General features: G+C 43.0%; 2 protein-coding genes across 3 annotated transcripts in view; one reads left to right on the top strand and one right to left on the bottom strand.

The window, feature by feature from the left end:
• The window catches only part of BMAL2 (basic helix-loop-helix ARNT like 2), a 51,362-nt gene extending 14,083 nt beyond the window's left edge, over positions 1-37,279 (top strand). For both annotated transcript variants that reach the window (XM_075855765.1, XM_075855766.1), the window contains 15 exons: positions 17,386-17,533; positions 19,500-19,550; positions 19,877-20,034; positions 25,713-25,792; positions 26,172-26,264; positions 28,908-29,025; positions 30,566-30,709; positions 31,296-31,536; positions 31,857-31,963; positions 33,942-34,092; positions 34,415-34,473; positions 34,559-34,667; positions 35,288-35,372; positions 36,163-36,271; positions 36,979-37,279. In XM_075855765.1, the coding sequence (XP_075711880.1) occupies positions 17,386-17,533; positions 19,500-19,550; positions 19,877-20,034; positions 25,713-25,792; positions 26,172-26,264; positions 28,908-29,025; positions 30,566-30,709; positions 31,296-31,536; positions 31,857-31,963; positions 33,942-34,092; positions 34,415-34,473; positions 34,559-34,667; positions 35,288-35,372; positions 36,163-36,271; positions 36,979-37,094 (1,769 nt within the window). In that variant the 3' untranslated portion in view covers positions 37,095-37,279. The remainder of the gene's footprint in view (positions 1-17,385; positions 17,534-19,499; positions 19,551-19,876; positions 20,035-25,712; positions 25,793-26,171; positions 26,265-28,907; positions 29,026-30,565; positions 30,710-31,295; positions 31,537-31,856; positions 31,964-33,941; positions 34,093-34,414; positions 34,474-34,558; positions 34,668-35,287; positions 35,373-36,162; positions 36,272-36,978) is intronic.
• A 20,971-nt stretch (positions 37,280-58,250) lies between these two features.
• Positions 58,251-126,528, bottom strand: PKP2 (plakophilin 2). The gene is made up of 13 exons (XM_075855764.1): positions 126,122-126,528; positions 91,286-91,386; positions 87,627-88,303; positions 86,291-86,438; positions 82,468-82,675; positions 79,843-80,020; positions 66,663-66,780; positions 66,327-66,488; positions 65,722-65,895; positions 62,354-62,507; positions 61,658-61,847; positions 61,155-61,242; positions 58,251-60,129 (listed from the first exon to the last, which is right to left on the bottom strand). Exons 1-13 carry the CDS (start codon positions 126,333-126,335, stop codon positions 60,067-60,069), a joined length of 2,475 nt encoding a protein of 824 aa, XP_075711879.1. The 5' UTR covers positions 126,336-126,528; the 3' UTR covers positions 58,251-60,066.
• Between the last annotated feature and the right edge of the window lie 17,651 nt (positions 126,529-144,179).

Genomic DNA, 144,179 nt, shown 5'->3' with positions numbered 1-144,179 from the left:
TACCTGTACATTATATATACAGTATACAGGACTCATACATTACATGTACATTATATATACAGTATACAGGACTCATACATTACCTGTACAGGACATTATATATACAGTATACAGGACTCCTACATTACCTGTACAGAACATTATATATACAGTATACAGGACTCGTACATTACCTGTACAGAACATTATATATACAGTATACAGGACTCCTACATTACCTGTACAGAACATTATATATACAGTATACAGGACTCGTACATTACCTGTACAGAACATTATATATACAGTATACAGGACTCATACATTACCTGTACAGAACATTATATATACAGTATACAGGACTCCTACATTACCTGTACAGAACATTATATATACAGTATACAGGACTCCTACATTACCTGTACAGGACATTATATATACAGTATACAGGACTCATACATTACCTGTACAGAACATTATATATACAGTATACAGGACTCCTACATTACCTGTACAGAACATTATATATACAGTATACGGGACTCCTCCATTACCTGTACAGAACATTATATATACAGTATACAGGACTCCTACATTACCTGTACAGAACATTATATATACAGTATACAGGACTCCTACATTACCTGTACATTATATATACAGTATACAGGACTCATACATTACATGTACATTATATATACAGTATACAGGACTCATACATTACCTGTACAGGACATTATATATACAGTATACAGGACTCCTACATTACCAGTACAGAACATTATATATACAGTATACAGGACTCGTACATTACCTGTACAGAACATTATATATACAGTATACAGGACTCCTACATTACCTGTACAGGACATTATATATACAGTATACAGGACTCCTACATTACCTGTACAGAACATTATATATACAGTATACAGGACTCGTACATTACCTGTACAGAACATTATATATACAGTATACAGGACTCATACATTACCTGTACAGAACATTATATATACAGTATACAGGACTCCTACATTACCTGTACAGAACATTATATATACAGTATACAGGACTCCTACATTACCTGTACAGGACATTATATATACAGTATACAGGACTCATACATTACCTGTACAGAACATTATATATACAGTATACAGGACTCCTACATTACCTGTACAGAACATTATATATACAGTATACGGGACTCCTCCATTACCTGTACAGAACATTATATATACAGTATACGGGACTCATACATTACCTGTACAGAACATTATATATACAGTATACAGGACTCCTACATTACCTGTACAGAACATTATATATACAGTATACAGGACTCCTACATTACCTGTACAGGACATTATATATACAGTATACAGGACTCCTACATTACCTGTACAGGACATTATATATACAGTATACAGGACTCCTACATTACCTGTACAGAACATTATATATACAGTATACAGGACTCCTACATTACCTGTACAGAACATTATATATACAGTATACAGGACTCCTACATTACCTGTACAGAACATTATATATACAGGACTCCTACATTACCTGTACAGAACATTATATATACAGTATACAGGACTCATACATTACCTGTACAGAACATTATATATTCAGTATACAGGACTCCTACATTACCTGTACAGAACATTATATATACAGTATACAGGACTCGTACATTACCTGTACAGAACATTATATATACAGTATACAGGACTCCCACATTACCTGTACAGAACATTATATATACAGGACTCCTACATTACCTGTACAGGACATTATATATACAGTATACAGGACTCGTACATTACCTGTACAGGACATTATATATACAGTATACAGGACTCGTACATTACCTGTACAGGACATTATATATACAGTATACAGGACTCCTACATTACCTGTACAGAACATTATATATACAGTATACAGGACTCGTACATTACCTGTACAGAACATTATATATACAGTATACAGGACTCCCACATTACCTGTACAGAACATTATATATACAGGACTCCTACATTACCTGTACAGAACATTATATATACAGTATACAGGACTCCTACATTACCTGTACAGAACATTATATATACAGTATACAGGACTCCTACATTACCTGTACAGAACATTATATATACAGTATACAGGACTCCTACATTACCTGTACAGAACATTATATATACAGTATACAGGACTCCTACATTACCTGTACAGAACATTATATATACAGTATACAGGACTCGTACATTACCTGTACAGAACATTATATATACAGTATACAGGACTCCTACATTACCTGTACAGAACATTATATATACAGTATACAGGACTCATACATTACCTGTACAGAACATTATATATACAGTATACAGGACTCATACATTACCTGTACAGAACATTATATATACAGGACTCATACATTACCTGTACAGAACATTATATATACAGTATACAGGACTCATACATTACCTGTACAGAACATTATATATACAGTATACAGGACTCATACATTACCTGTACAGAACATTATATATACAGTATACAGGACTCCTACATTACCTGTACAGAACATTATATATATAGGACTCTTACATTACCTGTACAGAACATTATATATACAGTATACAGGACTCCTACATTACCTGTACAGAACATTATATATACAGTATACAGGACTCCTACATTACCTGTACATTATATATACAGTATACAGGACTCATACATTACATGTACATTATATATACAGTATACAGGACTCATACATTACCTGTACAGGACATTATATATACAGTATACAGGACTCCTACATTACCTGTACAGAACATTATATATACAGTATACAGGACTCGTACATTACCTGTACAGAACATTATATATACAGTATACAGGACTCCTACATTACCTGTACAGAACATTATATATACAGTATACAGGACTCGTACATTACCTGTACAGAACATTATATATACAGTATACAGGACTCATACATTACCTGTACAGAACATTATATATACAGTATACAGGACTCCTACATTACCTGTACAGAACATTATATATACAGTATACAGGACTCCTACATTACCTGTACAGGACATTATATATACAGTATACAGGACTCATACATTACCTGTACAGAACATTATATATACAGTATACAGGACTCCTACATTACCTGTACAGAACATTATATATACAGTATACGGGACTCCTCCATTACCTGTACAGAACATTATATATACAGTATACAGGACTCATACATTACCTGTACAGAACATTATATATACAGTATACAGGACTCCTACATTACCTGTACATTATATATACAGTATACAGGACTCATACATTACATGTACATTATATATACAGTATACAGGACTCATACATTACCTGTACAGGACATTATATATACAGTATACAGGACTCCTACATTACCTGTACAGAACATTATATATACAGTATACAGGACTCGTACATTACCTGTACAGAACATTATATATACAGTATACAGGACTCCTACATTACCTGTACAGAACATTATATATACAGTATACAGGACTCGTACATTACCTGTACAGAACATTATATATACAGTATACAGGACTCATACATTACCTGTACAGAACATTATATATACAGTATACAGGACTCCTACATTACCTGTACAGAACATTATATATACAGTATACAGGACTCCTACATTACCTGTACAGGACATTATATATACAGTATACAGGACTCATACATTACCTGTACAGAACATTATATATACAGTATACAGGACTCCTACATTACCTGTACAGAACATTATATATACAGTATACGGGACTCCTCCATTACCTGTACAGAACATTATATATACAGTATACAGGACTCATACATTACCTGTACAGAACATTATATATACAGTATACAGGACTCCTACATTACCTGTACAGAACATTATATATACAGTATACAGGACTCCTACATTACCTGTACAGGACATTATATATACAGTATACAGGACTCCTACATTACCTGTACAGGACATTATATATACAGTATACAGGACTCCTACATTACCTGTACAGAACATTATATATACAGTATACAGGACTCCTACATTACCTGTACAGAACATTATATATACAGTATACAGGACTCCTACATTACCTGTACAGAACATTATATATACAGGACTCCTACATTACCTGTACAGAACATTATATATACAGTATACAGGACTCATACATTACCTGTACAGAACATTATATATACAGTATACAGGACTCCTACATTACCTGTACAGAACATTATATATACAGTATACAGGACTCGTACATTACCTGTACAGAACATTATATATACAGTATACAGGACTCCCACATTACCTGTACAGAACATTATATATACAGGACTCCTACATTACCTGTACAGGACATTATATATACAGTATACAGGACTCGTACATTACCTGTACAGGACATTATATATACAGTATACAGGACTCGTACATTACCTGTACAGGACATTATATATACAGTATACAGGACTCGTACATTACCTGTACAGGACATTATATATACAGTATACAGGACTCCTACATTACCTGTACAGAACATTATATATACAGTATACAGGACTCCTACATTACCTGTACAGAACATTATATATACAGTATACAGGACTCCTACATTACCTGTACAGAACATTATATATACAGTATACAGGACTCCTACATTACCTGTACAGAACATTATATATACAGTATACAGGACTCCTACATTACCTGTACAGAACATTATATATACAGTATACAGGACTCCTACATTACCTGTACAGAACATTATATATACAGTATACAGGACTCCTACATTACCTGTACAGAACATTATATATACAGGACTCCTACATTACCTGTACAGGACATTATATATACAGTATACAGGACTCCTACATTACCTGTACATTATATATACAGTATACAGCACTCGTACATTACCTGTACAGGACATTATATATACAGTATACAGGACTCATACATTACCTGTACAGAACATTATATATACAGTATACAGGACTCCTACATTACCTGTACAGAACATTATATATACAGTATACAGGACTCCTACATTACCTGTACAGAACATTATATATACAGTATACAGGACTCGTACATTACCTGTACAGAACATTATATATACAGTATACAGGACTCCTACATTACCTGTACAGGACATTATATATACAGTATACAGGACTCCTACATTACCTGTACAGGACATTATATATACAGGACTCCTACATTACCTGTACAGAACATTATATATACAGTATACAGGACTCCTACATTACCTGTACAGAACATTATATATACAGTATACAGGACTCATACATTACCTGTACAGAACATTATATATACAGTATACAGGACTCCTACATTACCTGTACAGGACATTATATATACAGTATACAGGACTCATACATTACCTGTACAGGACATTATATATACAGTATACAGGACTCCTACATTACCTGTACAGAACATTATATATACAGGACTCCTACATTACCTGTACAGAACATTATATATACAGGACTCCTACATTACCTGTACAGGACATTATATATACAGGACTCCTACATTACCTGTACAGGACATTATATATACAGTATACAGGACTCCTACATTACCTGTACAGGACATTATATATACAGTATACAGGACTCCTACATTACCTGTACAGAACATTATATATACAGTATACAGGACTCCTACATTACCTGTACAGGACATTATATATACAGGACTCCTACATTACCTGTACAGAACATTATATATACAGTATACAGGACTCCTACATTACCTGTACAGAACATTATATATACAGTATACAGGACTCCTACATTACATGTACATTATATATACAGTATACAGGACTCCTACATTACCTGTACAGAACATTATATATACAGTATACAGGACTCCTACATTACCTGTACAGAACATTATATATACAGTATACAGGACTCCTACATTACATGTACAGAACATTATATATACAGTATACAGGACTCCTACATTACCTGTACAGAACATTATATATACAGTATACAGGACTCCTATATTACATGTACAGAACATTATATATACAGTATACAGGACTCCTACATTACATGTACATTATATATACAGTATACAGGACTCCTACATTACCTGTACAGAACATTATATATACAGTATACAGGACTCCTACATTACCTGTACAGAACATTATATATACAGTATACAGGACTCCTACATTACCTGTACAGAACATTATATATACAGTATACAGGACTCCTACATTACCTGTACAGGACATTATATATACAGTATACAGGACTCATACATTACCTGTACAGAACATTATATATACAGTATACAGGACTCCTACATTACCTGTACAGAACATTATATATACAGTATACAGGACTCCTACATTACCTGTACAGAACATTATATATACAGTATGCAGGACTCCTACATTACCTGTACAGGACATTATATATACAGTATACAGGACTCATACATTACCTGTACAGAACATTATATATACAGTATACAGGACTCCTACATTACCTGTACAGGACATTATATATACAGTATACAGGACTCATACATTACCTGTACAGAACATTATATATACAGTATACAGGACTCCTACATTACCTGTACAGAACATTATATATACAGTATACAGGACTCCTACATTACCTGTACAGAACATTATATATACAGTATACAGGACTCCTACATTACCTGTACAGAACATTATATATACAGTATACAGGACTCCTACATTACCTGTACAGGACATTATATATACAGGACTCCTACATTACCTGTACAGAACATTATATATACAGTATACAGGACTCCTACATTACCTGTACATTATATATACAGTATACAGGACTCATGTATTACCTGTACAGAACATTATATATACAGTATACAGGACTCCTACATTACCTGTACAGAACATTATATATACAGTATACAGGACTCCTACATTACCTGTACAGAACATTATATATACAGTATACAGGACTCCTACATTACCTGTACAGAACATTATATATACAGTATACAGGACTCCTACATTACCTGTACAGAACATTATATATATAGTATACAGGACTCCTACATTACCTGTACAGAACATTATATATACAGTATACAGGACTCCTACATTACCTGTACAGAACATTATATATACAGTATACAGGACTCCTACATTACCTGTACAGGACATTATATATACAGGACTCCTACATTACCTGTACAGGACATTATATATACAGTATACAGGACTCCTACATTACCTGTACAGAACATTATATATACAGTATACAGGACTCCTACATTACCTGTACAGGACATATATACAGTATACAGGACTCCTACATTACCTGTACAGAACATTATATATACAGTATACAGGACTCCTACATTACCTGTACAGGACATTATATATACAGTATACAGGACTCCTACATTACCTGTACAGGACATTATATATACAGTATACAGGACTCCTACATTACCTGTACAGAACATTATATATACAGTATACAGGACTCCTACATTACCTGTACAGAACATTATATATACAGTATACAGGACTCCTACATTACCTGTACAGGACATTATATATACAGTATACAGGACTCCTACATTACCTGTACAGGACATTATCTATACAGTATACAGGACTCCTACATTACCTGTACAGAACATTATATATACAGTATACAGGACTCCTACATTACCTGTACAGAACATTATATATACAGTATACAGGACTCCTACATTACCTGTACAGAACATTATATATACAGTATACAGGACTCCTACATTACCTGTACAGAACATTATATATACAGTATACAGGACTCCTACATTACCTGTACAGGACATTATATATACAGGACTCCTACATTACCTGTACAGAACATTATATATACAGTATACAGGACTCCTACATTACCTGTACATTATATATACAGTATACAGGACTCATATATTACCTGTACAGAACATTATATATACAGTATACAGGACTCCTACATTACCTGTACAGAACATTATATATACAGTATACAGGACTCCTACATTACCTGTACAGAACATTATATATACAGTATACAGGACTCCTACATTACTTGTACAGAACATTATATATACAGTATACAGGACTCCTACATTACCTGTACAGAACATTATATATATAGTATACAGGACTCCTACATTACCTGTACAGAACATTATATATACAGTATACAGGACTCCTACATTACCTGTACAGAACATTATATATACAGTATACAGGACTCCTACATTACCTGTACAGGACATTATATATACAGGACTCCTACATTACCTGTACAGGACATTATATATACAGTATACAGGACTCCTACATTACCTGTACAGAACATTATATATACAGTATACAGGACTCCTACATTACCTGTACAGGACATATATACAGTATACAGGACTCCTACATTACCTGTACAGAACATTATATATACAGTATACAGGACTCCTACATTACCTGTACAGGACATTATATATACAGTATACAGGACTCCTACATTACCTGTACAGGACATTATATATACAGTATACAGGACTCATACATTACCTGTACAGAACATTATATATACAGTATACAGGACTCATACATTACCTGTACAGAACATTATATATACAGTATACAGGACTCCTACATTACCTGTACAGGACATTATATATACAGTATACAGGACTCCTACATTACCTGTACAGAACATTATATATATAGTATACAGGACTCCTACATTACCTGTACAGGACATTATATATACAGTATACAGGACTCCTACATTACCTGTACAGAACATTATATATACAGTATACAGGACTCCTACATTACCTGTACAGAACATTATATATACAGTATACAGGACTCCTACATTACCTGTACAGGACATTATATATACAGTATACAGGACTCCTACATTACCTGTACAGGACATTATCTATACAGTATACAGGACTCCTACATTACCTGTACAGAACATTATATATACAGTATACAGGACTCCTACATTACCTGTACAGAACATTATATATACAGTATACAGGACTCCTACATTACCTGTACAGAACATTATATATACAGTATACAGGACTCCTACATTACCTGTACAGAACATTATATATACAGTATACAGGACTCCTACATTACCTGTACAGGACATTATATATACAGTATACAGGACTCCTACATTACATGTACAGAACATTATATATACAGTATACAGGACTCATACATTACCTGTACAGAACATTATATATACAGTATACAGGACTCCTACATTACCTGTACAGAACATTATATATACAGTATACAGGACTCCTACATTACCTGTACAGAACATTATATATACAGTATACAGGACTCCTACATTACCTGTACAGGACATTATATATACAGTATACAGGACTCCTACATTACCTGTACAGAACATTATATATACAGTATACAGGACTCCTACATTACCTGTACAGAACATTATATATACAGTATACAGGACTCCTACATTACCTGTACAGAACATTATATATACAGTATACAGGACTCGTACATTACCTGTACAGAACATTATATATACAGTATACAGGACTCATACATTACCTGTACAGAACATTATATATACAGTATACAGGACTCCTACATTACCTGTACAGAACATTATATATACAGTATACGGGACTCATACATTACCTGTACAGAACATTATATATACAGTATACGGGACTCCTACATTACCTGTACAGAACATTATATATACAGTATACGGGACTCCTACATTACCTGTACAGAACATTATATATACAGTATACAGGACTCATACATTACCTGTACAGAACATTATATATACAGTATACAGGACTCCTACATTACCTGTACAGAACATTATATATACAGTATACAGGACTCATACATTACCTGTACAGAACATTATATATACAGTATACGGGACTCCTACATTACCTGTACAGAACATTATATATACAGTATACAGGACTCCTACATTACCTGTACAGAACATTATATATACAGTATACAGGACTCCTACATTACCTGTACAGAACATTATATATACAGTATACAGGACTCCCACATTACCTGTACAGAACATTATATATACAGGACTCCTACATTACCTGTACAGGACATTATATATACAGTATACAGGACTCGTACATTACCTGTACAGGACATTATATATACAGTATACAGGACTCGTACATTACCTGTACAGGACATTATATATACAGTATACAGGACTCCTACATTACCTGTACAGAACATTATATATACAGTATACAGGACTCCTACATTACCTGTACAGAACATTATATATACAGTATACAGGACTCCTACATTACCTGTACAGAACATTATATATACAGTATACAGGACTCCTACATTACCTGTACAGAACATTATATATACAGTATACAGGACTCCTACATTACCTGTACAGAACATTATATATACAGTATACAGGACTCCTACATTACCTGTACAGAACATTATATATACAGGACTCCTACATTACCTGTACAGGACATTATATATACAGTATACAGGACTCCTACATTACCTGTACATTATATATACAGTATACAGCACTCGTACATTACCTGTACAGGACATTATATATACAGTATACAGGACTCATACATTACCTGTACAGAACATTATATATACAGTATACAGGACTCCTACATTACCTGTACAGAACATTATATATACAGTATACAGGACTCCTACATTACCTGTACAGAACATTATATATACAGTATACAGGACTCGTACATTACCTGTACAGAACATTATATATACAGTATACAGGACTCATACATTACCTGTACAGAACATTATATATACAGTATACAGGACTCCTACATTACCTGTACAGGACATTATATATACAGTATACAGGACTCCTTACTTACCTGTACAGGACATTATATATACAGTATACAGGACTCCTACATTACCTGTACAGGACATTATATATACAGGACTCCTACATTACCTGTACAGAACATTATATATACAGTATACAGGACTCCTACATTACCTGTACAGAACATTATATATACAGTATACAGGACTCATACATTACCTGTACAGAACATTATATATACAGTATACAGGACTCCTACATTACCTGTACAGGACATTATATATACAGTATACAGGACTCCTACATTACCTGTACAGGACATTATATATACAGGACTCCTACATTACCTGTACAGAACATTATATATACAGGACTCGTACATTACCTGTACAGAACATTATATATACAGTATACAGGACTCCTACATTACCTGTACAGAACATTATATATACAGTATACAGGACTCCTACATTACATGTACATTATATATACAGTATACAGGACTCCTACATTACCTGTACAGAACATTATATATACAGTATACAGGACTCCTACATTACCTGTACAGAACATTATATATACAGTATACAGGACTCCTACATTACATGTACAGAACATTAAATATACAGTATACAGGACTCCTACATTACCTGTACAGAACATTATATATACAGTATACAGGACTCCTATATTACATGTACAGAACATTATATATACAGTATACAGGACTCCTACATTACCTGTACAGAACATTATATATACAGTATACAGGACTCCTATATTACATGTACAGAACATTATATATACAGTATACAGGACTCATACATTACCTGTACAGAACATTATATATACAGTATACAGGACTCCTACATTACCTGTACAGAACATTATATATACAGTATACAGGACTCCTACATTACCTGTACAGAACATTATATATACAGTATACAGGACTCATACATTACCTGTACAGAACATTATATATACAGTATACGGGACTCCTACATTACCTGTACATTATATATACAGTATACGGGACTCCTACATTACCTGTACAGAACATTATATATACAGTATACAGGACTCCTACATTACCTGTACAGAACATTATATATACAGTATACAGGACTCCTACATTACATGTACATTATATATACAGTATACAGGACTCCTACATTACCTGTACAGAACATTATATATACAGTATACAGGACTCCTACATTACCTGTACAGAACATTATATATACAGTATACAGGACTCCTACATTACCTGTACAGAACATTATATATACAGTATACAGGACTCCTACATTACCTGTACAGGACATTATATATACAGTATACAGGACTCATACATTACCTGTACAGAACATTATATATACAGTATACAGGACTCCTACATTACCTGTACAGAACATTATATATACAGTATACAGGACTCCTACATTACCTGTACAGAACATTATATATACAGTATACAGGACTCCTACATTACCTGTACAGAACATTATATATACAGTATACAGGACTCCTACATTACCTGTACAGAACATTATATATACAGTATACAGGACTCCTACATTACCTGTACAGGACATTATATATACAGTATACAGGACTCATACATTACCTGTACAGAACATTATATATACAGTATACAGGACTCCTACATTACCTGTACAGAACATTATATATACAGTATACAGGACTCCTACATTACCTGTACAGGACATTATATATACAGGACTCCTACATTACCTGTACAGAACATTATATATACAGTATACAGGACTCCTACATTACCTGTACATTATATATACAGTATACAGGACTCATACATTACCTGTACAGAACATTATATATACAGTATACAGGACTCCTACATTACCTGTACAGAACATTATATATACAGTATACAGGACTCCTACATTACCTGTACAGAACATTATATATACAGTATACAGGACTCCTACATTACCTGTACAGAACATTATATATACAGTATACAGGACTCCTACATTACCTGTACAGAACATTATATATATAGTATACAGGACTCCTACATTACCTGTACAGAACATTATATATACAGTATACAGGACTCCTACATTACCTGTACAGAACATTATATATACAGTATACAGGACTCCTACATTACCTGTACAGAACATTATATATACAGTATACAGGACTCCTACATTACCTGTACAGAACATTATATATACAGTATACAGGACTCCTACATTACCTGTACAGAACATTATATATACAGTATACAGGACTCCTACATTACCTGTACAGGACATTATATATACAGTATACAGGACTCGTACATTACCTGTACAGGACATTATATATACAGGACTCCTACATTACCTGTACAGAACATTATATAGACTCGTACGGGGCTGTATGGAAACCGTGCCCATTAATACCAATTTTCTCATACAATTGTGTGCAAGAACTCTTGCGTTTAATTATTATTTTTTTTATGAATTATTGGGGTCCCTCTGCGGCAGATCACTACACGTACGCTGTGTGCGCTTTTAGGTGGTGCTGGGTTGTTTAATGGGGGCAACTTCTCATGTGGGGTTCCTATTATTCCCGGGCGCCGCTGTTCTTTTGTTGCCGCACATCGGCTGATTTCCGCTCGGCTGGAGCTCAGGATATAAATTTCCTCTGAGCCGTCCTCTAATCTCTGCTCCAGTTTCTTTAAATGGACACAGCCTAAAAAGCCGCCGTCTGTCTGGATATTTATAAGTATTTAGGTTACTGGGTCTTGCGCGCGGCTTAATCTGGACGGGCAGAAAGTATTTTGTATTTCAAGAATTTATTGTTTTTATGTATCTTTTGCCATCGTTCACACTGTGGCTCTTCCCTGGAACTTTTTTAAAAAAAATTTTTTACAATTTTTTTCCTTCTACCCCCGGGCTGCCCGAAACTGCGTCATCTTAATGAACGTTGCATTGTGGATTTTCTAGAATTCCCTGCTGTATGATTACCAGCGAATTAAGAGATTGGTAAATGATATTGTTATTATTAACCTTATGGTGCGAGGAGGAGAGAACCATCCACTGGGTCACGCGGGTCTCTGTCTATCTGTTCACAGCTCCTATATGAGGTTCGTTGCTTTGTCTTCTTAAAGGGGAATTTCAATCTTAGCCTAAAAGTTATGCGCGAGGCCGGCAACTGAGGATAGAGGGTGGGGCACAGGGGGTCGTAAAATAGGCAGCGGGTGTTATATGCACCCTTGTTCTCCTGCTATTGATATCTATGCAATGGCCAAAACAGTTTTGAAGAACTCGAACTGGGATGACGGGAATCAAACTTCTAACTGGGGTACAGCTCACGGAGGGAGTGTCATTTACTTGGTCTGCATTGCAAATAGGGCAGTGAGGAGAAGCTTTCTGCTACTGCAAGCTGCTTCCTTCAGACACACGCCGGTTCCCAGAGATATTATTACTATTTGGAACTAAATGGGTGCATACCGCCCAACGTTTCCGGGACCCTCAAGTCCCGCCCCCGATAAGTCTTGAGTACACTCAAAAATATTCTGAAACCGCCCACTTTTATATAAATTTACATAAGCCCTGCCCAGTATAGGGGTTGCTACTGGGACACATAGGTAGGGCAGGACTACGGGAGCTCTATTCAACCAGGAGGATTGAATAGAGAAAACAAGCAATTTTATATCTGAATCCTTCCATACAATGCCTAAATAATACCACCATATAGTGCCCATGTAACCCGTCCATATATATCCTACACAATACTGCCATACAGTATCCAAATAATACCACCATATAGTGCCCACGTAACCCGTCCATATATATCCTGCACAATACTGCCACACAGTATCCAAATAATACCATCCTATGGTGCCCACGTAACCCGTCCATATATATCCTACACAATACTGCCACACAGTATCCAAATAATACCACCATATAGTGCCCATGTAACCCGTCCATATATATCCTACACAATACTGCCATACAGTATCCAAATAATACCACCATATGGTGCCCACGTAACCCGTCCATATATATCCTGCCATACAGTATCCAAATAATACCACCATAGAGTGCCCACGTAACCTGTCCATATATATCCTACACAATACTGCCATACAGTATCCAAATAATACCACCATAGAGTGCCCATGTAACCCGTCCATATATATCCTACACAATACTGCCATACAGTATCCAAATAATACCACCATAGAGTGCCCACGTAACCCTTGCCCTATATTTCCAATACAATACTGCCATATAGTGCTCCCATATCCCTGCCATATATTTCCTACACAATACTGCCATACAGAGTCTAAATACTGCCGCCATATAATGCCTAAATAGTCAATTAGTTGGTTAATGGTGAGGTGTTGCAGGACAGTCCACGTTTACGTGCCCTGGCCCTAGATTGCTTTTGGGGGTGTCCACGCTAATGGGAGTTTAGGAAAGGGGCCACTCTGGGCAATATCCCAGTCTGCCACCCCAACTCTGACCATTCATCCTGTGTATGCTCGATCCCGGGTGATCCCTCTTCCCTCATGTGGTTGTCTGCACGGGGGGGGGGGGGGGGGGGGGGACGACCAGGGTGCTCAAAGAAAGTGTTGGCCTGTGTATTGAGATTCATGCGCTGGTGAAATATAGGATTAACCCTTTAAGTCCCGTGTTGTCTTTGCTGCACTCACTATATGGCGGCACCTTATTACATATGAGCTTTACGTAACGAGGAGAGGCGTCTGATCTACCAGCTTTACGGTATTATGTTCCGCAATAGAGCCGTCGGGTCAGATGGCATTTCTAGGAACGGTTTAATCGCCCTACAAAGCTGCGCCGCCTTCTGTAATGACGGCCTGTCAGGCGATGAAGAATCGGAGAGGGCTCTATGTGATCGCCGCTTCACCTGGAGCCTGAGATGAGGCAGCGACCAGATTAAAGATTACTGCCTATTAATGCCGTTCCTATGCAAATTACTCAACTGGTCGAACTTCTTTTTATATTTGTGATCAGCGGAAATGGGAGCGCTGAACGATGACAACCAATATGGCCGCCAATGCAGCTCTTACAGGGTTGTCACCCAACTTTCTTTGAGTCCCGAACAGCATGTCCGTGGACCGCGGGTCAGCTGTGAAACGGTTTCTCCTACAGGTTTGTCCCCACAGACGGTACAGCCATCTCTCCGCATTATGGCAGAACCTGTAGTTTCAGAGCAGAGCTGTCAATCACGCGCCAGTCCCGCCCACTGGGTTGCTCAGCAGTGTAAGCATTGTGGGCTTTATGGAAAGTGGAGGTAAAGTAGTTTTACTTTCAGTGCACGCAGATGTCCGCCGCTCCTGTCAAGTTGGTAAAAATTATATTCAGCCGTTTTAGTTTGTCTGTTTCTGGGAAAGCTGGGTGACAATCCGTAAGGCTGGCGTTACATCTCACACCGCTTGCCATCACTCCTGAATGCTAATTCTCTCTAGCGATGTGGCATATTAATGACGAATTCGGGAGGTTTTTCGTTTTGGGTTCTAGGAAAGCTGGGCCGAAGCTTCTGTACATTCTACCCCTAAACCAAAAAGAAGTCCCAAATATCTTCCGATATGGGACATATGGAATGGGGCTTGTTCAGAGGAGAAAGTCCCATATATAAAATCCCACAGGTTACTTAGAAGTTATCATTTCTGCTCTGACCTCTAACTACTGAAAATACTTGTTCTGTGTAAACCCATTGGTCCACATAATTCTGGGTTCTGGCCCTTTAAGTCCCGCGCTACCCAGCGACTTTGTCTTGCACAAGTTGTGGTAAAATTGCAGTCTGCCGCAACCAATTTTTTCCCATAGGAAACCATTGCGTTCGCGTGGCAATGGCACAATTTTACTGCGTGTATTTTGTCTAAATTCCCAGCCCATCAGGAAATTTGCTGATAATCGAATATTGGAATTTATCCCCCTTTTGCCGGATTAGCAGGAATTCTAGACTATCCGGTTCTGGATTAAAGGAGAGTGGACAGCGACTCTCACCCTAAAGAACCTGGTCATGGTCAGCCATTCTTTTAAATTGCTGGCATGTAATACTTCATTTCCCCAGTAGTGGCCGCTGTAGTGGAAATGTATGGCCAGAAGCCGCTTCTTGTAAAAGCTGATCGCCGGGGGTTAGAGAAGCCAGAGTGCCGGCGATCAGCTAATCACCACCCCAGCTTCTATTTAAAAGGGTGCGGCAGCCCCTTTAACTGGGACCAGGCGTCCTACTGGAATATTGGGGACACATTGGATGTTGATAGAGACCTCTACTGCGTAACGTTTAATAGAAAAAGCGAAATCTTGTGTTTTACCTTCACGACTTTCAATGACTGGTGGGATTTATGGGAATATCCGTCATTTTCTTCCGCAGATACCCTGATAATGGAACCAAGTCAGTGCCTGGTCGTCTCAAGCATCCTGGGTCCTAAACCAGGTTCAACCAGCCTCACCTCCAGTACCTTCACCCCCCTCCTGGTGGAATATCCTCGAAAAAGGAAATTAAGTGATTCTGATCTTCAGTAAGTTCCTCTTCATCACTATGACACCCGTAAATGTACGGAGACCCCGTCTCCAAAGTCCGTGTATTGTGTGGACGGCCCGTTCATTTTAATGGATCCCATGTAAGACAGAAATGCACGATCCAGCTCTGGTAGGGAGGACAAAAGGTCTTAAAGGGGATGTCCAGTTTGTCCTATACCCTATTTGGGAGTTCTGAGTTAGTAGGGGGCGTCCTCTGTTTAGGATCCTCAATCTTGGTTAGAAAGAGCGTCCGTCTCTCTCTCTCTGGAGGACCAGTCCTGTCCTGTATTACACAGACATCCCATTGATATAAATGGACACTGTGTAATGCTTTCTTTCTCCTGTGGTGGCGCTGCAGGGAAGTTTAACACTTACTTGCAGGCTCCTCCCACAGATCACCGCCGATCACAGGGGGGACACTTTGTGATCAGTTCTGAGTAAATCCTTCCAACAGGATTGTAGAGTCCTTGTTCACACGGCGTGTATTCCACACGTGTTTTGGTGCGTTTTATGCACCAAAATGCACGTTAAACGCTTGATTAAACTTCCTATTGTCATTAATGGGAAAGTGCGCCAGTAGTAAACACAACGCGCTTTTTTTTACCCGAGTGTACTTAAAATATGCATCGCGTTAAAAAAAAGAATCACGGCAAACCTTTGGCACGTAAAACGCGCCAAATGTTCCCATATCAATGGGAGTCCTAATTACGCACCAAAAAATGCGCAAAAGCACTCTCAATGCGTCAAACAAACACGAGGTAAACTCGAACTTTACAAAATGCTCGCGTATTTGACACGTTTACACGTTGTTGGTTTTTCAGCGCAGTGTGAATTTGCCCTTATAATGGTGAACGTGTTTTTTGCCGAAGTTCCCCTTTAAGAACGCCCAGTAAAAACCACTACGTGCACTATATGTCGTCGCTTCTTATGCAAATGGCAGCGGAGTTCTCCTCCTCCGCTCAGACGAAGACTTTAAGCCCCACCCACAACATAAGATCACGGTCCGGTGACTACCGGCCTTGTGCACATATCAGAGCCGCGGTTGTCGCGTTTCGAGCTTCACCTGCTCTGGATCTTGCAGCCTTTGTATTCCCTCTGGGCGGAGGACCCTTTAAGAGCTCGTCGTGAGGAATACAATTGTCTACAAAGTAAAATATTCACAATCGGAGCCAAGAATTCTGCTCCACAACAAACGCCCCCCCAAAAAAAAACTAGAAAACATTTGCTGCTTATTTAAACCAGATGTTGGACGTGGAAACAATGCCAGGCCGGAGTTGCGTACAGCAATAATCCCACTGATCGGGACTGATTGTCCGGATCTGTAGTTGGGCAAAATGATCGGCTCCATCAGTTTCAAACGTTTCCATTGGTCGCGATCACCGTTAATCTGCCGTCATCCCCCCCCCTCATAGCAGAAGAGTAACGGAGTTATGTAAGCAGATACAGGGGGTGTATACTTTTGCAACCACTGCTTTCTGCTCCAATGCAGTCCGTGGTCCCTTTTACTGCTTTATCACTGAACGATTCAGAGAGCCATCGCCTATATGGGCCTGATTTATACTCTTGGAAGCCACTATGGATGCACCGACTACTTAAAGGGTGTGTAGACTTTTGCAACCGTGTTTTGTTGCTTTAATGCAACTCGAGTCCAAAAGTTTGAAAAAAAATGCAGCAACTTTGCAATGGTCTCCCATAGGAGCTGTAGATACAAAATGGTAGGAAATCCATTGAAAAAGGTTGCAAAAATGTACACACCCTAGAAGTGTTCCTTTAATCCACAGTGGGATCCAACAGCATACAACCGGCAATAGATGGGAGAGGAACGATGGGACTTGTAGTCTGACAATTGATGTGGTCACGTGTTGGATGTAGCGCCCCCCCCCATCCACATGGTGAATAATATAATCTATAGTCACTCCCTGTAATTAACCCTTCCTCGTCTGTTTTTTCTTTTGCACCATGTAGAGAATCTCTGGTTTCCCCTGACGGAACTGACAGCACCGATACCCAAAGCAAGTAAGAAACCCCCTCCCCACCGGCTCTTCTCCCCCTTTAAGGTTTCCAGACTTTTCCTTCTTTACGTTCCTCCATTGTTTCCTTCCTGCTTTTTATTTACATTTTATTTTTGTTACTTTTCATTGTGTTTTACTTTTCGGACCTTCACTTTCCCCTTTTCTGTCTTATTTTCCCTTTTACTTTCTTTACTTATTTATTTTCCCTTGTTTTTCTTTTAGTACATCCGTCTCTCTCTCTTCCCTCTTTTGTTTTCTTCATTTATTGTTTGTATCGGTCTCTGTGCCAGTGGATTATTCACTTTGTATTTTTTTTTTCGTCCCTTGAAGACAGGCTCACAGCGAGACCGAGAAGAGACGGCGGGATAAAATGAACACATTGATTGAGGAACTTTCTGCCATGATTCCTCAATGTGACCCTTTACCCCGCAAGCTGGACAAACTGACGGTGTTAAAAATGGCTGTCCAGCACCTAAAGTCATTGAAGGGTATGTGAGTCCTGCCTGAGCCGGGACAATGACCTTAATTAACATTACTGTACGATATTAGCTGTATTATAGAATGTAACTACTATAATACTGCTCCTGTATACAAGAATATAACTACTATAATACTGCTCCTATATACAAGAATATAACTACTATAATACTGCCTCCTATATACAAGAATATAACTACTATAATACTGCCCCCTATATACAAGAATATAACTACTATAATACTGCTCCTATATACAAGAATATAACTACTAGAATACTGCTCCTATATACAAGAATATAACTACTATAATACTGCTCCCTATATACAAGAATATAACTACTATAATACTGCCTCTATATACAAGAATATAACTACTATAATACTGCCCCTATATACAAGAATATAACTACTATAATACTGCCCCTATATACAAGAATATAACTACTATAATACTGCCCCTATATACCAGAATATAACTACTATAATACTGCTCCCTATATACAAGAATATAACTACTATAATACTGCCCCCTATATACAAGAATATAACTACTATAATACTGCCTCCTATATACAAGAATATAACTACTATAATACTGCTCCCTATATACAAGAATATAACTACTATAATACTGCCCCTATATACAAGAATATAACTACTATAATACTGCCCTGTATACAAGAATATAACTACTATAATACTGCCCCTATATACAAGAATATAACTACTATAATACTGCCCCCTATATACAAGAATATAACTACTATAATACTGCCTCTATATACAAGAATATAGCTACTATAATACTGCCCCTATATACAAGAATATAACTACTATAATACTGCCCCTATATACAAGAATATAACTACTATAATACTGCCCCCTATATACAAGAATATAACTACTGTAATACTGCTCCTATATACAAGAATATAACTACTATAATACTGCCCCTATATACAAGAATATAACTACTGTAATACTGCTACTATATACAAGAATATAACTACTATAATACTGCCCCCTATATACAAGAATATAACTACTGTAATACTGCTCCTATATACAAGAATATAACTACTATAATACTGCCCCTATATACAAGAATATAACTACTATAATACTGCCTCCTATGTACAAGAATATAACTACTATAATACTGCCTCCTATGTACAAGAATATAACTACTATAATACTGCCCCCTATATACAAGAATATAACTACTATAATACTGCTCCTATATACAGGAATATAACTACTGTAATACTGCTCCCTATATACAAGAATATAACTACTATAATACTGCCTCCTATGTACAAGAATATAACTACTATAATACTGCCCCCTATATACAAGAATATAACTACTATAATACTACCCCCTATATACAAGAATATAACGACTATAATACTTCCCCTATATACAAGAATATAACGACTATAATACTAGAATATAACTACTATAATACTGACCCTGTATACAAGAATATAACTACTATAATACTGCTCCTATATACAAGAATATAACTACTATAATACTGCCTCCTATGTACAAGAATATAACGACTATAATACTGCCCCTATATACAAGAATATAACGACTATAATACTACTCCTATATACAAGAATATAACTACTATAATACTGCCCCTATATACAAGAATATAACTACTATAATACTGCCCCCTATATACAAGAATATCACTACTATAATACTGCCCTATATACAAGAATATAACTACTATAATACTACTCCCTATGTACAAGAATATAACTACTATAATACTGCCCCCTCTATACAAGAATATAACTACTATAATACTGCCCCTATATACAAGAATATAACTACTATAATACTGCCCCTATATACAAGAATATAACTACTATAATACTGCCCTGTATACAAGAATATAACTACTATAATACTGCTCCCTATATACAAGAATATAACTACTATAATACTGCCCCCTATATACAAGAATATAACTACTATAATACTGCCCCCTATATACAAGAATATAACTACTATAATACTGCCTCCTATATACAAGAATATAACTACTATAATACTTCCCCAATATACAAGAATATAACTACTATAATACTGCCCCCTATATACAAGAATATAACTACTATAATACTGCCCCCTATATACAAGAATATAACTACTATAATACTGCCCCCTATATACAAGAATATAACTACTATAATACTGCTCCTATATACAAGAATATAACTACTATAATACTGCCTCCTATATACAAGAATATAACTACTATAATACTGCTCCTATATTCAAGAATATATCTACTATAATACTGCCCCTATATACAAGAATATAACTACTATAATACTGCCCCTATATTCAAGAATATATCTACTATAATACTGCCCCTATATACAAGAATATAACTACTATAAGACTGCCCCTATATACAAGAATATAACTATTATAATACTGCTCCTATATACAAGAATAGAACTACTATAATACTGACCCCTATATACAAGAATATAACTACTATGATACTGCCCTCTATATACAAGAATATAACTACTATAATACTGCCCCTATATACAAGAATATAACTACTATAATACTGCCCCTATATACAAGAATATAACTACTATAATACTGCCCCTATATACAAGAATATAACTACTATAATACTGCCCCCTATATACAAGAATATAACTACTATAATACTGCTCGTATATACAAGAATATAACTACTATAATACTGCCCCCTATATACAAGAATATAACTACTATAATACTGCCCCTATATACAAGAATAGAACTACTATAATACTGACCCCTATATACAAGAATATAACTACTATGATACTGCCCTCTATATACAAGAATATAACTACTATAATACTGCCCCTATATACAAGAATATAACTACTATAATACTGCCCCTATATACAAGAATATAACTACTATAACACTGCTCCTATATACAAGAATAGAACTACTATAATACTGCTCGTATATACAAGAATATAACTACTATAATACTGCCTCCTATATACAAGAATATAACTACTATAATACTGCTCGTATATACAAGAATATAACTACTATAATACTGCCCCCTATATACAAGAATATAACTACTATAATACTGCCCCTATATACAAGAATATAACTACTATAATACTGCCCCCTATATGCAAGAATATAACTACTATAATACTGCCTCCTATATACAAGAATATAACTACTATAATACTGCCCCTATATACAAGAATATAACTACTATAATACTGCCCCTATATACAAGAATATAACTACTATAATACTGCCCCCTATATACAAGAATATAACTACTATAATACTGCCCCCTATGTACATGAATATAACTACTATAATACTGCCCCCTATATACAAGAATATAACTACTATAATACTGCTCCCTATGTACAAGAATATAACTACTATAATACTGCTCCCAATATACAAGAATATAACTACAATAATACTGCCCCCTATATACAAGAATATAACTACAATAATACTGCCCCCTATATACAAGAATATAACTACTATAATACTGCCCCCTATATACAAGAATATAACTACTATAATACAGCCTCTATATACAAGAATATAACTACTATAATACTGCTCCTATATACAAGAATATAACTACTATAATACTGCTCCCTATATACAAGAATATTACTACTATAATACTGCCCCCTATATACAAGAATATAACTACTATAATACTGCCCCCTGTATACAAGAATATAAATACTATAATACTGCCCTATATACAAGAATATAACTACTATAATACTGCTCCCTATATACAAGAATATAACTACTATAATACTGCCCCTATATACAAGAATATAACTACTATAATACTGCCCCCTATATACAAGAATATAACTACTATAATACTACCCCTATATACAATAATATAACTACTATAATACTGCCCCTATATACAAGAATATAACTACTATAATACTGCCCCTATATACAAGAATATAACTACTATAATACTGCCCCTATATACAAGAATATAACTACTATAATACTGCCACCTATATATAAGAATATAACTACTATAATACTGCCCCCTATATACAAGAATATAACTACTATAATACTGCCCCTATATACAAGAATATAACTACTATAATACTGCTTCTATATACAAGAATATAACTACTATAATACTGCCCTCTATATACAAGAATATAACTACTATAATACAGCCTCTATATACAAGAATATAACTACTATAATACTGCCCCCTATATACAAGAATATAACTACTATAATACTGCCCCCTATATACAAGAATATAACTACTATAATACTGCTCCTATATACAAGAATATAACTACTATAATACTGCTCCTATATACAAGAATATAACTACTATAATACTGCACCCTATATACAAGAATATAACTACTATAATACTGCCCCTATATACAAGAATATAACTACTATAATACTGCACCCTATATACAAGAATATAACTACTATAATACTGCTCCCTATATACAAGAATATAACTACTATAATACTGCCCCTATATACAAGAATATAACTACTATAATACTGCCACTATATACAAGAATATAACTACTATAATACTGCCCCTATATACAAGAATATAACTACTATAAGGGTATGTTCACACGGCCAAATTTCAGACGTATACGAGGCGTATTATGCCTCGTTTTACGTCTTAAAATATGGCTACAATACGTCGGCAAACATCTGCCCATTCATTTGAATGGGTTTGCCGACGTACTGTGCAGACGACCTGTTATTTACGCGTCGTCGTTTGACAGCTGTCAAACGACGACTCGTAAAAATACAGCCTCGTCAAAAGAAGTGCAGGACACTTCTTTCAGACGTTTTTGGAGCTGTTTTCTCATAGACTCCAATGAAAACAGCTCCAAAAATGAGTTGGTAAAAATGCGAGTTGGTAAAAAACGTCTGAAAAGCAGGGTCTGTTTTCCCTTGAAAACAGCTCTGGATTTTCAGACGTTTTGGTTGACTACGTGTGAACATACCCTTATACTGCCCCTATGTATAATATAATAGTTGTATAATTCTCTCTCCACACCTTTTCTATACAGTGTATTAGTCTGCTGGGGATGTCGGCTCTGTATACGTCTGATATAATATGATCTCTGTGTTTTATAGATTAGGGATCGGTCAGTCTGAGGGTGTCGGGGGTGGGGTGCACTTATTTTCCTCTGTGTTATCTGCTGTTGGTCATCTCCCGGTTTTCTCGCTCCCTCTTCGCCGCACTTGATGAGTAGATGGAAGGAATTCTATAATAAATAGTTTTGTGTTGGTGGAGATTGTGAGCTGATGATGTAATCGCGAGATGTGAGAAGAATATAACCAAATACAGACGTTTGTTTTTTTTATTACCACTGACGGGAAAATTCTCAGGAATGAAATAAATGCAATGAATAGAAATCACTTTGTAGAAAGATATTTTCACTTCACCATTAAACGTGAAATAACTGAATCTCGTGTTCATTGCTTGTAGTACCGTTTCTTACCACCACTCTTAGCCATCACTTTTTTCCTAGCCACCAATGCAACAGCGCCCCCATTTGTCACCTAGTTGACATCTTGGAAATGCAGCAGTGTTGGAGCGCAGGGTTTGTCATGATCGTTTGTGGCTTCTGTCGTTTCAGGTTCTAGCAGCTCGTTTGCAGAAGAAAGCTACAAGCCGTCGTTCTTACGCCAGGATGAGCTGAAGCGTCTAATTCTTAAGGTTCGTGACTCTTCTGCTTGTCGTCTTTTTATATATTAAACGTATTTGAGGAAACCGCCATCATTTATTGATGGAAATGGCGCTGTCGTGGGGCATTTGCTTGTTTTCCTTTTTGATTTCCTTCATATTTTGTTCTCCAGTCACCTCTAATGCAAAAGTTAAAATTCTACTGGTTGCTCTTGGAAACCGACAGCAGTTTAGCTCCGCCCTTTTGTCAGACATGTGACATAACAGCTGAGCTGTAACTGTTTGAATGTCCTCTTAATTCCCACAATGCACTGCTCTTTGCTCTGGACACCAGCAGATTTCTGAATTTAGCTTTGGAGGTGAATGGAGAAGAAAAGTAAAGGGTGACTCAACGCCCTCTTTATTTTTTTAGGCAGCGGATGGATTCCTGTTTGTGGTCGGCTGCGACAGAGGGAAGATCTTGTTTGTGTCCGAATCCGTCTCGAAGACCCTGAAGTACAGCCAGGTGCGTTACAATGTCTGCCGTGCCCCCCCCCCCAGCCTGGCCGAGACCCGCTTTCCTCTCCTATAGAATCACACGCCCTTCAGCAACCCAGAAAGACGACTGGCCTACTTTAATTGTCCCTCCTGCATTCTTGTGTGGGAAACCCTGTAGGCCTTTGTTCTGTACGGGAAACGGAGGCCCGGGGAGGTCAAAGCAAATTTACTATATAAAGATTCAGCAATTACGTTATAAACATCCCTGTAAATAGAAGTTGTCCCACAGCAAACATTACAACTCACCCAGCTTTCCCTGACTCCTGAATGCCAAACTTTCTTATTTATACAGCATGAGAACTAACAGATATAACCATTATTAACAAGAAGATTTGCTATTCAGGGAGTGCAATAAATGTGGGTGATAAGTTGTATTATACTCCATATCTGCATGCACAATTCTGCAGGCTTCAGAGCTGAAATCTCCCAGAATTCATGCTAGTTCAGTGTCTGCACAGAGCTTACTCTAGTAATTTTCATTTACACAAGGCTCTGTAGAAAACACTAACGGACCCCTACGTTATAAGATCTCAGCTAAACTGTTAGGGGAGTGTCCAACAACAAGATCACTGATGGTTTCCAGTTAAATCCAGCAAAATAGTGAGTGCAGCTCTGGAGTATAGTACAGGATGTAACTCAGGATCAGTACAGGATAAATAATGTAATGTATGTACACAGTGACCCCACCAGCAGAATAGTGAGTGCAGCTCTGGAGTATAATACAGGATGTAACTCAGGATCAGTACAGGATAAGTAATGTATGTACACAGTGACTCCACCAGCAGAATAGTGAGTGCAGCTCTGGAGTAGAATACAGGATGTAACTCAGGATCAGTACAGGATAAGTAATGTAATGTATGTACACAGTGACTCCTCCAGCAGAATAGTGAGTGCAGCTCTGGAGTATAATACAGGATATAACTCAGGATCAGTACAGGATAAGTAATGTAATGTATGTACACAGTGACTCCACCAGCAGAATAGTGAGTGCAGCTCTGGAGTATAATACAGGATGTAACTCAGGATCAGTACAGGATAAGTAATGTAATGTATGTACACAGTGACTCCACCAGCAGAATAGTGAGTGCAGCTCTGGAGTATAATACAGGATGTAACTCCGGATCAGTACAGGATAAGTAATGTAATGTATGTACACAGTGACTCCACCAGCAGAATAGTGAGTGCAGCTCTGGAGTATAATACAGGATATAATTCAGGATCAGTACAGGATAAGTAATGTAATGTATGTACACAGTGACTCCACCAGCAGAATAGTGAGTTCTTCTCTGGAGTATAATACAGGATGTAACTCCGGATCAGTACAGGATCAGTAATGTAATGTGTGTACACAGTGACTCCACCAGCAGAATAGTGAGTGCAGCTCTGGAGTATAATACAGGATGTAACTCAGGATCTAACCCAGGATAAGTAATGTAATGTATGTACACAGTGACTCCACCAGCAGAATAGTGAGTGCAGCTCTGGAGTATAATACAGGATCTAACCCAGGATAAGTAATGTAATGTATGTACACAGTGACTCCACCAGCAGAATAGTGAGTGCAGCTCTGGAGTATAATACAGGATGTAACTCCGGATCAGTACAGGATAAGTAATGTAATGTATGTACACAGTGACTCCACCAGCAGAATAGTGAGTGCAGCTCTGGAGTATAATACAGGATGTAACTCAGGATCAGTACAGGGTAAGTAATGTAATGTATGTACACAGTGACTCCACCAGCAGAATAGTGAGTGCAGCTCTGGAGTATAATTCAGGATCAGTACAGGATAAGTAATGTAATGTATGTACACAGTGACTCCACCAGCAGAATAGTGAGTGCAGCTCTGGAGTGTAATACAGGATATAACTCAGGATCAGTACAGGATAAGTAATGTAATGTATGTACACAGTGACTCCACCAGCAGAATAGTGAGTGCAGCTCTGGAGTGTAATACAGGATGTAACTCAGGATCAGTACAGGATAAGTAATGTAATGTATGTACACAGTGACTCCAGCAGCAGAATAGTGAGTGCAGCTCTGGAGTATAATACAGGATGTAACTCAGGATCAGTACAGGATAAGTAATGTAATGTATGTATACAGAAGTGACTCCACCAGCAGCAGAATAGTGAGTGCAGCTCTGGAGTATAATACAGGATGTAACTCAGGATCAGTACAGGATAAGTAATGTAATGTATGTACACAGTGACTCCACCAGCAGAATAGTGAGTGCAGCTCTGGAGTATAATACAGGATATAACTCCGGATCAGTACAGGATAAGTAATGTAGTGTATGTACACAGTGACTCCACCAGCAGAATAGTGAGTGCAGCTCTGGAGTATAATACAGGATCAGTAATGTATGTGCACAGTGACTCCACTTCGTGTTATATTTATTTATAAACGGGTCGGCAATTAATATTCATGACTAGTAATGTGCGGATTATATCAGACGGCTGCAATCTGCCTTTTTCCAGTCTTTGTGAAACTACAACTCCTAACCTGTAGCTGTCAGTGCATGCTGGGAGTTGTAGTTTGGTAATGGCTGATGTGATGCAGATTACAGACTGTTGCAGATTCTTCATCTTCCTCCTGTTTCCTTTTTCAGGCTGATCTTATTGGACGGAGTCTATTTGATTATCTCCACCCCAAAGACGTTGCCAAAGTGAAAGAGCAGCTTTCTTCTCCTGACGTGGCCCTGAGGGAGAAGCTGATCGACGCCAAAAGTGAGAGAAAAGTTCAGAGTGAGACGTATATTTCTAGCCTTCTGGTGGCAGCGGCTGCTCCGTTATGTCGCTCTGGACGGCAAACAATAATCATCCGCAGGACAAGCGCAAGCTCCGCATCTGCGTATAAATGTAGAACGTGTCGCAATGGCGCCAATGGTCTAAACGCTTATTATACGCTACTGCTCGCCCGAAGTGGGATTACAGGTCCGCCCCTCCCCCATGGGCACATTAAAAGGATTTTCTAGTATTATGTTAAACCTATTCGCTGTAAAATGAAAAGTTCTGAAACTTTCTAATTGTTTCAATTCCTCACCGTTTTCAAGATCTCTGCTTGCTGTTGTGAATAGGAACAGTCTTCATTACATATAGAGGCTAAAAAAGGTGTCCTGACCTAATAGTTCTCACACAGCTGCAGTGTTTGGCTCGCAGAGGATTAGCTTCACTAATACATTATAACAACCCCTCAGCTGTGTGAGCAGGACCAAGGCAGGATAAGTCTTTAGCTTTCGTTTCAATTCACTGTCAGCAGAGGATCTTGGAACTGGTAAGGATTTGAGTTGCAGAACATCAGACAATAAGGCTTTCTGGCCTGTGGTCTCGTGTTTGTGTGGGGGAAGGGCAATGACCACTCCGAGGGGAGGGGCTGGGCATCAGCATTCAGTGGGGGGTGTAATTGTACCCCCTAATAATCAGAATGTATCCTGTGCTGATAAGTTCTCTTTGTTTATGCCACCCCTAAATCCTCATGATGTCTTCTGTCAAGTTTTAAAAATTCTGTTCCTGGGAAAGCTGGGTGACAAGCAACATGGCTGCCATTACAGCTTCCATAGGTGTGGTCATCCAGCTTTCCTAGAGTCCTGAATGGCCTATATAATGTAATAATAGATTCCATGCTCCCATATCTCTGCAGAACGAGGCAGAGGCAAATCTCATTTATTCTCCGCATTAGAGACGGTAGAACTTGGACGCCCGCTCTGCCTCTCCGCCCCCGCCCGCGCTCTGCCTCTCCGCCCCCGCCCGCGCTCTGCCTCTCCGCCCCCGCCCGCGCTCTGCCTCTCCGCCCCCGCCCGCGCTCTGCCTCTCCGCCCCCGCCCGCGCTCTGCCTCTCCGCCCCCGCCCGCGCTCTGCCTCTCCGCCCCCGCCCCCGCTCTGCCTCTCCGCCCCCGCCCCCGCTCTGCCTCTCCGCCCCCGCTCTGCCTCTCCGCCCCCGCTCTGCCTCTCCGCCCCCGCTCTGCCTCTCCGCCCCCGCCCGCGCTCTGCCTCTCCGCCCCCGCCCGCTCTGCCTCTCCGCCCCCGCCCGCTCTGCCTCTCCGCCCGCGCTCTGCCTCTCCGCCCGCTCTGCCTCTCCGCCCCCGCCCGCGCTCTGCCTCTCCGCCCCCGCCCGCGCTCTGCCTCTCCGCCCCCGCCCGCTCTGCCTCTCCGCCCCCGCCCGCTCTGCCTCTCCGCCCCCGCCCGCTCTGCCTCTCCGCCCGCTCTGCCTCTCCGCCCGCTCCCTTAATAATCCAGTTATCCTGACGTCGTCTCATCCTGTTTGCAGCCGGATTACAGGTCCACACTCACTTCCAGAGCGGCTATTCTCGTCTGCACTGGGGCTCCCGGCGCTCGTTCTTCTGCCGTATGAAGGTGGGCCGATCCCTGAGCAAGGAGGGCAACGACTTCTTACCCGGCCCAAAGAAAAAAGGTGATTGTCTTCTGTAACTGAGGGTGTGAAGCTGGGGGGGGAGACACGCGAGGGGTTTAATGTTTGCAGTGAAGTTATTACATTGTGAGACCGCAAGCCGTGAAGACGGACACAGGCAGAGCAGGAGGGAAATCTGGTGGTGTTTTAAATGTAACCGGTCTATGGGCAGAGGTTAATTGCAATAAAGAAGGAATGCCACCAGGGGGCCTCCCGCACCAACTTACATTCATTACACTACCACTGTCTACCACCAGGGGGCCTCCCGCACCAACTTACATTCATTACACTACCACTGTACCACCAGGGGGCCTCCTGCACCAACTGTTACATTCATTACACTACCACTGTCTACCACCAGGGGGCTTCCCACACCAACTGTTTCCATTCATTACACTACCACTGTCTACCACCAGAGGGCCTCACTCACTGCTTACATTCATTACACTACCACTGTCTACCACCAGAGGGCCTCACTCACTCCTTACATTCATTACACTTCCACGGTCTACCACTAGAGGGCTGTGATTGGATAACACCAGCATTTTAAGGATGAATATATTCTTACACGCGTCTGTTGTTCACGCAGAGCACCGGCGATACTGCACCATCCACTGCACGGGGTATTTGAGGACCTGCCTTTCCAGTGAAGTAGGGGTTAAAGAGGACTGCGAGGCAGACAAGGAATCGTACAACTTCAGCTGCCTCGTAGCCATTGGTCGGTTACATCCGTACATCGTGCCGCAGAGCACGCCGGAAATTAAAGTGAAACCCACAGAATTTGTCACCCGTTATACCATGGATGGTAAATTTGTTTACGTAGATCAACGGTAAGGACATTCAGAGACCGCGGCGCCTCCGCGAGGAGGATAAAGCAGGTTCAAGGGGAAATCTGGTTTTTTTTAAAAAAAAAACAAAAAACTAAAAATAGTAATAAAATATAATAATGTTGAGGCAATAAAAAAAACAATAAATAATATTAAAAATGATCATTTGTCTTCTAGACGTTAATATTCCTCCCGCCGTGTAATGTCGGGGGGAAGTTTTATAAAAATATTTATCGTACCTAAAAAAATATAATTGAAAAATTACAGGATTATAAATGGTGCAGTTTGTTGATGCATCAAAATCGGATGTTTTCTTCTTCCAGAGCTACGGCCACTTTGGGTTATCTCCCGCAGGAGCTTCTCGGCACGTCCTGCTACGAATACTTCCACCCGGATGACCACGGCCATCTCACAGAACAACATAAAGCAGGTTAATAAAAAAAAATAATTTTTTTATTTATTTCTTTTTTTTTTTTTTACTTAGAGTTTAGAAGGACTGGAAAAATGAAGGTCTTAATTGAGTAGAGTTGTTTTTTTTTTTGTTTTTTTTTTGTATCTTTTTTTTTTTTTGCGGGACGCCCTTTCTGCTTTTTGTTTTCATTTTCTCTCTTATAAAGCTTCTTGATTAATTTTTTTTAAAATTATTATACTAACGTTCGCATTACGTGTTCTTTTTTTTGAGGGATTTATACTTCTTTTCTGAAATAAAAAAAGTATAATATTTTAATTCTTTTAGAATGGCAGATCTTCACTTTCTTGAAGTTCCTTGAATTAAAGTCTTTTTTTTTTTTTTTTAAGTGCTTCCCCTTTAAGCCCTGCTCCTGTTCAGAAACTCTTTAGAATACTTATTTCCTTCCTGGCCCTGCCCTGATCGTTCGCTCTGCCCTGATCGTTCGCTCTGCCCTGATCGTTCGCTCTGCCCTGATCGTTCGCTCTGCCCTGATCGTTCGCTCTGCCCTGATCGTTCGCTCTGCCCTGATCGTTCGCTCTGCCCTGATCGTTCGCTCTGCCCTGATCGTTCGCTCTGCCCTGATCGTTCGCTCTGCCCTGATCGTTCGCTCTGCCCTGATCGTTCGCTCTGCCCTGATCGTTCGCTCTGCCCTGATCGTTCGCTCTGCCCTGATCGTTCGCTCTGCCCTGATCGTTCGCTCTGCCCTGATCGTTCGCTCTGCCCTGATCGTTCGCTCTGCCCTGATCGTTCGCTCTGCCCTGATCGTTCGCTCTGCCCTGATCGTTCGCTCTGCCCTGATCGTTCGCTCTGCCCTGATCGTTCGCTCTGCCCTGATCGTTCGCTCTGCCCTGATCGTTCGCTCTGCCCTGATCGTTCGCTCTGCCCTGATCGTTCGCTCTGCCCTGATCGTTCGCTCTGCCCTGATCGTTCGCTCTGCCCTGATCGTTCGCTCTGCCCTGATCGTTCGCTCTGCCCTGATCGTTCGCTCTGCCCTGATCGTTCGCTCTGCCCTGATCGTTCGCTCTGCCCTGATCGTTCGCTCTGCCCTGATCGTTCGCTCTGCCCTGATCGTTCGCTCTGCCCTGATCGTTCGCTCTGCCCTGATCGTTCGCTCTGCCCTGATCGTTCGCTCTGCCCTGATCGTTCGCTCTGCCCTGATCGTTCGCTCTGCCCTGATCGTTCGCTCTGCCCTGATCGTTCGCTCTGCCCTGATCGTTCGCTCTGCCCTGATCGTTCGCTCTGCCCTGATCGTTCGCTCTGCCCTGATCGTTCGCTCTGCCCTGATCGTTCGCTCTGCCCTGATCGTTCGCTCTGCCCTGATCGTTCGCTCTGCCCTGATCGTTCGCTCTGCCCTGATCGTTCGCTCTGCCCTGATCGTTCGCTCTGCCCTGATCGTTCGCTCTGCCCTGATCGTTCGCTCTGCCCTGATCGTTCGCTCTGCCCTGATCGTTCGCTCTGCCCTGATCGTTCGCTCTGCCCTGATCGTTCGCTCTGCCCTGATCGTTCGCTCTGCCCTGATCGTTCGCTCTGCCCTGATCGTTCGCTCTGCCCTGATCGTTCGCTCTGCCCTGATCGTTCGCTCTGCCCTGATCGTTCGCTCTGCCCTGATCGTTCGCTCTGCCCTGATCGTTCGCTCTGCCCTGATCGTTCGCTCTGCCCTGATCGTTCGCTCTGCCCTGATCGTTCGCTCTGCCCTGATCGTTCGCTCTGCCCTGATCGTTCGCTCTGCCCTGATCGTTCGCTCTGCCCTGATCGTTCGCTCTGCCCTGATCGTTCGCTCTGCCCTGATCGTTCGCTCTGCCCTGATCGTTCGCTCTGCCCTGATCGTTCGCTCTGCCCTGATCGTTCGCTCTGCCCTGATCGTTCGCTCTGCCCTGATCGTTCGCTCTGCCCTGATCGTTCGCTCTGCCCTGATCGTTCGCTCTGCCCTGATCACTCTTTTGCTTTCCATCACCAGTCCTACAGAGCAAAGAGAAGATCCTGACAAATCCGTACAAATTCAAGGCCAAAGACGGGTCCTTCATCATTTTACAAAGCCACTGGTTCAGCTTCATCAACCCGTGGACCAAAGAGTTTGAATACATCGTGTCCATCAACACCGTGGTATCGTAAGTGCTTTATATACCGCTGCCGTCTATTACCCTCCTCTGTCTGTACCCGACAGATTTAAAGGGGCGAGGGGTCAACACCTCTTTATGTAGGGGACTTTTGACATGACGTAAATTGGTGCCCGGGTCTGGTTTAGAAACTGCAGAGTGACCACCGTTTCTCTGATCCTGAAAATATGTTCAGAGTAGTTGTCGTTTTCCCCTCCCCCAAAACATTCACGACTTGGCCAAGACCCCAAAAAAAGATAAACCCAGATTTGAAAATGGGGGCTGCATTGATGCGTCTTCGATTGTGTCACCCCGCTGGTATATTCTTCTACAGAGGTCAAGGTTCATCGCTGGAGACCGCGTCCCTCCACGGTAGCTCCCACTCCTCGGAAGGTAAGTGACCACCTGGATGTCTTCTTGGTCTGGGATGATTTTCAGGTTCCTGAGGTTTTTGTTTTTATATCTTCGTCCGCTGTAGATAGTTCCAAGCGTTCTTTCCTCAACGTGCCGGGGGTTTCCAGCGGAACGCTGCTCGGAGCTGCCAACATCGGCAGAGAGATCGCAAAGCAGATTCTAGAACTACAGAGGTAGGAGGTCACACCCTTCAGGCGCGGTTTACTTAGAACAATCCCTTTTTGTTAGACGGGACCCCCAGTGATCAGCAGTAATCTGTGATCACCCGGCAGCAAGTGTCCAGTTTCCCTGCAGCGCCACCACAGGGGAAATAAAGTATTACAGATTTCTTACTGAAGTCAATGATCTGTCTGTCTAATGCATCGACCTTCTGGGTCCTCCAGAGAGGGACACTCTTTGTAGTTGACCTTCCTTCTGCATGATCGATGAGGGGGTTCCACTGCTGGTTGCATGGGGGGGATCGGCTGTCTAAAAAGATGTACTTCAATGTGCACGGCCTTTTTAATTTATGTAGATCAGTTCTTACTGAGGAACCACCTGGCGACCTCTTATTTTTCCCACACTAGTTACGGGGCACCCACTGGTATCTGACCCCATCGATCACCCGTTGGCAGAGTTGTGATTGACACGGTCTTTCTGCGCTGGGGAACGGGGTACAAAGGGGAGCCCCATCGTCTTCAGTCCCTCTGACTAATGACTTGTTGCGATGATCGCTGCGATCGGACAGTGTTAGCGTCATAGCAACAGACATTTGCCACGTGGAGAAGTTCTCATCACCTCTCGTTACCTGCAGGTTGCACTCTCCACCCTTCGAGGGTGATATAAGCCCCAGTGAGGTCCTGAAGAAGTCGCCATCCCTGGTCCTGCTGCCCTGTGAGGTGCGGTATCACTTTTTTTTTTTACCGTTTTAATCTCATGAGTTTTTTTTTATTTCAAAATAAGATTCAGGGCGGTCACATGACTGGTTTATTCCCACACACATACTTTAGTCAGAATACTGCAGCACAGAGTGTTTCAGAAGACGCCCGTGCTGCTCTTGGATGGGGCAATGACCTGTTAATCATGTGTTGGTGAGGAAGATAATGGAGAGAATGAGGAGGTCACAGGGCAGTGGAAAGAGCAGGGTCCCCGGCGGAACAGAGTATTTCAGGAGGAGTGTGCTGGTCTTGAGCCAGATCAGACAGTGACATAGTGGAAGCAGCAGCCCTCAGCGGTACAGAGTATTTCAGGAGAAGAGTGTGCTCATCTTGTGGGAGGTCACAGGGCAATAGTTATATAGTGGAAAGAGCAGGGGCCAAAGCAGCACAGAGTATTTCAGGAGAGGAGTGCGCTGATGTTGTGGGATGTCAGGCTGAGAGTGATCTAGTGGAAGGGGCAGGGTCCCCAGCAGTACAGAGTATTTCAGGAGAGGAGGGTGCTAATGTTGTGGGATGTCAGGCTGAGAGTGATCTAGTGGAAGGGGCAGGGTCCCCAGCAGTACAGAGTATTTCAGGAGAGGAGGGTGCTAATGTTGTGGGATGTCAGGCTGAGAGTGATCTAGTGGAAGGGGCAGGGTCTCCAGCAGCGCATTATACTGATATCCGGCCCTATATGTGGTAGATTGTGATGTCATCATATCTTGTATGCTCTGTATTCTGTGTAGTCACCTCTATGGTTTGACTCTCTCAGGTACAGAAGGATGAGCTGGTTCTGATCTCTCCCTCCGAAATTGAGAAATTAGACGCATCTTCCCAGAACGACATTTTGCCTTCATTCCCGATTCCAGACAACCTGCTAAGTAAGTCGTGAAGCTTCGTGTCACGGGGGCGGTCTGTCTACCTGTCGATCGGCTCTCGGCAATCCGCTGACTTTGGTGGGGAGACCTTCTCTGGCCGGACATTTCCCCTGCAGTGGCCTCTACTGGGGAAATGTAGTATTACACAGAGGCCATTAGATGAGTTACAGAGAGGCTCACTATTCTGGTCATATAGGTGGGGTGGGGGGGGGGGGGGGGGGGTCACGAATCTCTATGATGTCCATATGCCCTATTGGCGTATATATAGATATATTAGGGTATATAGATGGAGGTTGGTGTCATGAGACATCCCCTGTAAGACCTGCAGCCCCCACTGACCGCTGCAATCACCCCTCCGCCCCGTACATGGTGTCTGTAAAGATTCATGTTCCCTTTGTCGTTACTTTCGTTACGGGGATCTACTCCTTTGAATCACATCTTGTGTTGTTCAGGACTCTTAGGAAAGCTGGGTGACAACCATCAAATCCCCCCCCAGCTTTCTGAGAATCCTGAACAGCAAATCTGCTTAGCTATGCAGAGCTAGACCGTTTGCTGTTCAGGAGTCTGGGAGAGTTGGGTGATTCCTTTTAGAAGCTGTAATGTCTATGTGGATAGTCACCCAGCTTTCCCAGAAGCAGATATAACTAAGTAACAGAAGGGCTTGTATGGACTGGCTTGTGTCGGTAACCCGGATGTTTTTGGCGGTCCAGGTGTCGGCTCGGGGTTTGACTTTGACCAGGATGAAGCCGCGCTCATGAACTTTTTGGAAGAGGACGGCGGTTTGGGAGAAGCCGGAGATTTACACAACATGCACTGGACGATGTAGCGGGACGGACGCGGCCGGCGGGGAAACGCACGAGTCCGGTGACTGAAGAGCTCACACGCAGCAAGATTTTTGTATTTTTTTTGTTACCTGCACATTGAGGAACTGGGACTCGCGGCGGAACGAGCGCGACCGGACGGAAATATTTTCATACTTGTTAATAAACAATCGCTAAATTGTACAAGAAATGATATTGTGTGATCAGTCGTGCGGGGGAGGTGTGATCAGTCGTGCGGGGGAGGTGTGATCAGTCGTGCGGGGGAGGTGTGATCAGTCGTGCGGGGGAGGTGTGATCAGTCGTGCGGGGGAGGTGTGATCAGTCGTGCGGGGGAGGTGTGATCAGTCGTGCGGGGGAGGTGTGATCAGTCGTGCGGGGGAGGTGTGATCAGTCGTGCGGGGGAGGTGTGATCAGTCGTGCGGGGGAGGTGTGATACAGCCGGCCAATCCGGGGGCAAAGCTTCTATGTTTTATACATACACAGATGTAGCCACGTTTATCTGGACCCTGATGACTTCCTGCAGCGCGATGTCTTTCTTCCCCAGGTATAGAGGGTGGCGTGCTGCATCATTCCGGGCATATTGGGGCAGATTATTACTGTCTGCGTTGAGAACGTGAAGGTATCGCACAGCGAGCGCCGCTGTGGTAAATTTGGCGCATCCCCTGCCTGGTCCGTTTTATGCTGCATTCATTTTACACCGCTGAATAAAACTGCCCCGGGGGGAGTTCTGGATGGGACTCTGAGGCGCGCGGCACTTATAATCGTAGCGCTCGGTGTTCACTTCTCTATACGGTATATACAGCCAGCCATCTGTCCGCTATATACAGCCATCCATCCGCTATATACAGCCAGCCGTCCGCTATATACAGCCAGCCGTCCGCTATATACAGCCATCCATCCGCTATATACAGCCAGCCATCCATCCGCTATATACAGCCAGCCGTCCGCTATATACAGCCAGCCGTCCGCTATATACAGCCATCCATCCGCTATATACAGCCATCCATCCGCTATATACAGCCATCCACCCGCTATATACAGCCATCCACCCGCTATATACAGCCATCCATCCATCCGCTATATACAGCCATCCATCCGCTATATACAGCCATCCATCCACCCGCTATATACAGCCATCCATCCATCCGCTATATACAGCCATCCATCCATCCGCTATATACAGCCATCCATCCATCCGCTATATACAGCCATCCATCCATCCGCTATATACAGCCATCCATCCATCCGCTATATACAGCCATCCATCCATCCGCTATATACAGCCATCCATCCGCTATATACAGCCATCCACCCGCTATATACAGCCATCCATCCATCCGCTATATACAGCCATCCACCCGCTATATACATACATACATCCATCCGCTATATACAGCCATCCACCCGCTATATACAGCCATCCATCCATCCGCTATATACAGCCATCCATCCATCCGCTATATACAGCCATCCATCCGCTATATACAGCCATCCACCCGCTATATACAGCCATCCACCCGCTATATACATACATACATCCGTCCGCTATATACAGCCATCCACCCGCTATATACAGCCATCCATCCACCCGCTATATACAGCCATCCATCCACCCGCTATATACAGCCATCCATCCGCTATATACAGCCATCCACCCGCTATATACAGCCATCCATCCACCCGCTATATACAGCCATCCATCCGCTATATACAGCCATCCACCCGCTATATACAGCCACCCACCCGCTATATACATACATACATCCGTCCGCTATATACAGCCATCCACCCGCTATATACAGCCATCCATCCACCCGCTATATACAGCCATCCATCCGCTATATACAGCCATCCACCCGATATATACATACATCCATCCATCCGCTATATACAGCCATCCACCCGCTATATACAGCCATCCATCCACCCGCTATATACAGCCATCCATCCGCTATATACAGCCAGCCATCCGCTATATACAGCCATCCACCCGCTATATACAGCCATCCATCCATCCGCTATATACAGCCATCCATCCATCCGCTATATACAGCCATCCACCCGCTATATACAGCCATCCACCCGCTATATACAGCCATCCATCCATCCGCTATATACAGCCATCCATCCATCCGCTATATACAGCCATCCATCCATCCGCTATATACAGCCATCCATCCATCCGCTATATACAGCCATCCATCCATCCGCTATATACAGCCATCCATCCATCCGCTATATACAGCCATCCATCCATCCGCTATATACAGCCATCCATCCATCCGCTATATACAGCCATCCATCCGCTATATACAGCCATCCATCCGCTATATACAGCCATCCACCCGCTATATACAGCCATCCATCCATCCGCTATATACAGCCATCCACCCGCTATATACAGCCATCCACCCGCTATATACAGCCATCCACCCGCTATATACAGCCATCCATCCGCTATATACAGCCATCCACCCGCTATATACAGCCATCCATCCATCCGCTATATACAGCCATCCATCCATCCGCTATATACAGCCATCCACCCGCTATATACAGCCATCCATCCATCCGCTATATACAGCCATCCACCCGCTATATACAGCCATCCACCCGCTATATACAGCCATCCATCCATCCGCTATATACAGCCATCCATCCGCTATATACAGCCATCCACCCGCTATATACATACATACATCCGTCCGCTATATACAGCCATCCACCCGCTATATACAGCCATCCATCCATCCGCTATATACAGCCATCCATCCATCCGCTATATACAGCCATCCATCCATCCGCTATATACAGCCATCCATCCATCCGCTATATACAGCCATCCATCCATCCGCTATATACAGCCATCCATCCATCCGCTATATACAGCCATCCACCCGCTATATACATACATCCATCCATCCGCTTCATTTATCCCACCGCGGACCAGGGTTGGGGTGATGTAATGGACACCTGTGATAAGACCCTTGTAGTGCCATTATGGGGGACTCCTAATTCTCCTTCCTATTTTTCCCATCGGGGAGTCTTTCATATTTCACCAGTAGTGACGTTCCCGCTCCAGAGTTAGGAGCCTCAATATAAATGTTTAGCCTCTGCCAGCAGATGGCGCTGTCTGCCAGTTTACTTTATAATCTATAGGGTATGTGCACACTAGTTTTCAGCCGGTTTTTTACGGCCCGAAAAACAGCTGAAAAATCGGAAACCCAACGCCTCCAATCATCTGTCCATTGATTTCAATGGGAAATACGGCGTTCTGTAATGGCGTGGCGTTTAATACAGGGCCGTTTTCCAAAACGGCCGCATAAAAAAAAACTCCCGCGTAAAAGTGCATGTCACTTCTTGAGCCGTTTTTCATTGACTCTATAAAAAAAAACGCAGCGAAAAACGCGACATTGAATAAAAAACGTCCAAAAATCAGGAGCGTTTTTTCTTTGAAAGTAGCTCCGTATTTTCAGCCGGTTTTGCGTTTGTGTGTGCACATAGCCTTATACTGACCATATTATTATCTCCGCTTCACCGTTGCATATCGTCCTCTTTTCTGTATTGCCCGTCCCTATGCTTTGTGTGGTGATCGCTGGCGCTCAGCCTGTGCCCAGACTACAAAACAAGTCATTGTGCCCGCAGAAAGTATTCACCGCGCTGAAAATGTGTCCGGCTGGGGCAACAAACTGAGACCGTGCGTCAGATTATCCTTTAAATCCATAGAAAGTTGAATCTGTGCTGTCCTGGCGGTGAAATCTGGATAACCCAACTTTCCCAGACTCCTGAATGGCCAACCTGACTCATTATGTAGAGATATTAGAGCAGGTTGATGCATTTGCCTTTTTATTAGTCTGGAATAACTGGGTGACAGGTTTGGTGGCATGTTGGTTACTACCCAGCTTTCCCAGAAACTGATAAATTCTAATCGGGGACAGAGCTGTGGAGCGGCATACAATATGTGGCACCACTGCTTACACGTCACCCAGCTTTTCCTGGCATTATATATCAAATCCCTCTAGTTATGTAGGAGGAGGAAATGTATCACTACGTAACATAAGGATGAGCCATTCAGTATTCTGGGAAAGCTGGGTGACAACATTTTGGAGGCGAATACTGGGCCATAATGGTTGTCACTCAGCTTTCCCGGCTGATTTTTGCACACAGGGTTAACATGCAGGCACGCTTATAGTCCTGTCTTTTTAGAGCAGCGTTCAGGATGGCACCGGGAGCCCGGGGGGGATTATTTGGGCGCGGTTCCCGCCTCTACGCCCTTTTACTCCCGGGTGTTATACTCAAAGAACTTCTGTCTGTCAGCAAAAGATTGACCTCTGCTCCCCACCCTGCTCGATGGAAACCCGACACAATGTTATTTCTCACGTATTCGGCGGCGGGATGGCGAATTCTTAATCGTGACCCAGACACGTGGATCATGTCTCGCAGTCTGCGCCAGTCCAGGTGAGAACGCGCCACAACGGACGCCATTCACCGAGATACCAACCATTGTCTAGAGGTTGTAGACATAAAATATTAGGGATTAATTATGTTTTCTCTTCGTAGCGGGAAGACGCCAAGAAACTTCTGTAGAATTCTACGATGGAAACTGAAGAAATTATCCAAACAAATAGACTTGGCTGAAGACGGAAGATTCGAATGTAATAAAAATATTGTCCTTGAATTTCTGCCCAATCTACAATCCCCCGGACAGAAGTTCTCAAATTCTGCACTGATTCATTTCTTAATATATCTGTAGAGCAGTCAGAGCTCTGTTCTCCTGATACAAAGCTCCAAATCCTCTGCATAGACATAGAGGTAAATGGAAAAATGCTATGCCTGCAGCCACCACTAGAGGGAGGAAGTAAACTTAGTATATACATAATATAATACTGTCTGTATTATACTCCAGAGCTGCATGCCGTAGTCTGCTGGTGGAGTCACTGTGTATATACATTATATTACTTATCCTGTACTGATCCTGAGTTATATTCTGTATTATACTCCAGAGCTGCACTCACTATTCTGCTGGTGGAGTCACTGTGTACATACATTACTTATCCTGTGCTGATCCTGAGTTACATCCTGTATTATACTCCAGAGCTGCACTCACTATTCTGCTGGTGGAGTCACTGTGTACATACATTACATTACTTATCCTGTACTGATCCTGAGTTACATCCTGTATTATACTCCAGAGCTGCACTCACTATTCTGCTGGTGGAGTCACTGTGTACATACATTACATTACTTATCCTGTACTGATCCTGAGTTACATCCTGTATTATACTCCAGAGCTGCATTCACTATTCTGCTGGTGGAGTCACTGTGTACATACATTACTTATCCTGTACTGATCCTGAGTTACATCCTGTATTATACTCCAGAGCTGCACTCACTATTCTGCTGGTGGAGTCACTGTGTACATACATTACTTATCCTGTACTGATCCTGAGTTACGTCCTGTATTATACTCCAGATCTGCATTCACTATTCTGCTGGTGCAGTCAGTGTGTACATACATTACATTACTTATCCTGTACTGATCCTGAGTTACGTCCTGTATTATACTCCAGAGCTGCACTCATTATTCTGCTGGTGGAGTCACTGTGTGCATATATTACATTACTTATCCTGTACTGATCCTGAGTTACATCCTGTATTATACTCCAGAGCTGCACTCACTATTCTGCTGGTGGAGTCACTGTGTACATACATTACATTACTTATCCTGTACTGATCCTGAGTTACATCCTGTATCATACTCCAGAGCTGCATTCACTATTCTGCTGGTGGAGTCACTGTGTACATACAATACATTACTTATCCTGTACTGATCCTGAGTTACATCCTGTATTATACTCCAGAGCTGCACTCACTATTCTGCTGGTGGAGTCACTGTATACATACATTACATTACTTATCCTGTACTGATCCTGAGTTACATCCTGTATTATACTCCACAGCTGCACTCACTATTCTGCTGGTGGAGTCACTATGTACATATATTACATTACTTATCCTGTACTGATCCTGAGTTACATCCTGTATTATACTCCACAGCTGCACTCACTATTCTGCTGGTGGAGTCACTGTGTACATATATTACATTACTTATTCTGTACTGATCCTGAGTTACATCCTGTATTACACTCCAGAGCTGCACTCACTATTTTGCTGGTGGAGTCACTCTGCACATACATTACATTACTTATCCTGTACTGATCCTGAGTTATATCCTGTATTATACTCCAGAACTGTACTCACTATTCTGCTGGTGGAGTCACTGTGTACATACATTACATTACTTATCCTGTACTGATCCTGAGTTATATCCTGTATTATACTCCAGAGCTGCACTCACTATTCTGCTGGTGGAGTCACTGTGTACATACATTATATTACTTATCCTGTACTGATCCTGAGTTATATCCTGTATTATACTCCAGAGCTGCAATCACTATTCTGCTGGTGGAGTCACTGTGTACATACATTACATTACTTATCCTGTGCTGATCCTGAGTTACATCCTGTATTATACTCCAGAGCTGCACTCACTATTCTGCTGGTGGAGTCACTGTGTACATACATTACATTACTTATCCTGTACTGATCCTGAGTTACATCCTGTATTATACTCCAGAGCTGCACTCACTATTCTGCTGGTGGAGTCACTGTGTACATACATTACATTACTTATCCTGTACTGATCCTGAGTTACATCCTGTATTATACTCCAGAGCTGCATTCACTATTCTGCTGGTGGAGTCACTGTGTACATACATTACTTATCCTGTACTGATCCTGAGTTACATCCTGTATTATACTCCAGAGCTGCACTCACTATTCTGCTGGTGGAGTCACTGTGTACATACATTACTTATCCTGTACTGATCCTGAGTTACGTCCTGTATTATACTCCAGAGCTGCATTCACTATTCTGCTGGTGCAGTCAGTGTGTACATACATTACATTACTTATCCTGTACTGATCCTGAGTTACGTCCTGTATTATACTCCAGAGCTGCACTCATTATTCTGCTGGTGGAGTCACTGTGTGCATATATTACATTACTTATCCTGTACTGATCCTGAGTTACATCCTGTATTATACTCCAGAGCTGCACTCACTATTCTGCTGGTGGAGTCACTGTGTACATACATTACATTACTTATCCTGTACTGATCCTGAGTTACATCCTGTATCATACTCCAGAGCTGCATTCACTATTCTGCTGGTGGAGTCACTGTGTACATACAATACATTACTTATCCTGTACTGATCCTGAGTTACATCCTGTATTATACTCCAGAGCTGCACTCACTATTCTGCTGGTGGAGTCACTGTATACATACATTACATTACTTATCCTGTACTGATCCTGAGTTACATCCTGTATTATACTCCACAGCTGCACTCACTATTCTGCTGGTGGAGTCACTATGTACATATATTACATTACTTATCCTGTACTGATCCTGAGTTACATCCTGTATTATACTCCACAGCTGCACTCACTATTCTGCTGGTGGAGTCACTGTGTACATATATTACATTACTTATTCTGTACTGATCCTGAGTTACATCCTGTATTACACTCCAGAGCTGCACTCACTATTTTGCTGGTGGAGTCACTCTGCACATACATTACATTACTTATCCTGTACTGATCCTGAGTTATATCCTGTATTATACTCCAGAACTGTACTCACTATTCTGCTGGTGGAGTCACTGTGTACATACATTACATTACTTATCCTGTACTGATCCTGAGTTATATCCTGTATTATACTCCAGAGCTGCACTCACTATTCTGCTGGTGGAGTCACTGTGTACATACATTATATTACTTATCCTGTACTGATCCTGAGTTACATCCTGTATTATACTGCAGAGCTGCGCTCACTATTCTGCTGGTGGAGTCACTGTGTACATACATTACATTACTTATCCTGTACTGATCCTGAGTTATATCCTGTATTATACTCCAGAGCTGCACTCACTATTCTGCTGGTGGAGTCACTGTGTACATACATTACTTATCCTGTACTGATCCTGAGTTACATCCTGTATTATACTCCAGAGCTGCACTCACTATTCTGCTTGCGTCTGAGCTGAAATCTCCCAGCATTCTCTGCTTTCGGTTGTGATTTGCATTCTGTCTTTCCACCAGGCAATGTACTGTCATCTATTATAGGAAAAACTAACCGCTCCGGACATTATAGGAGATCAGCGAAGCTGTTAAAGGGGAGGGGGAGAAAAAAACAATTGCGTTTCAGTCATTGGTCTATATTTATGTCACGTCTTTGGTCGGTTTTATTTATTGTGAGATTTTTTGTGCCAGACTCAGAATTGTGAAATTATTGGGGCCGGATGACATTTACTGTAAATTGTACAATTTTTAATGATTATATTTTGATACTCTCCCTTTAATTAGAATGACGCTGGTTCTCGTCTGTTAATTATTATACGATAGAGGAAATAGACTTTAACCCTTTTATACAAACACTACACAGCGGCGGCGTTGTTCTGGCGGTTTTATATTTCGGGTTTGAGCATCGCAGCGAAGCTGAGAACTTCTCAAGAGGACAAATAATTCTTCATTCTTCTAAAAATGTTACATTCTTAAAGGGCCACGCCACCCTTAGAATACACAGTGTTTGTACCATGTCAAGTACTGGGGGGAGGAGCTATAAAGGGTGACCACGGCTGCGGGCAATGTTATGTGGCAGGGCGACAGATTGTCACTTCGTTGACACAGAAGAGGAGCAGAGATCAGATCCGTCACATTCGTCCTGGATCCTTTAAAAACAGAAATCGGGACGCCAGTGTGAACAGAGCCTTATTGCCACCCCAATGATGAAAACATTCTTCCTCTCTATGTATTCCTCCCAAATGATTATTGAGTTCAATGTACAGTAAGCTCCTCAGCTCCCTCTAGTGGTGGCTGCAGGTAGGCAGAATTTTAGCACTTACCTCTTGGTCTATGCAGAGAAGTTGGAGCTCTGTGTCAGAAAAACGGAGCACCGACAACTATGACAATATATTAAAACATTAATTGGCATAGAATTTTGGATCAATTTAGATTATTAGTGTTGACATTTGCTTTAAGGCTCCCGTAATATAAGGATGGGTGGGGGGGGGGGGGTAGGTGAGTGTATGGTAAGTTCATTATGATCGGGGGTTAATGATAACTATAACACCCATTATTATCATCCTTGGGGTACTTGGGTGAGTCCTGAGCAGCGGCACTGATACTGCGGATGTCGTTGCTGCCGGCGTTTTTGGGACAGTCTGAATGATCAATAATTGTTTTTCCCATCATTCCCTGAATGAAAGAGGAACCCACATCTAGTAATAATGAAGACCACCAGACACACTGTAACAGCACTAACCCTCAATTCATCTTATAATAGTGCTGGAGCGTTATAAGAGGAGCGGCTGATATCTATGGATGTGACGGTCCCTGGAGGTTCTCAGCACTGGAGATCTGTGACATAAAGTAGTGATCGTCGGGGGCAGGGAGGTTTCTGTACTTCCTGTCACTCTAGCCTGATGTGGCTGATAACAGGGAGCAATAGATTGCAATCACCTCCAAAACAAATGAAGAGAAGACTGACTGCAGGTGTAGTGTCCCGTTAAATCATTGGTTTGGGGACAGGCTGCGTCTATCATTGGTGGAGGGGGCACTCAGACTGCTGCAGGTGTGGAGGGGGCACTTAGACTGCTGCAGGTGTGGAGGGGGCACTCAGACTGCTGCAGGTGTGGAGGGGACACTTAGACTGCTGCATGTGCGGAGGGGGCACTTAGACTGCTGCAGGTGCGGAGGGGGCACTTAGACTGCTGCAGGTGCGGAGGGGGCACTTAGACTGCTGCAGGCGCGGAGGGGGCACTTAGACTGCTGCAGGTGCGGAGGGGGCACTCAGACTGCTGCAGGTGCGGAGGGGGCACTTAGACTGCTGCAGGTACGGAGGGGGCACTTAGACTGCTGCAGGTGTGGAGGGGGCACTCAGACTGCTGCAGGTGTGGAGAAGACACTTAGACTGCTGCAGGTGTGGAGCGGGCACTTAGACTGCTGCAGGTGTGGAGGGGGCACTTAGGACTGCTGCAGGTGCGGAGGGGGCACTTAGACTGCTGCAGGTGCGGAGGGGGCACTTAGACTGCTGCAGGTGTGGAGGGGGCACTTAGACTGCTGCAGGTGCGGAGGGGGCACTCAGACTGCTGCAGGTGCGGAGGGGGCACTTAGACTGCTGCAGGTGTGGAGGGGGCACTTAGACTGCTGCAGGTGTGGAGGGGGCACTTAGACTGCTGCAGGTGTGGAGGGGGCACTTAGACTGCTGCAGGTGTGAAGGGGGCACTTAGACTGCTGCAGGTGTGGAGGGGGCACTTAGACTGCTGCAGGTGTGGAGGGGGCACTTAGACTGCTGCAGGTGTGGAGGGGGCACTTAGACTGCTGCAGGTGTGAAGGGGGCACTTAGACTGCTGCAGGTGTGGAGGGGGCACTTAGACTGTTGCAGGTGTGGAGGGGGCACTTAGACTGCTGCAGGTGTGGAGGGGGCACTTAGACTGCTGCAGGTGTGGAGGGGGCACTTAGACTGCTGCAGGTGTGGAGGGGCACTTAGACTGCTGCAGGTGTGGAGGGGGCACTTAGACTCCTGCAGGTGTGGAGGGGGCACTTAGAATGCTGCAGGTATGAAGGGGGCACTTAGACTGCTGCAGGTGTGGAGGGGGCACTTAGACTGCTGCAGGTATGGAGGGGGCACGTAGAATGCTGCAGGTGTGAAGGGGGCACTTAGACTGCTGCAGGTGTGGAGGGGGCACTTAGACTGCTGCAGGTGTGGAGGGGGCACTTAGACTGCTGCAGGTGTGGAGGGGGCACTTAGAATGCTGCAGGTGTGAAGGGGGCACTTAGACTGCTGCAGGTGTGGAGGGGGCACTTAGACTGCTGCAGGTGTGGAGGGGGCACTTAGACTCCTGCAGGTGTGGAGGGGGCACTTAGAATGCTGCAGGTGTGAAGGGGGCACTTAGACTGCTGCAGGTGTGGAGGGGGCACTTAGACTGCTGCAGGTGTGGAGGGGGCACTTAGAATGCTGCAGGTGTGAAGGGGGCACTTAGACTGCTGCAGGTGTGGAGGGGGCACTTAGACTGCTGCAGATGTGGAGGGGGCACTTAGAATGCTGCAGGTGTGAAGGGGGCACTTAGACTGCTGCAGGTGTGGAGGGGGCACTTAGACTGCTGCAGGTGCGGAGGGGGCACTCAGACTGCTGCAGGTGCGGAGGGGGCACTTAGACTGCTGCAGGTGTGGAGGGGGCACTTAGACTGCTGCAGGTGTGGAGGGGGCACTTAGACTGCTGCAGGTGTGGAGGGGGCACTTAGACTGCTGCAGGTGTGAAGGGGGCACTTAGACTGCTGCAGGTGTGGAGGGGGCACTTAGACTGCTGCAGGTGTGGAGGGGGCACTTAGACTGCTGCAGGTGTGGAGGGGGCACTTAGACTGCTGCAGGTGTGGAGGGGGCACTTAGACTGTTGCAGGTGTGGAGGGGGCACTTAGACTGCTGCAGGTGTGGAGGGGGCACTTAGACTGCTGCAGGTGTGGAGGGGGCACTTAGACTGCTGCAGGTGTGGAGGGGCACTTAGACTGCTGCAGGTGTGGAGGGGGCACTTAGACTCCTGCAGGTGTGGAGGGGGCACTTAGAATGCTGCAGGTATGAAGGGGGCACTTAGACTGCTGCAGGTGTGGAGGGGGCACTTAGACTGCTGCAGGTATGGAGGGGGCACTTAGAATGCTGCAGGTGTGAAGGGGGCACTTAGACTGCTGCAGGTGTGGAGGGGGCACTTAGACTGCTGCAGGTGTGGAGGGGGCACTTAGACTGCTGCAGGTGTGGAGGGGGCACTTAGAATGCTGCAGGTGTGAAGGGGGCACTTAGACTGCTGCAGGTGTGGAGGGGGCACTTAGACTGCTGCAGGTGTGGAGGGGGCACTTAGACTCCTGCAGGTGTGGAGGGGGCACTTAGAATGCTGCAGGTGTGAAGGGGGCACTTAGACTGCTGCAGGTGTGGAGGGGGCACTTAGACTGCTGCAGGTGTGGAGGGGGCACTTAGAATGCTGCAGGTGTGAAGGGGGCACTTAGACTGCTGCAGGTGTGGAGGGGGCACTTAGACTGCTGCAGGTGTGGAGGGGGCACTTAGAATGCTGCAGGTGTGAAGGGGGCACTTAGACTGCTGCAGGTGTGGAGGGGGCACTTAGAATGCTGCAGGTGTGAAGGGGGCACTTAGACTGCTGCAGGTGTGGAGGGGGCACTTAGACTGCTGCAGGTGTGGAGGGGGCACTCAGACTGCTGCAGGTGTGGAGGGGACACTTAGACTGCTGCAGGTGTGGAGCGGGCACTTAGACTGCTGCAGGTGCGGAGGGGGCACTTAGACTGCTGCAGGTGCGGAGGGGGCACTTAGACTGCTGCAGGTGTGGAGGGGGCACTTAGACTGCTGCAGGTGTGGAGGGGGCACTTAGACTGCTGCAGGTGTGGAGGGGGCACTTAGACTGCTGCAGGTGTGGAGGGGGCACTTAGACTGCTGCAGGTGTGGAGGGGGCACTTAGACTGCTGCAGGTGTGGAGGGGGCACTTAGACTGCTGCAGGTGTGGAGGGGGCACTTAGACTGCTGCAGGTGTGGAGGGGGCACTTAGACTGCTGCAGGTGTGGAGGGGGCACTTAGACTGCTGCAGGTGTGAAGGGGGCACTTAGACTGCTGCAGGTGTGAAGGGGGCACTTAGACTGCTGCAGGTGTGGAGGGGGCACTTAGACTGCTGCAGGTGTGGAGGGGGCACTTAGAATGCTGCAGGTGTGAAGGGGGCACTTAGACTGCTGCAGGTGTGGAGGGGGCACTTAGACAGCTGCAGGTGTGGAGGGGGCACTTAGACTGCTGCAGGTGTGGAGGGGGCACTTAGAATGCTGCAGGTGTGAAGGAGGCACTTAGACTGCTGCAGGTGTGGAGGGGGCACTTAGACTGCTGCAGGTGTGGAGGGGGCACTTAGACTGCTGCAGGTGTGGAGGGGGCACTTAGACTGCTGCAGGTGTGGAGGGGGCACTTAGACTGCTGCAGGTGTGGAGGGGGCACTTGGACTCCTGCAGGTGTGGAGGGGGCACTTAGAATGCTGCAGGTGTGAAGGGGGCACTTAGACTGCTGCAGGTGTGGAGGGGGCACTTAGACTGCTGCAGGTGTGGAGGGGGCACTTAGAATGCTGCAGGTGTGAAGGGGGCACTTAGACTGCTGCAGGTGTGGAGGGGGCACTTAGACTGCTGCAGGTGTGGAGGGGGCACTTAGACTGCTGCAGGTGTGGAGGGGGCACTTAGAATGCTGCAGGTGTGAAGGGGGCACTTAGACTGCTGCAGGTGTGGAGGGGGCACTTAGACTGCTGCAGGTGTGGAGGGGGCACTTAGACTCCTGCAGGTGTGGAGGGGGCACTTAGAATGCTGCAGGTGTGAAGGGGGCACTTAGACTGCTGCAGGTGTGGAGGGGGCACTTAGACTGCTGCAGGTGTGGAGGGGGCACTTAGAATGCTGCAGGTGTGAAGGGGGCACTTAGACTGCTGCAGGTGTGGAGGGGGCACTTAGACTGCTGCAGGTGTGGAGGGGGCACTTAGAATGCTGCAGGTGTGAAGGGGGCACTTAGACTGCTGCAGGTGTGGAGGGGGCACTTAGAATGCTGCAGGTGTGAAGGGGGCACTTAGACTGCTGCAGGTGTGGAGGGGGCACTTAGACTGCTGCGGGTGTGGAGGGGGCACTCAGACTGCTGCGGGTGTGGAGGGGACACTTAGACTGCTGCGGGTGTGGAGCGGGCACTTAGACTGCTGCGGGTGTGGAGGGGGCACTTAGACTGCTGCAGGTGCGGAGGGGGCACTTAGACTGCTGCAGGTGCGGAGGGGGCACTTAGACTGCTGCAGGTGCGGAGGGGGCACTTAGACTGCTGCAGGTGTGGAGGGGGCACTTAGACTTCTGCAGGTGTGGAGGGGGCACTTAGACTGCTGCAGGTGTGAAGGGGGCACTTAGACTGCTGCAGGTGTGGAGGGGGCACTTAGACTGCTGCAGGTGTGGAGGGGGCACTTAGACTGCTGCAGGTGTGGAGGGGGCACTTAGACTGCTGCAGGTGTGGAGGGGGCACTTAGACTGCTGCAGGTGTGGAGGGGGCACTTAGACTGCTGCAGGTGTGGAGGGGGCACTTAGACTGCTGCAGGTGTGGAGGGGGCACTTAGACTGCTGCAGGTGTGGAGGGGGCACTTAGACTGCTGCAGGTGTGGAGGGGGCACTTAGAATGCTGCAGGTGTGAAGGGGGCACTTAGACTGCTGCAGGTGTGGAGGGGGCACTTAGAATGCTGCAGGTGTGGAGGGGGCATTTAGACTGCTGCAGGTGTGGAGGGGGCACTTAGAATGCTGCAGGTGTGAAGGAGGCACTTAGACTGCTGCAGGTGTGGAGGGGGCACTTAGAATGCTGCAGGTGTGAAGGGGGCACTTAGACTGCTGCAGGTGTGGAGGGGGCACTTAGACTGCTGCAGGTGTGAAGGGGGCACTTAGACTGCTGCAGGTGTGGAGGGGGCACTTAGACTGCTGTAGGTGTGGAGGGGGCACTTAGACTGCTGCAGGTTTGGAGGGGGCACTTAGACTGCTGCAGGTGTGGAGGGGGCACTTAGACTGCTGCAGGTGTGGAGGGGGCACTTAGACTCCTGCAGGTGTGGAGGGGCACTTAGAATGCTGCAGGTGTGAAGGGGGCACTTAGACTGCTGCATGTGTGGAGGGGGCACTTAGACTGCTGCAGGTGTGAAGGGGGCACTTAGACTGCTGCAGGTGTGGAGGAGGCACTTAGACTGCTGCAGGTGTGGAGGGGGCACTTAGAATGCTGCAGGTGTGAAGGGGGCACTTAGACTGCTGCATGTGTGGAGGGGGCACTTAGACTGCTGCAGGTGTGAAGGGGGCACTTAGACTGCTGCAGGTGTGGAGGGGGCACTTAGACTGCTGCAGGTGTGGAGGGGGCACTTAGACTGCTGCAGGTGTGGAGGGGGCACTTAGACTGCTGCAGGTGTGGAGGGGGCACTTAGACTGCTGCAGGTGTGGAGGGGGCACTTAGAATGCTGCATGTGTGGAGGGGGCACTCAGACTGCTGCAGGCGATTCCTGTCTTACGAAGTTTCTTTGTCCTCCACTGAGTCATAGTGAAAATCCGTGAGTCATAGTGAGTCATTGGCGGTGTCTGCAGATGATCACACCTGAGAATATCTGCTTAGATACAGGTTACGGCCGTCGGTGGCGGGGGGGGGGGGGGGGGGTGTGTCAATGACATTGCCCCCCCATCCCCCGCACCATTATTCATGTTTTTCTTGAACAGACGTGTGAATAATTTGGTTGTTGACATGGGTCACACTGAGGCCATCATGGCCCCCGGCCGCGTTCTGCACCGGAATGTTAAATATTGGGTGTTACAGCCCTGCTGAGTGTCCAAAGGCGGTCAGAGGGGCTGGAAAGTACCACCAATGCCCCCACCATGTACATGCCAACCTCAAAAGGACGTTAACAACTGGGACCACCGTGTAAATGCCACAGTCAAGAGAACATCCGTTAATGGCAGTACCAGGTACATGCCAACTTTAAGAGGTGTCCATCCCTGGCACCACCGCCTACATACCAACTTCAAGAGGAGGTCCACAGGTAGCACCACCATATGCATTCCAGCTTCAAGATGAGGTTGACCATTATCTACATTGCAGCTGCAGGAGGAGGACCACCATAAGTCCCAGTGTCTGCACAGATGCTTCAGGTAGTGGTCCATCACCGGTCTCCATCAGTGCAGGATCTTCCACAGGTCCCACAATCTGGCTACCAACATCAGGAGGAGGTCTACGTTCAATGCCAGTTTCATACGTTCCAACATTTGAATCCCCATTGGCGGAACATTTTCAGTCCAGTCTCCAATCCAATGAGGAACACCCACAAAACCTCCCAGAAACACCCATGTTAGGGTCTATTTTCATAAGCTCCACCCCTTTGAGGTCAGTTTCACAAGACAAACCCACAAAAAATGGGACGGTTCGGAGATATGGCCACTATCTGTACGCCAGAGAACATGTCCCACAAGTCCCATAATCTGCATGCTAGCTTCTGTGGGAGGTCCAACAATGGCCCCACCTTCTGGACCCACGCGTCCCACCACAAGCCCCACCCTCTGTATGTTATATTTAGGAGGAGGTCCACCACAGGTCACACCCTCTTCATGTTATATTTAGGAGGAGATCCACCACAACCCTCATGTTATCTTTAGGAGGAGGTCCACCACAAGCCTCACCCTCTGTATGTTATATTTAGGAGGAGGTCCACCACAAGCCTCACCCTCTGTATGTTATATTTAGGAGGAGATCCACCACAACCCTCATGTTATATTTAGGAGGAGGTCCACCACAAGCCTCACCCTCTGTATGTTATATTTAGGAGGAGGTCCACCACAAGCCTCACCCTCTGTATGTTATATTTAGGAGGAGGTCCACCACAAGCCCTACCCTCTGAATGTTATATTTAGGAGGAGGTCCACCAGAAGCCCCACCCTCTGAATGTTATATTTAGGAGGAGGTCCACCACAAGCCCCACCCTCTGAATGTTATATTTAGGAGGAGATCCACCACAAGCCTCATGTTATATTTAGGAGGAGATCCACCACAAGCCTCATGTTATATTTAGGAGGAGGTCCACCACAAGCCTCGTGTTATATTTAGGAGGAGGTCCACCACAAGCCTCGTGTTATATTTAGGAGGAGGTCCACCACAAGCCTCGTGTTATATTTAGGAGGAGGTCCACCACAAGCCTCGTGTTATATTTAGGAGGAGGTCCACCACAAGCCCCACCCTCTGAATGTTATATTTAGGAGGAGGTCCACCACAAGCCCCACCCTCTGAATGTTATATTTAGGAGGAGGTCCACCACAAGCCCCACCCTCTGAATGTTATATTTAGGAGGAGATCCACCACAACCCTCATGTTATATTTAGGAGGAGATCCACCACAAGCCTCGTGTTATATTTAGGAGGAGGTCCACCACAAGCCTCATGTTATATTTAGGAGGAGATCCACCACAAGCCTCATGTTATATTTAGGAGATCCACCACAAGCCTTGTGTTATATTTAGGAGGAGATCCACTACTGACCCAATTATCTGCATTCTTCTTGTCATCTTCAGGGCTTCGCTATGGAACATTGCCAAGAAACTAGAATTTTCCGCAATCCTCCATTGTGACCTGTCAATCAATCTGCCGAAATGCGTGATTGCATTTTTTGCAGCTTTTGTGTCTGTAGAAGAGGATTTATTTTCTTGTACTCCAGTTACATCTAGAGCTGCTTTCAGAATTCTACTGGCTGCCGACGGAAACAGACTACAGTTTCCATACATTTCATAGACATGTGGCCTGACGACTTAGCGTTACCTGCGTGACTATAACCTAAGCTGACAAAATGTACTGCCCCCTTATAACAGGAAAACAATAGAATTCTAAATGCAGCTCTGGGTGTGACTTGAGTAGAACACAACTCAACAATAAAGTATTTGTACAGTGCAGAGCTGCATTTACAGTTTCGTTGGCCGCTACTGTAGTGCTGATGGATTCAAACCAGACACCCAATGGCTTAGTATCCTGGTGCAAAGCATTGTGGGAGAGTTCTCGTCCCCCCTCCCCGCATTAGACTACTGTACAGTGTCCTACAATGCACCACAGCAAGGCATGCTCTATACAAATCTTGTACCAGTAGGTGGCAGCAGAGATATGTGAAGCTCGGCATCCTGAGAGCAGACAGGAATGCAGCAGGACTTTGAATGCAGCTCTGGGTGTGTTTGGAGTATAATGCAACAGATAAAGTAGTGTGTATTCAGACATAATTCTGATGACTGTTTACAACTTTCTGAATGTATTATTATAGGTTCTGGAACGGTTTCCCTGTAATCATAGCCTCGGCGGGTGTCCTGTGTACATTGGCCATGGCAGTAATCTGGATTTAGCGGACTGTCTGCAGATTATAGGTCTCTATTGTCAGGAACCGGTTGCACCGGTCCTCCGGCCTAAGCGCTATTTATTTTTGCTCACAAGTTCACAAGTTTCCACAACTCGGAGAATAACGTCAGTGTCTCCTATACGGGGCTGCGGGCCGGAATATTCCTTACCCTTGTAATAAAGAGCATTGACCCCAAAATAAAAAATCCCCCATAAATATAAGCCCTTGAGTCGTCCTTTATTCTGGGAGACAATCAATACAGTTGGCATTATAGCTCCCACAGGGGCTGTCACCCAGCTTTCTCAGATCCTGAAGAGCAGATCTGACTAGTTATGCAGTAAAACCCTGATCCCCAATAGGGTCTTAAAGGGGTTGTCCAAAAATAGAAAAACATGGCTGCTTTCTGCCAGAAACAGCGCCACACATGTCCATGGGTTGTGTCAGGTGTTGCAGCTCATCCCCATTAAAGTGAATGGGGCTGAGCTGCAATACCACTCACAACCTGTGGACAGGTGTGGCGCTGTTTTTTTTTAAGGCTCCATTTTCGGGGTACATATATTGGTAATGTTCAATTTACAGGTACAGAGATGCCGAGTATGTATGTTTTTTTTTTTTTTACATTTATTTAATATTTGTGTTTATTGTACTTTTTACAGCATTTTTTGTAATTGTCCATTTTATGTAATAATAATTTTTTTTTTTTACCTATAATGTAACGTTGTGTCTGACTGTATATGACATTATGTTTGAGCCTGTTCATGTTATTACTAGGCCCGGGGCTGTGAGTATTAAACGGTCATCCATGGCGATCACGATGCCGGGACTGTCAGGCACAGGAAAAAGAGAGCTCCCTTTGTCAGCATTGCGGTCAGAACAGGGTTAAATGTCTGGGATCGGAGTGGTCACTAATCATGGCCATTAGTGTGGGAGTGTGGTTGTCAATCCTTTACGCCTTGTTGCATTAAGGGGTTAAATAAGCATAAAATTTACTTTTCTGGAGTCTGAAAAAGTTGGGTGACAACTTCTGTTTAAAGGTGTTTCTGGTTTAGAAGTAGCAATAAAAAGGAGTCTCTCATTCTCCATCAATAAGCAGCTTCAAAAAGCGTCTCTGTCATTGGAGGACCCGGCCTTTCCATGATTACAATGTGCACCATGTAATGCTTCATTCCCCCTGTGGTGGCGCTGCAGTAAAACTGAACACTTACTAAAAGGTTCTCCAGCAGATCACAGCTGATCGCTGGGGGCCTCAGCAACGGGACTCATTGTGATCAACTTATTTTCTCGAGACTCTTCTAATAAGATTGGATTTACTAAAGTGGATAAACCCTTTAAGCTGTCATGGCGGTCTCATTGGTTGTCACCCAGCTTTCCCAGGAACAGATATAACTAAGAAATTTTTTGATCGAGTTGTTTTTTTTTGGTTTTTTCCCCCCAAATTTGCAATAATTGCCCCTAATAACAGCCTTAAAGTTGAAATGATGGATTTACGACCTTTAAGGACTTAAATATCCAGCGCTAATGTAGGGTCGTCCGTGCTTTTATGTTTTCGTCTTGTCAGAGATGAAACGTTCTACAAATAAACTTTTTTGCCTGCGAGGTCTGTCAACAATGGAAGGAGAAAGTAAAAATCACCCCGGGTGCAAAACTCTGCTGTCAAAAATAGAAAACAGAACATCCCCCTGCAATCCTGCTATTGCCTTAAAGGCGCACTCCACTTTCGAACAACATTTGAGGAGCTTATACCGGCCTCAAATATTTAGAAACTTTGCAAAAACTCTGCGTTATCGATCTTTACCAGTTTTTTTAGTGCCGTTTTCACTTCTACTCCAGTCACAGCCAGAGCTGCATTCATTTTGGGGGGGGGGGGTTACTGTGGGAGCACAGGGCAGTCACACAGAGCTGAAAACATATGTACAAATTTGAGGACAATTGGCAACCAACAGGATTTTGAATGCAGCTTTGGATGTGAGTGGAGTATAAATCACAATGAGATAAGCAAAGGATTAACTCATCCTTTGATGTAGATTTTAATGCTGTTATACTGAGACGTTTGCTTTGAATTTTTCATACTGTGACCATTCATATATACAGGGTGAGGGTGATTTCATTAAAGTGACAGGTCCCTTTAAGGGTAGTGACATATTGAGACCTGGGTGTTGTGAGAGATAATTAACAATGAGTCACTTGTGAAAACACCTTTTGTCTCAGACATTCCTGTAACGTCTCGTTACTTGTCGCTGGCAGGTTTTCCACCTGCGCCATTGTTCACTTTCTCCCGTCACCTTATTATATAGCAGGAGCCGTGGTAAATGAACACAGGGCACGTCGGGATCTATTGTGTGACAGCGCAGAATATCCCGCTGCTTCCAACCAGCCAATCACATAGCGGCACATGTATCAGTATAGGCGCATGTAATGACGGTGGAAAAAAAAAAAGAGTTTATAATTGGCGCCGTCTATTATAATCCTGCAGATATTGCGGCTATTTAAATTAAGGCGAAGTTGTACTTTGTGACGTACTCATCATGGTAAAATTGGAGACCGCCGTAACGACCGGTCTCAATTTTACCTTTCTCATTCTTTTGATACCCCGATGATAAGCGGCGACAGAGGTGCCAGGCAGCTGCTTATCCCACTTCTATTGAAATAACATTCTTACACAGCAGAGCTGAATGATTATTTTAATGTTAGCTCAGTATTTGCTACAATGTATCAGTGAAGATAATCCTAAACAGGGCAACAGCCGGACCAGTCCTCTCCTCCAGGCCAATAGCACCGATACAGTGTAGCAAAGTGCAGCTCTATGTACAGGTTTTAAGCTTTTGAATGTAAACAATAAATGTTTCCATCCACTGAGGGCAAGCAGAGATCTTGAAACTAAAATTGTAACACAAACTATATTAGGAAGTTGCAGAACTTTTCATTATATAATAGGAAAATCCCCTATAAGGTTCCCCCTAAAGTGAATACATAACTCAGCTTTTAGTTACATTATGTTTTATGCTCTGGTTACATCCAGAGCTGCATTCATACTTCTGCTACTTACTAGCACTTCACATACAGATATGTAACGGCTGTTTTAGCTGCATTATAAGACATGATGTACCCCAGGATAGGTAGAGCAAGGAATGTAGAAAGCTCCTCCATGTAGAAATATTATACAGTATATTTAGGGGGGGGGGGGTCATTTAGACAAGTTGTCCCCTTTCCCATGATTCACATTTCCAACACACAAGGCCACAACTTACATTTTACATTTCTTTATATCGGTACAAGGTGTGAATGGGGCAGATGATGCTGATAAAGCAAAGATACAAAGATGCTGAGCAAAATAAAAGAAAAACTGCCAAAAAAAGCCCAAAACATGTGGGATCTACGGCGCCCGCCTGTCACCAGCTGTGACCGGTTTACAAGCGGCGCCGAGGCCGGAGAGGCTGAACGCTGCTCTGCAATTCCAGCCCGAGATCAATTACTGAAATATATTTTTTGGGCTGGCAGTGGGCCCTTTAGCCCACTTGACACCAGGGCCTAGGTGTAACTTTACCCTCTGCACCCCCTATAGCTATAGAGACAATGAAGTTTTCATGGCACCAACTGGTGGTTGTTCACCTACTGCCTCACCACCATTTGTGTAATTTTTATTTTTTTTGGGCTGGCAGTGGGCTATTTAGCCCACCAGGGCCTGTGCATAACTTCAACCTCTGTACCCCCTATAGCTATAAAGACGAGGAATTAAAGCAAAAATGACCCCCAATGCTTCATGCCACCAATTGGTGGTTGTTCACCTCCCGTTCCTGTCCCATGTAGAAGAGAAAGGGCATGGTGACCCTCTATGGGTCCCGTATCAGGAACAGAGCCCAATTCTATGGTACATACACGCTGCCCAAACAAAGTGCATTAACAAAAACACACAAACCGTTAGTATAAAAGAACTAAACCCGATTTATATTTGGGTTACAATAGTTCATGTGGGCAAGCCATAGATAATTGGTACATTGCCACCACCCAACTGGTACATTCCCGGTTTTTGGTTAATGTATATCCAGAGATATCACACAGCGTGTTACCAGAATCCTAGTACGTTCTAGAAGTGGGTCCGCGCTCTGGTTTCTATGGCTATTTCTTAGCCTGGCGGGTCCTTCTTACGAATACTTCTCACTTGCTAATACTTTATACCTAAAGCTCGGCTCGGAAACTTTTTAGAAAGTCACATTCGGTGTTCAGTTTTGGTTCATTTATAACCTCCAAGGATCAATAAACTTTTTTCATCCCATTAATTACAAAAAGTCAGTGTGCAAACCATCGTCTGGCCATAGAAAAACTTACTGGTACCTTCAAGAAGCCCAATATGTTCCCCAATTGGTTCCTTTTGCTTTTTTTGGTTCTAGTCTTGGGAACATTTAGGATATAATGACGTGCTGGATTATCATGGCGCTAGATTAAAGGAATTTCACGCTATATTAATAGGGAACAAGGTTAGGAGCGGACTGGTATCCCATAGGGTTGACCTTCGTAGGTGTAGTCAATGGTGGGTGGACCATGATTGGGGCCATGGAAGGTGGCATGTGTGTTGTGGGATGGACGGGTTGAAAATTTTAGGGCCCAGTCAACCCGTCATGGATTCAGAATGTGCTGGTCTAGGACAACCAATTTGAGAATGACTTGAACGAGATCAATAATAAAATCTAAAAAGTTCTGATATTTGGTTACTAATAAAGTCCTTGGGTTGTCGTATAGTCTTGAAGAAAAAACAAAAAGAATAAAAAAAACGGGAAATCCCAATAAAGTCCTGAGCTTCCCAGTCCATTGAGACAACGTTCCAATACAACAGCCCAAGAGGTTCGGTAAATGCGTCATTAAGGCAGTAAGTGGGATCGTGGGTGATGCTCCTATTTTTAGTTTATTAATGGGGGGTGCAAAAAGAAGCCTCCTCTATAAGCATCAGAATTCTCCAGGTGGTCAGGTCTTCACAGGGAATGGTGAGCCTTCGATGTCCTGGGGTTGACAAAATCCGTTTTCTTATACATTGCCTGGTGGGTCATAAAAAGAATAATGGTTATGACAATCATAGCGCTGTCACTTTAAAAAGGGGCAAGGCCCCTGTAGACCAGTGGTCCCAGCCTGTGGCTGTTGCAAACTACAACACCCAGCATGCCCTGAGAGCTGTCACAGCTGGAGTACCGCAAGTTTGATCAACCGGTCTAGACAATGGCATCTGTACAATGCCCGATCAAAGCCAAAATCATTGATGCAGTGGTACACTAGTCGTCCCCCATGAAGGCCGGGTCACCTACTTAGGACTTTGGAAAGTATGTGCCATGTGACCTTTCTCGGTTCTGCTGAATGACCCAAAGGGGTTGCAGAGTTAGGGTATGTTCACACGATGAGAGGCATTTACGTGTGAAAAGACAGACTGTTTGCAGCTGCCTCGTTTCACACGTAAATGCTCCTCCTCGCATTTTGCGAGCCGTCTGAGACGCTCGTAAATCTTGAGCTGTGCTTCATTGAGTTCAATGAAGAACAGCTCAAATTACGTGGCAAAGAAGTGTCCTGCACTTCTTTGCCGAGGCAGTCCATTTACGCGTCGTCGTTTGACAGCTTTCAAACGACGACGCGTAAAGTACAGGTCGTCTGCACAGTACGTCGGCAAACCCATTCAAATGAATGGGCAGATGTTTGCCGACGTATTGTAGCCGTATTTTCAGGCGTAAAACGAGGCATAATACGCCTCGTTTACGCCTGAAAATAGGTCGTGTGAACCCAGCCTTAAGGGGCATGGGGGGCCAACTATTTTGCATGATTGGTTGGCAACATGGCGGGCCACAATTCAAAGAAACACCATCTCGGTGAAAGTTTTTGGATTTTTTGGCGTTTCTATCACCTCTATAATTTGTACATTAATTTATTTATTGTTTGTTGATGGATGCGAGTTGGGGGTTCATCCCCTGGGGCTGCTTCTGATACAAATGGAGGCCCCCATCTAATGCTGTTTTTGGAAAACACCATAATGGGAAAGGAATGCTGATTGGCCAGAACAGGTATCAACTGGTCTTACCTTCTTGTAGGCGTTGTGAAGATCCTGGTGGTACCACAGATTGTAGAGTACAAGTGAAGCCGCTTTTCCAGTTTTTGTGATCATTGTGCTAAAATGGGAACAAAGGGAAAGATATTTTTTAAGTTCTTTGACCGGGGATCCATAAAACAAAAAGAATCGGGGACTAGATGAAGGTAGTAGTGGTGGTGAGATCTCATTAGCTCGGGGCAGACCAAGTTAGATCTTAGCTCCTATGGCTTTCTGAAGCTCAATATGATGCTGGTATACGATGCAGTGTCCCTCATGGGTGTACAAGAAATAGGGACCGCCCATGAGGCTCCTATAAAGCCCCATGGATCAGGTTTTCCTCAATGGGTGGAGAAAACTTAAATAGATCTGCAATATCACCAAATAGCCAGACATGGAGAGGCTTCCACCAACCTTCTCCTGACCTTCAAATGGGGATTATGTGATGGTAGGAACCAAAACGTGGAGCCGGTCCAATCTTGCACGCCCCTGCTCACCTGTCACTATTGCTGATTTCAACGAGCTTCCTGATGCCCCCATGTTGAAGCAGCATCTTGGCGTTGTTTGAGCTATTGCAGATCAGGTTGTTCAGGATGTAGCAGATTGATGCAGAGGTCTCAATAGCAAGGTTGGTGTCCGGCACACAGTCTGGCAGCGCCCTCACCAGGTCGGCCATTAGTTCTTTGGCTGGAAAATAGAGAATAGAGATACATGAATGACCATAAATCCAGGAGTTTATGGATTTTTTTAGTATCCATAAGCCCATATTTAAAATGATTGTTGATTCCACTAGGGGGCGCACTGCATTCTATTCAGAGCTGTATAAATCCCTATGCAGTGAGCTCCCCCTACTGGTGGCTGTAGCCAAACAGAATTTAATCAGGTACTGTAACTGTAGGTGTTAATCATGGTTACCAATAGTCCAAAAATTTCTAAACAGTCCTTAGGTGGAGATGGTCAAATGTCCCTTCCCATAATAAGTGCTTGGAAACCCCTCATTTGCCCCTGGAGCCCCAATACTGGTCATCAGATAATTAGTAGGATCCACCGATGACCTGAGGTCTATAGGCTCGGCCCAAAGTTGTCTCCCATGAAGACAAACAAGGATGGGACAGGTTGGGTAATTCATTGTCCTGCTTTTGGCTACTTCGGAGATAAGCGGTGCTAGGCAGGTCAGTTTACTCGATACTAACCAATCTCGTTTTGTAGAGCAGAATTACGAGACAGGTTCCTCAGGAGCGAGACAGCCGTTCTCTTTACCCCAGGATCACTTATGAACAACATGTTCCGGATGTGCTGAAGACCGTTCTCCTTCTGGACGATGGTCTGGGCCACAGAGAATGGAATCTGTCCAAAGAAATATCACCATATTGAGAAACAATACCAAAAAAGCAAAAAAACTACTCTGAATGAGCTCTTGGACAGATCACCTTTAGGACTGATGGTCGTTTTCCCCCTCGGCCATAAAATAACCCAAACAAAATGCAAGAATGTCAATTCACAATAACATGGATTCCCAGAGTGGGAGGAGTTAAGATATTCATGGGTGGAAACAAAGATAATCGGGGGAGGGACCTAAAACGTATTAAAAATCCATGTTGGAATCTAAACCCCATTGGAATGAAAAAACTCGATCTGGCTGAACCATGGAATACAAAGGGGTGAATTTTTTGGGCCCAGGTTGAGCTTTGATATGCGTCTCCCAAACTCTGCGTATCTACTGGCGGGAGAATCGGTGCATCAGGCTGATTGGTAAAATGTGGAAATTTATTCTTTAAATGTCTCAATTTCACCACGGCCCGTATGCCCAAGGCCGTACTTATCTGTGCAGCGGTCAGTGATGGATGTGATGCTCTTAACATTTTTTTCAGGTGCCGCAGACATGACGAGTTGCTGATAATATGGTAGAAAAAACCCAATACTTCCAAACCATCGTTATACATTCTTCTCTTAATTTCACTTATCTTACCTACAAAGAATGCCCTTATAACAGCAGGAACGCAGCTGCCGCCAAAACACAAACATAGGATCTCCCTGTACCAGACACTACCAAACCCTATATATCCGAATGTCGGCAGAGGTCAAGCCAAGAGTGACAGGCAGAAAAACCCATAATAAACAATCTAGACATAAGACAGAACATCTAACAAACTGTCACAAGACAACAATCTATACCAGAAGATACCCAGGTTATACCAGCATGCTCCAGATCACTATATACAAGAAGATGTATAACTTATACCAGCTGTACATATATAATTATACACAGAAGATACCCAGGTTATACCAGCAAGCTCCACATCACTATATACAAGAAGATGTATAACTTATACCAGCTGTACATATATAATTATACACAGAAGATACCCAGGTTATACCAGCATGCTCCATATCACTATATACAGGAAGATGTATAACTTATACCAGCTGTATATATATATATATAATTATATACAGAAGATACCCAGGTTATACCAGCATGCTCCAGATCACTATATACAAGATGTATAACTTATACCAGCTGTACATATATAATTATATACAGAAGATACCCAGGTTATACCAGCGTGCTCCATATCACTATATACAAGAAGATGTATAACTTATACCAGCTGTACATATATAATTATATACAGAAGATACCCAGGTTATACCAGCATGCTCCATATCACTATATACAAGAAGATGTATAACTTATACCAGCTGTACATATATAATTATATACAGAAGATACGCAGGTTATACCAGCATGCTCCATATCACTATATACAAGAAGATGTATAACTTATACCAGCTGTACATATATAATTATATACAGAAGATACCCAGGTTATACCAGCATGCTCCAGATCACTATATACAAGAAGATGTATAACTTATACCAGCTGTACATATATAATTATATACAGAAGATACACAGGTTATACCAGCATGCTCCATATCACTATATACAGGCAGATGTATAACTTATACCAGCTGTACATATATAATTATATACAGAAGATACCCAGGTTATACCAGCATGCTCCATATCACTATATACAAGAAGATGTATAACTTATACCAGCCACATATATAATTATATACAGGAGATACCCAGGTTATACCAGCATGCTCCATATCACTATATACAGGAAGATGTATAACTTATACCAGCTGTACATATATAATTATATACAGAAGATACCCAGGTTATACCAGCATGCTCCATATCACTATATACAAGAAGATGTATAACTTATACCAGCTGTACATATATAAGTATATACAGAAGATGCCCAGGTTATACCACCATGCTCCATATCACTATATACAAGAAGATATATAACTTATACCAGCTGTACATATATAATTATATACAGAAGATACCCAGGTTATACCAGCATGCTCCATATCACTATATGCAAGAAGATGTATAACTTATACCACCTGTACATATATAATTATATACAGAAGATACCCAGGTTATACCAGCATGCTCCATATCACTATATACAAGAAGATGTATAACTTATACCAGCTGTACATATATAATTATATACAGAAGATACCCAGGTTATACCAGCATGCTCCATATCACTATATACAAGAAGATGTATAACTTATACCAGCTGTACATATATAATTATATACAGAAGATACCCAGGTTATACCAGCATGCTCCATATCACTATATACAAGAAGATGTATAACTTATACCAGCTGTACATATATAATTAGATACAGAATATACCCAGGTTATACCAGCATGCTCCATATCACCATATACAAGAAGATGTATAACTTACACCAGCTGTACATATATAATTATACACAGAAGATACCCAGGTTATACCAGCATGCTCCATATCACTATATACAAGAAGATGTGTAACTTATACCAGCTGTACATATATAATTATATACAGAGGATACCCAGGTTATACCATCATGCTCCATATCACTATATACAAGAAGATATATAACTTATACCAGCTGTACATATATAATTATATACAGAATATACCCAGGTTATACCAGCATGCTCCATATCACTATATACAAGAAGATGTATAACTTATACCAGCTGTACATATATAATTATATACAGAATGTACCCAGGTTATACCAGCATGCTCCATATCACTATATACAAGATGTATAACTTATACCAGCTGTACATATATAATTATACACAGAAGATACCCAGGTTATACCAGCATGCTCCATATCACTATATACAGGAAGATGTATAACTTATACCAGCTGTACATATATAATTATATACAGGAGATACCCGGGTTATACCAGCATGCTCCATATCACTATATACAAGAAGATGTATAACTTATACCAGCTGTACATATATAATTATACACAGAAGATACCCAGGTTATACCAGCATGCTCCATATCACTATATACAAGAAGATGTATAACTTATACCAGCTGTACATATACAATTATATACAGAAGATGCCCAGATAGTCTTAGATACAGTGGCTCAGCAGATCGTATCACACATTGTAAGCTTAGATACACCGGCTCAGCAGTATATGATTTAGCCTCTCCTGAATACGTACCGGCCCATTTCCGGCTGTAAGGTTCTGGAGAGACCCCAGTGACGCCTCTTGAGTGTAATTCCGAGTGCTTTTTGCAATAAGTGACAAGTAGAGCCGGACCAGTTTGGAGCTCCATAAACATTCGACCCCTCGGGGGTTACTGGCTTCCTCAGCAATAGGGACTTCTCCCCAGTCCTGTGGGGGGAGGAATGACATTTTATTTCTAAAAAAATAACATCTTCTGATACATTTGTTGCTCTAATGCCTCTTAAATAACAAATAAAGCAACTTTGCAAATCGTATTGATTAAAAAAATTCTCCTACCATTTTGTGTATACAGCTCTAATGCAAACCGATGGGTCTCCATGGTTACAGACTACAAACAAAACCTGGTAGTCTGACCATAGTCCTGTTTTTCTCTACTTTCTCCGCTTCTTCTTCTTGCAGACTCTAGTTTGTTTGAAATCTGTAACGATGGATAGGAGCTGTATACACAAAACGGAAGGAGATTTTTTTTTTTTTTAATCAAGATTGAATCAAAATTGCTCAGATTTAAAGAACTGATCTGAGAATCACATTCTGCACAGTGGTAGGAGAGTGACATCGGATCATGGGTGGACTTCTACCTCCTTGATCTTCCTGCTGCGTGAGCCGAAACAGCCGACGTTGGTATCGTTGCGGGTCAGATCCGGGTTCTGTGAGTGGAAGTTGTGGATGTATTTGCTGGGCACCTCCGATTCCAACTGGTACGACAGGTTATGTAAAATGCACACACAGTTCTCCGTAGCCTGAAAAAAAAACGGCGCAATGAAACGAATCACCAATAATAACAACGCAAATCATCATCCTAGAACGGCGCATTATAAATAACCCATGTATCTGTTCCTGGGAAAGCTGGGTAACAACCAACGAAGCCGCCTAGTAGAGATACAACCTTCCTCCTTATATAACTAGAAACTCACCCGGTCATCAGGCTTGTAGTCAGCGACACTCCTACTGATGTAATGTACAAGAGAATCGATCAGTCCATCACAATCCCGCAAAGCCTTCCGCCCCTCCGGCCCAGCGGAGCTCATGTTCCTGTCAGAGAGGAAAGAACAGAATAAGCGAAAGATACAAAAGGAGACACTATATACTGTATACACGACATAGAAATGACACAAATTATTCTACTTAGGTGGCAGTATTATAGTAGTTCTATTCTTGTATATAGGGGGCAGTATTATAGTAGTTCTATTCTTTTATATAGGGGGCAGTATTATAGTAGTTATATTCTTGTATATAGGGAGCAGTATTATAGTAGTTATATTCTTGTATATAGGGGCAGTATTATAGTAGTTATATTCTTGTATATAGGGGGCAGTATTATAGTAGTTATATTCTTGTATATAGGGGGCAGTATTATAGTAGTTATATTCTTGTATATAGGAGGCAGTATTATAGTAGTTATATTCTTGTATATAGGAGGCAGTATTATAGTAGTTATATTCTTGTATATAGGAGCAGTATTATAGTAGTTATAGTCTTGTATATAGGGGCAGTATTATAGTAGTTATATTCTTGTATATAGAGGGCAGTATTATAGTAGTTATATTCTTGTATATAGGAGGCAGTATTATAGTAGTTATATTCTTGTATATAGAGGGCAGTATTATAGTAGTTATATTCTTGTATATAGGAGGCAGTATTATGGTAGTTATATTCTTGTATATAGTGGCAGTATTATGGTAGTTATATTCTTGTATATAGGTGGCAGTATTATAGTAGTTATATTCTTGTATATAGGAGCAGTATTATAGTAGTTATATTCTTGTATATAGGGGCAGTATTATAGTAGTTATATTCTTGTATATAGGGGGCAGTATTATAGTAGTTATATTCTTGTATATAGGGGGCAGTATTATAGTAGTTATATTCTTGTATATAGGAGGCAGTATTATAGTAGTTATATTCTTGTATATAGGAGGCAGTATTATAGTAGTTATATTCTTGTATATAGGAGCAGTATTATAGTAGTTATAGTCTTGTATATAGGGGCAGTATTATAGTAGTTATATTCTTGTATATAGAGGGCAGTATTATAGTAGTTATATTCTTGTATATAGGAGGCAGTATTATAGTAGTTATATTCTTGTATATAGAGGGCAGTATTATAGTAGTTATATTCTTGTATATAGGAGGCAGTATTATGGTAGTTATATTCTTGTATATAGTGGCAGTATTATGGTAGTTATATTCTTGTATATAGGTGGCAGTATTATAGTAGTTATATTCTTGTATATAGGAGCAGTATTATAGTAGTTATATTCTTGTATATAGGGGCAGTATTATAGTAGTTATATTCTTGTATATAGGGGGCAGTATTATAGTAGTTATATTCTTGTATATAGGGGCAGTATTATAGTAGTTATATTCTTGTATATAGGAGCAGTATTATAGTAGTTATATTCTTGTATATAGGGGCAGTATTATAGTAGTTATATTCTTGTATATAAGGGGCAGTATTATAGTAGTTATATTCTTGTATATAGGGGCAGTATTATAGTAGTTATATTCTTGTATATAGGGGGCAGTATTATAGTAGTTATATTCTTGTATATAGGGGCAGTATTATAGTAGTTATATTCTTGTATATAGGGGCAGTATTATAGTAGTTATATTCTTGTATATATCGGCAGTATTATAGTAGTTATATTCTTGTATATAGGAGCAGTTTTATAGTAGTTACATTCTTGTATATAGGGGGCAGTATTATAGTAGTTATATTCTTGTATATAGGGTGAGTATTATAGTAGTTATATTCTTGTATATAGGGGGCAGTATTATAGTAGTTATATTCTTGTATATAGGGGTAGTATTATAGTAGTTATATTCTTGTATATAGGGGCAGTATTATAGTAGTTATATTCTTGTATATATCGGCAGTATTATAGTAGTTATATTCTTGTATATAGGAGCAGTATTATAGTAGTTATATTCTTGTATATAGGGGGCAGTATTATAGTAGTTATATTCTTGTATATATCGGCAGTATTATAGTAGTTATATTCTTGTATACAGGGGCAGTATTATAGTAGTTATATTCTTGTATATAGGGGGAAGTATTATAGTAGTTATATTCTTGTATATAGGGGCAGTATTATAGTAGTTATATTCTTGTATATAGGATCAGTATTATAGTAGTTATATTCTTGTATATAGGGGGCAGTATTATAGTAGTTATATTCTTGTATATAGGAGTCAGTATTATAGTAGTTATATTCTTGTATATAGGAGCAGTATTATAGTAGTTATATTCTTGTATATAGGGGGCAGTATTATAGTAGTTATATTCTTGTATATAGGAGCAGTATTATAGTAGTTATATTCTTGTATATAGGGGGCAGTATTATAGTAGTTATATTCTTGTGTATAGGAGCAGTATTATAGTAGTTATATTCTTGTATATAGGGGGCAGTATTATAGTAGTTATATTCTTGTATATAGGGAGCAGTATTATAGTAGTTATATTCTTGTATATAGGAGCAGTATTATAGTAGTTATATTCTTGTATATAGAGGGCAGTATTATAGTAGTTATATTATTGTATATAGGAGCAGTATTATAGTAGTTATATTCTTGTATATAGGGGGCAGTATTATAGTAGTTATATTCTTGTATATAGGGAGCAGTATTATAGTAGTTATAGTCTTGTATATAGGGAGCAGTATTATAGTAGTTATATTCTTGTATATCGGAGCAGTATTATAGTAGTTATATTCTTGTATATTGGGGCAGTATTATAGTAGTTATATTCTTGTATATAGGGGGCAGTATTATAGTAGTTATATTCTTGTATATAGGAGCAGTATTATAGTAGTTATATTCTTGTATATAGGAGGCAGTATTATAGTAGTTATATTCTTGTATATAGGAGCAGTATTATAGTAGTTATATTCTTGTATATAGGGGGCAGTATTATAGTAGTTATATTCTTGTGTATAGGAGCAGTATAAGGGCGGGTTCACACATGGCGGAATTGCACTTAAATTCCGCTGCGGACACTCCGCAGCGTTAATCCGCAGCGGAGCCGTTTCTACATTGACTTTCACTTTAATTTAGCAGTGTTCGTTTACACGATGCGTACAATTCCGCTGCGGAGCATAGGCTGCGGAGCGGAATTTGGTGTCCGCAGCATGCTCTGTCTGTTGCGGAGCAGTGGCGGACTCATGGCGGAATTTCTCCATTGACTTCAATGGAGATTCAAAGTTCCGCAATGAAGTCCGCAGCTGTCATGCACATGTCATGTGTGCTGCGGATGCGTCTTGCTTTTTTTACTTGACATTTCTTCATTCTGGCTGGACCTATGTATTTCTAGGTCTACAGCCAGACTGAGGAAGTCAATGGGGCTCCCGTAATGACGGGAGCGTTGCTAGGAGACGTCAGTAAATAGTCACTGTCCAGGGTGCTGAAAGAGTTAAGCGATCGGCAGTAACTGTTTCTGCACCCGGGACAGTGACTACCGATCTCAATATACATGTATCTGTAAAAAAACATATAAGTTCATACTTACCGAGAACTCCCTGTTTCTGTCTCCAGTCCGGCCTCCCAGGATGACGTTTCAGTGTAAGTGACGGCTGCAGCCAATCACAGGCCAAGCACAGGCTGCAGCGGTCACATGGACTGGCGCGTCATCCAGGGAGGTCGGGCTGGATGCCGAAGGAGGGACGCGTCATAAAGACAACGGGCGGTAAGTATGAATTTCTTTTACTTTCACTAGGGAAAGTGCTGTCCCTTCTCTCTATCCTGCACTGATAGGGAGAAGGGAAGCACTTTTCCCGCAGTCCGCAGCAGCTAGTCCGCATCAATTTTCTGCACATTTTGTGCAGATCCGCAGCCGTAATCCGCAACCCGGATTAGGTGCGGCATTGATGCGGACAGTTGCGGAGGAATTCCGCCATGTGTGGTCATGCCCTTATAGTAGTTATATTCTTGTATATAGGGGGCAGTATTATAGTAGTTATATTCTTGTATATAGGGAGCAGTATTATAGTAGTTATATTCTTGTATATAGGAGCAGTATTATAGTAGTTATATTCTTGTATATAGAGGGCAGTATTATAGTAGTTATATTATTGTATATAGGAGCAGTATTATAGTAGTTATATTCTTGTATATAGGGGGCAGTATTATAGTAGTTATATTCTTGTATATAGGGAGCAGTATTATAGTAGTTATAGTCTTGTATATAGGGAGCAGTATTATAGTAGTTATATTCTTGTATATAGGAGGCAGTATTATAGTAGTTATATTCTTGTATATAGGGGTAGTATTATAGTAGTTATATTCTTGTATATAGGAGGCAGTATTATAGTAGTTATATTCTTGTATATAGGAGCAGTATTATAGTAGTTATATTCTTGTATATAGGGGCAGTATTATAGCAGTTATATTCTTGTATATAGGGAGCAGTATTATAGTAGTTATATTCTTGTATATAGGGGGCAGTATTATAGTAGTTATAGTCTTGTATATAGGGAGCAGTATTATAGTAGTTATATTCTTGTATATAGGAGTCAGTATTATAGTAGTTATATTCTTGTATATAGGAGCAGTATTATAGTAGTTATATTCTTGTATATAGGGGGCAGTATTATAGTAGTTATATTCTTGTATATAGGAGCAGTATTATAGTAGTTATATTCTTGTATATAGGGGGCAGTATTATAGTAGTTATATTCTTGTATATAGGGAGCAGTATTAGGGCATGACCACACATGGCGGAATTCCTCCGCAACTGTCCGCATCAATGCCGCACCTAATCCGGGTTGCGGATTACGGCTGCGGATCTGCACAAAATGTGCAGAAAATTGATGCGGACTAGCTGCTGCGGACTGCGGGAAAAGTGCTTCCCTTCTCCCTATCAGTGCAGGATAGAGAGAAGGGACAGCACTTTCCCTAGTGATAGTAAAAGAAATTCATACTTACCGCCCGTTGTCTTGGTGACGCGTCCCTCCTTCGGCATCCAGCCCGACCTCCCTGGATGACGCGCCAGTCCATGTGACCGCTGCAGCCTGTGCTTGGCCTGTGATTGGCTGCAGCCGTCACTTACACTGAAACGTCATCCTGGGAGGCCGGACTGGAGACAGAAACAGGGAGTTCTCGGTAAGTACGAACTTCATTTTTTTTTACAGATACATGTATATTGGGATCGGTAGTCACTGTCCCGGGTGCAGAAACAGTTCCTGCCGATCGCTTAACTCTTTCAGCACCCTGGACAGTGACTATTTACTGACGTCTCCTAGCAACGCTCCCGTCATTACGGGAGCCCCATTGACTTCCTCAGTCTGGCTGTAGACCTAGAAATACATAGGTCCAGCCAGAATGAAGAAATGTCAAGTTAAAAAAGCAAGACGTATCCGCAGCACACATAACATGTGCATGACAGCTGCGGACTTCATTGCGGAACTTAGAATCTCCATTGAAGTCAATGGAGAAATTCCGCCATGAGTCCGCCACTGCTCCGCAACAGACAGAGCATGCTGCGGACACCAAATTCCGCTCCGCAGCCTATGCTCCGCAGCGGAATTGTACGCATCGTGTAAACGAACACTGCTAAATTAAAGTGAAAGTCAATGTAGAAACGGCTCCGCTGCGGATTAACGCTGCGGAGTGTCCGCAGCGGAATTTAAGTGAAATTCCGCTATGTGTGAACCCGCCCTTATAGTAGTTATATTCTTGTATATCGGAGCAGTATTATAGTAGTTATATTCTTGTATATTGGGGCAGTATTATAGTAGTTATATTCTTGTATATAGGGGGCAGTATTATAGTAGTTATATTCTTGTATATAGGAGCAGTATTATAGTAGTTATATTCTTGTATATAGGAGGCAGTATTATAGTAGTTATATTCTTGTATATAGGGCAGTATTATAGTAGTTATATTCTTGTATATAGGAGCAGTATTATAGTAGTTATATTCTTGTATATAGGGGCAGTATTATAGTAGTTATATTCTTGTATATAGGGGCAGTATTATAGTAGTTATATTCTTGTATATAGGAGGCAGTATTATAGTAGTTATATTCTTGTATATAGGGGGCAGTATTATAGTAGTTATATTCTTGTATATAGGGGCAGTATTATAGTAGTTATATTCTTGTATATAGGGGCAGTATTATAGTAGTTATATTCTTGTATATAGGGGGAAGTATTATAGTAGTTATATTCTTGTATATATCGGCAGTATTATAGTAGTTATATTCTTGTATACAGGGGCAGTATTATAGTAGTTATATTCTTGTATATAGGGGGAAGTATTATAGTAGTTATATTCTTGTATATAGGGGCAGTATTATAGTAGTTATATTCTTGTATATAGGATCAGTATTATAGTAGTTATATTCTTGTATATAGGGGGCAGTATTATAGTAGTTATATTCTTGTATATAGGAGTCAGTATTATAGTAGTTATATTCTTGTATATAGGAGCAGTATTATAGTAGTTATATTCTTGTATATAGGGGGCAGTATTATAGTAGTTATATTCTTGTATATAGGAGCAGTATTATAGTAGTTATATTCTTGTATATAGGGGGCAGTATTATAGTAGTTATATTCTTGTATATAGGGAGCAGTATTATAGTAGTTATATTCTTGTATATCGGAGCAGTATTATAGTAGTTATATTCTTGTATATTGGGGCAGTATTATAGTAGTTATATTCTTGTATATAGGGGGCAGTATTATAGTAGTTATATTCTTGTATATAGGAGCAGTATTATAGTAGTTATATTCTTGTATATAGGAGGCAGTATTATAGTAGTTATATTCTTGTATATAGGAGCAGTATTATAGTAGTTATATTCTTGTATATAGGGGGCAGTATTATAGTAGTTATATTCTTGTGTATAGGAGCAGTATTATAGTAGTTATATTCTTGTATATAGGGGGCAGTATTATAGTAGTTATATTCTTGTATATAGGGAGCAGTATTATAGTAGTTATATTCTTGTATATAGGAGCAGTATTATAGTAGTTATATTCTTGTATATAGAGGGCAGTATTATAGTAGTTATATTCTTGTATATAGGAGCAGTATTATAGTAGTTATATTCTTGTATATAGGGGGCAGTATTATAGTAGTTATATTCTTGTATATAGGAGCAGTATTATAGTAGTTATAATCTTGTATATAGGGGGCAGTATTATAGTAGTTATATTCTTGTATATAGGGAGCAGTATTATAGTAGTTATAGTCTTGTATATAGGGAGCAGTATTATAGTAGTTATATTCTTGTATATAGGAGGCAGTATTATAGTAGTTATATTCTTGTATATAGGGGTAGTATTATAGTAGTTATATTCTTGTATATAGGAGGCAGTATTATAGTAGTTATATTCTTGTATATAGGAGCAGTATTATAGTAGTTATATTCTTGTATATAGGGGCAGTATTATAGTAGTTATATTCTTGTATATAGGGAGCAGTATTATAGTAGTTATATTCTTGTATATAGGGGGCAGTATTATAGTAGTTATAGTCTTGTATATAGGGAGCAGTATTATAGTAGTTATATTCTTGTATATAGGAGTCAGTATTATAGTAGTTATATTCTTGTATATAGGAGCAGTATTATAGTAGTTATATTCTTGTATATAGGGGGCAGTATTATAGTAGTTATATTCTTGTATATAGGAGCAGTATTATAGTAGTTATATTCTTGTATATAGGGGGCAGTATTATAGTAGTTATATTCTTGTATATAGGGAGCAGTATTATAGTAGTTATATTCTTGTATATCGGAGCAGTATTATAGTAGTTATATTCTTGTATATTGGGGCATTATTATAGTAGTTATATTCTTGTATATAGGGGGCAGTATTATAGTAGTTATATTCTTGTATATAGGAGCAGTATTATAGTAGTTATATTCTTGTATATAGGAGGCAGTATTATAGTAGTTATATTCTTGTATATAGGGCAGTATTATAGTAGTTATATTCTTGTATATAGGAGCAGTATTATAGTAGTTATATTCTTGTATATAGGGGCAGTATTATAGTAGTTATATTCTTGTATATAGGGGCAGTATTATAGTAGTTATATTCTTGTATATAGGAGGCAGTATTATAGTAGTTATATTCTTGTATATAGGGGGCAGTATTATAGTAGTTATATTCTTGTATATAGGGGGCAGTATTATAGTAGTTATATTCTTGTATATAGGAGCAGTATTATAGTAGTTATAATCTTGTATATAGGGGGCAGTATTATAGTAGTTATATTCTTGTATATAGGGAGCAGTATTATAGTAGTTATAGTCTTGTATATAGGGAGCAGTATTATAGTAGTTATATTCTTGTATATAGGAGGCAGTATTATAGTAGTTATATTCTTGTATATAGGGGTAGTATTATAGTAGTTATATTCTTGTATATAGGAGGCAGTATTATAGTAGTTATATTCTTGTATATAGGAGCAGTATTATAGTAGTTATATTCTTGTATATAGGGGCAGTATTATAGTAGTTATATTCTTGTATATAGGGAGCAGTATTATAGTAGTTATATTCTTGTATATAGGGGGCAGTATTATAGTAGTTATAGTCTTGTATATAGGGAGCAGTATTATAGTAGTTATATTCTTGTATATAGGAGTCAGTATTATAGTAGTTATATTCTTGTATATAGGAGCAGTATTATAGTAGTTATATTCTTGTATATAGGGGGCAGTATTATAGTAGTTATATTCTTGTATATAGGAGCAGTATTATAGTAGTTATATTCTTGTATATAGGGGGCAGTATTATAGTAGTTATATTCTTGTATATAGGGAGCAGTATTATAGTAGTTATATTCTTGTATATCGGAGCAGTATTATAGTAGTTATATTCTTGTATATTGGGGCATTATTATAGTAGTTATATTCTTGTATATAGGGGGCAGTATTATAGTAGTTATATTCTTGTATATAGGAGCAGTATTATAGTAGTTATATTCTTGTATATAGGAGGCAGTATTATAGTAGTTATATTCTTGTATATAGGGCAGTATTATAGTAGTTATATTCTTGTATATAGGAGCAGTATTATAGTAGTTATATTCTTGTATATAGGGGCAGTATTATAGTAGTTATATTCTTGTATATAGGGGCAGTATTATAGTAGTTATATTCTTGTATATAGGAGGCAGTATTATAGTAGTTATATTCTTGTATATAGGGGGCAGTATTATAGTAGTTATATTCTTGTATATAGGGGCAGTATTATAGTAGTTATATTCTTGTATATAGGGGCAGTATTATAGTAGTTATATTCTTGTACATAGGCGGCAGTTTATAGTATTTACAGTCTCTATGCTTTTTTCTAGTCATCTAAATACATTATGAAGACTGCAGGAATGAGCTCTTGCGCTCTATTAAGATGTCAGCCTCCTCTGGATTACATAAACAGAGCCTGGAGCTTCTGAGATAACACTGAAGATCAGAAATAGTCATTGTATGTGAGCTTTGAGGCAGGTTTTGCTCGCTTAATTATCGGATTACCTTTTTGCAAAGTGTGAACACACACCGTGACCTCATGGGTTTTCTGCCGATATTCCTCTGGCGCATCAAAGTGTAATAATTATTATCCTACTCTACTAATTTTAATGCAGTAATTGTGGAGTAACCATTGACTGCACTCACAAAACATTCTACTAGTTGTGGTCGGAGGCGCCTTTATGACAGAGTAAATAGACAACATTTATATGGTGCGAATATAGAACACATATTCCTCAGAGGGTCCTAATGCTCCGGGATGGAGTGCGGGACCCTAGTGATCAGCTGTAATCTGTGGGGAATCTGGCAGCAAGTATTCCATTTCCCTGCAGCGCCTCCACAGGAGAAATTAAGTATTACATAGTTCTGAAATTATTGGGCTGTCTATGTAGTGTGTGGACATTTTGGGCCCTCCAAAGCAAGGGATATTTTTTCGTAGCCACTATGGCTAATAGATTAGGGTCCTGAACGGCACTCCCCTATATTAACTCCTCCTTAATTTAGCGAATGTGGGAATTTCTGCACTTTCCCTGGTCAGTAGATACAGGTTGCCACAGGCAAACGCAGTACAGTCCGCACCATAAGAGTGTACGAGACCCCTCCCCTGGTGATGTGACACCTGCTCACTGTACGTCTCATGAAATATTAATACCTTATTGTGCTGCGCTGAAAGACCATATAATTATCCTATTGAAGTAAACAGGTGCCGCCGGGGTGGGGGTGGGAGGTTGTGTTTGTCGACATTAAATTAAGTCCATCATTGCTTACCAAGAGAATAAAACCCATTTTTTTTTATAGATGTAGCAGAGCTCAGTTTTATGCTTTGCAGCGGTTTTGTTTCTACATCATGATAATACTTTGAGTTAGCAATAGGTTTACCGGCAGTCCTATGTAAAGCCACAGATATAGTGTAGTGATATCACAGTGACGACTTGTGCCCCATGTGAATCCTTACCTTTGATCATTATGTCAAAAATTTGGTGCCGATTAAGTTCTTAATATATTTTTATATCGGTCATTTTTTTCTAATACCGAGCTCCAAATACCCTGCATAAACAGAGTTCTGTAATAAAATTAGGACTCCCTGCAGCCACCACTAGGGGGAGCTCAGGAGTTTACTGCATACGGTTTATACATTGAATTTAGCAATAGCAGAGTATGCTGTCGGCTTCTTAGCTCCGCCTAGTGGCGATTGCAGGCAGACTGAATTTTATTATGTTATGCAGCTCTTATGTAGTGGAGGGGTCAATGCCCCCCCGCTTCTCAGGGATCAGTTCCTGGGTACAATAAACCACCCACTAGAGTTGTTGTGCTGTCGCCTGCTAAATCTGCATTCACCCTGTACATTGGATTTAACTATGATTTTTTTTTTATAATTGCATGTATAAATGGACCGGGGCAAACCGAGAATGTCCTGGACCTCTAGGCAGAGAGTAGTGACATCATGTTATAGGAGATGTTCACACGATCGATTTTTAAAGTGATATGGATATTGACTAATTCTATTGAGATTATTGAGCAGAAATAGCCCCCGGCCCCTTGAGCACTGCTCGAATGCCTGGCCACCCTGGCCGCTCCTATCATATCCCTGTATAAAAATATTTGGAGTCTAATTCCTCCATTTTTGTACACACCCAGTTCAAACATATACAAATTAATAATCTCAGTAAATAGTCTTTATTAAAGAAAAAAAAACAAAAAAAACGACCGTTTTCTGTCTACAGCTCCTATGCAGGCCTATGTGTCTCCATGGTTACAGACTACAAACTCTGTGTAGTCGGATTCTACAGCACTGTGCTACTCCACTCCCTCATTCCCCTCATCTCGATAACCTACACACGGTATGAGCAGCGGTGTTTCTAACCTTCTTGCAGAGGCAAAAAGTTAAATATTGTCCAAACCGAGCCTCCAAATTGGAGAAAAGAATATACAGCATGCACTATATATCTGTATGCTGCCCCCTACAGTCAGTGAAGGGTGCTGCCAGAGGTGAAGTGGTAATATTTAGTGCACCCCTACAGAGGGGCAAAGGGAATGGAGAAACAAAAATCTGCAGGATCAGACTACACAGGGGTTGTTTGTATGCATGGAGACACATAGGTCTGCATAGGAGCTGTATACACAAAGCAAACTATATGAATAGTAGCTTTATTTGATATCTTAAATACATGGAAGCTATGTTATGTGGTTGCAAAAGTATTCACACCCACTAAACATCACGTGCCAGGATGAACCGGGGCCGTCTACTAGTTGTGAAGTATCAATAGTCCATCGCTTTGTCTCAAAGATAAAATTCCGTTCTTTCAGGCTGCGTTGTCTGTGGATTTATTGAACGGCCATTTGTAACCAGACAAGAGACCAGCGCCAAATCTGCCAACCTGATTTACAAGAAATGCCAGGAAACCTGGTAGCGCAGGAAAAAATATGCCTACACCCATCCCAACAAAAACCATTTGTCAGCTCCTTGTTGTATTCTATTGATTCATCTGGAAGGAATGTGTTTCTCATTGTTTATGGAGAAGCTTCTGCCGGGACATGCCGCTCCCCGAGACGGGTGAACAGCAAAAATCAAATCAATTGAAAGGGTTTAAGACTTTTTGAAATTGGCAGCAGGGTAGAGGATGGCAATACAAGAATAAACGAACAGATTCTCACCCCCTGAAGTGCCCCCTACTACCGCGCTGATGTCCCGTTTTACGGAAGCTCCTGCAGCGGTCACGTGTCGATCATGACAGCAACACCGCTGAAGCCAGTGATTGGTATGTGACTGCTGTGGAGCTTCCAGGACCGGAGTAGCAGAGAATGAGACCTCCGTGCTGGAGCGGGAGGCACTTCAGGGGGTGAGTATCTGTTAGTTTATTACGTGATGACATCCCCTGCCCTGCCGCCAATTTTTAAAAACCTCGGATAACCCCTTTAACAATAAAAAAAAATAAAAAAAATCGCCAGCTCCCAACAGGATGCAGACCAGCACAGTGCTACATGGAGAAGGGTTACACATTCATCAGCATATTTCACCTGTGTAACCTTCCTCCATGTAGCACTGCGCTGGTCTGCATCCTGTTGGGAGCTGGCGATTGAGCTTGCCCTTGTATCAGTAAGTATGGCTTTTTAAATATATGTCCCCTTGTTCTGTGGTCTTTAATAATTTAAGGTTTACTCCATAATACACACATATCCATCCATCTATCTATCTCATATCCATCCATCTAGAATTCTACATACAGTCATGGGAAAAAGACAGTACCCCTTATGTCCAATACGAGGGGGGGGGGTCTATCTATCTGAAGTCCTGACCGCATGTGTATAAATGATGGCCGGACAATTGCACTTTTTACATCTTGTGTCTCCCCCATTTCCTCATAGATTGTAAGCTCTTGTGATCAGGGTCCTCACTCCTCGTGTTTGAATTGATAATTAGTTTGGTCACGATGTAATGTCTGATATTATCTGGACATGTTCCCTGTGAATTGTAGAGCGCTGCGGATATGTTGGTGCTATATAAAGATTATTTATTATTATTGACGACATCTGTAACTGAGTGAATTTCACTCTTCGGGCCCAGAAACGTCATGGCCTCTCCCCCACCTTCACATACGGCTTGGTGTATCGAGTCCTTACCTTAGGCAGCCGGTCGCATTGTAAAATATATCGGGATCAGACATTAGCGCATTTTTGGAATACTCTCCATCTTTCCAGCCGGAACATGGGATAACAATATTGCTGGTCAAGGTCTGCAGAGCATCTCGGATTAGCATGACCTTCAGCTGGTCATTGGAGGACAAGTTCCACATTAACCCTGCAATACCAAAGGAATCAATAGTGGAGGAGAAACGCCGCACAATGGGCACCATATGCATGATCAGGGACTTATTTGTACTTTATGGATGTAAATCCTTCTACTGCTCACACAGCTGAGGGTTTGTTACAATGTATCAGTTCACCTTGAGCCTATAGGGGCATAGTCAAACCTCTCTCAGTCTGCAACCGTTTTATTGCTTTCAGAGAATGAGGACCCTGTTGAGGTATACAGCAATCATAGGGAACGGAAATGGGGTCCCCGTTCCTTCCCATCGTGCCTCATATAAGGGTCTATTCACACTGCGTTCAGGACATCTGATGGACGTTTATGTACTCTGGACGTAAACCTCCAATGGGCGCTTCCAATGTATGCAAGTGTATGTCACATAATTGCATACGTCGCCCATAGACCGCCATTGAAAAAAAAAAAAATATATATATATATATATATATATATATAAAACGCGGGGTGTACATTTTTGGCGGTGCCCATCTGCATAGGAAAGTCGTATACTGATGTATACCAGCCCAACAAATGCCAAAAGACACTATTTCGGCATCCGTTTGGCCCGCAGAGGTGAATCCTGGCTCATACTCCAAACGTGCGCTGTAAACGCAGTGTGAATAGATCCTTAATAGCCTTTTTTCTAATGAATTTATTTTAAAACCAGTTGTTTAGATTTTGCCCAGGAGCATATTCACCTAAACTCGAAATCACATACAGAGAAATAAAAAATTAATTTCTGTCTACCTGCAGCCACCACTAGAGGGAGCTTAGAAGCATAGTGTGTACATTGATCTCAATATTAATACTGTATGCAGTGAGCTCCACCTAGTGGTGACTGCAGGTAACAGACTTATGATTTAACTTTGTCTATGTAGAGGTTTTGGAGCTCTGTATAAGAAACACAGAGCATTGACCCCTATAACGATAATAACAGAAGCTCGGCTGGGCGCACACGGTCACTTGTGAAACCTTGTAATACATTAACTCCCGGCTTCCTGCTTCTGACATTGTATTCTTTTATAGATTGGGAAGAAGAACAGATCCTTGTAATCTGCAGGATGAAGTTGGCTGCAATATTGTGTCTAGAACTTCTTCACCGATCCTGCAGAGGAGTCATCACAATCTCAATACTTGGAATTTGAAGCCAGAAGTTACCCCGGGCCATCGCTGAGAACTTCTGTAAATATTCCCAGAACTGTTGGGCGCACCCATAAACACAGTATACAAAATATCAGTCCGAATATCAGACACAATGGAGATTTGCACCCTGGGAGGAGGGTAGAGCGATGACAGGACACTGAACATTAAGGTTCAATACTTGGTACCCCAAAAACTCTGTAATAAACCCCCTGCCATCATTCTGCACTGATTTTGGGTAACGTGAACAGTGGAGCTGAAGCGACTACGTAGAGACACAGCTATAGGGCATGATGCCGGTTGAAGTAAATTGTAATACACAGAGTAGGAGCCCCTATTTGATGTAGTTCTTCACCCCAGGATAATGGTGGAGGGGGGCTTCTTTCTATTAACACTATATACTCCGTACCTCGCTAATTTTAAGAATAATTTTCAGAAGCGGTGCTTTTTTTTCCCATATAAACCCTAACCATAAGTACAGGTCACAACCCAAAATGCCAGCTGAAGTGCCTCCATTAATAGTACCAGCAGAGTGCCCCAATAATCATTGCCCCCTATAATCAGTGCCAGAAGAGTGCCACCTATAATTAGTGCCAGAAGAGTGCCCCCTATAATTAGTGCGAGCATAGTTCCCCCTATAATTACTGCCAGAAGAGTGCCCCCTATAATTAGTGCCAGAAGAGTGCCCCCTATAATTAATGCCGGGGTAGTGCCTCCTATAATTAGTGCCAGGGTAGTGCCCCCTATAATTAGTGCCAGGTTAGTGCCCCCTATAAGTAGTGCCGTGTTAGTGCCCCGTATAAACAGTGGCAGTACAGTGCCCTGTATAATTAGTGCGAGCATAGAGCCCCCTATATTTAGTGCCAGCATAGTGCTCCCTATAATTAGTGCCGGAAGAGTGCCCCCTTTAATTAGTGCCGGAAGAGTGCCCCCTATAATTAGTGCCACAATATTTCCCCCTATAAGTAGTGCCGGAAAAGTGCCCCATATAATTAGTGCCAGCAGAATCCCGCCTATGATTAGTGCCAGAATAGAGCTCCCTATAATTAGTGGCAGCAGAGAGCCTCCAATAAACAGTGTCCCTTATAAATGATACTGCCAGCAGAGTGCTACCCAACATAGCAGTAATTACATTAATTAAAAAAACTGCCTATCTGCAGCAACCACAAGGGGGAGCTCCCTGCATACAGATGTATATATGGGAATATAAACACATAAAATGCTAACTCCCCCTAGTGGTGACTGCTGTCAGGCTGCATGGAATGGGATGGATTCTGGCCCTCTCCCCCTGATGTCCTCACCTGTAATCTGCTTCTTTATCTCCAGGTCCTGACTCTCCTTCAGCAGGTTGAGGAGGACGGGCATCCCGCGCCGCTCATACACCTCCAGCTTATTGTCATTGTCCTCGTACACCAGGTTGCGGAGGGCGGCGCAGGCGGCTCGCTGCACCTCCTCATTACTGTTGCTCAGGAGCTGGATCAGCTTGGGAATCGCATTCAGACTGTAAACCTGCGAGATACAGACCAGGCATCTAATTGATTTACTGACCAATGTGCGCCAAATTTATTAGAGAAGTGCGCCAAGCAAAACATTGGCGTATATGTTTGTATGAGACACGTGTCCAACATCCGTAGCAAGTTACGGAAATTTAGCGTGCTGCATCCGTCATTTTTATGAATTTTAAAATGAGTCTAGGGCTCCCCGGTTCTGTGGAGGTGGCTTAAAGGAGAACTCCATTTTTGGACAACATGGTAAGTAATGAAAACGCAATGCCTTTTTTTTCTTAAAGTGACATGAGGTTTTCTTCTCCGTTTACATTCAAAGCTAAAATCAAAAAATTCTTCTGTTTTACGGATACCAGAGAGCAGTGCATTGTGGGAAGTTAGTTTAGTGGTTAGGTCCCATATCTGCTGTTTGTTTCCAAGGGCAAACATAGCCAATTACCCCAAAAATCCCTACAATAACTTTTTGGATTTAGAGTGCCTCTTTAATGTAGATGGACTACAAACCGTAACTATTTTCTGTACGTGATTATAGGGGCAGCCAAATTTATTTTATTTTTGACTAAATTAAATGAAGAACGTTTATTGAAGTTTGACTATAGGGGAGGCCAAGGGTCAAATTCACTGTTTACACTTCAGATCACTCCACTTAAAATGTTTGTGGTGGGGGAGGGCGTTAGGGTAAATATTATTCTAACTGATTCCTAAAAACTTGTTTTTCTAGAGCCCGGGCTGCAGGGCCAACATCTTCTAAATGGACATTTCGGGGGCAATTAAGCTGTCCATTAAGCGGATAATAGGGAGTTTCCGCTGCTTAGACCCCAGTGATCGTCTGCAGGGACCTGGTAGCAAGTTTTCAATTTTCCTGCAGCACCACCACAGGGGAAATGAAGTATTACACAGTTCTCATTGAAATCTATGGGCTGTCTTTGTATTGAATGGAAGTGGTGGGTCCCTCAGAGAGGGAGATTCTCTTTTTAGCCGCCCTCTACTCTGGTTAATAAATGAGGGTCCTGAAATAGGGGCCTGCCGTATCGACAAAATTCCCTAATAGGGTAAATTAAAATTTAAAAAATTAATAAAAATAAAACAACCCCTTTGAAACTCGATAGGACATTGCCGCCATCCTGGTGACAGGTCTCCTTTAAGATATCACACAATAGTAACATTATGTGACATAAAGGACACAACACTACACTGATGAGCAATGTGCAGCACAAACACCACGTCCCCCCCCCCCAAAAAAAACAAAAAACAAAACACAACCACAAGCCGAGATGAACTGTTTTTGCCCTGAACTTTGGATTACTCTCTGAATTCCAGAAGGGATTACACGCTGCTCCTGACCAACTAGCCGAGTGCCCCTCCTAGAGATACAGTCCTGCTGTGACATTCCAGTCATCCGATCAAACTAAATCACGTCACCTGTAGAGCTCAGGAGGAGGATTACTGCCGGTGCCGAAAGGAAAGTCAATTTAAAAGAAAATCTATTTTTTCTATCTTTCAAGTCTCTCATATCTATATCTATCTATCTATCTATCTCATATCTATCTATCTATCTATCTATCTATCTATCTATCTATCTATCTATCTATCTATCTATCTATCTATCTATCTATCTATCTATCTATCTATCTATCTATCTATCTATCTCATATCTATCTATCTCATATCTATCTATCTCATATCTATCTATCTATCTATCTATCTATCTATCTATCTATCTATCTATCTATCTATCTATCTATCTATCTATCTATCTATCTATCTATCTATCTATCTATCTATCTATCTATCTATCTATCTATCTCATATCTATCTCATATCTATCTCATATCTATCTCATATCTATCTCATATCTATCTCATATCTATCTATCTATCTATCTATCTATCTATCTATCTATCTATCTATCTATCTATCTATCTATCTATCTATCTCATATCTATCTATCTATCTCATATCTATCTATCTCATATCTATCTATCTCATATCTATCTATCTCATATCTATCTATCTATCTCATATCTATCTATCTCATATCTATCTATCTATCTCATATCTATCTATCTCATATCTATCTATCTATCTCATATCTATCTATCTCATATCTATCTATCTCATATCTATCTATCTCATATCTATCTATCTATCTATCTCATATCTATCTATCTATCTATCTATCTATCTATCTATCTATCTATCTATCTATCTATCTATCTATCTATCTATCTATCTATCTATCTATCTATCTATCTATCTATCTATCTATCTATCTATCTATCTATCTATCTATCTCATATCTATCTATCTCATATCTATCTATCTCATATCTATCTATCTCATATCTATCTATCTCATATCTATCTATCTCATATCTATCTATCTCATATCTATCTATCTCATATCTATCTATCTCATATCTATCTATCTATCTATCTATCTCATATCTATCTCATATCTATCTATCTCATATCTATCTATCTCATATCTATCTATCTATCTATCTCATATCTATCTATCTATGTATCATCTATCTATCTATCTATCTATCTATCTATCTATCTATCTATCTATCTATCTATCTATCTATCTATCTATCTATCTATCTATCTATCTATCTATCTATCTATCTATCTATCTATCTATCTATCTATCTATCTATCTAATATCTATCTATCTATCTAATATCTATCTATCTATCTATCTATCTATCTATCTATCTATCTATCTATCTATCTATCTATCTATCTATCTATCTATCTATCTATCTATCTATCTAATATCTATTTCATATCTCCGGAGGCCCAGCACAATATCTATAACAGGACCTCACCTACCAAGCATCATTTATAACCCTGGTATCTTCTTTGGGTCCCCTTAGGGACCAGGACTGGGTGGGACTGCTACTCCCTATAGGTCGATCCTATCTGTCTAATATCTATATCACTCTCTCACATTTCAGATATCTCTAATGGATTTTTGGCGCTTATGGCGGTCACGGGCAAAAAAAAGTGGAGTTTCCTAATACCCAGAGATCAATATTAACCCCTTCCCCACCTTAGACCACAAGGTTTTAAAATCTAAACTAGCTGGAATATTAGATGTTAACCCATAACCATCCTTGACCACCATGGATAATGTAGGTAAACATTAACCGCTTCCTCCCCCTAGACCACCTGAGATATTAACCATTAAACCCCTGCAGACCCCCCAGCAAGATCACAGGAATCCTATCACTAAACCCTAAACCACCCGATGTAAAAATGTGTGATGTATTACAGGTCAAAAGTTGGCAGAGGGGTATAATAGGGCATGGAGGGGGGAATTTTGCTGTCTGGGCACCGAACCTCCGTAGAAATCCCCCCATAAATTTCTGCGTTTGTTCCTGTCTCCCTCCTGGATATGAATGGGATGGTTTTTTTTTTGTTTGTTTTTTTATCAGGAATTATTTTAATTTGGTGGAAACTTTTTAATAGTTCCTCCGAAACGGGAAGTTTATGATTGGAATTAGTCACTTAGTGTTTTATATGTGAAGCACTTTGCTGGAACTGGCGAGTTGCACAATGACTTCAGATCACAACCGTACCGAGACCCAGCCCTCCCCCGCAGGTACCCGTACCTTTTTCCTGGACTCGGCTTTTTGGAAACATTCATGCTGTATGTAACTTGCTGCCGCCGTCAACCAGTAAGCAGAGGTAGTATCGTTCTGCAGCAAACTCACAGCTCTCTCCAGAGTCATCTGCACCTCTGATGTCACCGGGGCGGAGCTGAAACACACGATGACGCGTTACTAAAGGAGGACGCCGAATTTTGGAAAACTGCATATCCTATAGTTTTGCATCTACGGTCGGCCTTAGGGGTGTGCGACCTGAGCTGGAGCCAAGGCCGCATCATCGGTCATTACTGAAGGGGCGCACTAGGCTGATTGGTGGTCTGAACCCCCAAACCCACATTAGGCAGAGTTATTTAGGAACTCTATTAGTTGGGCACTATATTGTAGGGCAGGAGAAGGGGGTCATTAATAATAGATACCGCCAACCATACCATCCACACTAAGGCCTCGTGCACACGTCCGTAGTTTTTATCCGCAATTACCGATCCGTAATCTGTATTTCTTCCCGTATTTTTACGTGCGTTGTGTCCGGGCTGCATAAATAGGACATGTCCTTTTTTTCACATTTACGGACCGTGCTCCTATACTTATTACGGAGAGCGCGGTCCGCAAACGCGGATGACACTCTGCGGCTTGTCCGTGTAATATTTACTGACCGTAAATACTGCATGGACGTGTGCATGAGGCCTTAGTCCGACCCTGGTTTCAGTTATGCGCGGTTGGTCGACTGTTCATCCGACATATACGTAGGATATGTTTTAATATGGCGAATGAAGGACACTTTAAAGAGGTTCTCCACCGAAATGTAAGCGCTCCAGGAAAGCCTAGTTTAGGTCCTGCCCAGCGCTGTAGATCTGAGTCATCTGGGTCAGACTGGTTGCTAGGGAAAGTGCTGCCTGACAACACACTGAAAAGACTGGTTGTTAGGCAATGTATTCATAGTAACCAGACATGACATTTCGGATGGATTGTGACTGTTCTGACAGCAAATAAAGGGGTAAAGTAGCTTGTCAACGTAATATCACATGCCGGCAATGGTAGAACATGGATTGGCCGGGTCCGCCAGGTCGGGAGACACCGTTACTTTGGGACTTCATGCTGCGGCTCATAGATCGACCCCCTCTATTGCCCCCATATGCCCTAATATGGCACCTTAAAGGTTTGACATAGGGAGGAGGTGACACGATTACCGGGTGCCGATGGGCTGCCATGGCAGCCGGGGAACTAACAAAGGCCCCCAGGCCTGCCATGGCTAGATGTCCATTAGGCCATTGGACCACACTATTTGTAATGGAAAAATATAGCCCGATACATCCACGTGGACATGATACCACGAGCTTACCTCACACGTGTGTCTAGGTGTCCAGCATCATATTGCGTAATATTTCCACCGGCTGCCATCGCGGCCGTCATTGTAGCTCTCTTTCCAGCTACGTCGATGCCACCGACTGCTGTAGGGGACTGGATGTACTCTTTTTGGTAGGTGGAATACTTCCGGTTGGTCTGCTGTGTGTCGAATCTATTAGACATAATTTGGGACTTAACTCGACCGACGCCTCCGACAGGTTGGAACTGGTAATGCTTCTTCTCTATGAGGTTATCCATACTGCGGCTGTTCCTCTGTTGGTTGTAGGGTCTGACGGGACTGGTGGGGACACTATTTATGAACACTGAATCTTGGTCAGACTGGGTGGACTTTTTCACGGTGCTTTGCCGTTGTCTAGTGCCATGACCAAACTCGGAGCGAGAGTATCGTATGGTGGACACGTTTGGTCGGGACTCCTGATATTTCAGGCTGACGGTGGCGTTTTTCCTTTGCTCATAGGCGCCCATTCCTGTGCCTTGTCTTTCTGGGGAGATATCCCTCCTCACCATAGGTCTTCTCTGGCTGGAGTCCTGCTCGCTACCCCATTGATTGTAGGATGAATAACTTTTGGCCCATCCATTTTCCTGTGTTCGCTGAGCATATTGCGAGTGACCACCACCCCAACCGTTCTCATGCAGCGATGACGTATAGTTCTGCAAATAAAAAAAATTAGATTGAAAGGGTCAGTAACAAAACAAAAAAATACAGCTTTACAAGACAAGATACAGAGATCAGTCACACGTATGTATATAAATGTCCCTGGAGTTTCTCAGCACTGGAGATGTGACATGGCGTGTCATTGTCCTGTACCCTGACACTTGGCGGGCAGGACAATGGGACCGACACTTGGCGGGAAGGACAATGGGACCGACACTTGGGGGGCAGGACAATGGGACCGACACTTGGGGGGCAGGACAATGGGACCGACACTTGGGGGGCAGGACAATGGGACCGACACTTGGGAGGAAGAACAATGGGACCGACACTTGGGAGGAAGAACAATGGGACCGACACTTGGGAGGAAGAACAATGGGACCGACACTTGGGAGGAAGAACAATGGGACCGACACTTGGGAGGAAGAACAATGGGACCGACACTTGGGAGGAAGAACAATGGGACCGACACTTGGGAGGAAGAACAATGGGACCGACACTTGGGAGGAAGAACAATGGGACTGACACTTGGGAGGAAGAACAATGGGACCGACACTTGGGGGGCAAAATAATGACTGACACTTGGGGGGCAGAATAATGACTGACACTTGGGGGGCAGAATAATGACTGACACTTGGGGTACAGGACACTGACACATTTGTAAGGGTAAGGGGGAAAAATTCCCACCAGGGGACTCCATTGTATTTTGGGTCTGTAACGGCATTTGAACGATGTTGGCGTTATACATATATGACGCACTGTGACATACGCACAGCTCCGGCGACATTTTGGCGGCATTTGCTGCACCATACCAGGGTAATGGCGGCAGTGTGGCTACGTCGTGTCGTCACAATGGCGCAGTCTCCTATTCTCTAATACGACTGTGTTCCTACCAACCAATGTTCAGTGACAGACCTTGGAGACGGGTAGAGCGGCGTCGGAGGAGTGAGTGGATCCGCTGGAGACCGATGGCGCCCTGTTGGTCCTGTGGTCTTGGGGGGGGGGGGGACTGCAGGTGACGGGCAGGAGCCTCCGCATGATGGTGTGTGGAAGTTGGGTGAGCAGTTCTGTTTACGGGCAGGAGCCTTCCCACATGTAGCAGGCAGTCGGCGATTTGCGGCCTACTAGGCCTTACAGACCCCTACTTCACACCATTCTTACAACTGCATAAGGCCGTACACCCCCCGAACCCACGTTACACACGGACACGTGGAGTGGACTGAATGTCGTTATAGGGATTTTCGTGGAATCCCTGTGTAATCGCTCTTCTTCTTTCCTATGGTCTGGACATGCGGGTTGAGTCGTCTCGGCCCATTTCTCCTGGTATGTAAACATTCAGAAGCTATAGGTGTGTCTGATCGCCCGGAGGAATGTTTTCTTTCTTCAGGGGCCACTGAATAAGGGACAAATGACTGAGACGTAACCCGATGCTCAGACAACATCCACAATCACTGAAGAATGTGGTTTCTTGGCTTCATCTCAGGCCCTGTTCACACAGAGTTTTTTGGCAGGCAGAGAAAGCGGAAAGATTTCGACCTGCCTGCACTTTTTTTGCAGCGTTTTTTGCCCGCGGCCATTGAGCGCCACAGGCAAAAAAAACGCTTTCTCTGCCTCCTATTGATTTCAATGGGAGGTCAGAGGCGGAACCGCAGCAAGAAAGAGCATGCCACTTCTTAAGCCGACTTTTGGAGCCATTTTTCATTGACTCTGTAGAAAAACAGCTCCAAAAACGGCCAGAAAAACACTGCGAAAAACACGAGTTGCTAAAAAAAAACGGCAGAAAATCAGGAGTTTTTTTCAGGTAAATTCATGGACTATTCTAATGCGCCAAAAAACGTGCCAAATGTTCCCATAGTCAATGGGAGTCCTAATTACACGCCAAAAAAATAAAAAAGTGAGAACAAAAAACCTAAAGAAAAAACACACGGAAAACGCCTGTATTTTAAAAAGCGCTCTACAAGAAACGCTAGCGCATTTGACACGTTTACAAGTATTGTTTATTTCTTTTTAAGCGCCGTGTGAACATGCCCCGTTTATGAGCCGATTGAAATATTCGGACTATTCAGAGCGGACTATGGATCACAATTTCTCGGCCTATTGGGTCCATCTACCAGATGATGTGTGTACAGGCTCCACTGATGTCTATGGGGTCAATACTTTTACGGCCAGTTGACATTGAAGTTTTTTTGACGCAGAAACCCCATCGGAAAACGCGCTAAAAAACGTTAGAAAACGCCTCCCATTGATTCCAGGTGTTTACGTCTCTGACCTCCCATTGACATTAATGGGAGGTAGAGAAAGCGTTTTTTGCCCGCGGCGCTCAAAGACCGGGAGAAAAACGCAGTGAAAAGCGTAGTGAAAAACGCAGAAAACGGCGTGCAGGCAAGTCAAAATCTGCCTCAAAATTCCGGCCGCAATTTTGAGGCACAATTTTCTGCCTGCAAAAAAACTCAGTGTGAACAGGGCCTAAGTATAGCCCTGTGAATAGCTGCATTGACTGGTGGGGGTCTGACTTCTGGGACCACCCAGAGATGACGTATCACTGTATCTAATCTGTACAATGGGTGACATAGATCAGACCAATCAAACATTTATCGTATATGCTATGAATATGTTGTGTGGATCCAAATCCCCATCTACATCAATATCTACATCCGCGGCAGTCGTAGATATGTGGCAACATTATCGTATTTGGTGATTTGGACCCACGCAAGGTCTCCATGACAACACGGCACTTGACAAATCAGGAGGAGATGTGTGGTCATGGGAATCTCGCAGTAGTGCAGTCTCAGGCTTTGGGCCTATAACTTAGTGTGATCGTATCTCAGGTCTAGACGATAATAAAAGACAGTTTTCACAAATTTACTGTATTCTGTTTTACATTTCTATCTGGAAGATGAAAGAAGGGATTTGATAGGCTGCTGTGGACAGCCGCTCCACTTCTTGTGTCAGTTGACCCCAGATGACAGCTGTTCACTTACCTTCATGCTGTCATATTTAGAAGGAGATCTCATTGTGTCTCTGTGCAGAATCGTGCTGTGAAGCGCCTGATCGGGGACGATCATGGATCGGTGAATTGTCCCTGAAGAAAAAGGAAATGAATATTAATTTTTTCTTTTATCACATATTTTTATTACATATTTATTTTTTATCACATATTTTTATTACGTATTTTTTGTTGATCATTTGATCAACGGTACTAAAGTGATCGGTACTGAGTGACATTCCCCTTTAAGAAGTATGTGATAGAAACAAATTCAGGAGAATATGCAGAACGAGAATAAAGTCGCCTGAGGGCGTGCGCTTGCCTTACTGCGCTCATTCTTATCTATCCGGTTTCATGCGGACGTGTATTTGAATAGTCAAGTGGTAAACAGAAGACATTTGATACGCCAGAATCTCCCTGTGTATATTACCGAGTCCCGAATGAAAACGGAACCGGCTATAATATATAAGGGAACGGCATAAACCGTATCTATCTCCATCACTTTATCTTGTAAAGAATGCGGCAGATATAATGTGCCATGTTATTGTGTGTAGTGTTTAGTTACTACAGGATACAATGCGTATATACAGTATATTGTGATCTTCTAATCCCGAAATTCTTCCCCCTCCTAGAAGATTAGGCAGATCCAGGAGACACAAGTCGTTTTATTGTTGAGTAATACAGGGATAGAGCAATGTGATATACAGCAAAACGCAACATAAAGGCGACATCCCATACAGACCGCAAACCCGCCGTCACCTCCAGCAATGAACAGGTGCACGGACCTTCTAGAAACCCGGCACAGCAGCATCGCTCACATTTTTGCAGATCGGCATTGTTTAAATTAAACCTTGAGAACATATTTATGGAGTTTACTACATGTTTATCTATGAAAACAACTCAATGCAAGCAGAGATATTATAACACTATAACGTTCCCATGTACACCAAGGAATGATTTATAGGAAGGCCATTGCTACTTATAGGGCACTCCCTTGTTATATTCTTGTATATAGAGGCAGTATTATAGTAGTTATATTCTTGTATATAGGAGCAGTATTATAGTAGTTATATTCTTGTATATAGGGGCAGTATTATAGTAGTTATATTCTTGTATATAGGAGCAGTATTATAGTAGTTATATTCTTGTATATAGGGGGGCAGTATTATAGTAGTTATATTCTTGTATATAGGGGGCAGTATTATAGTAGTTATATTCTTGTATATAGGAGGCAGTAGTATAGTAGTTATATTCTTGTATATAGGAGGCAGTATTATAGTAGTTATATTCTTGTATATAGGGGCAGTATTATAATAGTTATATTCTTTTATATAGGAGCAGTATTATAATAGTTATATTCTTGTAGATAGGGGGCAGTATTATAGTAGTTATATTCTTGTATATAGGAGGCAGTAGTATAGTAGTTATATTCTTGTATATAGGAGGCAGTATTATAGTAGTTATATTCTTGTATATAGGAGCAATATTATAGTAGTTATATTCTTGTATATAGGAGCAGTATTATAGTAGTTATATTCTTGTATATAGGGGGCAGTATTATAGTAGTTATATTCTTGTATATAGGAGGCAGTAGTATAGTAGTTATATTCTTGTATATAGGGGGCAGTAGTATAGTAGTTATATTCTTGTATATAGGAGGCAGTAGTATAGTAGTTATATTCTTGTATATAGGGGCAGTAGTATAGTAGTTATATTCTTGTATATAGGAGGCAGTAGTATAGTAGTTATATTCTTGTATATAGGGGCAGTAGTATAGTAGTTATATTCTTGTATATAGGGAGCAGTATTATAATAGTTATATTCTTGTATACAGGGGCAGTATTATAGTAGTTATATTCTTGTATATATTGAGCAGTATAATAGTAGCTATATTCTTGTATATAGGGGCAGTATTATAGTAGTTATATTCTTGTATATAGGGGGCAGTATTATAGTAGTTATATTCTTGTATATAGGAGCAGTATTATAGTAGTTATATTCTTGTATATAGGCGGCAGTATTATAGTAGTTATATTCTTGTATATAGGGGCAGTATTATAGTAGTTATATTCTTGTATATAGGAGCAGTATTATAGTAGTTACATTCTTGTATATAGGAGCAGTATTATAGTAGTTACATTTTTGTATATAGGGAGCAGTATTATAGTAGTTATATTCTTGTATATAGGGGGCAGTATTATAGTAGTTATATTCCTGTATATAGGGGCAGTATTATAGTAGTTATATTCTTGTATATAGGAGCAGTATTATAGTAGTTATATTCTTGTATATAGGGAGCAGTATTATAGTGGTTATATTCTTGTATATAGGGGCAGTATTATAGTAGTTATATTCTTGTATATAGGGGCAGTATTATAGTAGTTATATTCTTGTATATAGGAGCAGTATTATAGTAGTTATATTCTTGTATATAGGGAGCAGTATTATAGTAGTTATATTCTTGTATATAGGAGCAGTATTATAGTAGTTATATTCTTGTATATAGGGGGCAGTATTATAGTAGTTATATTCTTGTATATAGGAGCAGTATAATAGTAGTTATATTCTTGTATATAGGAGCAGTATTATAGTAGTTATATTCTTGTATATAGGGGGCAGTATTACAGCAGTTATATTCTTGTATATAGGGGCAGTATTATAGTAGTTATATTCTTGTATATAGGGGCAGTATTATAGTAGTTATATTCTTGTACATAGGGGCAGTATTATAGTAGTTATATTCTTGTATATAGGGGCAGTATTGTAGTAGTTATATTCTTGTATATAGGAGGCAGTATTATAGTAGTTATATTCTTGTATATAGGAGCAGTATTATAGTAGTTATATTCTTGTATATAGGAGCAGTATTATAGTAGCTATATTCTTGTATATAGGGGCAGTATTATAGTAGTTATATTCTTGTATATAGGAGCAGTATTACAGTAGTTATATTCTTGTATATAGGAGCAGTATTACAGTAGTTATATTCTTGTATATAGGGGGCAGTATTATAGTAGTTATATTCTTGTATATAGGGGCAGTATTATAGTAGTTATATTCTTGTATATAGGAGCACTATTATAGTAGTTACATTCTTGTATATAGGGGGCAGTATTATAGTAGTTATATTCTTGTATATAGGGGGCAGTATTATAGTAGTTATATTCTTGTATATAGGGGCAGTATTATAGTAGTTATATTCTTGTATATAGGAGCACTATAAGGGCGGGTTCACACATGGCGGAATTGCACTTAAATTCCGCTGCGGACACTCCGCAGCGTTAATCCGCAGCGGAGCCGTTTCTACATTGACTTTCACTTTAATTTAGCAGTGTTCGTTTACACGATGCGTACAATTCCGCTGCGGAGCATAGGCTGCGGAGCGGAATTTGGTGTCCGCAGCATGCTCTGTCTGTTGCGGAGCAGTGGCGGACTCATGGCGGAATTTCTCCATTGACTTCAATGGAGATTCAAAGTTCCGCAATGAAGTCCGCAGCTGTCATGCACATGTCATGTGTGCTGCGGATGCGTCTTGCTTTTTTTACTTGACATTTCTTCATTCTGGCTGGACCTATGTATTTCTAGGTCTACAGCCAGACTGAGGAAGTCAATGGGGCTCCCGTAATGACGGGAGCGTTGCTAGGAGACGTCAGTAAATAGTCACTGTCCAGGGTGCTGAAAGAGTTAAGCGATCGGCAGTAACTGTTTCTGCACCCGGGACAGTGACTACCGATCCCAATATACATGTATCTGTAAAAAAAAATGAAGTTCGTACTTACCGAGAACTCCCTGTTTCTGTCTCCAGTCCGGCCTCCCAGGATGACGTTTCAGTGTAAGTGACGGCTGCAGCCAATCACAGGCCAAGCACAGGCTGCAGCGGTCACATGGACTGGCGCGTCATCCAGGGAGGTCGGGCTGGATGCCGAAGGAGGGACGCGTCATAAAGACAACGGGCGGTAAGTATGAATTTCTTTTACTTTCACTAGGGAAAGTGCTGTCCCTTCTCTCTATCCTGCACTGATAGGGAGAAGGGAAGCACTTTTCCCGCAGTCCGCAGCAGCTAGTCCGCATCAATTTTCTGCACATTTTGTGCAGATCCGCAGCCGTAATCCGCAACCCGGATTAGGTGCGGCATTGATGCGGACAGTTGCGGAGGAATTCCGCCATGTGTGGTCATGCCCTTATAGTAGTTACATTCTTGTATATAGGGGGCAGTATTATAGTAGTTATATTCTTGTATATAGGGGCAGTATTATAGTAGTTACATTCTTGTATATAGGAGCACTATTATAGTAGTTACATTCTTGTATATAGGGGGCAGTATTATAGTAGTTATATTCTTGTATATAGGGGGCAGTATTATAGTAGTTATATTCTTGTATATAGTGGCAGTATTATAGTAGTTATATTCTTGTATATAGGGGCAGTATTATAGTAGTATTTTTATTCTTGTATATAGGGGCAGTATTATAGTAGTTATATTCTTGTATATAGGGGGCAGTATTATAGTAGTTATATTCTTGTATATAAGGGGCAGTATTATAGTAGTTATATTCTTGTATATAGGAGGCAGTATTATAGTAGTTATATTCTTGTATATAGGGGGCAGTATTATAGTAGTTATATTCTTGTATATAGGGGCAGTATTATAGTAGTTATATTCTTGTATATAGGGGCAGTATTATAGTAGTTATATTCTTGTATATAGGGGCAGTATTATAGTAGTTATATTCTTGTATATAGGAGCAGCATTATAGTAGTTATATTCTTGTATATAGGAGACAGTATTATAGTAGTTATATTCTTGTACATAGGGGGCAATATTATAGTAGTTATATTCTTGTATATAGGGGGCAGTATTATAGTAGTTATATTCTTGTATATAGGAGCACTATTATAGTAGTTACATTCTTGTATATAGGGGGCAGTATTATAGTAGTTATATTCTTGTATATAGGGGCAGTATTATAGTAGTTATATTCTTGTATATAGGGGGCAGTATTATAGTAGTTATATTCTTGTATATAGGGGCAGTATTATAGTAGTTATATTCTTGTATATAGGGGGCAGTATTATAGTAGTTATATTCTTGTATATAGGGGGCAGTATTATAGTAGTTATATTCTTGTATATAGGGGGCAGTATTATAGTAGTTATATTCTTGTATATAGGGGGCAGTATTATAGGAGTTATATTCTTGTATATAGGGGGCAGTATTATAGTAGTTATATTCTTGTATATAGGGGGCAGTATTATAGTAGTTATATTCTTGTATATAGGGGGCAGTATTATAGTAGTTATATTCTTGTATATAGGGGGCAGTATTATAGTAGTTATATTCTTGTATATAGGGGGCAGTATTATAGTAGTTATATTCTTGTATATAGGGGGCAGTATTATAGTAGTTATATTCTTGTATATAGGGGGCAGTATTATAGTAGTTATATTCTTGTATATAGGGGGCAGTATTATAGTAGTTATATTCTTGTATATAGGAGCAGTATTATAGTAGTTATATTCTTGTATATAGGAGCAGTATTATAGTAGTTATATTCTTGTATATAGGGGGCAGTATTATAGTAGTTATATTCTTGTATATAGGAGCAGTATAATAGTAGTTATATTCTTGTATATAGGGGCAGTATTATAGTAGTTATATTCTTGTATATAGGAGCAGTATTATAGTAGTTATATTCTTGTATATAGGAGCAGTATTATAGTAGTTATATTCTTGTATATAGGGGGCAGTATTATAGTAGTTATATTCTTGTATATAGGAGCAGTATAATAGTAGTTATATTCTTGTATATAGGAGCAGTATTATAGTAGTTATATTCTTGTATATAGGGGGCAGTATTACAGCAGTTATATTCTTGTATATAGGGGCAGTATTATAGTAGTTATATTCTTGTATATAGGGGCAGTATTATAGTAGTTATATTCTTGTACATAGGGGCAGTATTATAGTAGTTATATTCTTGTATATAGGGGCAGTATTATAGTAGTTATATTCTTGTATATAGGAGCAGTATTATAGTAGTTATATTCTTGTATATAGGGGCAGTATTGTAGTAGTTATATTCTTGTATATAGGAGGCAGTATTATAGTAGTTATATTCTTGTATATAGGAGCAGTATTATAGTAGTTATATTCTTGTATATAGGGGCAGTATTATAGTAGTTATATTCTTGTATATAGGAGGCAGTATTATAGTAGTTCTATTCTTGTATATAGGGGCAGTATTATAGTAGTTATATTCTTGTATATAGGGGCAGTATTATAGTAGTTATATTCTTGTATATAGGGGGCAGTATTATAGTAGATATATTCTCGTATATAGGGGGCAGTATTATAGTAGTTATATTCTTGTATATAGGAGAAGTATTATAGTAGTTATATTCTTGTATATAGGGGCAGTATTATAGTAGTTATATTCTTGTATATATGGGGCAGTATTAGGGTATGTGCACACACACTAATTACGTCCGTAATTGACGGACGTATTTCGGCCGCAAGTACCGGACCGAACACAGTGCAGGGAGCCGGGCTCCTAGCATCATACTTATGTACGATGCTAGGAGTCCCTGCCTCGCTGCCGGACAACTGTCGCGTACTGAAAACATGATTACAGTACGGGACAGTTGTCCTGCAGCGAGGCAGGGACTCCTAGCATCGAACATAAGTATGATGCTAGGAGCCAGGCTCCCTGCACTGTGTTCTGTCCGGTACTTGCGGCCGAAATACGTCCGTCAATTACGGACGTAATTAGTGTGTGTGCACATACCCTTATAGTAGTTATATTCTTGTATATAGGGGACAGTATTATAGTAGTTATATTCTTGTATATAGGGGGCAGTATTATAGTAGTTATATTCTTGTATATAGGAGCAGTATTATAGTAGTTATAGTCTTGTATATAGGAGCAGTATTATAGTAGTTATATTCTTGTATATAGCGGGCAGTATTATAGTAGTTATATTCTTGTATATAGGGGGCAGTATTATTGTAGTTATATTCTTGTATATAGGGGGCAGTATTATTGTAGTTATATTCTTGTATATAGGGGGCAGTATTATAGTAGTTATATTCTTGTATATAGGGGGCAGTATTATAGTAGATATATTCTTGTATATAGGGGCAGTATTATAGTAGATATATTCTTGTATATAGGGGCAGTATTATAGTAGTTATATTCTTGTATATAGAGGCAGTATTATAGTAGTTATATTCTTGTATATAGGGGCAGTATTATAGTAGTTATATTCTTGTATATAGGGGGCAGTATTATAGTGGTTATATTTTTGTATATAGGGGGCAGTATTATAGTAGTTATATTCTTGTATATAGGAGCAGTATTATAGTAGTTATATTCTTGTATATAGGGGGCAGTATTATCGTAGTTATATTCTTGTATATAGGGGGAGTATTATAGTAGTTATATTCTTGTATATAGGGGGTATTATTATAGTAGTTATATTCTTGTATATAGGAGAAGTATTATAGTAGTTATATTCTTGTATATAGGGGCAGTATTATAGTAGTTATATTCTTGTATATATGGGGCAGTATTAGGGTATGTGCACACACACTAATTACGTCCGTAATTGACGGACGTATTTCGGCCGCAAGTACCGGACCGAACACAGTGCAGGGAGCCGGGCTCCTAGCATCATACTTATGTACGATGCTAGGAGTCCCTGCCTCGCTGCCGGACAACTGTCGCGTACTGAAAACATGATTACAGTACGGGACAGTTGTCCTGCAGCGAGGCAGGGACTCCTAGCATCGAACATAAGTATGATGCTAGGAGCCAGGCTCCCTGCACTGTGTTCTGTCCGGTACTTGCGGCCGAAATACGTCCGTCAATTACGGACGTAATTAGTGTGTGTGCACATACCCTTATAGTAGTTATATTCTTGTATATAGGGGACAGTATTATAGTAGTTATATTCTTGTATATAGGGGGCAGTATTATAGTAGTTATATTCTTGTATATAGGAGCAGTATTATAGTAGTTATAGTCTTGTATATAGGAGCAGTATTATAGTAGTTATATTCTTGTATATAGCGGGCAGTATTATAGTAGTTATATTCTTGTATATAGGGGGCAGTATTATTGTAGTTATATTCTTGTATATAGGGGGCAGTATTATTGTAGTTATATTCTTGTATATAGGGGGCAGTATTATAGTAGTTATATTCTTGTATATAGGGGGCAGTATTATAGTAGATATATTCTTGTATATAGGGGCAGTATTATAGTAGATATATTCTTGTATATAGGGGCAGTATTATAGTAGTTATATTCTTGTATATAGAGGCAGTATTATAGTAGTTATATTCTTGTATATAGGGGCAGTATTATAGTAGTTATATTCTTGTATATAGGGGGCAGTATTATAGTGGTTATATTTTTGTATATAGGGGGCAGTATTATAGTAGTTATATTCTTGTATATAGGAGCAGTATTATAGTAGTTATATTCTTGTATATAGGGGGCAGTATTATCGTAGTTATATTCTTGTATATAGGGGGAGTATTATAGTAGTTATATTCTTGTATATAGGGGGTATTATTATAGTAGTTATATTCTTGTATATAGGGGCAGTATTATAGTAGTTATATTCTTGTATATAGGAGGCAGTATTATAGTAGTTATATTCTTGTATATAGGGGGCAGTATTATAGTAGTTATATTCTTGTATATAGGGGCAGTATTATAGTAGTTATATTCTTGTATATAAGAGCAGTATTATAGTAGTTATATTCTTGTATATAGGGCAGTATTATAGTAGTTATATTCTTGTATATAGGGGCAGTATTATAGTAGTTATATTCTTGTATATAGGAGCAGTATTATAGTAGTTATATTCTTGTATATAGGGGCAGTATTATAGTAGTTATATTCTTGTATATAGGGGCAGTATTATAGTAGTTATATTCTTGTATATAGGAGCAGTATTATAGTAGTTATATTCTTGTATATAGGAGCAGTATTATAGTAGTTATATTCTTGTATATAGGGGGCAGTATTATAGTAGTTATATTCTTGTATATAGGGGGCAGTATTATTGTAGTTATATTCTTGTATATAGGGGCAGTATTATAGTAGTTATATTCTTGTATATAGGGTCAGTATTATTGTAGTTATATTCTTGTATATAGGGGGCAGTATTATAGTAGTTATATTCTTGTATATAGGGGGCAGTATTATAGTAGTTATATTCTTGTATATAGGGGGCAGTATTATTGTAGTTATATTCTTGTATATAGGGGGCAGTATTATAGTAGTTATATTCTTGTATATAGGGTCAGTATTATAGTAGTTATATTCTTGTATATAGGGAGCAGTATTATAGTAGTTATATTCTTGTATATAGGGGGCAGTATTATAGTAGTTATATTCTTGTATATAGGGGAAGTATTATAGTAGTTATATTCTTGTATATAGGAGCAGTATTATAGTAGTTATATTCTTGTATATAGGAGCAGTATTATAGTAGTTATATTCTTGTATATAGGAGCAGTATTATAGTAGTTATATTCTTGTATATAGGGGGCAGTATTATAGTAGTTATATTCTTGTATATAGGGGGCAGTATTATTGTAGTTATATTCTTGTATATAGGGGGCAGTATTATAGTAGTTATATTCTTTTATATAGGGGCAGTATTATAGTAGTTATATTCTTGTATATAGAGCAGTATTATAGTAGGTATATTCTTGTATATAGGAGCAGTATTATAGTCGTTATATTCTTGTATATAGGAGCAGTATTATAGTAGTTATATTCTTGTATATAGGGTCAGTATTATTGTAGTTATATTCTTGTATATAGGGGGCAGTATTATAGTAGTTATATTCTTGTATATAGGGGGCAGTATTATAGTAGTTATATTCTTGTATATAGGGGGCAGTATTATTGTAGTTATATTCTTGTATATAGGGGGCAGTATAAGGGCATGACCACACGTGGCGGATTTCCTCCGCAACTGTCCGCATCAATGCCGCACAGAATCTGCGTTGCAGATTCTGCTGCGGATCTGCACAAAATGTGCAGTAAATTGATGCGGACTAGCTGCTGCGGACTGCGGGAAAAGTGCTTCCCTTCTCCCTATTCAGTGCAGGATAGAGAGAAGGGACAGCACTTTCCCTAGTGAAAGTCAAAGAATTTCATACTTACCGGCCGTTGTCTTGGTGACGCGTCCAGCCCGACCTCCCTGGATGACGCGCCAGTCCATGTGACCGCTGCAGCCTGTGCCTTGGCCTGTGATTGGCTGCAGCCGTCACTTAGACTGAAACGTCATCCTGGGAGGCCGGACTGGAGACAGAAGCAGGGAGTTCTCGGTAAGTATGAACTTATATATTTTTTACAGATACATGTATATTGGGATCGGTAGTCACTGTCCCGGGTGCAGAAACAGTTACTGCCGATCGCTTAACTCTTTCAGCACCCTGACAGTGACTATTTACAGACGTCTCCTAGCAACGCTCCCGTCATTATGGGAGCCCCATTGACTTCCTCAGTCTGGCTGTAGACCTAGAAATACATAGGTCCAGCCAGAATGAAGAAATGTCATGGCAAAAAAGCAAGACGTATCCGCAGCACACATAACATGTGCATGACAGCTGCGGACTTCATTGCGGAATTTAGAATCTCCATTGAAGTCAATGGAGAAATTCCGCCATGAGTCCGCCACTGCTCCGCAACAGACAGAGCATGCTGCGGACACCAAATTCCGCTCCGCAGCCTATGCTCCGCAGCGGAATGTTACGCATCGTTTAAACTAACACTTCTAAATAGAAGTGGAAGTCAATGCAGAAACGGCTCCGCTGCGGATTAACGCTGCGGAGTGTCCGCAGCGGAATTTAAGTGAAATTCCGCCACGTGTCAACCCAGCCTTATAGTAGTTATATTCTTGTATATAGGGGGCAGTGTTATAGTAGTTATATCCTTGTATATAGGGGGCAGTATTATAGTAGTTATAGTCTTGTATATAGGAGCAGTATTATAGTAGTTATATTCTTGTATATAGGAGGCAGTATTATAGTAGTTATATTCTTGTATATAGGGGGCAGTATTATAGTAGTTATATTCTTGTATATAGGGTCAGTATTATAGTAGTTATATTCTTGTATATAGGGAGCAGTATTATAGTACTTATATTCTTGTATATAGGGGGCAGTATTATAGTAGTTATATTCTTGTATATAGGGGGAAGTATTATAGTAGTTATATTCTTGTATATAGGGGGAAGTATTATAGTAGTTATATTCTTGTATATAGGGAGCAGTATTAGGGCGGGTTCACACATGGCGGAATTCCACTTAAATTCCGCTGCGGACACTCCGCAGCGTTAATCCGCAGCGGAGCCGTTTCTCCATTGACTTTCACTTTAAATTAGCAGTGTTCGTTTACACGATGCGTACAATTCCGCTGCGGAGCATAGGCTGCGGAGCGGAATTTGGTGTCCGCAGCATGCTCTGTCTGTTGCGGAGCAGTGGCGGACTCATGGCGGAATTTCTCCATTGACTTCAATGGAGATTCAAAGTTCCGCAATGAAGTCCGCAGCTGTCATGCACATGTCATGTGTGCTGCGGATACGTCTTGCTTTTTTAACTTGACATTTCTTCATTCTGGCTGGACCTATGTATTTCTAGGTCTACAGCCAGACTGAGGAAGTCAATGGGGCTCCCGTAATGACGGGAGCGTTGCTAGGAGACGTCTGTAAATAGTCACTGTCCAGGGTGCTGAAAGAGTTAAGCGATCGGCAGTAACTGTTTCTGCACCCGGGACAGTGACTACCGATCCCAATATACATGTATCTGTAAAAAAACATATAAGTTCATACTTACCGAGAACTCCCTGCGTCTGTCTCCAGTCCGGCCTCCCAGGATGACGTTTCAGTGTAAGTGACGGCTGCAGCCAATCACAGGCCAAGCACAGGCTGCAGCGGTCACATGGACTGGCGCGTCATCCAGGGAGGTCGGGCTGGATGCCGAAGGAGGGACGCGTCACCAAGACAACGGCCGGTAAGTATGAAAATCGTTTCCTTTCACTAGGGAAAGTGCTGTCCCTTCTCTCTATCCTGCACTGATAGGGAGAAGGGAAGCACTTTTCCTGCAGTCCGCAGCGGCCAGTCCGCATCAATTTTCTGCACATTTTGTGCAGATCCGCTGCAGAATCTGCAACGCAGATTCTGTGCGGCATTGATGCGGACAGTTGCGGAGGAATTCCGCCATGTGTGGTCATGCCCTTAAAGTAGTTATATTCTTGTATATAGGGGGCAGTATTATAGTAGTTATATTCTTGTATATAGGAGGCAGTATTATAGTAGTTATATTCTTGTATATAGGAGCAGTATTATAGTAGGTATATTCTTGTATATAGGGGCAGTATTATAGTAGTTATATTCTTGTATATAGGAGGCAGTATTATAGTAGTTATATTCTTGTATATAGGAGCAGTATTATAGTAGTTATATTCTTGTATATAGGGGCAGTATTATAGTAGTTATATTCTTGTCCATAGGGGGCAGTATTATAGTAGTTATAGTCTTGTATATAGGTGCAATATTATAGTAGTTATATTCTTGTATATAGGAGCAGTATTATAGTAGTTATATTCTTGTATATAGGAGCAGTATTATAGTAGTTATATTCTTGTATATAGGAGCAGTATTATAGTAGTTATATTCTTGTATATAGGAGTAGTATTATAGTAGTTATATTCTTGTATATAGGGGGAAGTATTATAGTAGTTATATTCTTGTATATAGGAGCAGTATTATAGTAGTTATATTCTTGTATATAGGGAGCAGTATTATAGTAGTTATATTCTTGTATATAGGGGCAGTATTATAGTAGTTATATTCTTGTATATAGGGGGCAGTAATAGAGTAGTTATATTCTTGTATATATAGGGGACAGTATTATAGTAGTTATATTCTTGTATATAGGAGCAGTGTTATAGTAGTTATATTCTTGTATATAGGAGCAGTATTATAGTAGTTATATTCTTGTATATAGGAGCAGTATTATAGTAGTTATATTCTTGTATATAGGGGGCAGTATTATAGTAGTTATATTCTTGTATATAGGGGGCAGTATTATAGTAGTTATATTCTTGTATATAGGGGGCAGTATTATAGTAGTTATATTCTTGTATATAGGGGGAAGTATTATAGTAGTTATATTCTTGTATATAGGAGCAGTATTATAGTAGTTATATTCTTGTATATAGGGGGCAGTAATAGAGTAGTTATATTCTTGTATATATAGGGGACAGTATTATAGTAGTTATATTCTTGTATATAGGAGCAGTGTTATAGTAGTTATATTCTTGTATATAGGAGCAGTATTATAGTAGTTATATTCTTGTATATAGGGGCAGTATTATAGTAGTTATATTCTTGTATATAGGGAGCAGTATTATAGTAGTTATATTCTTGTATATAGAGGCAGTATTATAGTAGTTATATTCTTGTATATAGGGGCAGTATTATAGTAGTTATATTCTTGTATATAGGAGTAGTATTATAGTCGTTATATTCTACACTGAATACATAGTACAAATCACAGCTGGTTTTCAGCCTCTGGATCTAAACAGGAAAGACCCCATTCACTGACAGCAAGCACAGATATTGAAAATAGTGAGGAAATAAAACAAAGAATGCAGGACTTTTTATTATAGAATGATTAGGCTTCAGTTACATAAAACCATATAATCCCTTTAATATTAATGTTGATGCACTTGCTCTTTCTCGCGGCTTCTGTCACAGACAAATTCCTCAGAAATAAAAAACCAACAACTTTCACTAATCACAGCGGCTATAATTACGATGCAGCAGAGCTGGGCGCATGATTTAGTGAAAGGCAGTAGAGGAAGGAGGAGATGGGGTGACGTTTATATAAGTATTACCTACGGATATTTGTACAGGGATTTACTATCGGACAGCGATCTCCTATAGGACTTGGTATATAAAAGACGGGTATCACGGGCAGCGGGTGACCCCGCACGTCTGTTACATCTTTGTCATCAATATGAAGATCTCAGGCTCAGGGTGTCGGATGAATTTGATCCTCTGTGATTATGTAAGGTTATTATTATATAAGAAAAAGGAACAGGAAACGAGTGCGCTACAAATAACGACTACGTAACAAGCGCGCGTTCATCCGAAAACTCAAGAAAAAAATTACTGCAGAACAGTATGCACCCCACGTGCTGCCATATAGCGCTCAGTATGACACTATAATACAAGAATGCGTGCCTCCATAGGCCTCCCTAAGGCTCCGTTCACACTGCCGTCATGGTTTTGGCTATAGTTGAAACCATGACGGTGGTGCCGGATCCATCACGCAACGTTGTGGTGTCATTTTGATGGGAAGAATTGCGCTGCATGCTTCTCTATTCTTGACGTCTAATAATAGGGAACTGCCGACGAAGGCTTCTGATGGTAGTGTGAACTCAGCCGAAGAAATTGGAGGTACATTAGGGCACCATAGACATCTCTTGGCACCGTGTTACAGCTATATACAACCTGAAGGATATACGGAGCAGTAATACAGTAGTCATAAGGATTAGCCAGAAATATAGAAATAACAATTAACTCCCTTCCCGACGAATGATATATACCTACATCAGAGCCGGGTAGGGGAAATATGGAGCGGGTTCAGCCTGTAAGCCCAACGCGGGAGTGTCGGCTTCACTGTAACTAGCGCGACCCCGCTCGTTGAACCCTTTAGATGCCACGATCAGTAGCGACCGCGGCTTTTAAGGAGTTAGAAAGAGGAGGGCGACCCCTTCTAATGCTTTATGCACACGACCGTGTGTGCCGGCCGGGTCCAGTCCATGATGCGTGGAAAGATAGGCATGTCCTATCTTTCCACGGATCGGAAAGTGAAAACGGACCGAATTCACCCGCTAGGGTGAATGGGTCAGTGAAAACGATTGGGTGTCACTCGGATGCTGTGAGAAATGGCCTGAGTGGCACTCAGTCACGTACAACTGCACTGATAGCACATCAACCCCCCCCTACGACGTGATCAATATCTCCCCATGCCAAGACCCCGTACCCAAGAACCCGCGAGCAGGGCCCCCGTTACAAATACCCACATATAGAATATTTATTAGCGCAGGATCACAAAACAGACATTCCCACGCAGCTCTTTACTCTTTGGATCAGGGATTGAGGGTTAGGCTGGCCATAGACAAACATTAGGCGGACAGATAACCCTCCCGATCCCAGATCCCACAATAAACATGCATTCTGAATGGGCAGGGGGAGTAATCCACGGTCAGGCAGCTCTGGCAGCAACTTATCTCCCCTGAGAACATGAAATCAAACTGCCCGATCCTTCTTTCCACCAAACATCTGCCGTCGGGGGAAAAGTTGGGAGGCCTCCGAGCACATTACATGGTTGGCCGACATTAATATGTATGGCCACGTTTACTCCTGATGTCCTGTATTAGAGACCACACATAAGGAAACGTGGCCGGTGGGAGAAAACGTCTAAAAAACAACCTTTTATTTTTCCCATAATCACATTATAATGACAATAAACACGACCGATAACGTTACAACCATCAGTGATCTTTTAACCCTTAATGAGTTACCAATTTCCTAGAAATTTCTTCCAAAGAAAACGTGGGGGTCTGGTTTATAAACCTATGGGAATTTTAGGATTTTGGGTTAAAGGGGTTTTCCGAGCTTATTAAAAACATTGAAAAGCACCTATACGTGTCTGAATGCTCTCTACGGGATGCCACCATAATGTCAAAGTAATTATTTTTCATTTTCAATGTTTTGCCCAGCTGTTTTCAGAAAAATACCCAAAAATGTCAGCTCAGAAGGAAATGGTAATAATTAAAGGGGTTTTCCAGGACTATAAACATTGATGGCCTGTCCTTAGGATGGGCCATTAATATTACATTGGTGGGGTCTGACTAACGGCAACCTCTTCTATTAGCGGCCTAAAGGGGCTGCGGCACTCCAGCAAGCAACACCTCCTCTGCATTGATTAGGCACAGCGCCGCAGTGGCCGTGTCGGGTATTACAGCACAGTCCGATTCACGCCATCGAAAGCTGCACCCCCTTCAATCAGTTGATTGGCATGGGTGCTGGGAGTGAGACCCCCACCGATCTGATTTTGATGTCCTATTCTGAGATTATATTTTACTAATTTAGTCACTCAAATCTATTGGAGCAAACATCTATAATAAATAACTAATAATAATAAAAATGATACAAGGAATAATCTATTAAAATACATTTTATAAAATAAAAAATATATCTGGAATAAACCATCTAAAATGGTTTATGGTGGGACATAAAAGCAATGCTCATTAGATCCAGTTGACATTGGTTGAAGCCTCAGAGGGACCCAAGGTAAAAGTGGTCCCATATCTTCAGCAAACATATGCCCTGTACCTGGAAGGATGGGGGAAGGGGTATAGGCAGATTTGGGGGCCTCCCGCTTGGATAAGGAGCAGACCTGACTGCGCCCCAGTTGGAAGAATAGACGCGGGTTCTTGGGGTTTTGAAAAACAAAATTGTCTGATTGGGTCAAGGGGCTCAGAAACCAGAGACGACGTATAGTATGACTTACTTAGTTTTAACGCAAAACTTTTATCATGATCTGCCTTGGCCCCATGTCCAGATACCTTCTCTTGTGCTCTCATGGGAGGATCTTCAATTGAAGCCATAAATTAATTTTAAAAAAAATATTCCTCTGTGGACGTTCTTCTCAAAATAACGGCGCCACCATAAAAGTTATAAAGGAAAATAAACTTTCTAAATGCACCTTGAACCTAGTTATAAACTTTTAGTGCTACTGAAGTGACAAATGGATTAAAGACCATCCTGTGTCCTCAAGCCGGACCAACTAAGGGTTGACAATTCCGAGATATCTGCCAACACCAGGCCGAAAGAAACTTCCCCTCTGTCTGGTTCCTCTTGGGCTCCGTTTTGACATTACCAGACTACTCTACACTCTATACTTTCTGCTGCTGGATCAGATTAGAGATTGGGAGTTACCCATGATCTTTTGTATCAAAGACCTCAAATTGGTAAAACGTAGGAGCCCTAATTCCAACACAAGCAGAAACCGGTCTATAAAACAATTTTATTACGCCTTGGAAGTTCTGACCATAATCACAATAAACATGACTGATAAAGATGGTTTTATCAGTGATCGTTTAATCCTTAATCAGTTACCAATTTGCTAGATATTTCTTCCAAAGAAAACGGGGTTGTCTCATTTGTAAACCTATTTTCAGATATCCTTTTAGGAAATTCAGAGTTAATAGAAATGGGACTCTGTTCAGGACCCTCATCTATCAGCGAGTGTGATGTAGGGCTACAAAGAGCATCTCTCTGCTAAATACATGGGTAACTTGGATTTATCTTATCGGTGTGAATCTTACCATTGAGTTGGTTTGTGGGGTTCAAATCTGGTGACAGGTTCCCTTTAAGGGGTATTTGGATGACAGACACTTATGTCATATCCCTAGGTGATGTCTCTGCCCTGGAACCTCCGCCTATCAAGAGAATGGAGTTTCCATGATCCCGGTTATGTCTTTAAGAATGGCTACAAAGGGTGGGAGAGTTGGCCACTAAGTTTTCTTTTATGTCTTTTATGTCTTTGTTTCGTAGATCAGATCTGAGAGTGAGAGTTAACCATGATCTTCAAGATCCCGGACCCCACAAAATATAACTGGGTGTTGCAAGATCATGTTTAACCCTCAGTCTCTGATCTGATCCTGTAAGACCAGGTTCAATTACAGATTTAGGGTTTTATTAATTGCCTTATTCTTTTGGCTTTCTGAGCCAGCTGCATTTTGAATTAATTACATTATAGTAGCTAAACTATTAATGGTGGGTCTATCAGCAGAGTGCTCTGAATTTTGTATGCAGCTCTAGAGGTGACTGGAGTATAATATATAGTAGAACTCAAGATTTGAGCCACATTTTAGAAGGTTTCATTTAGAAAACAGCATCTTTGTCCATGTGAACCCTGAAATGTTTTATAGACCTTGCTGGATCTCATACCACAAATAATTTCCACCAACAAACCAGTTTTCCTTCAACCGATGTGATTCATTATTTTGCTGATGAAGTAAAGCCATAAATCTGTGGCATTGTTCACACGACACATCAAATAAACGAAAAAGCCTAACAACGAAGACCGCGATTATAAAAGCAATTTGCAGTTTCAGGCTCGGATTTATTTTATTAAGGTATAGTAACTAATTAAAATACAATAATAAAAAATTGGAGGTTTTCTTATCCGATAATGAACCCATATAGAAGTATATGCGGAAACGACACGGGGATCAGGGCTTCAAGGACGTCTCAATCAAGATTTCTCTCCCATGGAAGTCGTCCACCACTGGGCCCTTCTATCTGAACTGCAGGGTTGTGAGTATTTGGTCTTGAGGCCCTTTTACACGGGCCAATTATCGGGCAAACGAGTGTTCACAGAAGGCTCGTTCCCGATCATTGCGCTGTGTAAACCGGGCAACGATCAGCCGATGAATGAGCAAACGAGCGCGATCATCGTCTGATCGTATCGTTTTAGCAGCCTAAAATATTCTGGTTGTCGGCAGCACATCTTGGTGTGTAAACAGGGAGACGCGCTGCCGACATGATAGAAATTAATGGGGACGAGTGATCGTAGTAGCGCGCGCTCATCCCCATACTAGCATCTTATGAAAGGAGCAAACAAGTTCGTTCTTGCGGTCAATATCGGGCAGTCTTAGCGTCGACGTGGGCCGTGTAAACGAGCGCTGATCAGCGAGGCAGCTCGTTGATCGCCACTCGTTTGCCTTTTTCACAAGGAGCTTGTATGGGGATGATCACTTGTCCCCGTACATTTTTATCATGTCGGCAGCACGTCTCCCTGTGTACACAGGGATATGTGCTGCCGAAAACGATACGATCAACGAGCTCGCACATGGGCTGATCGTTGCCCTGCTTGCACCTGTTTAGTTCTGTGAATGCTCGTTTGCCCGATAATTGGCCTGTGTAAAAGGGCCTTTAGTTGTTGGGCCCAAGGGGCAATATTGAGTGTGTTGACTTTATCGAAGACGGGGGGGGGGGGGGGGGGAGTGGGGGTGGGTTGTAGAAAAACGCTCAAGACTTTAGGAGCTCCTCAGCTCATCGCCAGGGGCAGCCACATAAAAAGAGATTGTCCTAATGCAACACGCGTTTTAATCTCTTATCCTAAGATAGAAGCTGGAGGCCTCATTAATAGTATTGACTAATCGGGTGTCTGCTCCACTCTACCAATAATCGGACTGTCTCGTGGAAAACTTATCAGTGCAGCTATTTAGCCCCGTGGCCTTCAGACCATGAATGGGGCGATAAACCTGTGACCCTGATCACCTTCTTCTGCAGCCTCGTATCTGCCTGCATTGTGTTTATATAGGAGATGTATAGGGCGGCTTATCTGTGAAGAGTGCATGAGAGGATTAGAAAAAAATTGAGGACTAGTACATGTAGACGTTAGATAGTTATTGGCCAACACCGGCTCCATTATTATTAGGGCTCAGCTTGGCCAAACAAAAGGATTATCTTTCTATGGGCAATGTATGTCTATTATATTAGCACTGTATGGCACAATTATCTGAGTACAGAAGAGGCTGGACGCTGCTGCAGGCTTAAGGGAAGCCGACATGACCGTCCTGGTAGGGAAAGGGTTAATGTTACGAGGTCAGGGAAAGTTGAAGGAGCTGAAGGAGGGACGGGGAGGAGTTAAGGGGGGCGGGGGGGCCGTTACTGCGCTTCCCGCTGTTTCTCGGCATTGAGCCGGAAGCAGCGGGAGGAGTAACACACATTAAGCAAAGCTCCCCGTTGCCCGGTGTTTTAGTAATGGCAGAGGCCCTGATTTTAGAGCGGCTGCGCGCCGCTGCTGTGCACCACGGTCCCGGATGGCTGGAGGAGACCGTGGCTGCATTAACGCGGATCCCGGACGCCGTTTCGCCACGTCGGGCACGGCGTTCGGGGTCTGTTGTAAGGGACAGGCTCCCCTCACCCGGCCCCCCTACGAGCATGGCTATGGCGGCGGGGGGGGAGTCGGCAACAACCGCTCCTGCGCTGGGCAGGCAGAGAGCGGTGGCAGGGGTGACGGCGATGCAGGCTGTGTCGACCCGTCCCTCTCGGCGGTCCCGACCTCCAGAGCGCCTGAGTCCGGAGGTAGTCCCGCGGACACGGCGTCGCAGAGGGAGCCCGATCCCGGACGCTGCAGGCCAGGCAGCTGGGAGGACCGCCCCTTCCCAGGCCCTGCGTCCTGGCAGGAATCCCAGGCCGCGACGGGGTCCGGCGGTAAGCAGGGAGTCGCAGGCTGGGCTCCCTGTCACCCCTCCCCCATCAGATGGAAGATGTCGAGAGCAAGGTACGGCCGCCCCGCATGGTGATGTTCCGGCCAGGGGGCAGGCTTCGTCAGGATCGTCTAGACGGACGACTAGATCTGCAGCGACGTCGAGGCAACAGGTCCGGTCGGAAGTCTGGGTCCCGGCGGTCGGGCGGCAGGTTGCCGGCCCATCGGTCAGCGCGTCCTCATCCCCTTTCCGAAGAGGTCGTTGGGAGGGACAGTCGTCGGCGAGAGAAGAACTGGAGGAAGGTGAACTGGACGTCTATCGTCGAGGTCAGGATGGTCCGGCTGACGGGAACACAGCGCCTGTGCAGCCCGGTGAGTGTATAACTCCATTATTGTCTTATCCAGCGATTTTTATGTCGGGTGTCGGCGGGGGGGCTGCTAGCATAGCATCGGGGGCCGGTAGTGGCGCGGGCGGACGCGACGGAGCGGGTTTGGCAGATTTAGTGGGTTGCTTACGGGAGCTGGTGGGGCGCCTGGATAGGGCCGCGGCGCCGGTAGTAACGGAAGTGTCCCCTGCGGTAGTTTGGGAAGGCCCCAGGGAAGTGGGATCGTTGCAGGCGCGTCCTGTGGTGGCGGTTAGAGAGGCGGTCGCGGTGTCGGTGCAGACTGAGGCACAGAAGGACGGCGATCGAGTGCGCATGGACGATCGTGCTCGGGGGGAGGTGTATGTTTGTTTTGAGGGTCCGTTGGGGGCGCATTTAAAGCAGGAGGTGCGTGATCGGATCTGGAAAGATGAATATGTTGAAATTTTTTCTCTCTTGCCGCTGGCTAAATTCAATTTGGATAAGAGCAAGCGGGATGAGAGTAAAAAGGACGAGGAGGAACGGCGGCGGTATAGGCTTATCCCGCAGACGTTCGTTAATTGGTCGCAGGCGTTCGCCATATTGGCTAGTGTGATAGGGGAAAAGGCGCCGGAAAATTGTTCGGCGTTATTTTGTTATTTTGATGCTATTGGGGAGGCTCATAGGGCGTATGGGGGCCAGGCGTGGCTGCGATATGATGAGCAATTCCGTCAGCGGAAGGCGGTTCGGCCGGCGATTCGGTGGGACCAGAAGGATATTGCTCTCTGGTTACGGGTTACGGCTCCGGTTAGGCAGCCCTTTCCCGGGAGCGGTGGCCAGGGAGGCCAGACTAGTCAGAGTGGACCAAGCGGCGGGGGAAAGGCGGGGTTTTGCTGGCAATTCAATGAAGGCCAGTGCAAGTTTGGGGCCACGTGCAAGTTCAAGCACGTGTGCTCCGAGTGTAATGGTGCATCACACGGGGCGGCAAAATGTCTGCGGAAAAAGAGGTCCGGGAACCAGCACGGGGCTGGTCAAGGGGGTGTCGCCGGTGAGGGTGGAAAGGATGGCCCCTTATCTAAATGAGTATCCGGATAGGGCGGCAGCTAAGTTGCCTTATGAAGGGTTTAGTGTTGGTTTTGTTATTCCTCCGCCTCCTTATGAGGTTCCGGTTACGCGGAGAAATTTAAAATCGGCTTACTTGCATGCGGAAGTCGTGTCGGAAAAGTTGTTAAAAGAAGTTTCGTTGGGGCGCATGTCGGGGCCATTTGTGGAGTCGCCGGTGAAAGATTTAGTTGTGTCCCCTTTGGGTATTGTCCCTAAACGCGAGCCCGGAAAGTTTCGTTTGATTCAACATTTATCGTATCCCAAAGGTTCGTCGGTAAATGACGGGATTGATCACGAGTTGTGTTCCGTAGTTTATACCTCATTCGATAAGGCGGTGGGGTTAGTGCGGGCTGCGGGTCCGGGGGCGCTGCTAGCAAAAACCGACATCGAGGCGGCGTTCAGGTTGTTGCCGGTCCATCCAGAAAGCCAACGGCTGTTGGGTTGTTTTTGGAATGGGGCCTTTTACGTGGATCGGTGCCTTCCGATGGGGTGTTCTCTTTCTTGTGCATACTTCGAGGCGTTTAGTAGCTTCGTGGAGTGGGTAACGAGGGGAGTATCCGGGGTCGATTCGTTGATCCATTACTTAGATGATTTTTTGTGCGTTGGCCCGGGGGGTTCGCCGGTTTGCGGTAACTTGCTTCATGCCCTGCAGAAGGTGGCGAGGGATTTTGGGATCCCTTTGGCGCCGGAAAAAACGGAGGGCCCGGTAGCGACGATTTCTTTCTTGGGAATCGAAATTGACTCGGTGGCAATGGAGTGTCGGCTCCCGGCGGATAAGTTGGGTGCTTTGAGGCTGGAGGTGCGACGGGCTTGTAGAAGGAAGAAAATGTCGCTGAGGGAGCTTCAGTCGCTGCTGGGGAAGTTGAATTTCGCCTGCCGGATTATGCCGATGGGGAGGGTGTTTGGTAGAAGGTTGGCGGCGGCAACGGCGGGAGTGCGGGCGCCGCATCATTTTGTGAGGCTCAAGGAGGAGCACCGAGCTGATCTTCAGGTTTGGGATGACTTCTTGGGCCAGTACAATGGTCGCTCGCTATGGATGGCCCCAGCGCAGGATACGAGTGATCTGAATATTTTCACGGATGCGGCTGGGGCGGGTGGCTTTGGAGCTTACGGGGGAGGTCCGTGGTGCGCAGGTCAATGGCCGGCTAGCTGGGTGTCCAGTGGATTGACGCGGAATCTGGCCCTGCTCGAGCTGTTTCCCATCGTGGTGGCGGCTACCATTTGGGGGGACAGACTCAGGGATAAGAAGGTCCGTTTTTACTGCGACAACATGGGGGTGGTGCTTGCCATTAATAACATCACGGCGTCCTCTCCTCCGGTAGTTCAATTGTTGCGACATTTAGTGTTGGTGTGTTTGTCGCTGAACGCGTGGGTGGTGGCGGTGCATGTACCGGGTGTACGGAATTGTGTTGCTGATGCTCTTTCTCGCTCGCAGTGGGACCGGTTTCGGCAATTGGCCCCGGGAGCGGAACGTCTCGGTTTGGCGTGTCCGGATCATCTATGGGATCTGGTATCGGTCCCGTAGAGCAGCTGTTACAAAGGTCTTTGGCGCGCACGACGTGGAGGGCTTATGCTGCTTGTTGGAGGCAGTGGGAGGAGTGGGTAAGAGAGTTGGGTGATGTCAATACGGATAGAGACAGGTTGGTGGCACTTTTGTATTGGTTAGGGGATGCCTGGGAGGGGGGGTTTTCAGTAGCGAAGGTGAACCGGTTTATATCCGCGGTGGCGTTTGGGCTTAAGTTGCGGGGCTTGCGGGATGTATCGAAGGAATTTCTGGTATCGCAGGCTTTGAAGGGGTTGCGCAGAGGTAGGGTGGAGGCGGATAGTAGAAGGCCGGTGTCGTTTGCTTTGCTGGGCTTGTTGGGCGGTTCATTGGCATCGGTATGTCGTTCTTCAGATGAAATGGATTTGTTTCGGTTGGCTTTCTCGTTGGCGTTCTTCGGAGCATTTAGAATAGGTGAGTTGGTGTCGCCAAGTACTAAACAGGCAGGGGGGCTGAGATCTGGGGAGGTGAGCCTTTTTGCAGATCGGTTGGAGGTATGGTTGCGTAGATCAAAAACTGACCAATTAGGGAAGGGAAAACTGATAGTTTTGTTCGCTCTCCCGGGGTCGGTCATGTGCCCAGTAGAGTGCATGCGGGGTTTTACAAAAAACAGGGGGTCTCCAGATTTGCCTTTGTTACGTCATGTGGACGGGTCGTTCTTGTCCAGGTTTCAGTTTGGAGCTGTTTTTAAAAAATGTTTGACGGCGGTTGGGGTTGCGGCAGGCTCATATTCATCTCATTCCTTCCGGATTGGCGCAGCAACGGAAGCAGGGCGCTGGGGGTTGGATGATGAGGGGGTGAGGCGTATTGGTCGTTGGGAGTCTAAAAGGTTTAAGTCCTATGTCCGCCCCCATATGTTGTAATTTTGTTGTTTATGCTTGCAAATGTTATATGGTGGTGCCTAACTGTGTTTTCCGTTTCAGATTCGCCTCCTGGTCTGGTGTGGTTGATGGGTCATTCGTACGTGCACTGGGGGGCTTTGAGGGCGGACGTCCGCCCGGATGGTCGCCAGTTGCGCATTCCGCGACAGGATGCGGTTGTGCATTGGCTGGGGTTTAGAGGTATGTCGTGGAACAGGGTGTTGGCGGAATTCCAGACATATGTGCGGCTTGATAGGGTTCCGGAGGTTTTAGTGTTGCACGTGGGTGGGAATGACTTAGGAGTCCGCCCTTTTCGTGAGTTGGTGCGGGATATCAAACATGATTTGTTGTGTTTGTGGGTATCTTATCCCAAGTTGGTGGTAGTGTGGTCGGACATAGTCCCAAGGAAGCATTGGCGGTTAGCTAGATCGGTGGAGAGAGTCAATAAGGCTCGGATAAAAGTTAACCGGGCGGTGTCCCGTTTTGTGGCAAAGAACGGGGGCATTTGCGTGAGGCATAGGGATTTGGAGTCAGGATTGGGGAATTTCTGGAGGAGTGACGGGGTTCATCTGACCGAGGTTGGCATTGATATTTGGAGCTTGGCTATAGCAGAAGGCATAGAAAGGGCGGTGGTGGTGTGGAGGAACTCACAGGCTTAAGGTGGTCAAGGCCTGTTTCGCGGTGGCGGGGGGAGTCCTTGAGGCCAGTCAGTACAAAATGGTGGGGGGGTCGCATCGGGGGTATGCGTCCCCCAAAAAAGGTACATGGTTGAAGACTTCATCGGGTGTTATCCCTTTGAAGTGGTCTTCTGGTAGAAGGTATGTCACTTGAAGGCTTCATCGGGTGTTATCCCTTTGAAGTGGACTTCTAGTGGTCGGTATATCACTTGAGGGCTTCATCGGGTGTTATCCCCTTGAAGTGGACTTCTAGTGGTTGGAGCCATCTGCAGAGGTGAACGGTGCTTCCGAGCTGGTTTACGGCTGGAGGTAATTAGTGGTTTGCAGATGGCTAATTCGGTGTGTTCTTGAAAGGAACATCTGAAGGGGCTTCAAGGACTTCCTCTGCTCGGGTTAATGTTAACGTTTAATTGTTATTTATGATTCTGACCCATGTTGGGTCATGTGAATTATTAGGAGGAATTCTCTGGTGGATTCCTAACTAGTTATCCGAAAGTTTCGGATTTAAATTGTTTTTATAAAACTGTGAAATTAATAAACGGCTGCTGTGGCCATTTCACATCCAACCTCGGTGTCATGTGTCGTTACTAAATGGGGGTGGGGGATAGTATGGTTTAAGGTTAACACACGACTCTACCTAGGCAGGTCATGCAGACACCAGCTTTATGGCACTATTAGGGGGGTAATGTATTGTACTATTAGGTATGGAACTATTATTTGCATGGTCCTATTGTGTGGTTATTGTATGGCACTCACTGACTGCATACACTATTTGGTAAGCACTCCAAGGGGATTTTATATGGAAGTTGTACGGCACACGTGTATGGCACCATCTATCTATCTATAAATACAGGGCCGGCTCCAGGTTTACGTGGGCCTTTGGGCGACACAGACTTAGTGGGCCCCTTTGCGAGAGAACTCATGGTGGCAGTTAAAACAGCAGAAAATGGCAGTTTGTGCCCCCATATATACAGTGCCCTCTGTAGATAGTGCCACACACCCTCTCTTGTAGATAGCGCCATTGGGGCACCCTCTAGGAGTGGAACCCCCAGCCAGAGCATTGCCGAAGCTCTGGCCGGGGATTCCTCTTGTGGAGGAGCCCCTGACGTCAATGTCAATATATGGATAGTCACCTCAGGGGCTCCTCCAGGAGCGGAATCTGCAGCCAGATCGTCGGTAATGCTCTGGCCGGGGATTCCGCTCCTGGAGGAGCCATGATGGCAGCGGCAGTGTAAAGCACTCGGTGGCCGAGTGGACCCCCCCAAAAGCTTTGGGCCCCGGCACTTGCCCGGGTTTGCTGGGTACCAACGCCGGCCCTGTTTAGAATATAAAACATACACACTTATCGATTCAGAAGTGCACAGCTATTATTGAGTTAAAGTACGGAAAATGTGCTGTTGTATTTTTACTTGGTATGTACTGACCCTGTATTGAAGAACTACTCAACCAACCGCTATACCAATTCCTATGCCCTGTGCCAGTCACTGCAGTAATTGCCATTCACGTTAGAATATAATTTAAACTTATTACTCTCACCACAAAGCTCTCCCCAGTGCTGCACCTCCTCACATCTCCTCTCTCGTCTCTGTCTACCACCCTACCCGTGCTCTATGTTCTGCCAACGATCCAAGATTAACATCCTTCATAATCCGAACCTCCCACCCGTCTCCAAGACTTCTCTTGTGCTGCACCAGTTTTCTGGAATACACTACCCCGGACAATAAGACTAATTTCCAACATTCACAATTTTAAGCGTGCCCTGAGAACATCTTTTTAGACAGGCCTATCTGACTCTTTCCCTTGGCCCCCTTATTACATTAGTCATCAGAACCGGACCCCTTCATTCAGCAGTATCCAAGGTTGCCACCCGGCCGGTGACCAGTATTTTTAAGGCCAGACCTCATAGCAGGCCGGTATTTTTCAGTTGCCATATTCTCGGCACATGCACAATATACACACTTTGCTTTCCCCTCAACTCCTCCTCCACTGATTTTGGTGCGGGCAGGTAGCGGGATGGACGGAACAGGAGGTGGAGTATAAAACATCTCCTGTTCTGATGGGAATACGATAGTCAGGGGGCCAGGTGTAGTGAATGGGCGGCCGAGCAACAGCAGCCTGTCATGAGAAATATCCGTCTTACTCCATTTATCAGGCTGCTTTGCTCTTTTCTGTTTTTAACATGGAAGTCTATGGAGAGGGGAGGGGGGGGAGAAAGCTTTTGATAGAGAGACTCTGCTACACCAAGCACTTTGATACTGTTATATCTAATAAGGTAATGCTCTACCCCTGTTCAGAGTGAGGTAATAAATCAATTAGTCACCTCCTCTTCTCCCCTCCCCTCTCCATAGACTTCTGTTTGTGAGGTTGGAGATGGGTGAGGGATTCTTAGAGAGAGATCAGAGGCTGAGTGTAGAGAAGGGGGAGGAAAGCAGCCTGAGAAGTGAAGAAGGAAGCAGAATTCTTTAATAAAATACTTTTACTATTCGTTTATAAAAAAATATATATTTTTTTTTTATAACGGGAGATACACTTTTACTGTGAAATCACACCGTGTTAAGCCACGCCCCCAGCCGCACTCCATTTTCCCTGACCTGTATTTTTTTTGTTGTGACGAAGGTGGCAACCCTAGCGGTATACCGCACACTCCTTTCACTTCATGTTGGTCATACACAGATACTGGCTGGTGGCCGGCTGATGCAGCTTTATGTGTCCTACCCAATACCCCCCAACTTTGAAGTATTGTAAAGAGGGACAACATATGCGGCGTGCGAAGTGCCCCCATATAGTATAATGCCCCCATATCTGCCCTCCGCACCCAGTATAATGCCCCCTAGCGCCTAATAAAAATAATAAAATGAATATGCCCCTAACCCCAATCCCAAGATGAGTGGAAGAGATCCATTTGCTCTTCCGGACTGTGCCCTGGTGCAGACAGGCACGATGATGTCACTGCATCGCACCTGTCTGTGCCGAGCCGCTCACGGCCACCCCTGGATTAGTGCTGACGGGGGTCACAAAAAAAAGGTACTCTTAACCCCTTCAGGACTCGGCCAGTCTGGCGCAGTAGTGGGAAAATTGGCCCAAACTGGCCAGGGGGTGGGCAGCGAGGAAGCACAAGGCCCGCTGTCCTGGGTTGCGAATCCCAGCACCATAATGGGGGCATAAACTTGTACTCTAAGATACGAGACATAAATATTGCGGTTTCTGGGGCGCGTCAGACGAGACATCACAAATTCTTCGACGTTCCTTTGTGTTTGAAGATAATTTGTCGTTTCTTACTGTAAACTGATTTACTGCGGCTGCAAAACGCTGCAAAGTCATAAGTGACTAAATATTATTTTTTTGGTCTTACTACTAAGGAACCCCTCAGGCTTCAGATCATGACTAAGCGATGAATTCTTAAAGAGCGATTCCTCCTGAACGTCTGATATCTCTTTGTGTCGAGCTTCTTGGTTGTCTGGGTGACAGACAATATGGCCGCCATCAGTCACCCAACTTCTGAATGGCTACACAACATTACAGGATGAGTGGATGCAAAACTAGTTAGATTCACCATTCATGAGTCTGGGAAAGTCGGGTGATCAATATTTCGTTTAATAGAACCGCAGGGTTCCGGTTCCTGTGGCGGTAATAATGTTAAGATGCGTCAATTTTATGGTTGTGTTACGCTTGTATTGAACAATATGGCGGACATATCTAAGCTTAGTTGCGTCCCCCCCCATCAAAATGGACTATTATGGTAGCGGTCACGATACAGAATGCGATACACTATTGGCGCCAACTCTCCGGCCATTGTCCTGGTCCTGCATCTATCCAGTCCCAATGTCCCGTGACATGGACTATAGAATACGAAGATGAGCGGTAGGACCCAGGACAGCAGAAGAAATATGGAGACAGGTTCCTGTTTTAGGAGTAACACAGCGCAGGTCAAAGTCGCACTCCGACGCAAGCGACTCTTGCGACTTTGTTTTTTTAAAACTGGAGTTAAATTGTAAAATTCGGACCCTTGCGGCATATACGACATATAAACAGTCTCACTAGGACGTCGATCGTTGCGTTGCGCCGGTAACGCGACCGCCAATTCAATATTGACACTGCACGTCCATAGATATAAAATTCAAATACTATACAAATCCCACTCCCCGGAGCTGGAGGAACAATGGTGTCTCATCCGTAGTGTCAGATACTCGTCACTTTAGCTCCCTGTGAACCATCGTACGAGTCGCGGTAAATACGGAGCAGTTCTGGGTGTGGCGACTTGACTGATTGTCAAGTTCAAAGCGCGGTTTAATTCCCGAGCTGTCATGTGACGGTAATAATAGATGAACGCACGGCGAGGAATGTATCATTCAGAGAACAAATCTAAATGATACATTGCTGAGGGCCATGCTGCTACAGGAAGGACTTGTCTGGTCAGGCCGGTGACTAGACCAAAGCACAAGCAAAAGAATAAAAAAAGGATTTACCTTTAACTTTTTTTAATCATTATTATTACTCCAATGCATCAGAAATAAAAAATAAAGCAACTCTGCAAATAGTTTTGATTAACAATCTCCTACCGTTTTGTGTATACAGCTGCTATGCAGACCTATGTGTCTCCATGGTAACAGACTACAAACAAACCCTGTGTGTAGTCTGATCCTGCAGTCACTCTCTGATCGTGAAGTATTGGTGGGAGAGGTGAGACAAGGTTACAGAGCCGGTGCGCGGTTCCGATGCACCACGGACACCATCGGCGCCAACGGAACCCATTGACTTTAATGGGTTCTGTCGTGTTTCCGCCAGGTTAACCGTGGTATTATAATAGCGCGTTAAGGGCCAGATCTGCGATGGAGGCCCCTAACGGAGCCTCCAGCGCAGATGTGAACGAGGCCTTTGGGCAGTAACCATATTCATGGGGATACTGGATACGGCACCATCCAACGTAAATCCCATCCCTGCTCGTTTATAGGACTGTGCCCTGAGCGTCAACTCTTCTCGTCCCAAAGGTGCCAAATTGCTTCTCTCGGGCCCCTCTGATATCAGCCTTGGGGGGGGGGGGGGTCTAAAAAAAAAAAGGGACTACAGCTCAAAACGAGTGCCGCACCACCACCGATCCGTGTAACGCAGCCTATTGCATATCCTTCCACCTTGTGCCGGCACCAGATGATTCGCGGACTCTTAGTCATCCCATACGGGGCCGGGGATATGAAACGCCAATGGGCAGCATTTTGCGCTATGGCTTCTCCCTTCTTTTTTGGAGGCTGCGGTTCTGGTCTCGCTCTGATCTTTTGCGCCGATAAACTTTAACCTACAACCACTTCAAAAACTCAGACTGCAAACACTTAACCGGCGCACGGCGGCACATCCTGCATCTTATACTAATAGGGTCATTTACGGAAACCTCTGAAGGAAACCAAAGACGCTAGGAAAATGTCAGTCGCGTGTTATTTCAATGGGACAGAGGAGATAAGCGGCTGCCTCATGTGCCGCTTATCTCCTCAGGGAATGCTAGGATATATTTATGATGTTTGACCAGTGGCAGGACTGAGGCTTTACCTGGACCAAAAAAAACATCAGATTGTGGTCGATTCCCATCAAAATTAAAGTTTTTTTCCTCTAACAAGTGTATATGGATATTAATAAAGTGGCGGCTGCTCGTTGGTGATCTTCATCGTTCCATTAAATCAGCGCCAGGATCTCATTGGTTGGGACGATGAAGACGGAATAGACCACGGCTACTGGTATCTCAAGCTCTATCAGCCCCAAGGCGGCCCATTATAACCATACAACGGGGATGCTTTTTATTACGCCCGTCATGGAGTCATAGATGTTGAAACCAATAAGAAATTCCTAGTGATCTACTATTTCACTAGAGCGGATGTCCAGGCTGGGTTTTTTTTTTCCCTAGAAAATCTACACTCCTCTCCTGAAATCCTCTGTGCTGCTGAGGACTCTACTCTTTCCACTAGACCTCTCAGTCTTCGCTCTCACACAAATCTTTATTCTGCTCCTTACATCATGACTCTGCCCCTGTTACATGCAGCCCTGTCCTCTAACATCACCACAGGTCACTGCAACCTACAAGATCAGCATACTTTCCTGAAGTACTCTGTGCTGCTGGGGAACCCTGCTCCTTACGGTGTAGGGCTGATGACACTGTGCCTGTCACATGCAGCTCTGCCTCATCGACATCACATGAGAGGACTGGCCACTGCAACCTACAAGATTAGCATACTCGTCTCCTTAAATACTCTGCGCTGCTGGGATTCCGGTTCCTTACGGTGTAGGGCTGATGACACTGCGCCTGTCACATACAGCTCTGTCCTCACTATCAGCATCACAAGAGATCTGGTCATTGCCCCCCCAATCAGCATGCTCGTCTTCTGAAATACTCTGTGCTGCAGTGCATTTGGCTTCTATTGAAATCATGGATGTGTCAGTCCGCTAGAGCTGTCACACATGATGAAATCCAGTGCAGCGCTGTTTATAAATCCGGCCATTCCACAGCCTGGACCCCATAGCTGCCCCTTTGTTACATTCTATGGACATCTTTATCTTTCTTCGCCCCCCCCCCCTTCCCATTACCCAGGGTGATGGATTATCCAGTGACCGCCTGTGCACAGGGTGGGATGGCAGCGCTGGGATCAGGGGGCATAGGGGAAGTTCAGGAGAAGAATGCGGGATCCATCTGTGGAATGTGGAGTTACCTCTGGCGCCCCTCGCCTGCTGCTAAGGACAATTTTTTTGTAAAATTAAACTTAAGGACTTAAGACAATATCAAATTCAATACAACACTTTCTTAGATATATCTGCTCCTAGGAAAGCTGGGTGACAACTATTGCAATCCATTACAGGTCAGCCACTGCAAATCCAGACTGATTTGCCACTCAGGGCTCCGGTAAAGCTGGGTGACATCCTTGAGGGATCTGTAATGGCGGCCCCATTGGTTGTCACCCAGCTTTCCCAGAAACAGATAGAAAAAAACGTCCAGGATGTATATAGGAGTCAGTCAACAGCATCACGAGCCCTTCAAACGATAAAAAAAGAACCGAAATACAAAACATTTATAGCAATTTCTTATTTCCAAAGATGAAAACCACTTATACCATCCATTACAGTGTCCACGGGGGTTGTCACCCAGCTTTCCACACACCCTGAAAGTCTGCATTTACATTATTCACCCGCTACTTCTCTCCTGTTGCTCTGCCTGTGCATGTGTCAGTCTTCACCGACAGTCTGGCATTCTATTCCTCTTGGAATTGTAATGATAAAATTACAACATGATATAAATGAAAGCCTGTGGTTATAATGAGAACGTCGCCTGTAGTCCGCAGGGCCTCCTGGAATAGCCCTTTAATTGTTGTTTGCATTGGTATTATCGTTCATTACCGGGTTGTTACTGATTATTATCGCTTACTTTTAGAAATATTTTATATGTAAGCCGGAAGTTGTAAACGCAGGGATGTCAGGAGGCGGGGGGTGGAAATGAACAAAAGTCTTGTCGCTTACACCCACTACTCACTTAATGGACGGTTAATCCATGAAATTGCGCTGGTTTATAGGTCTCATTACTAATCGTGACTAATCGCGAGGTCTTTCTTTAAGCGCAGCTTGTTTTAGGATCCGACATTCCTAGTTCACTTGGGTGATCTTAGGATCTTACTACATCCAGATCTATTATTAGTCTTCAGTGTATTAGTGATATGAGTGAGCTCCCCCTAGTGGAGGCTGCTGGAAGTCTGAATTTTGGATCTCTGATTTAGCCTACGTATTCTTGAAACATAAGAGGGCTTTGCAATACAATGTTTGTCAAAATAAAATAATGTCCTCTCTCCCTACAGCGCCCACTAAATATTGCAGCGTCGCTCATTTTGTAAATAGGCCCCCCCTCCGTTATAGTCTGTGCAATATTCGGGACATTGGTAGGTTGCACGGAGAGGATTTCATCGGTGACACTGCTGCAGTAGGAAAGCCCTGGCCATAGGAAAAAGCCTCTCTGTGTAATGAACAAGTGTCCCGTATATTGTACAGACTACGAGAGGAGGGGTGCCCATGTACGGACTTGAGCCGCTGCAGTTTTAAGCGGGTGCCGTAGGGAAGGAAATTTTTTTTTAACAAACCCTGTATTGCAAAGCCCTTTCATTAGTCAGGAATTAAAGGGCTAAACAAAAAAATATAGATTCTGGAGAACTCCTTTAACTCAACCTCCTTAAAGGGATTGTCCAGTTGAAACAACCTATTGAGAAAATATGGGGGGGGGGGGTTCTCTGTTCAGGATTCTCATCTCTTCGCCAGAGTGGAGAGCGGTTACATAGAGCGTCTCTCTCTCTCTGGAGGACCCGTCCTGTCCTGTATTACACAGACAACACAATGATATGAATGGACACTGTGTAATGCTCCATTCCGCCTGTGGTGGCGCTGCAGGGAAACTGAACACTTACTGGCAGGTTTCTCCACAGATTACAGCTGATCGCTGGGGGTCCTAGAAGGGGGACACTTCGTGATTGGCTTATTGTAGAACAAACCCTTCTATCAGGTAGGGAATTTCCAAAGTGAAGAACCCCTTTAAGGATCGGAAGGTGGTCACCTGGTCTATGGCTGACTAAGGAGAGGTTATAGACAGGTCGTTTTCTACATTGATGGACGTTGAGGACACCTGCCTGGAACAGTCCCAACATCTAGTCCATACAGATTAGGTCATCGGACAGACATCCGCAGCGTCTGGCATCTCCTCTATACTTGCCCTGATCACTGAATTTAGCGAACATCTATGTTTTTATTATATGGAAACTATCAACAAGTTGCTGTTGACGGATCTGCCAGTCTTATGTGTGCCCATTGGGAACAATGATTTCTGTTCTGTGAATGGGTTGGGAGCCTGAAAACACCTAATTCAGGAATTATGTGTTCATCTGTTTATCGCTTCAATGTGTTCACGAGCATCAGGGGATTTCTTTAAGAGCCAACCTGTCCTGGGTACCCCAGGTAATTAAAAAAAATCAATGGTAAACTCCGTCAGAAGCAGCTAACCTGCTTGTTGATGGTTTCCACGATAATAGTAGATTATTTTTTTTATATGGATTGTAAAGTGAACAGAAAAATACATGAAATAAAAAAAGATGCAGCTCTTGATATTTTCTGCATAGATCAAATATTAATCAAGGGTAATTTTATTTTTTTTTCACTTTTTTTCTTCCAGCCAAAATTGGGACCACCCCCCAAATAACAAGTTTGTTCCCATCTCTTCTAGGATTTCAATAGAAACAGCCTGTATATGTTTGTAGTTAAATATTTTATCTCTAGTTTTGACAGGTCATTGCCTTCACCTCGACACATTGTTTGTGCGACGCCTGACAGGAGAAGACTGGCATTGAGGTGAAAGGCTCCCAGGAGTTGAGGCTTCAAAATCAACACGACAAACTGCAAAGACGAAACCCATAAAGAGCATCGATGTTACGGGTCCTCAACGATCACCCATCATTTATAGCACCGGTCTCCTCATATGGGGCAGAGGTACTTTTTGGGCCCCATCAGGCTCCAGATGTGACTGCAACCTCTACACCCCCCCTACTGTTACGCCCCTGACTGTCCAGATCTATTTCCTTCTTACCATCAGCAGTCTGATACCTTTTGCAGGATCATAGATACGCACAGTATACACGTGAGGCCAGGGATCGATAGGGATTGATGGAGACTATATGATCCCGGGGTGCGGGGGACTCCCATAAGGCAACTTTTGCACCATTCGAAAGAAAAAAAAACAACTATAGCGAGACACATAGTCGCTTCTGATCGCAATTAATGCCAGTCACGTTGAATTCGGCATTCACTACTATTTATGTGCAGCTTTCTGCGCCTCCACCTGACCTCACATTCGCATGGCAAGACTTATTGTTGTCTTCTAATTTCCCCATCAGCTTATCGCACCATATATGGCCAACATTGGCCTGGCACAGGTGGGTATACGGCACATAGTACAAGCTCCCCGAAGGCGGTTAACTCACCGTCCGCCAGGCTCTTCTTGTTCGTCTTCCTCGCCATGGTGAGCTGGACCTGGTGCTGGATCCTCATGGCTTTCTCCAGGTCTTGGCGGCTAATTTTCAGTTTGTCCTCGGATGGTAGTGCCAGGCTGGAGCTATCCAGGTCCAAGAAATGTTCCTGGCTCAGGACGGTCTTGATGTACCCCTGCTCGACGCCGGGGGAGGCGAGGACTGCCATTCTGGATCCGTGGGCTCAGGATCCCTCCGGAAAGCGACTGCGGCCACCTGTAGGCACACTATATCCTTGTGCAGACTTCTTCCCTGGAGCGGACACCAGTACAGCACACAGCTCCCAGTATACGGCTCCCAGTATACACCTCCACACACGGCTTCCTCACTTAGTAACTGACGGGACGCCTCCCCCCCTCTATTCCCAGCCTGGGATTCCTCAGATAACTGAGGGGAGGTTTTAGTGTCCCTAAGGTTCAGGGTTGGGCGCTGTGCAGGAGGAGGAGGTGGGAGGAGAGGCAGATACTACTGGAGGTGCACAGGACAGACCCTGCAGGATTAGGGAGGGGTGAGGTGCGGCTCAGCTGTGGAGATCACATATCACGTTATGTGCACAGTTGGAGCAGCTCCAGCACAATGCATTTTCCTGTGCGCTGTGTTGCGGTTTATGGTGAATTTTACGGTGTTAACGGACAGAGAAGACGTGTCGAGCAGCGCAAAACGCGTGAGGCTTTCATCATCACCGATACCTCCCAAGCGTCCCTCTTTTGTAAGAATAGTCCTTATATTTGTCCCAAGTGCCTCTATCCCTGCTCAATCCCTCAATCCCTACGGTCGGGATTTTTTAAAATCTGCAGCAGGTTCATTTATGTTGCGGATTTGTCGCAGATTTTACCTATTGGAGAAAGTCTAGAGCCGCAATGAAATGTAGTGTTACGGATTTTTAAACCCTTTGACTTCTTTTTGCTTCTGTTCAGTATCCACAGGAAAATCTGCAACAAATCCGCACCAAAAAACAATCCGCACCAAAAACAAATCTGCACCAAAATCCACACGATTTTTAAATCCGAACCTTGTCAATTCATGTTGCGGATTTTCATTGCGGATTTCACTCCTTTCGATGATGGGTAAAATCAGTAAAGAAATCTGCAACAACAAAATCTGCTACAAAATCCGCACGTCTAACATTTTGCTGTGGAATCGTCGTGGATTTGTAGCTAAATCCGCAGCCGGATTTTGGGAGAATTTTCCGTCCTGTGTGGATGTTCCCTCTTTTTGACTTTGGGAAATAGATTTGCATGAATAGAGTTCGTATATTCTCCAGGAACGATCCGCCGCAACTTAAATGTTTCTCTACAGGCAATTTAACTTCAATTTGTACTGCGAATAGGGACAATTTCACAGTGGGGCCCCAGCCTTACAGAATGCGACTATCTCATGCTATACAGCTGCCTCTACTCTCATGGATAATTAGGGGGTCTCCCGGCAGAGGCTGCTGGCTGCCACCACTAGGGGGAGCTTGCTCCATATTGCTATCACTGACTTCAAAAGGAGCTGCAAAAAAATCAGTATGCAGTGAGCTCCCCCTAGTGGTGACTGCAGGCAGCTAGAATTAATCATGTAATGTCTATGTAGTGGATTTGGAGCTCTGTATCAGGAAACCATTGATCTGAGACTTTTAAGGCTGGGTTCACACGTGGCGGAATTTCACTTAAATTCCGCTGCGGACACTCCGCAGCGTTAATCCGCAGCGGAGCCGTTTCTCCATTGACTTACACTTTAATTTAGCAGTGTTCGTTTAGACGAGGCGTAAAATTCCGCTGCGGAGCATAGGCTGCGGAGCGGAATTTGGTGTCCGCAGCATGCTCTGTCTGTTGCGGAGCAGTGGCGGACTCATGGCGGAATTTCTCCATTGACTTCAATGGAGATTCTAATTTCCGCAATGAAGTCCGCAGCTGTCATGCACATGTTATGTGTGCTGTGGATCCGTCTTGCTTTTTTAACTTGACATTTCTTCATTCTGGCTGGACCTATGTATTTCTAGGTCTACAGCCAGACTGAGGAAGTCAATGGGGCTCCCGTAATGACGGGAGCGTTGCTAGGAGACGTCAGTAAATAGTCACTGTCCAGGGTGCTGAAAGAGTTAAGCGATCGGCAGTAACTGTTTCTGCACCCTGGACAGTGACTACCGATCACAATATAGAGCAACCTGTAAAAAAATAGAAGTTCATACTTACCGAGAACTCCCTGCTTCTTCCTCCAGTCCGGCCTCCCAGGATGACGTTTCAGTCTAAGTGACGGCTGCAGCCAATCACAGGCTAATAACAGACTGCAGCGGTCACATGGACTGCCGCGTCATCCAGGGAGATCGGGCTGGATGCCGAAGGAGGGACGCGTCACCAAGACAACGGGCGGTAAGTATGAATTTCTTTGACTTTCACAAGGGAAAGTGCTGTCCCTTCTCTCTATCCTGCACTGATAGGGAGAAGGGAAGTACTTTTACCGCAGTCCGCAGCAGCTAGTCCGCATCAATTTACTGCACATTTTGTGCAGATCCGCAGCAGAATCTGCAACGCAGATTCTGTGCGGCATTGATGCGGACAGTTGCGGAGGAAATCCGCCACGTGTGGTCATGCCCTAAAGATATGTAACGTAGTGTCACAGTCAGCACTGTTAATGGGGCACTCTGCTGCACTGTTAATGGGGCACTCTGCTGCACTGTTAATGGGGCACTCTGTGGCACTGTTAATGGGGGCACTCTGCGGCACTATTAATGGGGCACTCTGTGGCACTATTAATGGGGCACTCTGTGGCACTGTTAATGGGGCACTCTGTGGCACTATTAATGGGGCACTCTGTGGCACTGTTAATGGGGGCACTCTGCGGCACTGTTAATGGGGCACTCTGCGGCACTGTTAATGGGGGAACTCTGCGGCACTGTTAATGGGGCACTCTGTGGCACTGTTAATGGGGCACTCTGCGACACTGTTAATGGGGCACTCTGCGGCACTGTTAATGGGGGCACTCTGCGGCACTGTGAAAGGGGGCACTCTGCAGCAATGTGAAAGGGGGCACTCTGCAGCAATGTGAAAGGGGGCACTCTGCGGCACTGTTAATGGGGGGCACTCTGCGGCACTGTTAATGGGGCACTCTGCAGCAATGTGAAAGGGGGCACTCTGCAGCAATGTGAAAGGGGGCACTCTATGGCACTGTGAAAGGGGGCACTCTGTGGCACTGTGAAAGGGGGCACTCTGCAGCAATGTGAAAGGGGGCACTCTGTGGCACTGTGAAAGGGGGCACTCTGTGGCACTGTGAAAGGGGGCACTGCAGCAGTGTGAAAGGGGGCACTCTGTGGCACTGTGAAAGGGGGCACTCTGCAGCAATGTGAAAGGGGGCACTCTGCAGCACTGTTAATGGAAGCACATTGGCTCTCATCATCGGGGAGGTTATTACATAAAACTTCAACAACGCACAAGTCACAGCAAGTCTCCCTAAAAATGATTAATATACTGTAGTGCCGCTAGATAGGAGTACACGGCGTTCCTACACAGCGCAGTGTTGTGACAACGTTACATCCGTTCTTTATATATAAGCAGCAACCTGTAATAATATAAATATACACCGGAGCCGCCGTCTTCTATCAGGCTGTGATACCTTGTCATGGGAGGCCATTCTCTGAAATATTCGTGATAAATGGAACCTGTTGTAACATGTGATACATTTTATCTAAGGTAAAGTAGAATATATTATCGGAGGAATGATACATAGCCACATTTACCTGCCAAATATCGAGAGAAAAAATCAGCAAAAAATATCATTTCTCTCCAGTTCGATTTAGTTACATCTTTTTCTAGGAGAGCCGGGGGACAGTCAACATATTTTGTCATTCAGGAGCCTGGAAAAGATGGGTGATAACTTCTGTAAACATTGACGGCAGATGTGATTTATTTGCCATCCAGGAACAGATACAACTAAAGGAAGAGTTGGATATGATTTTTGAGGGGCAAGAACGACTCTAGTCCTGGGCAATTTTTAAGTTCTTTGTTGGGAAATTTCTTTTTCTTGCGCCTTTAAAAAAAATTTTTGTGTGTGAAATGTTCTCTTTATTACCATGAAAAAGCTGTAGGAAAAGAGCCTGAGACAAGCCTGCGGAGCTCTGCTGGGTGACCACTTCTGGTACATATAGAGTCAACGAAAAACGGCTCAAGAAGTGACCTGCACTTCATTTTCACGGGCGTTTCTTTACACACCCGTTTTTAAAAACGGCCGCGTAAAAAAACGCCCCGTCGGAGCAGAACGCCCTATTTCCCATTGAAATCAATGGGCAGATGTTCTGCTTCCGATATCTCAACCATTTTTTGGGCCGTTGAAAAATGGCCGAAAATAGCCCGTGTGAACATATCCTAATAGCTACAGGTCTCACCCCCGTTTGTCAATTTGCAGCGGCCGCAGTTACCATAGAGTTCAATGGAGGGGGATGTGATTTATTGAAATCTATGGGAGCTATGGAAAAAGCAGAGCAGGCAGCGCTTGGCACTTTCCAGGACATTGATGACGTCTGATTTCCAAAATGACAGAGCTCTAACCATGGAAGGACCATTCATTTTTGGTATGTCGTGTCCGATTTTCAGTAACAGAAATCTCGGTGCAGTACCCAAGGGGTTTGATCGTCCTATAGAGCCCATTCTGGAAACGAGCGGTGGTCCGGGGTCCCAGACTTCACCAACCTCATCTTCTCACCTATAACATATCGGAAGATCATTTTCACTGCATTTCATACCACCCCACGTCCTATCACGCTGCTGTTCAGCGCTTTGGTCATCCGCATTTTGCGAAAACTACAATCGGATCCAAGACCGAAGAAAAGACCAACTGGTACAAGAGTTGTAATATGTCTATCATCCCCGCCGGATCTGATCCCGGTGCGGGTGACAAAACAACAGGCAACAAACACCCCAACAGGGATGTGCGCCTTATGGCGGCCATACATATTGCATAGAAGGGGGAGGGTGTATAAACGAGCAATTGTAAGTCAGATCCACCCCAAAAATATTTTACAGACAATAGTCCATTATAGACGGACAAAGGGACTAAAAACACACAACGTTCAATGTAAAACAAAGGGTCTAGGAGATAAAAAAAAATTAGACGAGTTGCTTGTCATCGACCATCAAGAGCCAACAGGTCATTGTGGCCGAAACATTTTTGGGGAATGTCCATTAGGCGTTAGGCATAGATAATCTCACCATTCCCTGCCCCAATGGGCTAACAATCTATTTCCCCTATCCCAAAGACATTAGGGTCAATTTCATAGGAAGCCGATTAACCTATCACTGTTTGGAGAATATTTTCTACCAACCTTCAGCCCAAAAAGTTGACTATGTCCGAAAGAAACAGATAGGAATTGGTCCTCACACGCAGGTAACATAACCCACACAAGTACTATCCAAAACAATTTAAAGGAGGCTTCCACCAACCCTGAGATACCTCCATGTGAGTCCCTCCGGGGTGGGAGTGACAACAAATCTACGTACATTACTTAGGGCATTGCCAACTTTTTGGCCCACACCACCGTAACTTTTTGGTTCAGATCATCCCCAGGGGAATGACAAGGCTCCGGTGGGAGACTCATAGAGGTGTCACGACCTGAGGAAGGATTGTGACTCCATACAGAAGAATGACAGGGACTTCTGAGGAACCGAGAACAACAAGGATAATGGGGATGACTTCAGAGAAGACAACCACCTGGTTGAGGTCAAAGAAACTATGAGGATTCTTGAAGTCACAGCTCAATGAATAATCGGCGGGGATAATGAGACACGTATCGCCGCCTCATGGTTGTCTCAGGTAGTAGGTGTATGTTTGCTTGTCTGGAACACAATTGTCTAAGGGTGGAAATATTTTTATGAAGAATTTCATTGCATATTTCAAAGTTTATTAAGAGCAAAGTCCCCGAAGAACAAGTCAAGCTTTTCGGAAGTGGTGGATTAGGAACGGGGAGGCGTTATCCGGTGGTGGACCGGGAGGCATGAACGGGTGCTGGTGGAGTGGCAGGAGATCTGACCACTGTCAGATTCAGATGGGTGGTGGTCCTCTTGGACCTCATTAACCCTGGTATGTATTGGCCCCATTGTCTGTGAGGGTTAGTAGTGGACCTTGCGGACTCTCTCAGCTGCCTGAACGTAATACATGAAATAATTAGTCCTTCCACTAACAAGACAAAAATTTCCAGTCTTCCGATCCCTCCAATTCTAGAAGGGTTGGCTGATGGCCTTCAGATTGTGGCAGCGTGGTGGCTCAGTGGTCATGGTGGCTCAGTGGTCATGGTGGCTCAGTGGTCATGGTGGCTCAGTGGTCTTGTAGCACTGGGGTCCTGGATTAGAATCCGACCAAGGGCGACATCTGCATGGAGTTTGTAGGTTCTTCGTAGGTTTCCATACTGATAGGTTAATCGGCTTCCTATGAAACTGACCCTAATGTGTTTGAGATGGAGAAGTTGGATTGTCAGCCCCTTTGGTACAGGGAATGATGAAAATATCTGTCCAGGCTGCGGAATATGTTGGTGCTATATAAACACCGGAATAAATATATAACATTCGTGGGTGCCCAGAGACACCGACAAATGATTGATTTGGGGACAAGGAAAGGTGGAGATCTGTTCTCGGGGGATTGAGGACCCCAGGTAAGAACCTTCATGTTAGTACAATGGGTGCAGTTAAGATCAAATGATTTTTTATTCTCATCAAAGCCAAAAAATTGCGATAAAAAATATCCAGTAAAGTGACCACCGTCCCGAAAATGAATTCTAGGGATGTTGATTATATCTGGGATGAAGTCGTTTTGTCGTCTAAGTGCTTTGTGAGGACAACAATAATATTTAACTTTTTAAAAAAACGATACGACCAGCAGATGATCCGGCGTTTGCTCGTTCATCTGCTGATCGTTCCCCTGTTTACACAGCGCAATTATCAGCAACGTGTGTTATATGAACCCTCATCTGCCTGATAATCATCCTGTGTAAAACCCCTTTAAGGCTGGGTTCACACAGAGTTTTTGATGCAAAACTCGTCAAAAACCGTTCGAAAATGCCTCCCATTGATTTCAATGGGAGGCGGAGGCGGTTTTCTCCCACGGGCGGTAAAACAGTCTCGCAAGAGAAAGAAGGGACATGCCCTATCTTCGGGCGTTTACGCCTCTGACCTCCCATTGACATCAACGGGAGGCAGAGAAAGCGTATTTGGCTGAGTTTTATGCCCGCGGAGCTCAATGGACGAGGGTGAAAAACACTGCGAAAATCGGCGTGCAGGGAGAAGAAAATCTGCCTCAAAATTCCAAACTGAATTTTGAGGCAGATTTTCCGCCTGAAAAAAACTCAGTGTGAACCCGGCCTAACACTAGAAATCTGCTAATGCTTTGCACCTTTCTTCCTCCCTGATCACACTCCCTTTCCCAGCTCTTCTCTCGTGCTGCACCTGTGCTCTGGGATGCCCTGCCTCACACAATCAGGCTAAATCTATTTCAAGGGTGCTTATAAAATCCCATAATACATTGCTCCCTCATTGCAGCTCTCGCTCCTCTGATGACCTCCTATGGAACTGTCGGAATATTACAGCTCTGCCTAACAAACTTTCCATGTGAGCAGAGAGCGCCATCTAGTGGCATCCTACAACATTGAGCCTCATGCACACAGAAGAGCCATGTGCACAGACCTCGTACAGAGGGGCTAAGAGTCCCTGTGTTTCTATACTACCGACACGGAGGCTGTGTGCCACTATATGGTGCCCCCATAAGGTGCCGTATTATGGACATATTAAACCCTAGAAGCAATACGTATATCTGGTGGACCATGACTTTTTCCGTCCAATTCATACGGATCAGACAAAAAAAATAAAAATCTGTTTGCCTCCATATTAAATAGGAAACGTACAAGGGAACGGTAATGGCCCTATAGATTTTACAGTCTCGATGTGGTCGTGTGTAAGAACCCGGTCATTTGCGTTTGATACATGTGAGAATTTTTTTTATCTATGACCAGATGCGGTCCCTACAGTCTGGATAAAGTTCTATGTCCCTCCGCACAAGGCGTCCAGCGAGAAAGGCGTGAAGGGAACGGAATAGGAATATTTTATGTAGTGCTGCGCCATCTAGTGGCAGCTGGAGGTAAGGCAGCAGAGTGGAATCATTTCAACTTAATTGACATAAAGTATCTGAGGTTTATTGATTTCCAATATCATTTGCAGCACTGATCAGAGATCGTCACCATTTCACTTCTGTCTCCGTTCCCAATAGGGATCACAATCTAATTCTTACTGGGTCCCCCCCAGATCATGAGAACGTAGGGGCTGAGACCCCTTTGCATTGGGTCGTGTAGGGTGCTGTGCAGAGAAAAGCCCCCTACACGCATACAGTGCCTGGACGCAGCAGCCATGTGTCTAGTAAAGATCTGCAGGAGGCACGGCCCCTTCATTCTACTGATCGGTGGGGTTCACATCAGTCAGATCCCCACCAGTATTAGCAGGTTTTATTTTTGGGGCATATTCTCGAAAGCGCCGTCCCCTTTTGAAGTTCATTTTATGGGACAATTCCATGAAAAATGGGACGTTTGGGATGTGCACAAGGACACGTATTCCCTTGCAGCCCCGTACTACGCGCCATCAGATACTGTATGTGGGAAATATTCTCCCCTATAAGCATGCTACGTATACCTCTATATGATGGAGGCATACAGAGGTAGAGCAAGCCCCCATGCCCCCCTGTGGCAGCCCTATTATTGCTCTGTGAAATATGGGGCCGTGTGCATGAGGCCTTAAGGCCTAGTTCACACTGAGTTTTTTTGCAGGCAGAAAATTCTGCCTGGAAAAATCTGCTCCGGTTTTTCTGAAGTGGTTTTGCACCACACGTATTTTTTGCCGCGTTTTTTTTGCCGTGTTTTTTGAGGCATTTTCTTTACATCTTACTTCAACAGGCAATAGAAAAAAACGCAAGCGGTTTTCTCCAGAAAATGCGTCAAAAGACACCGCGGCCGTTCGCAGCGTTTTTTTCCGTCGCCCATTGATTTTAATGGGGTTTTTGAGGCGGAAAATGGCTCAAGATGGGTCATGTTGCTCTTTTTTCCCACGACCGTTTTTCTCCGCTCAATGGGAGGCGTTTTCAGAAGTTTTTTGGCACGGTTTCCAACACAGTTTCCGCGTCAAAAAAATACGCCAAAGAACAGGGTCTAAGATGGATGTGTCATGATTATGCAGAGTGAACATTTTGATAAATGGGGCCCGATATATTCCGCCTGTTGTCGAGTATCTAAAAAGTTGCCATCTTTACCCACAAATCTAAAAGAAGGTGCAAAATGACATCACAAACTCATAAAGAAAATTTTCAACGCCATTTAATTACACATGGTAGTTATTTTGGCACACTGTAGGGGAAGGGGATTCCTTTTTGACCTTTGACCCTAGGGGGCAGTTGGATAATTTCCCCAGATCAATTACCCATCATGCATTGCTGTAGTAATGATAACTCTCAATGCCATTATTTGTCAGTGGATCTGCCATTACTACATCTTGGGGAAGGGCATTCCAAACTTTGACTGCACTAACTGTAAAGAACCCTTAATTATATTGATGTTTGAATGTGTTTTTATCTTCTTTTTTTTTTTATACATCCTAAAATTAGGTTTGCTTTTGCAGCTGCTGCTTGACATTGAGTGTGATGTTTTCCAATATTATTTTAAATGCTCCCACTCCCCTGGTCGGGTCAGTTTGGACAGCAATAAAGGCCCTGGTAAAGTCTGTGGGGTTAGAACATGGGATCGGTGCTTCCCGAGAGACAGAAGAGACAAAGAAATAACATTGATGTTTGTTGCCGCGAAGATGAAAATAGACGAGATCCTCAAAATGGGAAATCAAGCTGTGATACTGACCCACCCGAAGGCGTCAACGCCCCAGAAATGTCTCCCAGAGCCAAATATAATAACTGGAGTGATTGATCCTGTTTACAAGAACAACTGGGGGGGGGGGGGGGGGGGGGGCGCGGTCTCTGAAGATTCTGCCGGTGTAAACCGCACGGCCCGAGCCCTGGACACTAAGAAACCAACTAACCAAGGGTTAAAGGGCAAGAGAGAAGAATCCGGATCTAGACGATTACACATTTCCACACGTTTGTTGATTGCATTCGGAAATTACATCCAAATTATATTTAACCCCTTTTGGTTTGCCAGGCCTATCCAATTTTTTGTTTTTATTTTTTGCGCCCATGCCGCTATATGATGTTTTGTATTTTGTGGGACAAGATTCGCTTTCTATTTGTACAATTTTTAAAAATTTATACATAAAATAAAATTTGGGTGGAAAAAACTATTCCTGGTTCTTTTTAAAAATAAGTATATATATATTTGTAGTACATGTTGTACTGAGGTTATTTTATATGGTTTATATTAAAGTGCAGCTAAACGTCATAGTGACACGTCAGAAGTTTGGACTGGTGGGGGTCCGAGCACGGAGACCCCCACCAATCTCTAGAAAGAAGCAGCCGAAGCCCTCGTGTGATCGCTCGGCCGCTTCGTGTCTTTTCAGCTTTTTCCGGAAATAAATGTATCATGTACGGACTCAATAGAAAGTCTATGAGCCCGTCCTCCGATACATCGGCTTTCCGGAAAAAGCCGAACAGACACGAAGTGGCAGAGCAATCACACAAGCACTTCAGCTGCTTCTTACTAGCGATTGGTGGGGGTCTCAGTGCTCGGACCCCACCAATCAAAACTTCTGACTGCTGTCAAAAGTTCATGGCCGTTATCCCCTCTCCTAAACTCCTCCGACCGTAAATAACGGTCAGCAAACATTTTGCGCCTTTTATGGTAATAATCAGGCAGTCTCGCTCGTTCCTCTTCTTATGCCGCCCACCACCGAATACTGGCCTGCCCTAATTGACGAAATCTCGTCTGAGATAGCACGCATGAGCCCATCATGTATGGTCCGCCACCCTTCCCTGCTTCGTCCGGGCCTCAAGTCTAGTTACTGTACACGCGCCACTATGGGTCCCGTTGTGTGCACGCACCAGAACACCGATGCGAAAGCACAAGATTTCGTGTGTGTGTGTGGGGGGGGGGGGGGGGGGAAGCTGTTAATCAAAAGTAAGGAGGCGGGGTTAAAAGTAAAGAGGCGGGGTTAAAAGGCTTAAGCAATGAAGATATGACTCTTTTCGGACTAAGATAGGACTCTTTTATGGTCATTATTTTTCACCCACTACCACCGGGTATTGCTGGTTTAATAGGTGAAATGCTGGTGACAGGTTCCCTTTAAGATTTTGGGTGTCGGTTAGTAGTTGGTATGTGTGTGTGCCATGTGTTAGTCTGATTGTGTGTTCCAGTGTAGTGTTGTTTCCAGCTCTGCCTAGTATTTCCTCAGTCCGTGTTTGCTTTAGTGTTTAGTCCTGTTGGCTAGTTTCATCCTGTGTCTTGGTTCTCTATTCTACTTGCCGGGTTTCTCTAAATTTTGGATTCGGATTGTGTTGTTTTCATTGCCTCTGGTTACTAGTGTTTTTCCTGGGTCTGTAGAGTAATGACTCCATTAGGGACATCCAGGGCCGCCATCAGGAATTTCAGGGCCCCCTACAGCTAAATTTTCTGGGCCCCCCTACCGTGGTACCGCCTGTTAACGGTACTCCGTCCAGCACTATATTATGGTACCCAGGGCCGCCATCAGGGGGGGTATTATGGGTACTGATGTGAGAGGCCCGGCCAAACCTAATTGAAAGGGGGGCCCGGCAACTGCCGCGACTTGCATTTAATAGAAAAAAAACAGGCCCCTGCAATGGGGCTTGTTTTTTTCACCAAAAGAATGTCGTGAGCTGCGGGCCCCCCTTTCAATTAGGTTTGGCCGGGCCTCTCACATCAGTACCCATAATACCCCCCCTGATGGCGGCCCTGGGTAGCATGGGGGTCGTCAAACACTGCCGCCCGTGCGACCGATCGCGCACACCCGCAAACTCCCGCGCATGCGCACCCGCCTGGAGCTGCGCACCGAATTTTGAGGCAGATTTTGACCTGCCCACACTATCTTGCCGCGTTTTTTGCCCACGGCGATTGATGATAGACAAAAAACGCAGCGAAAAATGCATTTTCTGCCTCCCATTGATTTCGATGGCAGGTCAGAGGCAGAACCGCGGCAAGAATGGACGTGCTGCTTTTTCTTTTTTCCGCGACTGGCTCCCATTGATTTCAGATTAAATCAATGGGAGGCGGTTTTGGAAGTTTTTTGGTGCTGATTCTGGCGCAGCGTCCGAGTCAATATCAAGGCCCAAAAACTCTGTGAACTGGGCCTTATTGTTAGGGCTTATTCAGACGAACGTGTAATACATCCGTGCAACGCGCGTGATTTTCACGCGCCTCGCACGGACCTATGTTACTCTATGGGGCCGTGCAGACTGTCAGTGATTTTCACGCGCCTCGCACGGACCTATGTTACTCTATGGGGCCGTGCAGACTGTCCGTGATTTTCACGCAGCGTGTGTCCGTGTGTCCGCTGCGTAAAACTCACGACATGTCCGATATTTGTGCATTGTTCGCGCATCACGCACCCATTGAAGTCAATGGGTGCGTGAAAATCACGCCCAGCACTTCCGCAGCCGTATAAACTATGAATGAAAACAGAAAAGCACCACGAGCTACAAACATACAAACAGAGTGTCATAATGATGGCGGCTGCGCGGAAATCACGCATCATACGCTGCTGACACACGGAGCTGTTATGGACCTTTTGCATGCGCACGCAAAAGCACACGCTTGTGTAAATCCGGCCTTAGGGTAGGAACACACTAGGCATGAACACTGCGGATTTTATGCAACACATTTTATTGTGGATAATCCGCAGCGTATCACAGTCGCAGCAGAGTGGATGAGATTTGAACAAATCTCATTCACACGCTGCAAAAATAATGGACCTGCCGTGTGGCTTTTGGCTTTTTAAGCCGCAGCGTGTCAATGTATTCTGTGGAATCGCTGCTCCTTTGTTGCGGAAATGCTGCGGTTCTGCCGCAAAAATCACACATGAGAAAAAAAAAAGGCACTTTTTTAAATTTATAAAAAAGTTTAGACTTGCCCCGGCCGTAGTCCTGGTGACGCGATCCTCTATTCCGGGCTGCGCTAATAATAGAGGATCGCGTCACCAGGACTACGGCCGGGGCAAGTCTAAACTTTTTTATAAATTTAAAAAAGTGCCTTTTTTTTTTCTCATGTGTGATTTTTGCGGCAGAACCGCAGCATTTCCGCAACAAAGGAGCGGCGATTCCACAGAATACATTGACACGCTGCGGCTTAAAAAGCCAAAAGCCACACTGCAGGTCCATTATTTTTGCAGCGTGTGGATGAGATTTGTTCTAATCTCATCCACTCTGCTGCGACTGTGATACGCTGCGGATTATCCACAATAAAATGTGCTGCATAAAATCCGCAGTGTTCATGCCTAGTGTGTTCCTACCCTAAGGCCGGATTTACACAAGCGTGTGCTTTTTGCGTGCGCAAAAACGTGGCGTTCTGCGCATGCAAAAGGTCCATAACCGCTCCGTGTGGCAGCAGCGTATGATGCGTGATTTCCGCGCAGCCGCCATCATTATGACACTCTGTTTGTATGTTTGTAGCACGCGGTGCTTTTCTGTTTTCATTCATAGTTTATACGGCTGCGGAAGTGTTGGGCGGGATTTTCACGCACCCATTGACTTCAATGGGTGCGTGATGCGCGAACAATGCACAAATATAGGACATGTCGTGAGTTTTACGCAGCGGACACACGGACACACGCTGCGTGAAAATCACGGACAGTCTGCACGGCCCCATAGAGTAACACAGGTCCGTGCGAGGCGCGTGAAAATCACACACGTTGCACGGACGTATTAAACGTTCGTCTGAATAAGCCCTAACAATAAGGCCCAGTTCACAGAGTTTTTGGGCCTTGATATTGACTCGGACACTGCGTCAGAATCAGCACCAAACAACTTCCAAAACCGCCTCCCATTGATTTAATCTGAAATCAATGGGAGCCAGTCGCGGAAAAAAGAAAAAGCAGCACGTCCTTTCTTGCCGCGGTTCTGCCTCTGACCTGCCATCGAAATCAATGGGAGGCAGAAAATGCATTTTTCGCTGCGTTTTTTGTCTGCTGTCCTCAATCGCAGCGGGCAAAAAACGCAGCAAAAAACGCAGCAAGATAGTGTGGGCAGGTCAAAATCTGCCTCAAAATCTGCCTCAAAATTCTTTAAGGAATATTGAGGCAGATTTTTTCAGCCTGCAAAATACTCTGTGTGAACAGGGCCATACTTAAACAGCACTTTGACACACTTTACTCACCATGTCAGAAGAGCTGCTCCCACTCCAGTCCTCTTCAGGCGATGTCTTCGGTCCAGACGTCGTCCTTCACCTCCAGGCTCCAGAAAATGGCGGGGATCGTAGAACTGCCGCCGCGCAAGAACTAGACTCCTCCCCCTCTCCTTCCGAAGCTACGCTCTGGAGAAGGAGGAGGAGGCGGAGTCGGATGAGGAGGCGGACGAGGACGAGGAGGCGGAGTCGGAGGCGGAGTCGGAGGAGGAGGCGGAGGAGGACAAGGAGGACGAGGAAGCGGAGGAGGACAAGGAGGAGGCGGAGTCGGAGGCGGGCCAGAAGGTAAGTAACCGTGCGCCGCTGTCCCTGTGTGGCTGTCCTTCCCCGTCGATGTACTTGATTTGCTCCCTCTCGGCGGCGCGCCTGGTCTTTCGCACGTGGGCGCGCGCTTGCGATCGTGCGCGCTTGCGGTCGTGCGCGCTCGTACGCGCGCAAGCGGTGGTGTTTCGCGGCGCGGCGGCGGTGATGAGAGGGGGGCCCGCAGCTCGGGGGCCCGCAACAGCTCACGACATTGTTTTGGTGAAAAGAACAGGCCCCATTGCAGGGGCTTGTTTTTTTCTACCAAAAGCAAGTCGCGGCAGTTGCCGGGCCCCCCTTTCAATTAAGTTTGGCCGGGCCCCCTACAGTACTACCCCTAATACCCCCCTGATGGCGGCCCTGGGGACATGGTTTGGGACAGTGAGGATTAGTGATGTCTGGTGTTAAGGTCAGAGAGTAGGGATTGATTCAGGGATAATTATAGGGCAAGTAATTTAGGGTTAGCTTGTTATCATCACCTGTTTGTTAAATCATCAATCTTCTGGTTATTCCCATCACCCATCTGACATCATCATCTTGTTACCATCCCTGTCTTCACTTGGTGAGTGCCTGTTTCTTGTATTCTTGTTTCTTGTATGTCTGTTAGTATTCGGATACGGGCTCCATATTTTTCTTCCCTTCGACTGTCCGGTTGGATCACAATTCGGCCCAACTGTAAGTCCCGGGGATAACTAATTACTGGGGGACACTGTTGGTCCCTGGAAAAGGATTTTGCTATAGGTGAAACCTAGTTCTGCCGTCTTGTGACCAGCCACATAATATACATAATAGGATATATAAAAATAGTTTTTCTAAACCTGACAACCCCAAATGGCCGTCACCCTCAACATACACAGACAGGTCAACTAAACCTGCGTGTTATATCAGTAGACTAATAGTTCACCTCCGAGAGATACAAAGGATCAGACAGGTTAAAATCCAACCCTTGTTTACCCGGAAACGTTGGCTTGACCCGTAGACTGTAGATTAGATTGTCAGCGCTTCACCCGTAAAAGCCACCCATGGACTTTAGATCTTTGTTGTCAGGACCTCATGATTTCAGGGGAGTCCTGCACGGGTTCTCATCACCTAATGCTACACGGGAGGACCAGGGGGTCCGACGGGGTCCAAACTATAGGGGATGTAAACTTTGTCTCTAGCTGGAAGGCAGTAACCTTCCCACCGGTGATGGTGTAGACTTTGAATATATCTGGAGTACCATGGAGCATAAGTGGAGGGGGTGGACGCTGCATGTGGATTACAAAAATATGGCCGCTCCCGTCGTGTGTGGTATTGCAGCTCAGCCCTATTCACCTTAATGGCGCCAAGGTGCAATACCATACACATACTGCGGACAGGTGTGGCACTGTTTTCAGAAGAGAGCAGCCTTGTTTTTGTGATACTGTACAATCCCTTTAAGGGCTTCCAGTATGTCAAATAGGTGTTATATGGCATTATATGTTACCAGGAGGACTAGGTACCAGTTCTATGAACATATACCATCATAATGGACCCATGGGAACTACAACTCCCATTATATCATATTTATTACATTTATTACATCGTACGAACGCTGCGGCCCCTTCAAAACAGCTGATCGGCGGGGTCCCGGGTTTCGGACTCCTGCCGATCACCTATTGATGGCCTATCCTGAGGATAGGCCATCAATTTTTAGGGACTGGAAAACCCCTTTAATATAGTAGATCCATACCCGAGATTAGATTCCCATAGAATGAATATAATATGGATCTGTATTTTAGACTTTTTGACTAATCTTATACCCGGTGAGATCTTTTTGCACACAGAACCTGACCCTATGACAGGCCCCTTTAAATGAAGGCTTCAGTGTGATATACGGGTGATTAAAACTGTAGCCACAAAAAGGTTAAAAAGGCACTTCCTGTTTCTTTGTAGTCACAGAGTGTACCACATGATCCCTGGCAGCCAATCAGCAGTACCGAGAGGGATCATGTGGTACACTCTGTGGCTCCCAAGATACAGGAAGTGCTGATTATTTTTCAGGGCGGGGCTGTGACAACCTCGAATAGATTTTCTAATAAGAAGGAGATGCTTTGCGTGTGTGCCTCATGAACACCCAAATAAATGGCGGATAAGATAACACAGGCATAAAGTAGTACACAGGTAATCAGCTGTTTGGGTGGAGTTACCTTTTAAGATGATGATAATAATGGAAAAGTGTTGTTGTTTTTTTAACTATGTGCATCAGTGAGTAAATATAACGATGAGTCTTCATAACTTTATACATGTGCATTTAATTTTGTTATATCAAATAAATTACGCTATTTTGATCATAATTGACCCCTGTATTCTTACAGCTATAGACATGAAACTTGCTGTTATCATGTTTCTTTATTCATTTACATACAAGAAAAGAAAAATCTGTACAAAAATCCGCTGGAATATGTCAGATTATATATTTATATGCAAATCTTAATAAAAATACACCAAAAAAAATTGACCGCGAATGTCGACCCTTCAACACCATTTTTAATCAAAATAGGTCCGACATTATGTACCAATTAATTTTGTAATATATCTTTATAGCGGTCGGGCATCTGTTTTTCTGATACAGAGCTCTAAACCCTCTGCAGAGTGCTGTTATATGATTAATTGTGTCTGCCTTCAGTCACCACTAGGGGGAGCTCACTACATACTGATTATACATGAAACTCATTTGTAAATCCATATGCAGTAACATCCTAAGCTCCCTCTGGTGGTGGTTGCTGGCAACCAAAATTGCAACTTTTCATCCTATGACTATGGAGAGGATTAGGAGCTCTGCATCAGAAAAAAATAAGCTCTGACCGCAGTAAAAATATTTGAGAAATTAATCAGCGCAGAATGTTGGGACCTAAAAACAACATGATGATAAAAGATGGACGATCACTTTAAGCTTACATTTATAGAATACATATGTTGAATAGAGATCAGAAAATGTTATCAACAATATATCAGTCACATATGATGTAATGTCTCTGGAGGATATAATAGTACTGGAGTGATATAAGAGGAGCGGCTGATATCAGTCACATATGATGTAATGTCTCTCGAGGATATAATAGTACTGGAGTGATATAAGAGGAGCGGCTGATATCAGTCACACATATGATGTAATGTCTCTGGAGGATATAATAGTACTGGAGTGTTATAAGAGGAGCGGCTGATATCAGTCACACATATGATGTAATGTCTCTGGAGGATATAATAGTGCTGGAGTGATATAAGAGGAGCGGCTGATATTAGTCACATATGATGTAATGTCTGGAGGATATAATAGTACTGGAGTGTTATAAGAGGAGCCGCTGATATCAGTCACACATATGATGTAATGTCTCTCGAGGATATAATAGTACTGGAGTGTTATAAGAGGAGCGGCTGATATCAGTCACATAT

Source organism: Rhinoderma darwinii, chromosome 3, assembly GCF_050947455.1.
Source record: "Rhinoderma darwinii isolate aRhiDar2 chromosome 3, aRhiDar2.hap1, whole genome shotgun sequence".
Lineage (NCBI taxonomy): Eukaryota > Metazoa > Chordata > Amphibia > Anura > Rhinodermatidae > Rhinoderma > Rhinoderma darwinii.
Note: the sequence above shows the minus strand (reverse complement) of the source record. Positions and strands in the feature narration are given on the sequence as shown.

What these genes read in the sequence shown, in the direction of transcription:
- PKP2 (XM_075855764.1), bottom strand. Translation starts at nt 126,335, where the DNA reads ATGGCAGTCCTCGCCTCCCCCGGCGTCGAGCAGGGGTACATCAAGACC. An exon ending in GCAGCAGGAAGATCAAGGAG is followed by an intron (nt 65,896 to 66,326) that starts GTAGAAGTCCAC and finishes CTCCCCCCACAG; the next exon opens with GACTGGGGAGAAGTCCCTAT. An exon ending in TGCTCTACAAAACGAGATTG is followed by an intron (nt 61,848 to 62,353) that starts GTTAGTATCGAG and finishes TCTATTTTCCAG; the next exon opens with CCAAAGAACTAATGGCCGAC.